At 48.3% G+C, this 144,179-nt stretch overlaps 3 protein-coding genes and 3 long non-coding RNA genes across 8 annotated transcripts; 4 read left to right on the top strand and 2 right to left on the bottom strand.

Moving 5' to 3' along the window:
• The first annotated feature begins 54,400 nt into the window (after window positions 1-54,400).
• Window positions 54,401-58,546, top strand: LOC142929806 (uncharacterized). Its single transcript, XR_012945957.1, has 2 exons — window positions 54,401-55,378; window positions 58,138-58,546. It is a non-coding gene; the product is annotated as an uncharacterized LOC142929806 (long non-coding RNA).
• Window positions 58,547-68,088: 9,542 nt separating this feature from the next.
• Window positions 68,089-93,119, bottom strand: LOC142929804 (uncharacterized). Of its 2 annotated transcripts, XR_012945955.1 has the most exons (3): window positions 91,968-93,119; window positions 91,524-91,645; window positions 68,089-70,682 (listed from the first exon to the last, which is right to left on the bottom strand). It is a non-coding gene; the product is annotated as an uncharacterized LOC142929804 (long non-coding RNA). The 2 variants fall into 2 exon arrangements; XR_012945954.1 differs by lacking the exons at window positions 91,524-91,645; window positions 91,968-93,119 and adding an exon at window positions 70,786-71,877.
• On the top strand, window positions 74,082-91,274 carry LOC142929805 (uncharacterized). Its single transcript, XR_012945956.1, has 2 exons — window positions 74,082-74,710; window positions 88,614-91,274. It is a non-coding gene; the product is annotated as an uncharacterized LOC142929805 (long non-coding RNA).
• Window positions 93,120-103,463: 10,344 nt separating the features above from the next.
• LOC116948821 (protein Hook homolog 3-like) lies at window positions 103,464-130,684 on the top strand. Its single transcript, XM_032965942.2, has 22 exons — window positions 103,464-103,793; window positions 109,153-109,238; window positions 110,503-110,575; window positions 111,181-111,231; window positions 111,879-112,011; window positions 112,884-112,951; window positions 113,414-113,485; window positions 114,519-114,602; window positions 115,032-115,210; window positions 115,556-115,696; window positions 115,844-116,045; window positions 117,483-117,593; window positions 118,983-119,058; window positions 120,013-120,070; window positions 121,082-121,222; window positions 121,852-121,939; window positions 123,885-123,919; window positions 125,666-125,739; window positions 126,478-126,578; window positions 127,035-127,127; window positions 127,467-127,538; window positions 129,281-130,684. The coding sequence occupies exons 1-22, from the start codon at window positions 103,749-103,751 to the stop codon at window positions 129,482-129,484; spliced, it is 2,187 nt and encodes a 728-aa protein (XP_032821833.1). The 5' UTR covers window positions 103,464-103,748; the 3' UTR covers window positions 129,485-130,684.
• Window positions 103,809-109,142, top strand: LOC142929785 (uncharacterized; the record flags this gene model as incomplete). Its single annotated transcript, XM_076071743.1, has 1 exon — window positions 103,809-109,142. A coding segment is annotated over one exon (2,313 nt), but the record flags the coding sequence as incomplete, so codon positions are not given.
• On the bottom strand, window positions 128,864-134,978 carry IFT25 (intraflagellar transport 25). Of its 2 annotated transcripts, none has more exons than XM_032965944.2 (5): window positions 134,482-134,919; window positions 133,696-133,802; window positions 133,056-133,124; window positions 131,679-131,722; window positions 128,864-130,958 (listed from the first exon to the last, which is right to left on the bottom strand). In XM_032965944.2, the coding sequence occupies exons 1-5, from the start codon at window positions 134,571-134,573 to the stop codon at window positions 130,851-130,853; spliced, it is 420 nt and encodes a 139-aa protein (XP_032821835.1). In that variant the 5' UTR covers window positions 134,574-134,919; the 3' UTR covers window positions 128,864-130,850. The 2 variants fall into 2 exon arrangements, with proteins under 2 accessions (XP_032821835.1, XP_032821836.1); XM_032965945.2 differs by having other exon boundaries at window positions 130,220-130,958; window positions 134,881-134,978.
• Window positions 134,979-144,179: the final 9,201 nt, after the last annotated feature.

The following is a 144,179-nucleotide window of genomic DNA, read 5'->3' as shown; positions in this document are numbered from 1 at the left end:
CATCATGAATAGTTTGTATTCAATATTGCTTTTTGGATTGAACAGGACCCCATAGTCTCTAGATGGATGTATTTTGCCAGTAACATCTGCTAACCCAGAGCAGCGTTTGTTTAACATTGCTGGTGAGACGTAGAATGTCAAACCCGTTCCAGAATCTTCTTTAAACAAATTCTGCTCGATAATATTGACGTGGAAAGAGAATAAAGGTGGGTGAACTAAAAAGACGTTTTACGTTGTATTATTTTAGAGAGTGTCTGCTCATACTTTCTTTTCTTCTATACAGTAGACTCATGGAACTGGTTCTGCACTTCTGAGCTGCACAATTATTGGGTTGGAGTGTGATGGAGGGTGAAGGAGGAGAGGAGGGCGCTGATTGAGAAGGGAAGAAGGGGAATCAAGCGCCTGTGCACAATGATGGGTGTAGTGTTGGTGATGGTACAGCAGCAGCGGCGGCACGCTGTGGTGTATGGGTAGTGTTTCAGTCGAGTCGTCACCTAAGTTATTGCTCACTGTGTGTATAATGCATGCGCTCGAGTATCAGTGGTGTGTGTGTCTAGCATGTGTGGTGTCTTAAGTGTGAGTGTTTGTTACGCGTGTGTATTATGTTTGGGTCATACATGTGTGCAAAGTATTCGTGCGTGTATTGTGTATTACATACACACAGGTGATGTACATGTTTTGCACTTTAATGATAATAATATACATATCCAGGAACGCCACACTATAGTCGTAGGACTTTTGCATGGGGTCATGTATTTGGTTTTCAGCCACTTAACGAGTGTTGGTACACACGTGGGAGGAAACTGGAGCACCTGGAGAAAACCCAGGCGCGCGAGGGAGAAACACTCTATCCCCGTACAGGTGGAAACAAATGGCGGTGTGTATCACAGTATACGTGATGTGTAGATGTGATATGTGTGTGTAATGATGACATGTACATGTGTTATGTATGTGACTTCGTTTACTCTTTACTGTGCAGTATTCAGGCATGTAACTTGGCATACGAGCTTTCGCGTATGCTTGTGTTAACTTCCGAGTTTGAATGCACGTTTATTTGCACAAAGTGATGAAAAACTAATCAAACTACAGTACAAGAACGCAATACAGTACATTACTTTGAGAACACGACATCGGAAATTGTGTGCTAGGTTACTTATAAAACGTCAAGCAATCAGTATACAGTACTGAGTAATTGTTGTTCTAAGGTTAAGTCAAGAAACATCTTAAGTCTGTGTTCTGAGGTTGTCTCGGTAGAAAGTGGTGGCGTTATGCCTTGGCCCATTCCTGGAAAGATGACTCAGACTTGAACAAAATAAATACGTTTACTGATTACAATGATCACCTCGGTATACTCATTACTCTAAAAAAAAGTAATCAGATGAATGTTCAAAGAAACTCGAATGCACAAAACGTCGTATATTAGTTTAATGTATTTTACCTAGTTAATTTATTATATTCTATAAATACTGGATGACTTGATTACCGTACTCTCCCGACCTATAAGACTCTCCGTAAACTAAAACGCACACAAAATGTGCGCTCGGTGTTAATAAAGTAACACAACGAAGGTCCCCCACACACGCCACACCTACCGGATTATAAGACGCACCCCCAACATTCACTTAAAAACAGTCCTGGAGGGCTGGCGGCGTGGGGAGGGGGGCCACTGCGTCTTATTATCCGGAGAATACGGTATCGGTCGAACGCAGCTTGCACAACCCACCACCGCACGTGCTAACAGTTACATCGTCGTAATTTACTTGGTTCTCGTTCATTCGCTTTCTAGAGAGTACGCACGCCTCCTCACTCCACGCAGTCCGCGGCGAGAGTCAAGTCGAGCGTTCCCCGCTGGGGGACGTTGTTTAAATGTGGACTTTTTTTCCCTGCTCGAACGCCGGTAACGGATTCCCTGTTCACTCGGCGCTACCACAAAGCAAGGATGTCACATTGGGCCGGACCCCGCGTCACCGTTCATCCCAGTTACGTGCGTGGGACGACTTACGTGTCTTTTTATATATGATCGGAAAGCGACGCCTATTTATGGTCATCCCACACCACCCCCGCCCACCCCAGCTGGTGTCATCATCCAGCCGTGCTCAGTCCACGCCTGGATCATGGTCTTCCCTCGCTCGCTCCGGCGATGTTAAAATTGCACACGAGCTGATTTCGTCGCTCCGTCTCTCCTGCTCGTGCGTACTCTCTCCGAGACGCGCGCCTGCCTTTGGCTGGCACTCCCCACCGTCGGACATCGTAACCCCTGCCAGGGACGGTGTCCTGCCTGCCCAAGGCCACTTTTCTTGACAGTTTTGTATGTTATTGCTCTCAAACTCGCGAGTGCTCCTCTCTCTGTCTCGGCTCGGTATATATAATAAGGAGCCGTCCATAAATGACGTCACGCACCTAGGGGGGGGGGGGTCAGATATTTGTGACGATGTGTGACGAGGGGAGGGGGGTTTGAGAAATGTGACGTCACATCAAAATGCGCAATTTTAAATACATATAGAATTGTTATAACAACACTAATTGTTATAACAACACTCCTACAACATCAGAGTGCAGCGCCACATTAAATACGCACTATAATGACAATAGTTTAAAGCGATTTGAAGCATGTTTTATTTTCAAAATGGAAATATGGTTTTGGGGGGTGGGGGCAGAGCTTTGTGACGTCATATTTGAGAGACGTTTTGTGACGCCGTGTGACGAGGGGGGGGGTCAAAAATCGTCCAAAATCGCGTGACGTCATTTATGGACGGCCCCTAAGTTGAGGGTTAGCAAAAGTTCAGGTGACAATATTATCTGGTGGCTGTCTTCCCCGAGCATAATCTTAGTGGAAATTAACCAAGTAGCTCTACAGTTTGTGATGTCACGAAGTCTTTAACGTCGGCGTTACTATTTAAAAGGGGCGGAGCGGTGGCGCAGTGATTAGCGCACCGCGTGATGAACCCGGCGATCGATACCCTGGTGAGGGACTTCCCCAACCCGCTTGACCACCGTGATGAAGTATGGTGAAACAACCCCCCCCCACCCCTCGACAGACACGGTGTGGTGGGGAAGACCTTTGTTGCACAATTGAGGTTGTATGTAGGCATGTTGGATTTCTTTCGTACCGCACGTAGCCAACCGGAGGTGCGGAGGAAGGACGAAGTGCTGTACCTTCTCGCAACCATCATCCGCAAGCCCATTAGTCGTCAATCCACTGCTGGATGAAGCTCAGTCCCACGCGGTACGTCAACGCGACTGAGCACGCCATCAATTATGACGCAGTGCGCTGCACGACGCGAGTCGACTGCGCATTGGGCAGCAGCGGTGACGCGATCCTCACGAGGGGGTTCGGGGTGCTCCTCGCTCGGCCCGCTTCGCCTCGCCACGTCACACCGGGTTGGGTAACGCCGCCCCAGGGGACTGGGTGGGTGCGGCGGGCTCGCGATCGGTTACATCATCAGCAGCAGCATCAGTAGTAACAGCAGCAGCAGCTACAGCTGCTGCACCTATGTTCATCCACTGCTCCATCTCCCCGGTTGAGCGAGACCCTCACCAACGCGTTCCATTCCTTGGATGCCAATGCGTCGTCATCCTTGACCGCCCAGATGACTGCGTGTGTAGTACTGGGTGATAGGCCAGCCGCGATGGGGGTCTGTGATCCCGGATCATGTCGGAGAGAGGTTTCCGATGTAATGAGGATAATAATCAATAACTTTGGTGATCTACGATATATGCACGACACGTGTGTGTGTGTGTGTTTTATACACGTATCGTGTTTCAAAGGCAGCGTCGTGCACGCATACACATTGATTACGCACGCTTTCACTTGCATCAGTGGCTCGTGAGATGTGAACCTTCGACCCGCACTGACCAGCGTGGTGAAGTTTGTTCACCCCCCACCCCGCTCCGTCATGACCGATATGGCGTGGGAAGGCCATCATCCAGCAGTGGATTGCGAATGGATAGCTTTTTAAATTAAATTCTGTCGTATATACTACTGACTATTGTATGTAGGGTATGTAGTAGACACGACTGACTATTGTATGTAGTGTGTGTGTGTAGTAGATACTACTGACTATTGTATGTAGGGTGTGTAGTAGACACTACTGACTATTGTATGTAGGGTGTGTAGTAGACACGACTGACTATTGTATGTAGGGTGTGTAGTAGACACTACTGACTATTGTATGTAGTATGTGTAGTAGACACTACTGACTATTGTATGTAGGGTGTGTAGTAGACACTACTGACTATTGTATGTAGGGTGTGTAGTAGATACTACTGACTATTGTATGTAGGGTGTGTAGTAGACACTACTGAGTATTGTATGTAGGGTGTGTAGTAGATACTACTGACTATTGTATGTAGGGTGTGTAGTAGACACTACTGACTATTGTATGTAAGGTGTGTAGTAGATACTACTGACTATTGTATGTAGAGTGTGTAGTAGACACTACTGACTATTGTATGTAGGGTGTGTAGTAGATACTACTGACTATTGTATGTAGGGTGTGTAGTAGACACTACTGACTATTGTATGTAGGGTGTCTAGTAGATGCTGACTATTGTATTTAGGATGTGTGGTAGACACTGCTGACTATTGTATGTAGGGTGTGTAGTAGACACTACTGACTATTGTATTTAGGATGTGTAGTAGACACGACTGACTATTGTATGTAGGGTGTGTAGTAGATACTACTGACTATTGTATGTAGAGTGTGTAGTAGATGCTGACTATTGTATGTAGGATGTGTAGTAGACACTACTGACTTGTATGTAGGGTGTGTAGTAGACACTACTGACTTGTATGTAGAGTGTGTAGTAGATACTACTGACTATTGTTTGTAGTGTGTGTAGTAGATACTACTGACTATTGTATGTAGGGTGTGTAGTAGACACTACTGACTATTGTATGTAAGGTGTGTAGTAGATACTACTAACTATTGTATGTAGGGTGTGTAGTAGATACTACTGACTATTGTATGTAGGGTGTGTAGTAGACACTACTGACTATTGTATGTAAGGTGTGTAGTAGACACTACTGACTATTGTATGTAGGGTGTGTAGTAGACACTACTGACTATTGTATGTAGGGTGTGTAGTAGATACTACTGACTATTGTATTTAGGGTGTGTAGTAGACACTACTGACTATTGTATGTAGGGTGTGTAGTAGATACTACTGACTATTGTATTTAGGGTGTGTAGTAGACACTACTGACTATTGTATGTAGGGTGTGTAGTAGATACTACTGACTATTGTATTTAGGGTGTGTAGTAGACACTACTGACTATTGTATGTAGAGTGTGTAGTAGACACTACTGACTATTGTATGTAGGATGTGTAGTAGATACTACTGACTATTGTATGTAGGGTGTGTAGTAGACACTACTGACTATTGTATGTAGGGTGTGTAGTAGATACTGACTATTGTATGTAGGGTGTGTAGTAGATACTACTGACTATTGTATGTAGGGTGTGTAGTAGATACTACTGACTATTGTATGTAGGGTGTGTAGTAGACACTACTGACTATTGTATGTAGGGTGTGTAGTAGACACTACTGACTATTGTATGTAGGGTGTGTGCTAGACACTACTGACTATTGTATTTAGGGTGTGTAGTAGATACTGTGGTGCCACAACAGCGAAGCCGCTCCGTGGGAGCCGTGCCTGCGGTGGGGGTGCTGCAGCAATGAAGCCACCCGGCTTCCGTCACAGCGCTTCCCCCACCACCCCCCACACCAACACAAACACACACACACCCCCACATAGAGCCCCGAGGGGAGGTCACCTGGCCGACAGGTTTTCACCCAGAAGCCCTCTCATGGGACGGAACGTCACAGTTTCCTGCGACCAGGGAATTGAGCGACCTCCCCCGAGGCTAACGTGCACCGTGGCGCCATGACCTAGGCTGTAATTATATGGTCATGACGGGGGCTGCTGAGCCACCGCGGGTAGAAAACATCCACACTCGACACGGGTCAGCAGGCAGGTAGGGGGTGGGGCGGAGTAGTGAGCGGCGGGAAAGCAGGAGGCTCTCTTGGCAGTTTAGGTTCACTTGTTTAAAGAGTAGAAAGCGGACGTCGGAGAGAGCACCGATCGGTTTAGAAAGGAGCGGGAAATCCGAGGCTCCTGATTGGACGAGAGGCCAGCGGATTAGCGGCACGTTATCTTTGATGTAGGGACGATAAACAGAGATGGACGGTAGGGGCAAGGCAGTCGGGTTCTTCCGGAGGCAAGGAGCGGAGGGGTCATCGTGCCTGTGACTGGATCGTCCATGAGACGAGTCACAGCGCAGCCAGGCCCCGTTCCCAGCGAGGACTACATGCAGCCTCGCCTTTCCGCGGCTTCCTACACCTCGGAGACGAGCCGTGATTACGGAGGAGAGGGGTGAGATAAAGGGGAATATCCCTTAGGAGAGTGATTAGGGAGAGACGGGGACAGATTGAGTCCTAGACCGCCGGGAGATAGGTTAGACCTGCCCTGCTGGCCCACACTCACACGGGTAGTTTAGCTTCATTATTCGCGGAGAATAAATAACCAGTAGTCAATAAACCTTGTCGTGTCGTCCCTGCGAGCGCGGAGAGGGGTGCGTGGTACTGTGAGCCTACTCGTTGTGGTATCCTGTGTTTGCGCACGAGTGTGTATTTTACCCGCGGGTGTGCGCTTGCCACTGTGTAGCTCGTGGTTAGCGTGTGTGAGAGGTGCACGGCGATGTACCCGCGAGGTTGTTCATACAACCCTTTAAATCTGCTCCGGGGCACCTCCTCCAATCAGCTGCGGGTGTACGAGTGATGCCCCTGCCCTCTGACCCCGACCCCGGACCCCGTGCGTGCGATTGGTGCGCGGCGCCGGGCAGGTAGCCACATCGAATTTTGGTGTCTGCGGGCGCACGAGTGTGCGCGACTGCGTACGGCACGTATAACGTTTGGAGGAGCACGCGAGGGGGAGTGTGTGCGAAGCGATCCCAGGTGGCTACGCGCCAGCCGCGGATTATGCCCCGAGGGACGGCGGCCGGGGGGGGGGGGGGGTCGGAGGGCAGTGACCCTCCCCCGAGCACGAAAGAGGAGAGCGACAGTTCGCAAGGGAGCGGGGAGACGGAGGCCAGCCTCCCCGACAATACTACTGACTATTGTATGTAGGGTGTGTAGTAGATACTACTAACTATTGTATGTAGGGTGTGTAGTAGATACTACTGAATATTGTGTTTAGGGTGTGTAGTAGGTACTAATGACTATTGTATGTAGGGTGTGTAGTAGATACTACTGACTATTGTATGTAGGGTGTGTAGTAGATACTACTGACCATTGTATGTAGGGTGTGTAGGCATATACTGTATGCCGACAAAATAACTTTTTGGGGGGGGGGGGGGTCGATAATTCTTGTAAACCTGTTGGATCAACTTTTTACCCCCACATTTAGGGGGGGGGTCCACTTTCTATAAGTTTTAGATTCAGGCCTTCGGAAAGGCTCTTATAATTTAGTTGACGGACAAACGGAACACCGGGCTTTTCTGTTAGATAATGGTTACGACTCAAGCATGGTTTGCCATCGTTTTTGTCTTACTGAATTGCATTGCTGAATACTTATGGTTTGCATTTTATGAGGTAGACAGTAAGGCTTACACATGTGTCTATATTAGCATTGAATATATTTGGCAGCCTGTTACGTAATTCAGAAACTATTTATTTCAGAGCAATATCATCAACCAACCCGCACGACCAGCGTGATGAAGTCAAATATATGTGAATCATTGCCAAGACTGCAATACAGTACATAGTTGAATTCAACAGAAATAATGAGGGTATCTACTTGTAAAACATGTAATCAACGTATTTTAATGATGTTATATTTTGAGACTGCAACATTTCGCTGTATCAGTGGCAATGGGGCGTTAACGCGTTAGAAAGGAACCACACACTGTTTGCTCTCTATGACTGATCTTCGGGGTCTTTGGTAGGACTGGTCTCTCTCCATCTCACCGAACTCTGAGATAACCAACCGACCGAGGTTATCTCAATGGGTCTGTGACATTCCTCGATGAGCCCACATGTCACGGTACCTTGCCTACAGCTTGCCAGCAACAGGCTGTAATCAGCACTTTCCTAGTTGATTTGTCACCTGTAACTCGAGCCACCCAGTGCGTGTCAACATTTATTGTTTTACGGAATACTGGGGCCGGGCATTGTAAACCGGTAGGTGACGGAGTGCCTTGCGCTATGGTAGCGTCTGTGTACGCTTCATCACCCGTAGCGGCGGCCGCGTGCGACAACACCATCGGTCTTGCGCTCGACGAGTGAGGACGCCTCCCTTTTAAAAATGCGTCGCTGCATCGGTACTGCGAGCAGCAGGAAGGGTCCACAACATTCTTCAGGGATGTGTGGAGTGCACGCGTTGAAAGCCCCCACCAAGGCTAGCCCGACCACCGTTGCAGTCTTTTGGGGTGTCGCGCATAAACGAGCTTGTTGCTCTTGACATTCTCGGGTCGTTTCCCACCACGCCGAGGGGAAATACATTTCTCCTCGTGGGAGTAAAATACCTGTCACGTGGGGTTGTAGCATGGCCCCTGCAGGATCAATCGGCTGCATCTATTACTGACGCTTTCATTCATGGGTATGTGCTAGACAAGGGGTCCCGGAACGTCTCCTTATGGAGCAAGGCCGAAATTTTTCTTCCAAGTTGTTAAAGGAAGTATGCAACCTATTGGGCACTAAGAAAATTTGGACTTCGCCCTACCATCCCCAAACTGACAGGATGGTGGAGTGTTTGCATAGGACTCTCACGGTCATGTTTTTCCAGCAGGTCAACGAGGCACAGTCGGACTGGGACTTGCACGTTCCGGGCATCCTCGTGGCCTATAGAATGGCCCCTCACGCCTCTACCAGGTTCTCCCCATTCTTTTTGATGTACGGGAGTGAATGTGATCCCGCCGTAGAAGCTCAGTTGAATATTCAGTCGAGTGCTAAAAAGATCGCTATGCCGGGACTCATTCGTCTCACGCTCAGATGCTGGTCTGGAGCGGCCAAACGGCAAGTGTCAAACGAAAAACTAGCGGGGCTTCGGGAGTCAGGGAAGGCGTGGAACGTTGGGAAGAGGGCATGGTTGCACTGCCTCTGGGTGCCCTTGGGCAGGGCCCAGTCGAGATGATAGAGGTCAAGAGGCCCCAATGCGTTCGGATCCAGGTCGGTCGCAGACACTCATATGTACACCCGTCGCAGCTGAAACCGTATTTTCCACCTTGTCAAGATGTTTCATCCCTACTACCACAAGAACGGGTGTCTGATGTGCCCGATGAGCCTGGGCGTGCGACCACCGAGGTTGTGCCTCAGCGGATTTCTGTTCCTCCGCCCATAGGGATCCAGCACTTGACATCCACGGAACGAATCGTTACGCCGTCAGAAGGCCAGCTAAGGAGGAGGGAGCAGCCGAAATTTGCTTCTCTTCCTCCCCCATCTTCTGCCACAGTTGCGAGCCGGGCTGTGTTTCCCGGTTGAACTGGGTCCTTCCTGGGTTCGTGAGCTGTGGCAGGCTAGCGGTCGTCGGGTGCTGTACCTAGTTCAGGGGTGGGTTATTGCGGTGCGTCGCGTAATATTTTTTTTTGTTGTGCTGTTGTTGTTGCTGTTGACTCGTGAAGGGAGGCGTACGGTTGTTGTTATTGACTCACGAGGGGGGCTTACAGTTGTTGTCATTGATTTGTGAAGAGATCTGACAGTTGGTCGCTGTGTTGTGACAGGATTGTTGTTACGGTGGGTCGTCCCGCTGCGCGAGGTATAGGGATCAGCCAGGATGGCTGTGTTTTATAAGGGGGGGGGGGGGGGGGTGATGTAGTGATGTAAAATGGATCTTGCGTGCAGTGCTAAGTGCTGTAAAACAAGGAAATTTGGGTGCATAGGCGAGCATACCATGCAATACCATACAGTGGGTCACTAGGGGCGTGGTACCGGGTGCTAGCAGAAAGAGGCAAATTAGTCATACGGACAGAATAGGGAATAGCAGCCACTCCGCCAACGCAGCGAGTAATTGCCACATACTTGGTCACGGGGGAGCATGGTGAGCGGTTCTGGCGGAGGGAGGCATGTGAGGATGAATCACCCCAGCATCGGTGAAGCACGTGATGGGCCGGGGTGAAAATTGGGTGGAAAAGGTGACCGAGGGGACACGGGAAGTGTAGCCCGGGAATCTTCTGAAGAATTCCTGAAGGGGGCATGGTTAAGGGCAGAGCCGGGCAGGTGGCACGTGCAAGATAGTCTGGAACCTTCGAGAATGTTCCAGAAGGGGGCGCGGCCGAGGGTGGAGGGGGATAAAAGGGGAGCCCCGATCGCATATCGGGGCTGTCTGCAGGTGAAGTGGAACCCAGGTGCTACGTCTCCATCTCCGATGTCGTGGGTCAGACAGCACATTGGCTGCTCTGACCCGGTTATTGTTATCCCATGTGCGCAAGAGATAGGCATGTTATAGTCCCGTATGTAACGAGTGTAAGAATCAGGCGTATTGTAGTCCTGTGTGTAACGGTGCTATGTAATGTAGAATAAACGTTGTTGCCTCCTAAATAGTGGTTCCGAAATAACTCACTACAAATGGAATAATCGCATGGACCATCGTGATCAGCACTTCGGCTCTGGTGATGGCTTCATGTGGGAGTTTCTTTTGCCAGGGGAGTGAATACGGCAGTGTACTGTGGGTACTATAAACATATCCTATATCTTGCAACTTCTCTGTCTTTTCTGTTCTCATATTTACGTCGATTGCAACTTTCTCCTCTCTCCTATAGTCTTATTCAGAATGATCTCATACCTCTCATATCTCTTCTGAATAATCTCCTACCTTGTATATGTTTCTTTTCAACAAACCCCTATCTCATATCTTTCTTATAAAATACATCTCAAAAGTTTATTCTGAATACATCCCCAGTCATATCTATAGTCTGAATACATCTCTCATATCGCATGGCCTGTATTTCTCACCGGCATATCTTTTGAAAACAACTATCTCATATTTCTCTTCTGGATATAATGTATCTTATGAACATGTCTCATATTTGTTATGTATCCTTGTGGAGGCAGCAAATGTCTTATGACCCTCAGAATACATAGATCTAATTTATATTGTAATCACGTCTCACTCCTATAGTTGTGTGTTTTAGTGGGGAACTTTGACTTAAATTCTTTACAGTACATGTACGTATTCTTAGCTCTTTCGGTAAAGTCACGTTGAAGGGAAACAATAAAATAATAAAATATATATAACAATAAAAATTCTCACGACGTTTCGACCATAACACAAACGGTCGTCATCAGGTGTGTCGGTTTGCATAAATTTAATCTTTTTAAACGGTGTATTGTCTTCAGTGTGTTCATAAAATGAGTCACTGAATTCCTTAAAAATTAACATTGAGGTGGTGCTGAGCAAGTGATGGAAATTCCATATTCCTGTGGTCGGAGCGAGTTTATCCATAGGACAAATCACTGTTGACTTCCAAAAAGTGGGTACCTATTTCATGACCCAGGAGGGATGATGGGCTGTCAACCTCCCCCCCCTCTCCAACCAGGGATTGAACTCGCAACCTCCCGATTGCGAGTCACTCTACCACACTGAACAGCCACCTGGTGGGTTCTAATTAACAACGGCGATTAACATCAAGTTATTTGAATAGCTGTAATACATTTAAAATTTGCGATAGCGCATCTAACACCACCACCACAATCACAGCAATGTTAGTTGTATATTTTTTTAAACGGCATTTTATAATTATAACGATTACCAAAGTACGGCCACCGTACGCGAGGCCACTATGCGTGGGGGCACCTCCCGCACTCCCTGCCGTGTAAGCCAACTCGGCAGGGCGGCTGTCTCGCTCAACTTCTGCTTTTTTTTTCCAGTGCAGGGCCAGCACGGCTGATGTCTTGTGCCAGACAAAAATAACACCGCGCCTTGCCAAAATCCGCTTCACAAGCGTCCTTATTGGCGCGAAAGCCCATTTCTTACGTTGGCTCGCATGCCTGGCAAGCTGCTTGCGCCTTATTTTCATCACCAGTCATGGTAAAGCCACCACTGGATAAGCCCCCCCGCCCGCCCCGTGCCATGCTGTTCATGGATGGGGGTTTTGAACCAGACTTTACCACGCTGGTCAGTGCGGGTTTACAAGGTGTAGCGGTAGGGCAGTGAGGGCGCGATTGATATCACTCGTCACTGACGTTAGCCTTGCTGTGGAATCGAACTCGGCTCGGACAGTTAATGACGCACCTCGCTCACCGCTACACTCCCGCTTCACCCTCCCCGTACGAATTTCCGATATCTCTATTCGTGATATCACCTTCCAAAATCTTTGAGACTGGGGAGGTGATGTTACGTTGCTTTCTGTTGGAGTTGAGTTATGGAAAGTTCTTCGTCTGTAATTTGGAAAAAGATAAAAACCAAAACAATGCTTGTCCTACGGGGACACTGACCCCCCCCCCGCCAGAGGAATTTCCACTGCAGGGTCACGGTCGCCAATAACGATAGACACCGCGGCAATCTCCTTTGAGCAAGGAGACATGCTGACCTTTATTATTATAAATAACAGAACAACTATTTTGGAAATATTTTCTAAACCATGGAATACACACGCAGTGAGTGGAGGTTGGGGCGACAGGGGATGGAGCGATGTTTGGTGATATTGGGGAGATAGTGCAGTAACAAGCCACTCCAGGCGATCCTTTCACAAGTAGTTCTCCCCTCTTCCGGTATTGTGAGATATTTTTCTTCCCGTGATTTGTACCGGGTATTGTTGTACTGTACCTCAAATGCGACAACCATGATTTTAAGGGCCAACATCAATGCCCTGGTAGGTCCGTCACATCATGAAGGACAGAGTGATGTCTCCACGGAGGTGTCAGCAAGGCTCGTGGAGGTGCCAGTATCTGGGAGGGCCCACCAACGTCGGTTTGTCATCGTCTCTTTGGTGGCCAAAAAATCACTTAAACAGTGCCAAAGGTCCATGTTAAAGTTTCACACGCCCTTTCAGTGTGCCGAGTTAGCACTTAGTACTCTGCCTACATCATGGCTTCAAATCCCTACTATGCTCAAAAAGAGAACTGGAAACTAGCTTCGCGAACCAACCCCCCATTTCCACTGGAAACATCTGAGCCACACCCGGGCCATTCCAAGACAATGCAGCTCGTGTGGCTTTTTCCACTGCATAAGCCGAGCCATGCTGTTGACGTTGCATGCAGTGAGGACGTGGGTGACGCCAATTGGAATGACCTCACACGCAATGAACGTTTCATTATCACCCAACCCTGGCTCTACTTGGCCCTGAGCCAGATTCAGATGTCTTGCGAAGCTAGCTAGCAAGGTTTAGTTCTGAAAATAGGCAGTGGAAAACCAGCCGTACGATGAGGGCCTTGCACTGCCTCGGCTCAGATGTGCCAGTGGAAACAGGGTGTTGGTTCGCGAAGCTAGTCTCCAGTTCTCTTTTTTAGCATAGTAGACATTTGAAGCCATGATGAAGGCAGGGTACTAAGTGCTAACTCGGCACACTGAAAGGGCGTGTGAAACACTAACATGGACCTTTGGTACTGTTTAAGTGATTTTCTTGGCCACATTTCCATTAAACTTTGGTTTACGAAGTTACGTGTGTAGGTTTGAGTCATCAAGTAATTTTTGTTTTATTCAGCCCATTCATATTGGCTATGTGTGTATCCATTCATACTCAGTACAAGGAAGAAAAACCATGCACTCGCATGGGTATTGTAACGCTTTCGAATGTGCGTTTTCCCTTGGAATTATTTATTCGCAGCACGTAAGCTGATGGGTAGCCGTCAGGGCAAAACACGATAGTGGATTTGCAAGTAGGTATTTTAGCACTGGTTTGTGTCTGGTGACTCTGCAACTTAAAACTAAAATTAAATCTAAATTGTGTCATCTTTACGGATGTTGTATCGTGACACCAATGTTACAGACAGACAGACGGATCTCGTGCATAACTACTCTCAACCTTAGTTGGAGGGTATAAAAAAACTACAAATTACTAAATGGCGGCTATGGTGCACAAATAGAAACGACAACAATCATCAGAAACACTGTCCTAAATGGGAAAATATATAAGAGGTGACGTTTCGGGCAATGACCATTCATAGATATGCACTGCCACACGTGTTGTGTCAGAAGGGCCATGAAAAAGTGGCAATGTCCGGAACGCCGCCTATTATATACTTTTCCTGTAAGGGCAGTGTTAAAAAATTTCGTTGAATCTTGCTTAGAACATAAAATTGATGTTTTCCCACTTCATTGAGGATGAGAGAAGTTTAACTTCACTCGTTTTGTTGACCCCAGAGGGATGATCAGTTGAGTTCAAATCCGGTCCAAGACTTGAACTTGCGACCGTCTGGTTGTGAGTCAACCATTCTAAGTACAGCACCACCCAGATATAACAGTTACTGACTACATATATTTACGCAAATGTTTATGCGTGTGTATTGCAAAAGTAACCTTGGTTTTGCAAAATTACAAAGTATTCTACTTCTGGAGTTGTATTTACAATGTAAGGTTTATACCCCCAAAGCTATAATTGACTGTTATCTCTGTCCGGTACAATCCCGTTTTACATAATATATGCAAATGTATGCACATCCACGGTGGTTGCATCCCAGCCGGTCACTGACAGCGGCAGTCCGTGCCTCCGGTGCAGAGGGGCAGGTGTCCATCTCAATGTGACTACAGCAAGTGACCTGGTCAGATGTGGTGGGACCAGATGTGGTGGGACCAGGTGTGATGGGGCCAGGTGAGATGGGGCCAGGTGTGATGGGGCCAGGTGAGATGGGGCCAGGTGAGATGGGGCCAGGTGAGATGGGGCCAGGTGAGATGGGGCCAGGTGTGATGGGACCAGGTGTGACGGGGCCAGGTGAGATGGGACCAGGTGAGATGGGGCCAGGTGTGATGGGGCCAGGTGTGATGGGACCAGGTGTGACGGGGCCAGGTGTGATGGGGCCAGGTGAGATGGGGCCAGGTGTGACGGGGCCAGGTGTGATGGGGCCAGGTGTGATGGGGCCAGGTGAGATGGGGCCAGGTGAGATGGGGCCAGGTGAGATGGGACCAGGTGAGATGGGGCCAGGTGTGTCGGGGCTAGGTGAGACGGGGCCAGGTGTGATGGGGCCAGGTGAGATGGGGCCAGGTGAGATGGGGCCAGGTGTGATGGGACCAGGTGTGACGGGGCCAGGTGAGATGGGACCAGGTGAGATGGGGCCAGGTGTGATGGGGCCAGGTGTGATGGGACCAGGTGTGATGGGGGCAGGTGTGATTGGGCCAGGTGAGATGGGGCCAGGTGTGACGGGGCCAGGTGTGATGGGGCCAGGTGTGATGGGGCCAGGTGAGATGGGGCCAGGTGAGATGGGGCCAGGTGAGATGGGGCCAGGTGAGATGGGACCAGGTGAGATGGGGCCAGGTGTGTCGGGGCTAGGTGAGACGGGGCCAGGTGTGATGGGGCCAGTTGAGATGGTGCCAGGTGAGATGGGACCAGGTGAGATGCGGCCAGGTGAGATGGAGCCAGGTGAGATGGGGCCAGGTGTGATGGGGCCAGGTGTGACGGGGCCAGGTGAGATGGGGCCAGGTGAGATGGGGCCAGATGTGATGGGGCCAGGTGTGACGGGGCCAGGTGAGATGGGGCCAGGTGAGATGGGGCCAGGTGTGGTGGGGCCAGGTGTGGTGGGGGCTTCTCCGGTATCCGTCCGATGTGGCCGAACAGCGATGATTTCTCGGCTATCGCAAGGTCTGATCTTTCCGCAGCCTGTACCTAACGCTGCTGTTGTATCAACTTTCAGTCACAAAGTCAAACCCATTGCACTCCCAGAATATTATGCCGGTGTCCATACGGTTGTGTAATGAAACCGACAGACGGAACTATTTGGCGCCTTTATTCGGATGCAGCGCTCTCAAAGGCCCAGAATTGTTCTTGTCTTGGACTCCCTCTTCACTCGAACGTCTCTCCCCTCTTTCTCGAACCTTCTCTCACCCCACTCCCCTCATCCAATGATCGCCCTTCTCCCCCCAACGGTTGCCAACCATCGTCCTCACGGTCTACCTTCGCTTTCCACCATTTCCGTGGGAATCTCCCCTCCAATCCCTTTGAATCTCGCCTCCCGACCAATCACTCTGGAGGCCTCTCTGCTCCCAATCGGAGGCCTTGGCCCACTTCCTGGGAGTCTGATTACTTCGGGTGAGTGATCTGGAATTTCGGTCATTACAGTTGTATAGATCCAGAATGGACATTGGATAAATAGATTTGGATTTAGCAGGTGGGGGAGGGGGTGGGGATCAAAAGGTAATCATATTACAGTACAGTTAAAGGTGCCGCCGCGGGCCTCTATGACCTGCTTACGGCGGCGAGATCAAAGGTCAGGAAGGGGCAATGTTTGTGAAGAGCTCCTGTGTGCTTTACCACCCACACAGCAGCTGCCACAGTAACCCGATAATCACGGTGGATGTAAAACTATTACCAACCACTCGGAGCCATGTGTGTTTGTGTGTTTGCCGATGTTATATATTTTTAAGTTGTTGGGGATCCCCTGAGTCTTAAAAACAAAATGATAAACTTTTGCGCGCTTTTATTTTGAGGGAAGCGCCCAACGTTACTGTGCGTGTACACATATAGCCCATTTTGTATAATCCATTGCTGGATGAGGGTATCCACATGCCTTGCGGTGCTGATTCTAAATGTGAAGGGAAAAACCGGAGGAGCCGGAGAGAGGCACGCACACTCTAACGATATAGGAGGTGTCAGGGTCGGGATCGAACCCATGACCTCCTGCATACCAGGCGAGGTCGTCAACATCTCGCCACCGCGGCGTCCTGAGAGCCATGCGGCGGCTCAACCGCGACAACCCATGCAGGTGGAGCGTCTGTCATTGCCAACCAGCAGCAGATCTGAATGCCTGAAGGCTGTGAGTCCACGAGCGAAGGTCACGCTCAAGTAAACCACAAATGTAACTGTGCAAATTATGCACAGTTATAATGATGTTGGATACAGGAGTTGCAAATAACTTGTTCAAATGTCAAGCACTGGATATCGTGAGCGATGGAAAAGTTGAATCTCTCTCTGCGTTTCCCGTGGAACCACGGAATTCCAGCATCTACATTCTGAAGCGGATTGCACCTTAAAGTGTGTGGTGACACATGGTCACAAAAAATAAAATCCACATTTCAGACTGTGTCCGATTTGACGAGGCAATTTTTCACTTCCTGGCTTTATTGTTGTAACTCAGCTTGCTTCTCTGACAACTACGAACTGCCCGTTACATTTTTCGGCGTGAGACTCCCCGAAAATATTTTCTCGACTTCCCCACGAACATGCTCGCTCCTTCCGCTCCCCCAGCAGTAGGCGATGGGGGAGCGGAGGGAGCGAGCAGCCTCGTTTTCACAACCATGGGGAAACCGAGCTGTGCTGGCCCAGTGCCAGCCCAGTCCTGGCCCAGTGCCAGCTTAGTACTGGCCTAGGACCAGCCCAGTACGGACCCAGCACCAGCCCACTACTGGCCTAGGACCAGCCCAGTACGGACCCAGCACCAACCCACTACTGGCCCAGTCTCAGTCGAGTACTGGCCCAGTGCCAGCCCAGTACTGGCCTAGGACAAGCCCAGTACGGACCAAACACCAGCCCACTACTGGCCTAGGACCAGCCCAGTACGGATCCAGCACCAACCCACTACTAGCCCAGTCCCATCCCAGTACTGGCCCAGTGCCAGCCCAGTACTGGCTTAGGATCAACCCAGTACGGACCCAGCACCAACCCACTGCTGGCCTAGGACCAGCCCAGTACGGACCCAGCACCAGCCCACTACTGGCCCAGCGCCTGCCCAGGCCTGGCCCAGGATCAGGACTCGTGTCCGGGCTGTCAGTTTCAATCCACTCTGTGCTAGGGGCCTGTTCTGTGTTTGCCAGCCCCTCCCTCTGCATTCCCTGGGCTTAAGTGGATGGGGGTTGGGAGGGAACCTTAAATTTTGCTATTTTTATATGAAGTTTAACATAGCGACTGGATAGCTTTATTTATGTTAAAATACATAGTTTTCTCTCACATACGATTAGCACAGTTGGCTACGTACGGTGCGAAAGAAGTTAAACATACGTACATACGAAGTAAATTTTTTGTGAAATATAGTAAAATATGGTTGGGAAGTTAAACTACGTGAGCATTGTCACAAGATACTCGGCTCACTTCCGCAGTGATCTCATGATGTCACGACTGGTTCTGAGGTTAGTCTGGCTCTAATACCCCTTTTCCACATGGACAACCGAGCCGAGCCAGCACGGGGTCTGCATGGTATGGGGTGGCTTTTCCCAGTGGATATTTTGCCATCCTAATCCGGAACCAATCTGTGATCCGCTGATCTCACAAGACATCCCAACTTGGCTGGGGGTCAATCAGGGCCAAGGATGGAGACCAAGAGGCAGGGATAGAAAGAGGTGGTTATTCAAATTGGTGAGCCAAGATATGAATGACTGTGAAGTGGAGTTTTTTTTTAACTCCTCGAAACTATTTTTTTTTATTTTACCAGGTAAGGCCCACTGAGCTGTATAGCTCTTTTTCAGAAGCGACCTGGCCACAAATGATAGCTCAATGAAGTGGCTTATCACCTGGAAATGTATAGCAGCCCAAAACGCGTGATGTTAATTCTAAATGTGGAGGGGAAAACCGGAGGACCCGGAGAAAAATCCACACGACTACGTGGAGAACACGCAAACTTCAAATATACAGGCATCAGGATAGGGATCGAATCAACAACCTCCTGCATGCCAGGCCCAGCCTGAACAGGAATGAGTGGAGAAAGATGATCAGGAAGACAGACTCTGCGCAAGTGGGAAAGAGTCCAGGAAGAATAATTCAAGCTCTTCAATTAAACCTGATGTCCATGCCTCACCACGTGGTACTCATTGTATTCGTCCCATATGGGCGATGAACCGAATTGACCCAGACCGAGACTTTTAAATCGTATAACTGTATTAATGAGAGCCCGCTGTTCCGAAAGATAACAAGGTGTATTGTACTTAACCCCTATCTAAAAATTTCAGTAAAAACGCCGTGTCCTCATTTCAACAGCGTTATTGGTTACATCGATAAATGTGGGAAAACACGAGAAAATATATTCTATGCCATGTGCGCAACGTGGATACTTGATCGTCTCCTTGCTCCCTGCAGACCTGACATATTTCTATGATCAGCGCGTACTGGCACGCGTTCAATTAAGCACGGAAGGAAAAAAAATCACATGCCGTTTGGTACATCTGCATCTCATGAATCCCAACAGGTTTCATCGGCTTTTTATTGTTCTAACGTAAATATGTGTATAAAAGAAACTCCGTGTATCGCGAATCGAGAGCTCTATCGTATTTTGGCCATTTGCGGCACGTTTCGCCACTGCGTTACAAAATAATAAAAATCATGTAACCTTTTGGGAGGTAGAATCTTGGCAGTGGGTATTTTGTCCAAAAGGTCGGTTAACATGTTTTTCAAATATAAGAGTTTAGGCTTTTTTAATGGTCGTCTTACTTACCTGCGACACAAAATGAACAGTAGCTGGTTACTACGCACCTACTATATATTGTACTGTATCCGTCGTGCTTTTGCCAGCCTGACAAACAATATATTTCACTGTAAAGTCTTAAAACCGTTATGTAAACATTTAATGGATAGAGTAGCTACTTCGGCACAATAGATACACACACACACGTTGACTTGATCAGCAGTGAGAATTCGTCAAATATTAACAGGACATCAATAGATATCTGTGGTGGGGTAAAGTGTGGGTATTCCCAAACTTTTGGAACTTGTCTGACCTGCTTTGAATAGTAGAGAAACCCCTGGCGCAAAGCAGGGCCTATGAACTACAGTGACATGGGGCATGTATTCGCAAGGCTGATTTTTTTACGGCATATACTGTACAGGGCTATACCAAAATAAATAAACTGAAACTGAAACAAGATTTATAGCTGCGTTCCTACTTGAGAGTACTGAAGACTGGGATTTTTATTTTATTTAGATTAGAGTGTTACAACATCTCGTACAAGCTGAACAAACGTTGACTCATATGGCTGGGACGTGTTGTAAGTGAGACAGAAAAACACCGCAGCAGCAGTAGCAAAAGAATAAAAGGTGATGAACAAGGAATCGTCGGTTTGGAGACCGAGAGGCCCTGGACAGAGAGGTTGCTACCCCGTGGTAGCCAGGGCGTGGAAGTTCTGTCGAGTGGAAGTGGACGTGACGGCCCCTGACAGGGATGGGGTGGAGGAGGAGGGGGGGGACTCACATAAGTGGAGAAGATTGCAGAAATAATAATAAGAGGAGGAGTAAGAGCAGACACGGGGAAGAGGAGGAGGGATTATAAGGAATGTGGAGTGGATGTGGAGAAAGGACCAGGAATTAAATGATCGGAGAAAGATGCGCAATGGTCAGCTGCAAGCAAATCATCTTGAAAGTGAAAATCCCTTAGCTTACGTTGACACTGATGTCAACCTAATTCTTGTTCCTGGGTACTAAGTGTTATTTTTTTTATTGCTTATGCATAAAAAGTATAGAAAATGGCGATTATTCCCCACACACTTTGCTTTTGTGACCAGGACTTTATGTGAACAAATGACACAAATGCACACCACATTTTCTCATTGAAAATAGGTACATTTCAAAATATAAATGTCCTGGTCACAAAATCAAAGTTTGTGGGGAATAATCGCCATTTTCTGTACTTTTGAGGTATACGCAATTAGGAAATAACACTTACTACTAGCCAGGAACAACTTGTTGTTGTGACACAGTGTCACCAGCGGTCTGAACGGTCAGCGATACCGGCACCTTGAGAACCGTTCCCATTGCCGACACGGCGGGGCATGGACTGCTTCTGTAGCTGCTGCTGCTGCTGTAGCTGCTGCTGCTGTAGCTGCTGCTGCTGCTGTAGCTGCTGTAGCTGCTGCTGCTGTAGCTGCTGCTGTAGCTGCTGCTGCTGCTGTAGCTGCTGCTGCTGCTGTAGCTGCTGCTGTAGCTGCTGCTGCTGTAGCTGCTGCAGCTGCTGTAGCTGCTGCTGCTGTAGCTGCTGCTGTAGATGCTGCTGCTGTAGCTGCTGCTGTAGATGCTGCTGCTGTAGATGCTGCTGCTGTAGCTGCTGCTGTAGATGCTGCTGCTGTAGCTGCTGCTGTAGCTGCTGCTGCTTGCTGCTGCTGCTGCTTGCTGCTACGGGACTAATGTGTTACATTCGGGGACTTCTACCTTGACATTTCCCACCACTGACGATAATTCTCATGAGAGTCTTCAGCGCTTTACCAATCCAGTGCTGCATGGAGGCTTGCTCGTGCTGTGTCGATCGTCGGGGTTGTTTGACTTTATTTCACCACTCTGGTCAGTTTGGTATTGCGACGGAGGGGGCAAGACCGATTGAGATGTAAGGCACAACTGGGTCACCGGGTTCAAAGCACATCACTTATAGAGGAAGAAACTAAGTTGAGGGTGCCAGGGTGGCGAGATGTTAACTACCTCGCCTGGTATACAGGTGCTCATGGGTTCGATCCTTATCCTGACGCCTGTATATGTGGAGTTTGCATGTTCTCCCCGTGGTCGCCTGGATTTTTCTCCGGGTCCTCCAGTTTCTTCCCCCCACGTGTAGAATCAACACCACGCGTTCAGAGTATTTGGCTGCTGTAAATTTCCACATGATAAGCCACACTTCGTTGGACAATCATTTGTGATAGCCAGGTCGCTTCTGGAGAAAAAAAAAGATCTGTATAGCTCAGTGGGGCCTTACCTAATCGAGTAAAATAAAATAAAGTTTTAAATAGTTTAAGTGACCATGATCACTCGAGTTGTACTACGCAGCGGGGCCTCGGGAAGACAGAGTGCATCACGTGGGTGGGACTCATGCCAGGAAGGCAAGGAGGGCGACTCCCAACGACAATCGAGCAGTGGGCGTTGGACTCGAGGTTTGTGAGGCCGCGAGTTCGGATTCAGAGGAGGAAGGGTCACTTCGGTGGAGAGAGAGAGGGAGAGAGAGGGAGCACCGCTCCGTGGGAAGCCAGCGGTGTTTTTCCGGTGAAGAAATCGATCCCTGCACGTGCCACGTGGAATTTCCTCCGCCAGCCGCCGCACTACCGAGAGACGGACATATTCAGTGTGCAGAAATTGTGACTGTTTAACCACCGTGTTGACAAGCAACAACGTTAATATTTTCAATGTCCTGATTTTAAGAAAAAATAAATGAATCCTTTAATTATTTTTCTACTGCTGGATGAAGGCCTTCCAGCCATGGGGATTGTTAGGGCATACTTCACCACGCTGGTCAATCTGCACGATTTTTACAGTTGTCTTTGTACGGATTGTTTTGTAGTTTTACATATGCCTCTCACCACAGTAATCCTGCCTTGAGCCCCATGGTTGGATTATTTTGATTGACCCAGGAAGGAAACAAATACATCCATCACGAGAACTCTGCCAAGTTTCCGCATTGATTGTGATATTTCATGCCAATTCATTAATCTTCGAATTTTTTTTTATCTTTGGGATGTTTGATCAAGACCAGTTACATTTTGTGTGTGTGTGTGTGTTAGCTTTGGGAAGAAACTGGAGTGCCCGGAGGAGACATACCAGGTCGACAGGGATAACAGACAAACTCAACATGGAACACAGGACCTGATTGCTGCCACCATAACTATGGTTGCTGATCATTATTATGAAGTGTCGTAGGCAATATACACCTCGATGGGTCATCACTTGTGTTTGAATGAAGCCCACGATTATTATTATCATCATCACATGGGGTTTATTAATAAATTTAAAACACGCTTTGCAACTTTGGTGCGTATTTGTCAGAGCCATGTGTAAGGTGCCTTGTGGCAGATCTCTTCAGAGCTTGGAAGCTAAGCAGAATTGAGGCTGGATGGGCGACCACCACGCGTGTCACCCAGGCGGGGTGGGCATTGCGGGCAGAGGAGGGCAGCGCAGCGAAACGCGGCGTTCTGTGCTCCCCTCACACCTTCAACAAATCGCACGAACGAACAGGCATGGTGAAGTATGGTTAAAGCCCCCCACTGGCTGTACGGTGCTCCAGTACAGGGGTTGACAATATTCTACGATTGTCGACTCGAGCTGTGTGTACGCTATCATATCGCGGTATGATTTGTAAACAGTTGCGTGGTTGTAAGAGGATTTTAGGGAAATCTGTTGAACAGACTTTGCAATCGGCACGTGCACCAACCACTGTTCCTTAAAACGGTTTCACAATTGTTATTTTTGGTTTAATTCAAGCTGACATGTGACAGGTTGAAGTTGTTATAAAGCACAACAACATAGACTGGTTGGTAAAAAAAAATTAAACGATGTGGAAAAGAAAACATTTGAAGCTCATGACTCTGGTGGATATGGGTGATTGTTGTTGTTATCTGAATCGTGCTTAATCATAAGTGTGATTGCATATATGTATAAATGTCTTCGAAAATAGTATGTTTAAGTTCCACTCTATATCCGTCAAAGCAAGCGGATGGACGCTGGACAATAATTACTAGTTGGAAGGTGGCTAATGTTACTGCAGTTACTTAGGGACAGTTATTTATTTCATGGATTTATGTCACAGTTAATTCAAATTTAAAAAAAAACACGTGGGATGTGACGCTTCACTTTGAAGCAGATTCACTTTAAAGTAGATAACAGAGCTTCTCTCCGTTTCCCGTCAACATTCTAACGTGGCCTCTGGAGAGACGCGCCGTCGGTGGCAAGATGGGAACGGGGCCCGCGGTGCGTCAAGCGACTCGAGACAGCGCGGCGCCTACAGCGCGTTCACGACCCCGTCGGTGCGTCGTTTATTGCCTCTTGTTGACTACACCGGCAAAACAATGTTTGCCTCGTGGCGCAATAGACAGAGGCGCAGTCCTGCAATTGCTCACGCCACTGCTGGCAGGGAGGGTCCTCCGCTCGAGGGAGCTCAGGAGAGCCCCTCTGGAGGGTACCTTGGTCTACTCTTCCCCGCATGTCCAAAGGTCACTTTACGACACCACAAGTGACCTGCCGATCGACCGGTTGTCATTGAGCCGCCGTGTGCTGCTGGGTGGACAGGGGCGGGAGAGAATAAAAACAAAGAGACTTGCAACGTCGCTTCTTCACCCGCCGTGCAGTGAGGTCGAATCGAGCCGGCGGCTTGTGGGGTGTGAGCCCAGCGTGCTGACCACAACACGACTGCAGCATCGCCGCCAGACACAACGGCACCTCAATCGACTTCTCATAAAACGACTAAGCTAGTTTGAGTAGCTGTTGTTCTTGTTGCGTGAGTGTCATGACACCGGTAAACCTTGTGCCTGACAGTCTTCAACAGAATTCCGTGGTCTTTAACGTCAACTTTACAGCAGAGGGTGTGTTTCGGTAATATCGATGCTCACAACATTGGCGCGTGGGCGGGAATTGTCGTCCGCCCACACAGCGCCTTCTGCGTCGTTACCTCCGTTCAGCAGCCCCGGTATCTCCAAGTAGACACTTGAGGGTCTGGTCACAACGAAACTTCGTCTCGCGACGAGACCCGTGCCAAGCAGAGAAGGGGACAGTGGAAGAGAGAGGGGGGGGGTTGCTTGGCTGGGCCTCCCTCGCGTCGTTTTTACTGCTTAATGAGGAAACTTTTAAACGGGTGCGTAAAATCCGGGGTGTAATAAAACCTCGGGTGTAATAATGCCAGGAAGAAGACAAAACAGAATCTGCGCACGTACATCGCGATGTCGTCAAAATGTGCATGTGTAACTTGTCTCGCCACCGCACGTAGGCAGCCATGCTAATTGGAGTTAGGGTGGCTAGGAGATGTCATCTCCCTCGCCTGGCCTACAGGAGGTCGTGGGTTCGATCCCGACCCTGACGCCTGCTGCTGCTGTATATTTGGAGTTTGCGCGTTCTTGATCGATCATTGGCAGGCATGACACTTGGGCGTCTCGTCCTTTTAGAAGAGGACTCTTGCGAGACACATTGCGCTGCTTCCCAGCACGCACACACGCACAGGTACAAAGGCAAAACAAATTACTTCGCGATGCTGCTACGCCCAATTACAAAAGCAAGCAAGCCTGAACGCGCGTCTGATTGCAGCAGCAGCAGCTGAGTGAGTTGTCTGTGCACGGCGGGGGGGGGGGGGCTTCCCGAGTGTGTGTGCGCGTGTCGGTGTTAATTCTGTTAACGACATTGATTCTGAAAGTATTCGTCAACAGAGCGTTTTTTGTTTGTTTGTTTGTTTTACTTTTCGTGACCGATGACTGCGAGTGGACACGTGGTCGGGATACGCGGACAGCTGACAGGGCTGGTAGAGAGTGCAAGACAATCAACCACGAATGTACCTGATGAAGAGATGCGGTTACGCGTCTGCGCTCTCTGCATGCAAGTTGCACTGTGATTGTGTCGCGTGGTGGGACAGGTCTCTCGGCCACATTGAAGCCGGCATGTCGCCCCCGGAAACATTATTCTCCATTGAAGACAGGTTTTATAGAAAAATTAATTTGTGACTTGGCAATAAAGTCCTGTCAAGCGCGAGGATATGCGTTTACTTAAAACGTTACACCCTTGTGCATCCCTCCCGATCACTGCGATGAGAAATGTTCGCGATTTCTTGTCGCAAACATCATGAGCACCCACCTCCGTAAATGTTTAAAAACAGAGTAGAAGTAACGTTTTCCAGTGTTGTACTTGTTGGGTGTATTTTATTCGTTAATTTAATAACATAATTTATCGTACATCGAGCTTTGAAAACAAATAAACACGGCGTTTAAATAACATCACGAGGTTTCATAATATCGTGTTTTGGGGGTTAGAGATCGCGTAAATATAAATGCGTCGTAAAACCCGCCACCACCCGACACAGGCAATTAGTAAGGTTTGTCACGTAAACAAAACGTGCCACTTAATTACTAGTACAGCACACCGGTGCGTTGGAGAGAAAATCCAAAACATTTACAATCTGAGTACGACGTTTCGCCAGTAATTACAACTAGCTTCATCAGGCGACAGCCAGAATTGTGGCTGTCGCCTGATGAAGCTGTGTCGGGTGGTGGCAGGTTTAACGACACATTTATATGTACACGCTCTAACCCCCCAAAACCCCCTATTATATATGACTGCCGCGAAAGCCTCCTGCGTGTTAAAATCACGAGGTTTATTCACAACACACATGAACCCTCTGTTATGAACACAACTCAAGGGCATCGTCAACCCCACGTTAGTTGTGATTCCTCTTTGCCTTTTGGGTCCCTTTCAAAGCCAGCAACCGAGAGAAACCATTCAACGGTGATGACGAGCGGCGTTATCGCATCCGAGAACCTGCCCTTGTTAATATACCGGACGTTGAACTTCTTTAGCAGCGTACGTACGGAGCCAACCGTGCTAATCGGAGATGCGGGGGCGAAGGACAACAAACTAAACACAAAAATCAGTTGCAAAGAAAATGTCGTTTTCAATCTCGAAAATCAGAGGTGAGCGCTGTTAACTAACGATGCATCTACAGCGTCGCGCTCAGCTCCGAGCTCATTGCACGCGGACTCGAATCGCATTCAGGATCCCACTGACGACAATCTCGACAGTTGGTCCCACACTGCGAGTTGGCAAATTCCGACGCTCATCCGAAACATTTACTGACATGAACTACGAACGCATATTCGAAGCAAAAGTTGAGTGATGCTTTTGGAAGGCGATTCTTCCAAAACAATGCATGACCACCCAGAGGACATGAGACACCGCCAGCCGTTCAGAATCATCTTCCATAAGACATCTCCCTCCCACTTACCTGTTAAGATGAAACAATAGTTGAGTTTTGTTTGTGTATATATTGTTAAATGCTTTTTTATCTTTCCTATACTTTGCACTCCTATCGTGGTGTTGTATTGTTTGTTGTTGTGACGTTCTGTCCTGTCCCTACTGGACATGTGAAAAAAAAGCTTTATAGCTCATCAGATTCCTCCAGTATAAATACGTATTCTGATTCTGATTCGCTCAAAAGCAGCACTCTCATCATCGTCACCGTCTCCTGGAAGACGATTCGCCACAGAACCGCATTCCGAACTTAACTCTGGATCCGTCGCATTAGGTTCAACATCCACCTGCGTGAATAAATGTGAACGTGCTATGTCGACTGGAGTAATTTAATTGGACTTCAACTAACCGCAGTATTATCCAGGGTGGCTGCTGAGTTCGAACCACGAACCTCTGAAACGAGCGGCTAACGCCACCTCACCAGGACCTGGCAAAAATTTGCAAGACTGGAAATGAAGTTCGGTGTCAAGGATGTGTGAAACACACATCTTACCGCGAGGTGCCTACGATTGTTACGTGTTGTAATTACGTGTGCTATAAAATACACACCACGCGATGAATGTGGGTTTATTATCCAAGCGTTATTTAATAATTCTGTAAAACACACACACGCGGTAAATCGTGTTGATTGTTTGAGTGCGTTTTACGTGCGGGCCTACACGTTGACCCGATGTGATGGCATCGTGGCAGACGAGCAGTGCCAATGAACTATGATTCGGGTCGTCCCCTATCGCGGGGCTAATTGCGCTTTCGTCAATGAATAACGAGCTGACACCAAAACACACGAGGTGGGAAACAGCGTACAGCTATACGAAACGCCCGAAATGAAATCGTTGGTTGTTGTTGTATTTCGGAGTGCTGCCCTGAGGCACCACAGTTGGCGAGATGTCAATTACCTCGCCTAGTATGGAAGAGGTCCGTGGGTTTGATCCCGACCCTGATGCCTGAATATTTGGAGTTTGCATGATCTGCCCGTAGTCGCGTGGATTTTTCTCCGGGCCCTCCGGTTTATCCCTCCACATTTAAAAACATCCGTTAAAGAATCTTTGGCTGCTGTACATTTCCACGTGATAAGCCACGTTGCTGAGCTTTCATCTGCGGCCAGGTCGCTTCTGGAAAAGAGCTGTCTCGCTCAGTGGGCCTTGCCTGGCAAAATAAACAAGAGGTTTTCGTTTAGTTTTTTACACATGAGCTCTGAACACAAAGTTTTCCTGATATTTCACAATGACCATGAATCGTACATTCAAGTCAAAACGTCGGTGTCTCTGTGCTCAAAAAAATATTATAATAAATCAGACGGTCACATAGCTGAACGGTCACTCGTCCTAAAGTTAAACAATCCGCACCGCAGATATAGTCATAAACTCAGTTTTCTAAAGCACCGTTTGAATTTCACACGAAGGGTTTGCAACTTAAACGTTCACATGTTAAACCACCGATTTTTATTTTAATTGCATTAAAAATGTGCAGTATTGAAATTGTAGATGTTACCGTTTACAGAGTTCACACATTCCAGGGATGGCCAAACAAACCGCGGCTCGCCAGCCACACGTGACCCCAGTGCAATTCAAGTGTCGCTCGAAAATGACCTTTTTAGCGATACTGAAATTTCTAACTTTTCAAAACCACTTTCATATTGATAGAGGAACAAGAAATCTGCGCAAGTGGAGCCAGACACGAGGACTCCCACGGGACACGCTCCTGAAGATTTCTGATTTCAAAAACTCCAGAGCCAACCAGCGCCAGCGAGCCGGCCGCGTGACCACACAATGTGACCACTCCATGTGACCACCCCATGTGACCACCCCATGTGACGAATGAGTCTTGTGACGCTGGGCCATGTGATGATTGTGGTGTGCGGTTCGTTGGGTCGGAAAGTTGTGTCATCTCTTGTACTGTAGTTATGATATCTACATGTCCACCTGTGGCTTGTGTGTGATGTTGCCAGTTAAAGATGGAATGTCATGGAATGCTTCTTTTTGCTCAGATCCATTTTTTGGGAGGTTTTTTGTCTCAAGCGACGTTTAGGAAAGTTATTTTTTGTTACCCTGGAAAATATGGAGAGAGAAAAATATAGCTGAATCAGATAAGTATGAAACGCTGCTGTTTGGAACATGATTGGAATGTTTATGCAAATAGTTTTCTGCCATTACCTTCAAGTAGATCTGGTCTTCTTGCCCAAGGACCTGGGTGTGAAGTGAGTGGTTGTGTTCATTTACTGGACGTCTGTGAAAAAGAGCTTCGCTGCTCATCGGATTCCTCCAGGATAAATACAGATTCTGAATCAATTTCACTAAACACGAGGAAATCATTTGGGTCAAACATTCGCGAACTTCATATCTTGTTTCGTTTGTTTGTCAGTCATCGTAAAAGTAAGGGGATACATTTTTACGCAGTAGCATTTTTAATTGGTGGGTGATTCAAAAGAGTGTACATATTTTTTTTTGTAACTCAGGATTTTGCTATGAACGTCTCTGCCTCTTGCTCTCTGCTCGCACCCCGTGACGGACGCGGGGGTCGAGACCCCCCGCGGGATGAACGCGAACACCGCGATTAATCTAAAACTTAACCGCCCTAAATTGCACGAAAATGTTTTTGTTATCGGTATCCGTAGCAACTGCAAGTTGAATTATTATTCGGTCCCCCCCCCCCCCCAGTAAACTGTAATTCTGTACAGTACTTGATTTATCGACGCGTGTCAATTCGATGTCCGGTTGATGAACCTCTTGAACGGATATCTCGCTCGGTTCCGCAGACGTATTGTACGCTTTAAGATGTTTCTCTGTTCATATTTTGTTTGTTGCGGTATGCACCCGATTCAAGAGCCGTATGGCTCACAGGGCTACACCTAATACATGAAACTTGAACTTGAATTTTGCAAACTTATTGTACGTGACTCGTTTTGATCGTTCCTTTATGCCAACTTTTGCAGCTTTTAGTAGGTTTTGTCACTGAAATGTCAATATCCGATAATGGTGTACTCGTTATTGACGGTGTGTTGTAACAGTAATCTTAGCCGGTGATTTGACTCATAACCCTGTACAGTATATGAACATGTTTAACGACACGGATAAAGTGAGGTGAAGAGGGATTGGAACAGTGGGGGAGGGGGTGGAAGATGGGGAGTTTTTTTTACTAAATAAGAGATACAAGATGGAAAACAGGGGGAGGGAGATGCGAAAAGAGACATAAAAACAACCGAGCTAAGGAAAGAGAGACACAACAACAACTCTGAGACACAACAACTCTGAGACACAACAACTCCGAGACACATCAACTCTGAGACACATCAACTCTGAGACACAACAACAACAACTCTGAGACACAACAACAACAACTCTGAGACACAACAACTCTGAGACACAACAACTCTGAGACACAACAACTCTGAGACACAACAACAACTCTGAGACACAACAACTCTGAGACACAACAACTCTGAGACACAACAACTCTGAGACACAACAACTCTGAGACACAACAACAACTCTGAGACACAACAACTCTGAGACACAACAACAACTCCGAGACACAACAACTCTGAGACACAACAACTCTGAGACACAACAACAACTCTGAGACACAACAACAACAACTCTGAGACACAACAACTCCGAGACACAACAACTCTGAGACACAACAACTCTGAGACACAACTCTGAGACACAACAACAACTCTGAGACACAACAACAATTCTGAGACACAACAACTCTGAGACACAACAACAACTCTGAGACACAACAACAACTCTGAGACACAACAACAACTCTGAGACACAACAACTCTGAGACACAACAACAACTCTGAGACACAACAACTCTTAGACACAACAACAACTCTGAGACACAACAACTCTGAGACACAACAACAACTCTGAGACACAACAACTCTTAGACACAACTCTGAGACACAACAACAACTCTGAGACACAACAACTCCGAGACAGAAAAAAGAGAGGATCCTGCAAGCAATAGAGGGAGAGAAAGGTAAGTTTGTTACAAACAAGGAAACACACAGGAACAGCTGAGACCCCCCACCTCACCCAAATATGTCACGTATTCACAACAATTCTGCCCATCGCTGAGCTGCTATTGCATAATCGCTGTGATCTGTTATCGCTGCAGTACTCGCCCGGCCACTCCGTCCATGGGGGGTGGACGATCCGCGCCCTCCTCCTATTGAACTCATCCCCCCCCCCGTCACTCCACACTAAGCTGTGGGCGTTGTACCACCGGAGAGTGTGCCACGACTTGTCGATCAAGCACCAACGCTGTTTGGTAACCACACCTTCCCCTGCACACCACCACCCACACCCACCACCATCCCCAACTTTGCAACTTTTTTCTGAGAATCTGCACAGACAACGCAGGATCTCAACACATTCGCGAGTCGTTCTTCCTCGCGACAGTAAAAGAACACAAATCATCAGCTGGTCCCTCTCCGCATTTTGTCGATGTCTCCGTGCCGTTCCATAACGCACGTGTTGTTCTTAGGCAATGGGGGAGATCCTGCTGACAACACGCCGGACACAACGAGCACAAGCACTGGCCCTCGCGAGTATTATTCTTATTAGATGTCCCTATTGAGTGCTCCACAATTCATCCCAACCACGGGACGCGTTTTTGAACGCAAAACTTTGCGTTGAACTTCTTTCGCAGCGTACGAAGACAACCGTGCTCATCGGAGGCACGGGGTGGACAACAAACTAAACACAAAAGCAGTTCATCCACCAGTGTATTGGTAAAGTGCTTTAGACTATAATAATACTTGCCATCAGTGGTGGGAAATGTCAATGTAGCAGGCCCAGTATGCCACTCATTCGTCCCGTTGCAGCAGCAGCTGCAGTAGTTACAGCAGCAGCAGCTACAGCAGCTACAGCAGCAGCTACAGCAGCTGCAGCAGTAGCTACAGCAGCAGCAGCTACAACAGCAGCAACAGCAGCAGCTACAGCAGCAACTGCAACAGAAGCAACATCTACAGCAACAACAGCAGCAGCTACAGCAGCAGCTACAGCAACAACAGCAGCATCTACAGCAGCAACAGCAGCAGCTGCTGTAGCTGCTGTAGATGCTACAGCAACAACAGCAGCAGGCCATGCCTCACTGCCGTGTCCTCTCTGCGGACACGCCTCAGTGTTGCCAGTGGGCACGGTTCTGCAAAGTTCCGGTCAGTTATCGCCTTGGCATTTGCCAGGGCAGTGCCGCTGTGGCGCTGGGAGATTTACACCACCACTCATGATATTATCGTCAAATAAAATCCGCGCCACGGCTTCAACGGCCCCGTGTAGGTGGACGCGGGGAGATGAAAGGGAACGAGGCCATCGACTCCGGCTACGGGGACCTTCCGCTGCACCCCGCCGCGCGTGAACCTCGCGGCCAGCGCAAAGACCTGGAGCGCGCTGACGGCTCCATGTTCCGGGATCCATCCCTCCTGAGTCTGAGCCAGTTCTGCGAGAGACTCAACACGGTGTTGCTGTTTCAGAGAGCCCGCTTCAACGTGTGATCGATGCGCACTCGTGATGGGTTGCGCAATAACAAACGCTCCGACCTGGTGTAATTTACTTGGGTGGCAAACACCCGTGACCTAAAATTTTGACTTAAAGCTTTCGTGACTGCAGGGATTCATATTCTTGGTTCTTTCGGTAAAGTCACGTAGAAGGGAAACAATAAAATAATAAAAACTAATTTACCCTTTTATTGTTTAATATGTGTATTATTTTATTGTTTCCCTTCTACGTGACTTTACCGAAAGAACCAAGAAGATCAAACCTGTGACCTTAACAAACGAAGTTAACCCCTGCCCCCCCGTACCACGCGTCCGTCCCAGCAACCTCTGTGCTGCGTTGTTGAAGGGTGGGAGGGGGCATGCTGCATCCCCAGGCGTGGGAAGCCACGCAGCGTTTGTTTAATCTCTGCCTGCCCAGGCAAGCCTCTAGTTCGGTAGGCACAGATGCTTTACGGTGCTCTGTAGAACTTTCCAAAGTGGTGTAGCTGGAGCACACGTTCACCAAAGTACGCGGTGCTTGTCGGGAGAGCAGTCTCACTCGAGTTAGTGTTTTTTTATATCGGACATTGTATTGGTCGACTCCGACTATTGCTGATCAAACTAAAAAAAAAATGTTTTACCAAGTAAGGCCCACTGAGCTATGTAGCTCTTTTTCAGAAGCGACCTGGCCACAAATGATAGCCACAACGAAGTGGCTCATCACGGGGAAATGTTATAGTAGCAGCCAAATTATTTAAACGCGTGTTTCTAAATGTGGAGAGAACAACCGGAGGACCCGGAGAAAAATCCACGCAACCACGGGGAGAGAGACACGCAAACTCAAAATATACAGCAGACGTCAGGGTCGGGATCGAACCCACGGACCTCTTCCATACTAGGCGAGGTGGTAAATATATCATGGGTAAACTAGCGTAATAATACTGATTTTGGCCTACTCTTCCATGCTGGCTAGATGTCTTGAAATAGGTTGGCGTATTCACGTAGGCCTCGGCAAGGTAAGGTAATTTACCCTTTTTAACGGGTAAAAGGGTAAAGGTGTCGACATGCCAAGGGGTAAGGTAAAGGGTAAAGGTAGCTCGAAAGAATTACCCGGTAGGGTAAAGGTAGCGCGAAGTATTACCCGCTAAATACGGTGCCTTGTTTACCGCTAAAAGCTCCGTGGCGCAGTCCGTGGCTTCCATTTAATAAGTGATATTTTTTTAACTTTTTTTTAAACACGCTTTAATGAAATGTACTCGTAATGGCAGAACTCCACGACTCCAGGAAGTGGCCCTGAAGCTTGCCATAACGTAAGGGGACCGTGGCCAATTACAGCCAACGTCAGTTTACCGTGTACAATTAGACCCAACCCGAAACATAACATATAAAAAATAATATTTAAAAATATATTTTTTATGATAAAATATAGTATTGTCATCAGCATGACATAAGTATACCAAGTTTGCAGTCGATACCACATTGGGAAGTGGGTTAAAATTGAGTTACAAGATTTGAGGATACAACTAGCGTGTAAAATTGGAATAGAGAGTATTCTATATGAATAAAGCGCTCTACCTAGTATTTACCGTTATAAACCTTTTTCATGTGTAGTACCCCAGTAATTACACAGTAATTGGGTAATTTGTATGGGGTAAGGGTAAAAGGTAGGGTAAAGGCAGGCTCGTTGCTTTTTACCTTACCTGCTAAAGGGTAAAAGGTAGGTTAGAGTGATTGTATTGTGGTAAGGTAAAAGGTAGGGTAAAGGTAGGCTCATTGTTTTTACCTTACCTTGCCGAGGCCTACCCGCAAGCCACATGCCATCAGACTACAAGTTAACACGGAACATTGCGCCAACGTTGGGCCAAAAGTTCCATGCGCATGCCAACATTGCATGTTTACTGGGTGATGAGGCCTGATGAAGGCTTCTCGAGCTGGTGGGTGGCGGTGGAGCTTAGAGAGTGGCCAAGTGGCATGAGGTCACCACAGTTGTAGTGAGTGGGTGGCTGTTTACCGCTGAGTGGGTCGTGTAGTTTTACACACGGCTTGTCCATGTATGCTTTGGAAACATACCGTGCGCATAACTTAACTCCACTGTGTCTGCAGCACCGGAGTTGTGTCAAAAGGCAACAACAGTTCATCCATCAAATACATCGGACAACATGTCCTCCCACTAAGCGGCGTAGCCATTGAGTGTGCAGGCGGTGCAACTGCACAGGCACGGGAGAGGGAGGGGGGCATGGACAAGGTGGGGGGGGGCATTATATGGTCGCAATCATTGCACACAAAGTGCTCACCACAAATGAACCACAATGCCTTGCTGATCTCGTCAACGAGCATAAACCATCACGCGAACTACGGCTATCCTTGCAGCAGCAGCAGCAGCAGCTTTTGGCTGGCCATCGAGCAAAGACGGTCACTTACATCGCGCACTTTCAGATGCGCTTCGGCGGCCATCTGGAACGCTCTTCCTTCCGATATTAGAAAGCCACTGGAGCTATGCACTTTGAAACCTAGATTGAAAAGTAATTTCTTTAGAACTGCTTTTTGTGTTAAATTTTTTGTCCTTTCCACGTAAATCCAATTAGCACGGTTGGCTATATATGGTGCGAAAGAAGTTCATCGTACATATACATTTCATTAATTCTCTGCACCAGGGCACAAGCAGACTGGGCTACGAAACTGCTTACCATGTGTCACATGAACACAGGACTACCTGCTGAATATAAACATGATCCACCGTTCACCTACAGAGATATATGGTATGGTGGGAACTCCTCTCTACTGCCCGCGGACGTCAGAGGAAAATCTGTTGTTATAGTCACAGGAGTCGCTTATCCAAGCTGACTCAAGACGGGTGAGTAAGGGTGATATGCAACGAGTAGGCCATCATTAGAATGCTCGTTTATGCCCGAGTTGAAAGGAAGTCTGAGAAATGTGGTATTAAATCTATGGCACCAAAATGCAATGGCTAAATCATATTCAGCATCGTGGTTTGAACAGACGTGGCCGATGGCACTGAGCATCTGTGGAGCTCAGCCTGTGGTTTCAATCCCGTGAAGCATTTCACAAGCACCAGGTTCTTTATAGGAAACAGGCGGGTGCAGCATTTTATATATTTTTTTATTTCCATACGTGTGCTCAAGTTCATTTGATCTGATGCCACTCCTAATCGGGCCCATTGCTTCTTCGACCCCATCGCAGTCTGTAAAAGGAGCGAGCTGATGAGTCCTTACAAACGAAAAAAATGTCTGTGGGCCCTGGACTGCCAAATGTCGTTCTTGAAAGCCTGCCAGCAGAAATCTTGTCAATAAATATAATGCACGAATGTAATATTTATTATATTTTTCACAGTAATCTTTGAAGCAGCAATTAACAATGCTATGAATGTGTAAGTGTAGAGAACGATTGTTGCTCTACCTGTTTGCTTACGTTTTATTTTACCCATGATGCTCCACAGTGGCGCGTATTGAGTTTGTGTGTGCGGTATAATTGGTAAGAATGTATGCCAGGGAAATATATGTTTTATTAACATATTCCCTGGCATAGGTTCAGACGCTCAAACAAGTTCGTTGGGGACAAAACACACGTCTGTGGTTACTGCATGGGGCAGAACCATCAATTGCTTGAGGCCTCTCAACAAAAAAATGGGCACGATCAAATTTCGCACTAAGAGAGTGAAAGGTTGAGGTGTATGATTTGAGACGAGTGACAGAGCTCCTCCTGTGTTAACCCACTGCCCAAGTCACGCGAAAAGCACACGATCTTGTCAGATCTTAGAAGCTCGTCAGGTTTAAGCCTGGATCGTGTTTTGATGAGAGAAGACGATGCAACCAGGTGATTTTGTCTAGAGGGCAGCGTGGCAGGGGGCAGTGCCCTGGCACCCCGAACCTTCGCGAGGGTCTTCCAGGGCAACTTTAGGGCAACTCCCAGCAGTAAAAGTGAAGGCAGCACTTATGCAGAACAGTGGGACACGATTTACAGCCATGTTGATATCGTTCTTATATTTATTGAAGTTATCAACGTTTGCGGTTTGGAGGAGTGGTTAGTGCACTGCGCTACAAACCGGGCCACCTTTGATTCCCAGTCACGACTAACATCAGTGGCCGAATTAAATCTGAAGCGGTCGTTGGACCCCCAAAAGGGGCCGTCCATAAATGACGTCACGCACCTGGGGGGGGGGGTCAGACATTTGTGACGATGTGTTACGAGGGGGGGGGGTGTGAGAAATATGACGTCACATGAAAATGCGCAATTTTAAATAAATATAGACAACACGTTCTACTTAATTAAATATACTTTTTAATAAATGTTTTTTCATACAAAATCAGAGTGCAGCGCCACATTAAATAAGCACTACAATGACAATAGTTTAAAGCAATTTGAAACATGTTTTATTTTTTTCGGGGGGGGGGGTAGAACTTTGTGACGTCATATTTGAGGGGGGGTTTGACTTTTTGTGACACCGTGTGACGAGGGGGGGGGGGTCAAAAATCGCGTGACGTCATTTATGGACGGCCCCAAAGTCACCAATTGACCGACGTGGTTAAATATGGTCGAGCAACCCTCACGACCAACACAGCACGAGGTATAACCTTCATCCAGCAGTGGATACACTTCTATGTTATCAAGTTGCTGCTTAAGTGAATGTATACGCGAAAATAAGGTTCTAATTAACAATGGCAGGTTATTTTTTATATATACCGACACTAAGCAGGAAGGAAGATTTCAACATTTCTGCCAATTGGCACGTTATTCGTTGCTGTGTTTTGCTTTCTGCAATCCCTCAATGTGCACAGTTTTACAGCCTGCGTGGAGTGGTGGTAGACGCAGTTCATCTTGCCTGCACGCTGGGGCATGTTGGCAAGGGTGGCCGAATTCGATCATTCGCTCGGGCCTACCTTGCTGGCTTGGCTTGGGCCTTGTTGTGGCAGAGCTTTCTTGAGGACATTTCTCACTGAACAGTTTTTAAAGTTTCTGTCTCAGAGGCCGTCCATAAATGACGTCACGCGATTTTGGACGATTTTTGACCCCCCCCCCCTTCGTCACACGACGTCATAAAAAGTCAGACCCCCCCCTCTCTCAAATATGACGTCACAAAGCTCTGCCTCCCCCCCCCAAAAAACCTAAAACATGCTTCAAATCGCTTTAAACTATTGTCATTGCAGTGCGTATTTAATGTGGCGCTGCACTCTGTTGTTGTAGGAGAAAACATTTATTTAAAAAGTATTTAATTAAGTAGAACGTGTTATTTAAAGTTGCGCATTTTAATGTGACGTCACATTTCTCAACCCCCCCACTCGTCACACATCGTCACAAATATCTGACCCCCCCCAGGTGCGTGACGTCATTTATGGACGGCCCCTCACATATCTTGCATTGCAACAATGTCTCATTTGAATATTCTAATAATTAGTATAATTCATAAAGGAACATATTAAATGAATCCACTGATGGATCAAGGTTTCCCGAAGACAACGCCATCTCTTACACATTGATCATCTCTCAACACAGCCTTGTGATGTATACCAAGCAATCCATGTCGCGCCTGCACTCGAGCTGATTTCATCGCTGTATCTTCATGGCTGATGATATCTCTCGGATTGATCAATGATGATGATTACGATGATAATTAAATACAGAATTCCTCTTATCCGCGGTGATCTGGGGAACCCATACCGCGGATCCTAGTATTCGTGAATATTATCCACTTCTCCGGGTAAACAAATCACGGATAATTGTAAGAACAGCGCTGTAGACAACAGCGACTTTTCACCATAACGGAAGTAATGCATAATAGGGTCACGTATAAGATAAGCTTTCCCGTAAATGTTTAATTGTAAATGTTGTGGACATTCTTAAGAGTGATGGAGACTCCTCTTGGTGTTTGTCACTAACCAAGTAGACATTCTTACTTACCCCTAAACATTCTACGATTGCCCAGAGCCTCACCACCCTCTATTTAATTGCCGTTGCGATTCGTGGTGTCAATTGAATAGACACCGCGAAATATGAGAAAACGCAAAGGCCATGTGGAGGATTACTGCAAGGGACACTGCAAGAGATACGTATGTAAGAGGGTTGAACGTTGATCGTGCGGCCGTTGTGGAACTCTTGCAGAAGGAAGGAAGCGTTGCGTGCGGCCGAACTCTCGACCGTGCGAGTCGTGAAGACCGTTTGATGTTGACAGCGTATACGTTGCGCATGTCGCCGTGTTGTGAATCTAGGGCCGTGGTTCTTATGACTTGCGGTGCACACACCATCTGCGGGTGCGAGAGACGGCCGGATGTTTTTTTAGAAGGTAAATCATCGAAAAACAAATCAAACATGGGCACGTAAGTATACAACGACTTTGTTTTATAAAACCCCATATGTATTCATTAGCGTTACACATGTCTTCACGAATGAGAACCAGGGAAGGTGCAAGGACTGAAGTAAAGATTAAGAACCACTGGTTTAGGGGGGAAATAAGTAATATTTAACATTACTTTTGTTTTAATTAAATGTACCGTACGAGTAATGGCAGAACTCCACGACTCCAGGAAGTTGCCCCGAAGCTTGACACAACGTAAGGGGAACCGTGGTGATTTACAGCCAACGTGAGTTTAGCGTGGACAATTAGACCCAAGCCGAAACATTACATATAAAAAAGAATGTTTACAAATATTTCTAATGATAGAATATAGTATTGCCATCAGTATGACATAAGTATACCAAGTTTGCAGTCGATACCACATTGGGAAGTGGGTTAAAATTGAGTTACAAGATTTGAGGATACAACAACAGACAGTGAGTTAAATAACAAGCGTGTAAAGTTCATCACCGCCACCAGCCACGATCTGCCCACTGCTGCTTGAAGGTCTCCCCAAGCTGTCACCAATCTCTCACGGCTTCGTGATGCCACAATCCATCATCTCGCTGCTGCCCAAGGGCTGACCTCAGCTCCATGTCCTCAGTGGATGCCTTCTTCAGAGTTCTTGCCTCCACTGGGCTGACCACTTTTGCGTTTCATCCCGTCCGACTCAAGCCCGCTCAATTTTGTGTCGCGGTAAATGGGGTGTTCTAACTTGTATGTGTGTGCGCGTTCTCATCCGCCACGTGTGGGGAGCGGTGGTGCAAGGGTTAGCGCGCTGCGCTACGAACCTGGCGACCCGAGTTGGATGACCGGTCACGGCCAGCAACACCAGTGGCGATTATCTGAACCGGTCATGGGCCTCCCCTAGGTCGACTCAGCCTCAAATTAGTAACTGGCCTGGTGTGTAAACATCACCACTGGGTAGAGAAAGGCGGCCGGGCGCGGTGGTGGCCACCCACCCCCTCGTGTGCCGTGCCGGCCTTCATAGGTGCTCGCTAACAGCACTTGCCCCAACAGACTGCTCAGGCTATACGGGAGATCTTTGTCTTTGTTTGCTCTCATCCGCCACGTGCGCCTCTCCACGCATTTTTCACCGCTCGTTCCACTCTCTTCGTCGGTTGTCCCCACGTGTCTAGTCCACGCGTCATCGCGGGTAATGTGCTCTGATTGCCCAACGGTAAAGGCAATTAAACCTCAGCAAGCCTTCATCCTCCAACGCCGGCGTTTAAACAATTGTATGCCTGTTACGTGCGCAGCGGTGAGGTCAACCACATTTGTGAGTGGCCTGATCAGAGCCGCTCTTTGTTCGATTTTTTGTTAAAGATGTATACTTGATTCGTAAACATCACACTGATCACACACAACCGCAGTGTGATCTTGTATGAAGGGGGGGGTGGTGGGAGCATACAAAGAGGTGAGCACAATACAGCAATTATTTAGCTCTAAACAAGTGGCTGATGATGATAACAAACTAAAATGATGATGATAGCTCTGTTCTGAGAGCGACTTTGAACCTCGAGATACTACGCGTTACAAACCATGCACGCTTTAAACATTCACACTCGACATCAGTGGGCTCCCAAAGCAACGCCTTGGAGACGCGGCTTGGTCCACTGGTGATGGACCCTACTCGCTACAGCAGTGGTCCTTCTTCTTCTTCTTAACCTGGGGTGCACTGATACCCCTTAGGGATGCACTGACACCCCTTAGGGGTGCGAGATGACCTTTTTGGGGGGTGCGAGACATGGCCAGATGTTTTTTTTAGAAGCTAAATCATCGAAACACAAACACGTAAGTATACAACTACTTTGTGTAATGAAACCTATGTATGTCATAACATTGTTCGACGGTTGAGAAGTAAAGGGGTGCAAGGCTGCAGTCAAGGTTAAGCACCACTGCCCTACACCTTCCGTGCTTAGCAAGTTGCTACATTCATGTCCTAAACCAATGAATTATCTCTTGCTGACAGGACCGGCTTCAGTTGCCTGCTCTCTCGCAACGCGCTTCTGCCACGTCAGGGCATAAATCGTGCGGTCCCCTCTGCTGCTGCTGATGTCAGTCCGGGGAGCTATGTATGTAGAACTTCTTTCGCACCGTACCTAGCCAACCGTGCTTATCGGAGGTTGCGGAAAAAGGCGATCCGACCAACTTCGGCGTGCAAGGCGGGAGACCTTGCGAGCAGCATTGTTATGACGAGGTGGGTAATGGGTCCAGCGAGGAGGAAAAACCCGATCGGCCGGCTTTTCCGAGCGCTATCAATTCCCAGGCTTGTGAATACAGTACAATCGTCGCCTTTATTACTACCCGGCAGAGGATCTCGGGGGGAGGGGGGAGGGGCCCTTTACTCTGGCACTTGGGATTGAAACAGGTGTGTCGCCGTGTGGTCTTGGGAAAGTGCCATTCTTGTAACTTTTCAGCGGAGATATGACCTCCTAACTCTGCGCGTGGCACCTCCCACGAAACGTTCAATCCAGTCCACAATTATTATCAGCCAATATCCAACCGGAGTTGACTGGGCTCATCATCCCTCCTTGGTAAATAATATTAGTACCACTTTGTGGGGGAAGTCATCGGCGGCTGAACTTGTGGATGATGAGAAACACCCACCATAGCAGAATAGTGATAGTAGTAGTGCAGGACTGAAAAGCCATGAGTTTAAAACAACACGCAGACGTTTGTACAAAGAAATGACACAACCGATGTACTCTTATCTTAGATCACCCTGAATAACGATAACCAACAATGACGATGACCAGCAATAACGGTGATCAATATCTTAGATCACCCTGAATAACGATAACCAACAATGACGATGACCAGCAATAACGGTGATCACTAAGGATGGCGATCTCAGACAAAAGGAACCACGGTGCATGTCTTCCATAAATGTTTTTTTGTTGCACATGCAACAAGGCTGGTGTGTATTTTACAAGTGCGTGCGTGCTGTTGGACGGTCGTCATTGGTTATCCTCTAGATAGACTCGCCCCCGTCACAGAAACGTGAAATAGCCACCACTGGCTCAGGAATGTAAAAGGGAGATGAGCAAACGTCTTGGTGCTCAATTGGGCAGCAAATCGCTTCGAGGATCACGTGGGATGAGAGAACACCAACTCCCGCCTCCGCTTACCCCCCCCCCCCCGCTCAGCGTGAATTCATTCCGCGAGAAGAACCGCTGGTACTGTCTCGAGGACTTCTTCTCGCGGCGAGAAAACCGCTTGCCTCAAAAACCAAGGTCCCCTGCAGGTGTTTCATAATGCAGTGGGAGGAAAAAAGGGAACAGACACTGAGTCCTCGCTCTGCGATTTAAGGTGAATGGAGCTCTTGAAAGGCGCATTGCCTGCAATTTTTTTTGTAAATATATATTTATTTCACAAAATCATTTTGGTCCAATTTCCTCCCGATTTTGTATCCTCGGCGCAATGCTATGAAATGAAGAACCCATTTGGGTCTCTCACACGCGCAGCGCAGCCCTCTGTTTGACAACAGCCCAGCGAGGTAGACACCAGAGGGTTACTTCTGAGACCCCCCTTCAAGTAAGAGGGCACATTGCTTGCTAAAAGGAGCCGGCACGGGAACATCGTCATGGAGGAGACAGAGTGACCACGACATGGGAGACTCGCGGAAAAAAATGAATTTTCCAACAAACACGTCATCTGACCGGTCTGGGCTTTTGCGTGTGTACGTAAAATGGAAAGTGTCAGCTGGCGTGACAAGACGAAGACCCGCAATGTCCTGAGAGAGAATGGCTACAATTGCCAATTGCCGAGCAGTCTGATGAGAAGGAAGGTGGCATATGTTGGACATAGCCTAAGAGGATCACATCTGGAGATGTAATGTTGATTATGATGAAGAACAATAAGAAGATGATTCTACAAATAAAAATGGAAGGAGGGAGGAACGGGAAGAGTAAGGAAACGGAGCGATGGGTGGGAATCTTTGAGCACTTGGATGGGAGTCTCCGGAGAGACTTTGAAAAAGGGTTGCCACCTGTCCATGATTGACCCGGGACAATCCGGCGTAATTGATTTGTACCCAGATCGGGAAAATTGTGTTGAACTGCATTACAGTGCACCAGCAACGCAGCGTTGTTCGACCTAGGATGACCGGGAAGGATTTTGTCGGCGTTTGGCCTCCACTGGAAATGTCAGAAACCCGATGCTGAAGACATCAGCCCTCGGTGACGAGGATGACACGAGGCAAGGAGATGGCACCTCGAATATGGAGCTGCCTCTCAGGCGTTCCCAAACAACTCAACGCGTATGCGGGTAGAAGCTACCTTGGGCAGAACTCTGTTATAATTCTTCACACAAAATTTCAAGAATTTGTTTGACATTTCACCAAAATTATCAAGCAGTACGAATGCGACAGAAATGAGAAACAAAAATTTTACTTTCAGGTTTTTTTTTACAGGGTTCGTGTCTCTTACTGGGCCTCGATGTAGACTGAAAATGGTAGGTCGCGTTATTGTCTCATGAGTCAAATTTATCTTAATTTTGACCCCGTCATAAGTGACACACCACAATCTTACAACTCACACCTCGTTCAGTGAAACTGGCGGAGCGGTCCTTGAGTTTTTAGGACAAACGCACACACACAACAATCCCCCGTGTAGCCTTAACAGACTGTTGGAGCAAGTGCCGTTAGCGAGCACCTATGAAGGCCGGAACGGTACACGAGGGGGTGGGTGGCCAGCACCACGCTCGACCGCCTTTTTATCCCCAGTGGCGATGTTTACACACCGCACCAGTACTCATTTAAGGCTGAGTCGACCTAGGGAAGGCCCAGGACCGGTTCAGATAATCGTCACTGGTGTTGGTGACCGTGAGCGCGAATGGAACTCGGGTTTGCTGGGTTTGTAGAGCAGCGTAGCGCTAACCACTACACTACCGCTCCACCCAATCGTTCCCCACACACGTACAAACACAAAACACACACAGACGCGCATGTATGTATACAGACTGGTGTGTAGATATTGCCCAGTTTATCGTAAGTAGACTTAAGGGAGTCACTGAACTGTATTGACGCCTGCACTTTTATGGGTTGGCGCATATTGACAGAAACCGAAATAGCAACATCAAAGTTTCATCTAAATGTACGTGAGAAATTGGTATTGCTGAATAATTGAAATGCCTCTTCATAGATACACACACATCCGAGGAAACTACTTTGATAATGCACATTTTTTGTTAGATTCCAGAAATGCACCTCATGGTTTATCATAAGTTACATTTTCTGCTGATGTGGCAAGAGTGATGTATCTCGTCTATATTTAATGCGGCACACTGTGAAGCCGACGGGTTAATTATTCATGTCTCGCTTGTATATATCCCACGTTTAGTGGTCCTCTGCCTTGTCTCACACGCAGTGCACGGTATTACTACGGGTAATGGGGGTGACTAACGCCCCCCTTTCCCATATTTTTCTCGCCACGTGAAAAAAAACAAAAACTCAAGGAAATGTATTTTGTTCACATCTCATCGGCCACACGGGGCTTTCTGTGTGTGCACCGTTATCAGCAGCATTGGTTCAATGCAAGCAAATAATTGTTGTATTCGGTATAGGCAAATGATTTTGAATGAAAAGCTGTGAAACATGTTGAGTTGAACCACAATGCGCGAGCGAAACGCGCTGATTTTCAAGTTGTGTTAGAATGCCGTAGGAGCTTGCATATGAACGCCCTTTAACCCCCGGCTCGTTTGCCTGCAACAACAACATTATCAACAACAATTTGCATGTAAGTGTAGTCGCATCTCAAGACAAATTTGCAAGAAAAAAAAGTCAAAATGTTCGCGAGGGTAGAGGTGGGTGTGGGCCCGCACTGAGACTCCCCCATTCATTTGTCCTGCTTAAAGATACAACTGAGAATGGTGCCGAGTCGCCTGTACCCCCCCCCCCCCAGTACCCCCCCCCTGTACCCCCACCCCCCCAGTACCCCCCTTACCCGCCGTACCCTCACGTAGCAGAGGGAGGTTCCGCCCTGTGCCCACCCATGCGTCGTGGGTGTGCGCGTGCGTGTGTTGGGGGGTGGTGGGGGGCGTCTGTGCGCGCGCGCGCGATGTTCTTTTGCTCACTGTTTAATCGAGACGTAAAGTTGAGCTTGGAGCGGCTTCAAGTCGGAACAAGTCGGAACAGGTGTTTCGTCTTTCTTGTCAGGACTTTGGGAGCCACTCGGAGGAATGGCTCCAGCCCCCCCCTCGTCCCACCCACCACTCCTCCTCCCTTCAGCGCACGAGCATTCAGTGCCCCCCCCCCTTTCTCTCTTCGCATTTACGCGTGGCGGCAGCGACGGCCAACAACTCCGCGTGTCATCGCCCTCGGACGGACACGCAGACACGTGGCTCAGTGGGCAGAGTGTGCTGCTCGCGGTTTGGAGGACTTTGACTCGGCACCACCATCACCACCATCACCATCATCCCTCCCGTCGGGGTAGCCGTTTGGGGTTGACCCCGACTCTGCGGGAATTGGTATCCGTGTTCAGGTGGCAGGGATTTATTTCGTACCGAGGTGTGGAACCGGCATTGCGTTGGACTTTTTGACAGTAGACTGCACACTGTTGATAATAGACCTAGGCTGGCAACTGTCAAATGCTCGAGCCAAGCTATGAATGCCTTAATGTTTGCATTCCCTTTGTGCTGTTCGCCTGTTGGCATTCTCTGGTCGAACACCCGTGGGACAATTGCCATGAAGGAGGCTGTCTCTGGTGTGGGCACAATCCGTTTTAGTACAATGCACGCATTATTATCAACGCATGTTTCCATGTTTGACCACAAGTATGTGTGGTTGATGCACACTTGACGATGCCTTGTGATAGGTGTGTCTCTTTGGTGTGGGAAATATCTGAACACCTCCTCTCGTCTTTCCAGAAAGGGTAAAACCGATCATTGTTCTCACCATCTTGATGTAGCCACATTGGTTCAAAAAAAGGTAAACATTGAATTCAAAACTCTTTGATATTTTTCGGTAAAATCACGTAGGTAAAAAATATATAAAATAAATGAAAAAACAACTATTTTTTTACCTACGTGACTTTACCGGAAAAAAACAGAGTATGAATCCTTGCAGTCACGAAAACTTCAAATCTAGAATTGAATGCAATGTTAGAGGCCGTCCATAAATGACGTCACGCACCGGGGGGGGGGGTCAGACATTTGTGACGATGTGTGACGAGGGGGGGGGGGTTTGAGAAATGTGACGTCACATCAAAATGCGCAACTTTAAATAAATATAGACAACACGTTCTACTTAATTAAATAGACTTTTTAGTAAATGTTTTCACCTACAACAACAGAGTGCAGCGTCACATGAAATACGCACTACAATGACAATAGTTTAAAGCGATTTGAAGCATGTTTTTTTTGGGGGGGGGGGGTGGGGGGCAGAGCTTTGTGACGTCATATTTGAGGGGGGGTCTGACTTTCTGTGACGCCGTGTGACGAGGGGGGGTGGGTCAAAAATCATCCAAAATCGCGTGACGTCATTTATGGACGGCCCCTTAAGAAAACAATGATCAGAAATGTTCAAGCGTTGTAACAAATACAACAGCAGCCAAGGCAGCGAGAGGAAACGAGTGAAAACCAAACGTTAGGGGTTGTTTGTTGTGCTCGGGCGATGCAACTGCAGCCAGCCAAGTTCTCACGAAGTCACCCCTTGCTTTGATGTCTCCCCCCCCCCCCCTTCGTCGCTGAGTGACTTTTACTTCAAACGAGGGTTTGCCTCTCTCGTCTTTGGAGAGTCAACCAGCAGGGTGACTCTTGCCAAACGAGACCCGTCCGTGGCCCGCTGGAATCCTCACCTGCCCGGCTCAACAAAACCAACGCCGAGACTTCGGTTGAGAATCCGGCGCCGAGTGTCGCCCACTCTGCGGGCCGGGGTCGAGGGAAGTCCCCCTCCGTTTCTTGTGTAAATACTGCGAGGGGTGTCAATGTTGATCGGTCTCCCGGGCAACGCGTGTGTACGGCGTATGTACACACACTCACACACACGCACGTGTGCGCGTGTGTGAGTGTGTGTACGTGTGTGTCTATGCTGACAGGACTTGCCCCAACAGTCTGTTAAGGCTATACGAGGGATTTTTGTCTTTGTGTCTTATCAGTGCGCTACGAACCTGGCGACCCGGGTTCCATTCCCGCTCATGACCAACACCAGTGACAATTATCTGAACGGGTCCTGGGCCTCCTCTAGGGCGACTCAGCCTCAAATGATTACCTCGTGCAATGTATAAAATATCAGCACTGGGGAGACTAAGGCGGCCGGGTGTGGTGCTGGTCACCTACCCCCTCTAGTGCCGTGCCGGCCTTCATAGTGCTCGCTAACAGCACTTGCCCCAACAGTCTGTTGATGCTATACTGGGGGTCTTTGTTTCGTGTCTTATGAAATATCATTCTTGCGTTGTAAGAATGGTGTGTGTTGGACCCACTACGCGTGTATTATGGTGGAGCGGTAATGTCGTGGTTAGCGCGCTGCGCTACGAACCCGGTAACCCGAGTTCAATTCCCACTCACGGTCAACACCAGTGACGATTATCTAAACCGGTCCTCGAAATCCCCTAGGTCGGCTCAGCCTCAAATGATTACCTGGTTCGATGTGTAAACATCACCACTGGGAAGACAAAGGCGGCCGGGTGTGGTGTTGCTCAGCACTTGCCCTAACAGCCTATTAAAAGCTATCTGTGGGATTTTTGTAAGTTGTGAGTGGGTGATGGTGGACCACAGTGTTCCTGAAGATGCTCCCGGCATGTGGCGCGAAACGTCGGGACACCATGCCAGACAAAACGTTGGCACAACCCGGAAACACATCGGAGGAACCATAGAGCCAGACAGCACAACCGCGACAAACCTACACATTGGCTGTTAAATCCAGCTGTCACTCAGCAACAACAGCTTACTTGTGAGTTCTGAGATTATACAGGACGTTCAGTGCTAAACAAAATTGCAGTTGCTAATGGACATTTCGGGGGGTTCAACCGTCAGCTGGGGGCTCATTCCCCCTCCAGCCCCCCCCCCCCCAACTTTATTGGGCTGGGCTTCACTCCGCTTTTTCTTAGTGTGTTTGTTCTGGACGTTGCACGCGTGGGCTTGTACAGAACGCCACGCTTGCAGCATCCGCACAAGCAAGGATGGCGCTGCTGTGGTCTCATGGTCAATGTCACGCTGAACTTGCAATCCAAATGGTCGTGCGTTCGATCTCTCGCCGCGGGAGTTGAAACAATGCGGCAAGTTTCTTAAACCCCCCCTCCCCCAACCCTCCGTGCCTCTGCCCACCCAGAAGTATAAATGGGTTCACCTCAATTCGTTGATCGGAAGGCCACGTGTGGTGGGGTAAAGTGTGGGCACCGCCAAACTCTTCCAGGACATCTGACGGGCGTGGAAGAGTATACAAAATACTCGTCTCTCTCACTCTTTAGAGGGCCTCCGTGGGTGTCTCTCGAGTGGAGGCCTCTTCCCGCCAGCAGTGGCCTGAACGAGCCGTTGCAGGGCTACGCCTCGACCGCTGTACGCACCAAACATCTGCGCTCTCGAGCCGCCGCCGCCACGATTTTGGGGGGTTTTTTTCGCGTTTGCGCAGCACAAGCATTGGCGCGCACATGTTCATTTCTGCTTATTCCCGTAAACTTATTTTTTATTATTATTACTACTCGTTAAAGTCAGTGTGTTTGTTATGAGTTTCCATGGGAATACGCGGAGCTCTGGACACGACTTCTTTATCCCGTGTTTTCACTTTCCAAACTTTTATTTGGCCAGAAACTCCCTTCTCATGAAGAGTAATTTTCTTTGCCGCGCTTTCCACGTTGTACATCACAACGGACAGCGATACTTAAGCTTCCAAGTGTGAAAACCCCGCTGTTTATTTTAAAACCCCAGAGGACAAACAATTTGAATCTCCGGGGTTTTTTTATATTTTACTTCTTCTTCTACTGCTTCACTTTTAGGGAGTTTTATTTTGATTTGTTTTCGTTTGCCTACAATTATAATGTCTTTGTGTAATATAGCACGCCCTGCAATCGGCACGGCGTCACATATCCGACTGCCCCACGTCGGCCGCGACCAATTAACCGACCAATTTAACCGATTAATGAAACGACCAATTAACCGAACAATTATCCGAGCAATTAGCTGATTAATGAAACGACCAAATAACCAATTAACCAACCAATTAAACGAGTAATTACCCGAACAATTAAGCGGTTAATTAAACGACCAATAAACCGGTTAATTAAACAACCAATACCGACCAATGAGTCGCCTACACGTCCAATGGAGTATGTGCCCTTTGGGCTGGCTGTCATTTTCTATAGATGATCAAAATTAAGAATCGATGGTTACCCTCTCTGGCAATGAAACAGGTGTTAAGATATTGAAACAGCAAATCGATACCTTCCATTGTCTTTGCGCTCTTCGCCTTTTGGCGTTCTCTGGACTAACAATGGTGGGACGAGGCCACGAAAAAGGCTGCCGTCTGTGGTGTAGGCCAATCAGTTTGAAGGACAATGGCATCTGTTATCAGATCATCTTTGTTTGCATGTTTTGCCACGAGTATGTGTAATTCATGCAGACCTGATGCCTTGGTGTTGGAACATCTTAACACCTCGATTTAAAGCTTTCGTGACTGCAAGGATTCATCTTCTTTGGTTCTTTTGGTAAAGTCACGTAGAATGAGAATAAAATAATAATATAAAATAACACAATAAAAGTCTCACGACGGTTTATTTTATTATTTTATTATTTTATTCTCATTCTACGTGACTGTACCAAAAGAACCAAAGAAGATTTTAACACCTGTTTATTGCAAGAGAGGTGTAAAAGCTATTCTTATTTTTCATAATTTTTGATGTTGGCAAAACGGTCCCATATATATTTTCTACAGATATTTACAAATGTCATAACATTTTTTTTGTCACTGGCAGTTATGCGTTCTTAATCTCGCGTGCATTCACTTCTGAAGCGCAGTCAGGCATTCTCCCCATGCACAATAATGTCCAGTAACCTGTTTGTGCTCATTTGTGTTTAGTTTGTTACCCTTCCCCCGCGCCTGGTTCCGTACAGGTGAGCAAGATGTTCAACGTCCACAGATACACGCGCAATGCAACTTGTAATTTTCTTCATGATATGTCCCCTTATCCGATCTTATCACATATCCGCTTGCACATTCAGTGCCCCCAGCGAGTTGGATACGCGACGTTGCGATATACACTTAACACGTAGCCTTTCGCCGCCCATGTAACGATTCAGAGTGTTACGTGGTCTAAACCCAAGAGCCAATCGTGACTTGCGCTGTGCCAGTTGTAGAATGTCCTCTTTAGCTCAAAATTACATTTTGAGCGTGGCGGTGCAGCTCAGTAATCCACCACTCTGCAGGCGAGGCATTGTGGATCACGTAGATTCGTAAACCTACAGTGCGCCAAGCGGGTCTGTGAACTTGTTTGTGCGAATCTCCGAGTTCTATTTCCTCGTATGCATGGGTGGTCCTCCCCCCCCCCCAAAGCATTCTGGGTTTCCTGCCATGTGTAAACCATAAATCATTTATTGTTCCTGCGTGTACGTTGTATGTATTTGTTTTACCGAATTACCTTAGCCAAGAAAGACTCTGTAAACTCCACAATGCCAAAAGTAAATAACCGTTGCGTTGAATTGTGACCACAGATTGTAACAACCGAGGCATATCCTGCAAAGAGTTGCTAACCCACTTAACGCAAGTTTCAGATGAGCCACGCTAGCTTCATTGGGACGCTTCACAATGCAACACGTGAGTGTATCATGTCCCCACACACGCAGCCGCCACACAACAAAGTTAACAATCCACTTGGTTTTTTCATATCCTCTCTCAACAACGGCACCATCCCGCTGTGGACAATGAGACCGCGTGGGTTATCAAGTGTGATCCAGGACGTTCGCCACGGTCCATCACATCGCAAGGGGAGCGAATTGCCATCGGCTGAACTCGACCGTCAGTCGCCGCTTCACCGTAGCCCTGCGGCGGCTTCGTGATTCACCACACACGTGGCTCTGGCTGCGGCGGTGGGACTTGAACCCTGAACTTCGTGCAGACGTGGGGGGCAGTGGGAGGGGGGTCGGTGTGGAGCTGCCCGACCTTCTCTGTCCACCCAGCCACTCGCGTCGGCGCTTCCGATTGCTGCGAGAAAGGGGAGCTGCTGCTGCTGCTGAGCACAACGGCGCCTCTGCACCGGTAGGGCTTCACGAAATCGCTCGGCGTCGTTGGCGGCGCAGTCGGTTCACAAACTCCCCCGCGGGCACCGACTGCGGAGGTCACCCCCTGACCAGTGCCGCGCGCCGTGCCTCTTCACAGCGGCCGCAGAAGATCCCCTTGACGCCGTTCGCAAAGGGAGGGGAAGCCGCTCTGCGCCAGCGTACACGGTCCAACATTTGCGAAATTTGATCAAATTACCCGCAAATTGCTCAATTGGGATGATCCACGGCAACCGTAGGCAACTACCGTGACTGCTGCAGACTGCGTCGGCGACACATCTCATTCTTGCGCTGTAATTAAAGGCTACATGGGGGATCTGTGTCTTTGTATACTTGTGTGTGTGCACGCATGTGTGTGTGTGTGCACGTGTGTGTGTGTGTGTGCACGTGTGTGTGTGCACGCTCCGTACGAAGCTTCAGGTCTTCTCGGCCACGGTCATTCCCTCCCTTCTCTAAGCTTGCGAAACGTGGACCCCCCTAATGGAACACCTTCGCCGGTTAGAAACATATAGGCTGGCCTGCCTACGACCCATCCTGGATTTAACCAGGCTGGATTGTGTGAGGAGCTAACAAATCCTTGAAAAATCTGGGCAAAGTCCCATCGGTGAGCTCCTCCGGCAGGCAAGGCTGCGTTGGCTGGGTCATGTAACCCGCATGCCCAGCCACCGCATGCCTAAACAGCTTTTGTTCGGCCGGATTGAGGGGGCTAAGCGGGCGCGGCACGGGCTGGAGAAGAGATGGAGTGACGTGGTACAGGAGGACGTGGAGCTGAGTGGACTTGCCGATGACTGGTACCAGCGGTGTCAAGATCGGCCTCTGTGGAGGAGGCTCGTGAAGGACGCTACTGGGCAGTTGGAGGTAGTCGCCCTCCAACAACAACGGAGGGCGGAGGAGCGACGCTCACAACAACGAGCGGAGCGCCGGGTGGCTAAAGCACAGCAGGTTGGCACAGTAGGGGGCACAGGTAGTGCATCAGCCAGTCATCTCAGTCATCTCAGTCAGTCGACCCGTGGCACTTGGGTCTGCCCCGTGACCTCCTGCCAGCAGGCGTTCGACACTTCACGTGGCCTCAAGGTGCACATGGCCTGGCACAAGCGTGGTGGTGACGTCACCGCCACTTAGTGGCGAATGGCGGTTGTTGTTGTGCACACGTGTGTGTGTGTGCACGCCTGTGTGTGCACGTTCCGGTGACGATTACCTCCCCCTAGGTAGACAGCCTCAGCCTCAAATTAGTACCGGGTGCGGTGTGTAAACATCTGCTGCTCGCTAACAGCACTTGTCCCAACAGTTTGTTAAGGTAATACGGGGGATCTTTGTCTTTGTGCTGTGTGAATGTGTGCACGTTCACCGCGTCTTCAGGCCAGAAACTGGATCCCTGCGTGGAAGTGAAACGACGTGGGAAGATCACTTCTCCAACCGCTGATGTTTCACAACGGGGAGAGAGAGAAAGAGAGACAGCTGCAAGTGGAACTCTGCTGCGGGGTGAGCCGCATTCAACTGAAATCGGGAAGTGAAACGTACAAAGTCTGGGTGAGGGGTCTTTTTTACGCTCAGAAATAAGTCGCGGTGAATTAAACCTAATGCCGTGCAACGACGGAACAAGCTCTACCGATTATATCTGGATTCGAATTAGCGACGTCCATTTCGCCTAACGTCAGCAGGCCAATGCCCACATCTCCTTAGTAAGTGGTGAATTAATGACACGAGACGCAGTAGTGCGACCGTGGCCATGCAACTGAAAACGATGGACCGTACAACAGTAAACCGCTGTAGTCGCACCTCCGATTTCGCGCCTCCGATTAGAACGGTTGGCTATGTACGGTGCGACATAAGTTCAACACACTGTGCATACTGGACGTACGTCGTCTGCCGCACTCCTTCAATGGAGGATGAGTAGCACAATCATACCAACTCTTTCCTGGAGTTCAGACCTCAATGTTGGCCATTTATCTCCTGAACTTATTGCTGCCAAAAGAAAATAATAGAATGTAACGGCCCAAGCAGATTAAATCTTGTGTTTTAAAATATTTTACGGCAAGTTGATAAATACAACTTCTGTCCCTGTCCGTTCGTTTATTTTTTTCCTTTGATATTTTTCGAGATAGCTTCTCATTCGACGAAAGTGCCAGGGAGGGCCTCGGTGTGGCCGACCTGGTCTGCCGTCTTGTCTTCACACACTCTGCTGGCTCGGTTGCCCCCTGTCCTGGGTTTCCCAGGGTCGTCCTCTTGTTGAGGAAGGTGGCTGCTCACCCGGAGCGTTACAAGTCCCCCGTACCTACGACAACAACAACAATAACACAATAATAAAATCACGATAATATTGGTCACGAAATCCTACGTTTTAAAATAGCAGACTACTCATGACAAGGCATTTTACACACGGTTCTGCCCTTGTCCAGTACTGTGAGACATTCTTCCAGTAATATATTTTTTTCTTTCATATTACTTCATTCGCGCAAATTGCATCTCAACACGCTGTGCTGTATGTCGAGTTCATAACGTGCACAGATTCGTTTTTGTGGCAGTAAACACGCAACGCATTTTGCAACGCATGTTTACATGCGATGCGTGTTTCCTGCAGCATGTTTTATTGGACTCTTCCCTCCAGCGCGACCCCTGAACGTCACTTTGCTCTAGCTCCGATCCTCTACCATCACAGGCCAGGCTACCAGCACCATGGAGACACTTCCCATGAAAGTTCTCGCGTCCTGCGGATTGTGTCCAACTGACACGGGATCACGGTTTCGCTCTCCCCACGGATTTCTTTACCTCTTGGAAGCTACTCGGCGTGCGGTTCCTCCTCCTTCCTTCTTCTCCTTCGTCAGCTCTGTTTACTTTGGAGGACGGATCGAGGGAGGGCTATGGGTCACCGGTGACTCTGCCAGCACCGCTCACCGAACCGCGCTGTGGTGAACATTTCGGCGGATTGCTGCGCTCACCCTGGCGCCAGTAAAATCCACGCGGCTTGGCTTTCGAAATATAATTCGTGTGTTGTCGTTGAAAACTCGTTGAAGGTTATTGAAATCTAATTAGATTTTTGTTTCCTAATTGCTCGTTTGTAAAAAAAAATCCTCGTAATTTTTATTATTATTTTCATGCCGTTGTATTGGCTCCTTGATTCCAGTGCCGTGAGAGGGGGGGTTTGTTTGTTTAACGCAGTAATTCTGGCCTCTGCCCTTTAAGCGCTTTTTCAACAACGGCTGGACGCGTTTCGTACCACGTCAACCTAAGTGGCTAATTAAACAAATTACCGAGCGATGCTGCGGCTGCGCTGGCATTTGTACGAAAATAACAACAACACAAATAGACTCAACACCTTCGTCAGTAACACCGTGGCCTCAAAAGGGAAAATACGCGGCGACGTTTCAGCCAATGGCCCACTTTCTGAGCACTTGAATGATTGCCCCCTCTCTTCATCACGCGTTTACGTGGTCTCAAGAAAGGCCACTGTCGAAACGTCCGACTGGTAGATTATGCTTTTGTTTTTAAGGCAGTGTTATTGACCAACGTGTTGAGTTTTAATTTTCTAGTTGGTCAATTAGCGGTCAGTGCTAAAGAAGCGGACGTGCACACACACGGAGCGGGTCTGGGACCATATCACGCGGAAAATTCCCGATCTCATCTCAAACGGCTAAGCAGGTTGGAGCCTGAGTCGTGTCTGGCTGGATGACCGAATGCATCCACAAGTGTTGTGGGCTAGCCCGCGGGGGATACGCCGTCAGCAGGGGCCAGTGTTGCAAAATCCATTGTTGGACAGTACTCATCTATGCTCCAGGCTTCACCAACTCGCGCTGACCGGCGTGGTGAAGTATGTCAAAACACTCACAACCTGCACGATGTTGTGGTACAGTAACATTTATAATGACGTACGGATAGTTATATACGGCTACTCGCAAACGTGCGCACATAAACCCTCTAATTACAGAGATAGCTGCTTGAATGCCAAGCTTTAGTTTAAAGTAACGAACGTCCCCTCGCAGCAGAAACCACGGTCACTGCGTCTGTGTGGGACGCAGCGTGAGCCAATCACAGCGCCACTTGCAGTCTCGTCGCAGCTGAACACGAACCGAAAAACTAAACTAAAAATTATTTTTAATTTGACCAGTTAAGGCCCACTGAGCCGTACAGCTCGTTTTCATAAATTACCTGGGCAACGCGGCTTATCGTCACGTGTAAATGTGTAGCAGTCGCCACGAAACTCCGAACGCGTGATGTTTATTCGAAATGTGTGGAGGGGAAAAGATTAGGTTTTATGCCCCCTCCCCTCCCCACGACGATGTACTGGGAATTCGTCAAGGTTCTTCCCCGGGTCAACTTAACCTGAAATAAACAAACCCCCATCGCAACAACAACAACAAAGGGCACGACTCGCCGAGTCAGAGCTGGCACGCGTGTGGCAAGAGCCCTCCCCTCCCTCCCTCTCTCTGCTGCGTCTCTGTGGGCAGCAGAAGTTTACATTTTTGCTTTGGTGTCTCTGCCTGATTGACACAATGCGAGGCGCCGTCGCTGGAACATTCAGGACACCTGTAGCGCGCGGGTGGAACTGAACATGCCGTGTGGTGCGGCCACAGGTGCGGATGGACCTCTATCACTTACAGATGGCCAACATGCGTTGGGTGATCGAGACGGCCGTGCGTGTGTCTGTGTGTGTACGTGTGTGTGTACGTGTGTGTGTGTACGTGTGTACGTGTGTGTGTGTATGTGTACGTGTCTGTGTGTGTACGTGTGTGCGTGTGTACGTGTGTGTATACGTGAGTCTGTGTGTGTACGTGTGTGTGTATGTGTACGTGTATGTGTGTACGTGTGTGTACGTGTGTGTGTACGTGTGTGTGCACGTGTGTCTGTGTGTGTACGTGTCTGTGTGTGGGTACGTGTGTGTGTAAGTGTGTGTACGTGTGTGTGTACGTGTGTCTGTGTGGACGTGTCTGTGTGTGTGTACGTGTGTGTGTGTGTGCGGTCAAGGGATGACTCCCTATTGCTCAACCACGTTATGTATGCTGATGACTTGGTAATAGCTGCTCAGTCAGAGGAGGAGTTGGAGACGCTGCTGCTGAGACTGGAGCGTGCCACTAAGAGGTGGGGCCTTACCATCAGCCCCACCAAAACTAAGCACCTGCCTGGGTATTTTGTACCATCGGACACTCCACCCCCACAACTCCCAATCGGTGATGGGGCAGTTGTGGAGAGAGTGGAGAGTTTCCCATACCTGGGCAGTGTGCTTATGACTGGCTCCAGTTTAACAGCAGAGGTCTCACTCCGAATCAGTCGAGCGGCAATATCTTTTCATCGGTTGCGTAACGCTGTGTGGAAGCTACCTGGTCTGTCGCTCCGCACTAAGCTTCAGGTCTTCTCGGCCACGGTCATTCCCTCCCTTCTCTACGCTTGCGAAACGTGGACCCCCCTAGTGGAACATCTTCGCCGGTTAGAAACATTTAGGCTGGCCTGCCTACGATCCATCCTGGGTTTAACCAGACTGGATTGTGTGAGGAGCTCACAAATCCTTGAAAGATCTGGGCAGGGTCCCATCGGTGAGCTCCTCCGGCAGGCAAGGCTGCGATGGCTGGGTCATGTAGCCCGCATGCCCAGCCACCGCATGCCGAAACAGCTTTTGTTTGGCCGGATTGAGGGGGCTAAGCGGGCGCGGCACGGGCTAGAGAAGAGATGGAGTGATGTGGTACAGGAAGATGTGGAGCTGAGTGGACTTGCCGATGACTGGTACCAGCGGTGTCAAGATCGGCCTCTGTGGAGGAGGCTCGTGAAGGATGCTACTGGGCAGTTGGAGGCAGTCGCCCTCCAACAACAACGGAGGGCGGAGGAGCGACGCTCACAACAGCGAGCGGAGCGCCGGGTGGCTAAAGCACAGCAGGTTGGCACAGTAGGGGGCACAGGTGGTGCATCGGCCAGTCATCTCAGTCAGTCGACCCGTGGCACCTGGGTCTGCCCCGTGACCTCCTGCCAGCGGGCGTTCGACACTTCACGTGGCCTCAGGGTGCACATAGCCTGGCACAAGCGTCGTGGTGACGTCACCGCCACTTAGTGGCGAATGGCGGTTGTTGTTGTTGTTGTGTGTGCGTGTGTGTGTACGTGTGTGTGTACGTGTGTGTACGTGTGTCTGTGTGTACGTGTCTGTGTGTACGTGTGTGTGTGTGTACGTGTGTGTGTGTACGTGTGTGTGTGTGTGGGGGGAGCGGTGGTGTAGCGGTTAGCGTGCTGCGCTACGAACCTGGCGACACGGCGTTCGATTCCCGCTCACGGCCAACACCAGTGACGATTATCTGAACCGGCCCTGGGCCTCCCCTAGGTCGACTCAGCCTCAAATGAGTACCTGGTGCGGTGTGTAAACATCGCCACTGGGGAGACAAAGGCGGTCCAGCGTGGTTCTGGCCACCAACCCCCTCATGTACCGTTTCGGCCTTCATAGGTGCTCGCTAACAGCACTTGCCCCTACAGTCTGTTAAGGCTATACGGGGGATCTTTGTCTTGTGTGTGTGCAAGCGAGCGGTGGCGTAGCGGTTAGCGCTACGCTGCGCTACGAACCCGGCGACCCGACTCCGATTCCCGCTCACGGGCAACACCAGTCACGGGCCTCCCCTACGTCGACTCAGCCTGAAATGAGGAACTGGTGTGATGTGTAAACATCACCACTGTGGAGACAAAGGCGGCCGGGCGTGGTGTTGGTCACCCAACACCCCCTCGCGCGCAGTGTCGGCCTTCATAGGAGCTCGCTAACAGCACTTGCCACGACAGTCTGTTCAGGCTATACGGGGAATCTTTGTTTGCAGGAGAGGTAACATGACGATGGCAGCGGTCCTCAACCCTTGGGGCCTGCCGTTCAGGGGGGGAGGGGGTGCGGGGAAGAGCTGGTCGCAGGCTGCGGCATGGACACCGTGCAGGCGAAATTTTGAATGTGCGCGGGCCACGTAAGCAGGGGCACCGAACCGAGTCTGTCTCGTATGCTCCCAGGGATCGTACGGGGTGTCAATGATCTCAGTCATTGTGAATGATCTCAGTCATTGTGAATGATCTCAGTCATTGTGAATGATCTCAGTCATTGTGAATGATCTCAGTCAAGGCATTGCAGCACAAGTCTGGTGTTGGGGGGGGGGGCTGGGTGTCCCTTGGACACAAACAAATCGACGTGTTCGCAGCGATAGTGAGTTGACGGCGTCTTGCGGGATGCTGCCACCCTGGTGCAGAGTGTCAGGGAGTTGCACATCGCGCAGAGCCTCAAGACGCAAGGCCACGTGCTGCAATGCTGTACCCAGTGTGTGTAATCAGTTCACTGCTACTTGGAATTACTTTGTGTGTTTTTGTTTTACTTTCGTTTCAGACTGGTCACTTACTGTCCCTCCCGCCTCTATCTCTCTAAAGAAACGAAATATGGCCTCGGTGTTCCTGTAGAATGTGTCGGGATGTCGTCGCATTTCAACGTTAACCAAATTGTCAAACCAAAAACCTGCATCGTTCGGACTAAGGTAGAAACAATGATCACTACACAAACCCTGATTGTGTTACCGGCAGCATACTGTTATCCTCTAACTTTTAATGTTTATGGGTTTTTTTTACTAGGATTGTAAAGCAGTGTGAGGCCTTGTGTGAATGGCTCTATACCGTACATAAAACTGAGTTTTACTTACTTTTTACTACTATTAAATGAAGACAATTTAACCCAATGCCCAGTAAGCAGAGTAAAACATTGTGTCAAGGAAGAGTCGCTGATAAATAAACACATTGTACAACTTGTTTTGTGGAACTTTATCGACACCAACCTAAAAGTTTGGGAGTGCCTCTTAACTTATGCATCGTCTTATAATCTGGAGAACACGTTATATATGTATCTATATTTGCCGCAAGCTTACAACAAACTAAATGGCAGAGCGTCGCATAAACATCAGAAACAAAAAGCAGTCTTTGCTAAAAAACAGAGTGAGTAAGCGACATCTGAAGGGACATGAAAGAGGTGGGGGGGGGGTCACAACGCTGCCTTTGTGTCACATTTGGAAAATGCCGCAGTCGTGAGTGAGGAGTCTCTGCCGGCGCTGGGCAACAGCAGTGGCTCCACTATCGGCGAAGTTTCCGTGATTCTTCCACACAAACTCGGGTCACGTGATGGCTGGCGGGCGCTGTCCCTTGGCAGAAAATCATCTACAAATCGTCCCCACGCAGCAGCGGGGAGGCTGCTCTGAGCCCCCCCCCAACCCCGTGGCTCCGCTCTGGCTCGGCCTCTCATCTGTGGAATAACGAGCTTCATGGCACATCGGATTCCTCCGGTATAAATAAAGATTCTGATTCTGGCGCACGGCTTGGCCGTGGCTCTCGTGTTCAGGCTCAGCCTGGTGGGAATCCTGAGCCACGGCTGGAACCGTGGGCTCAGAGCCGGCTTACATTTAGCGTTGCTGTGAGCCGGCTCACTGGAGCCATAGCCAAGCTTGAACCGAGCCGTTACCAAGACTGTGGGCCTTACGAGTTGGGCTGCTGAGCAAGACGTGCGCTTTTCTGCGGGTCGCGTATCGGACGCTCAGCTGCACAAGTTGGCAAGTGATAGCTCCTCCTGGCGTGCTGCTGATAACGAAACTCATAAAGCATTGCACATCGATTCGTGTCGTCTACGGCACCCATAACCAAGTGAATAACTATCTCACCTGTGTCTGTGCTCAATACTATGGCGTTGTGATCGTGACACCCAATGTCCACCGTGATGGCGATGAGTCTGTTTGTATTTTGTGCACTCGCCTATACACTCCGTCCTTGTGGACAAAACCAGTTCTGTGTCACGGGTCAAATGCGAAACAATGTATTGCCTTCCTCAAGCCACACTCACCGCTGGTACGGACTGGAGAAGTGACGATTCATATGTGTCAGAGCCCAGCTACAGAGTCTGTCCCAGCGGCACATTTTCTACTCACCGCCGTCGCAGTACGAACGGGCGCGTTTTGATTTACTTATCTGTTCCTGTGCCTCTCCCTAAAATAGTCCTGGCTTTGTTTCTCGTTGGTTCTGAGTTCTAAGTTTGGGAGGGGTTGCTAGATTTTTGCAGCCAAGAGAAACAGACTATTGGCCGCCTCTACCTTGGTAATCTGGCATTTATAAGCCGAGAAGAATTTAAAACAAGAATCTGTCAAAATAAGAAAAAGGTGTTTGGGAAAATACCGTCGTATCTTTTAATCCCAGGCTTTGGACAATTATTCTTACACAACGAGTGGGGTGTTTTGTGCTTTAATTGAGAAACGTGATATGGTGTGGGCTTCTTGCCAGTGACGTGCCTGGTCAGTGACTGGTGTGAGTGGTTTGTCTAAAAGCAACATCGTGCGTGCTTACGTAACACAACATAGATTACCTGCCCGATAAAAAAAAAATTATCCACAAGTTAAAAACCGTAACTAATATGACTCGCGAGTAAGAAAGTTGCTTTCGTTTGAAAGTTACAGACCGCTGTGTGTTTCCCTTGACGCGAGTTCTGTTAGCGAGCACCTCTTAAGGCTGACGCAGCGACGTCGCGTTCATGAGTGGTGTGGCCGAACTTACTACAGCCAGCCGTCTTTGTCTTCCCAGTGCCGATGTTACTCACACACTGCACCAGGTGAACCCAGTTCGGGCTCAGATAACACTTGCGAACTGATGTTGTGAATCATGAGCACACACATTAAACCCTCCCATGCGATCTCCCTCCTCACCAATGTGCTCACCCAGGCCAGAGTTTGCCTGCGAGGACGCACGCTGCTGAACACCATTTTATTTTATTGGTTTCAGGAGGCCAAGAGGCTGATGGGCTGTGCAAGTTATTTAATTTTACATGGTGAGACAACGGCCTTGTTTTGTGGGTTGTATATTCATTCATTATCTTGATAACCACGTTTCGATAGACGGCACGTGTCCATTCCCCTCTTAGAGAAAATGTCATATCTCTGATTTCACCACATCAAGCGCTGTTTAAGGGCTACGCCGTCCTTCATCTATTTTAAGATATAAATGGAACCTTTGTGCGTGCTTTTAAGTCGAGTGCTGCGCGGTGGGCGAGCATCTTCATGAATCTGACCGCTCAGCAAACCAACAGCAAACACAGAATTGCGTACAAACCTTTCCGAGTCGAACAGCTCTGCGATTATTCGTTTGTTTGTAAAAAAAAGAATTGATTAAGACGGCCCAGATTAACACTTTATGACAAAATCCCTTGCTCAGTGAGGATAGAGAATGTCTCTGCATGCCGAGACGCTCCAGAATGCGCACCCAAAGGTATTCCCAGTGTCGATAACGTTGCACAAATTAGGTAAGACAAAGTTCCCCCGTATAGCTCTAACAAACTATTGGGGCAAGTGCTGTTAGCGAGCACCTAGCAAAGGCGGCACGGCACACGAGGGGGTGGGTGGCCAACACCACGCCCGGCCGCCTTTGTCTCCCCTGTAGCGATTTTTACACATCGCATCAGATATTTATTTGAGGCTGAGTCGACCTGGGAGATGCCCAGGACCGGTTCAGATAATCGTTACCAGTGTTGGCCATGAGCTCAGCGCTACGAACCCGAATCACCGGGTCACCGGGTTCGTAGCGCAGAGCGCTAACTGCTACGCTACCGCTCCCCGATAAGACACACACACACATCTACCATGTTATGAAATGCACCCCCCACCCATCCCCAAACTTTTTCTTTAAACTACAGGAGACACGCAAAAATGCGTCTTATAATCCAGAGAATACGGTAACTATTAAAATAACTCTCCTGCTGATGTCAGAAATGTGGAGGACCCTTGGAGCTGATAAAAGGGGGCACAGAGCTGGGGTGTCGGAGAGGAACCCCGATACAACATCGGGTATTTGGGTTGGCGGTTACAAAGACAAACACCTAAACGTGTGTGTGTGTGTGTTTATGTTTGTGTGTTTGTTTGTGAGTGAGGAGCGGGGGTGTAGCGGTTAGCGCGCTGCGTAAAAACTCGCCGATTCGAGTTAGATTCCCCCCGCTTACAGCGAACACCGGTGACGATTATTTGGACCGGTTCTGGGCCTCCCCTAAGTCGATTCTGCTTCAAATTAATAGGGGTGCCTTGTGTAAGCATCGCCACTAGAGAGACAAAGGCGGCCGGGCGTGATGTTGGTCACCCACCCCCTCGTGTGCAATGCCGGCCTTCATAGATGCTCGCTAATGGCACTTGCCCCAACAGTCTGTTAAAGGCTATACGGGGGATTTTTGCCTTTGTTTGTGAGAGCACAGGTGGTGTATCTGTCACTCAACTCGGTCAGTCGACCCACAGCACCCAGGTGTGTCCTGTGACCTCCTGCCAGTGAGCCTTCGACACCTCACGTGGCCTCAAGGTGCCACCTAGCCTGGCACAAGCGCCACGGTGACGTCACCGCCAATTTTGTGTCGAACGGAGCGGCAGTTGGCGTGAGCGTGGAACCTTTCGGTGCAGTGGCTCTCCACAACAAATGCGCCTGGGTCTCCTTTGCGTCTGATTGAGTTGGCCGAGGGAACGGCATTCGCCCAGAAATGTCACTGGGGTATCGGATGGGCCAAGGCCTCCAAAATGTATTTCCGTGCAAGTTCTGTTCCTTTCACGTGGACCAAATATAGCGGCCGCCCCGACTCGGAAACGCGTTGCCCTATCGACAGATCTCAGGTTTAAAACTCGGCCGAGGGTACGGAGAGTTCTAGCCAAACCAGAGCCTCTGCGTTCGCGTTCGTGTCTTAATTTCGTCGTGTTATATATAAAGTTACATCAAGTTGAAAGCCAACCACGCAGGACTCGTGCTTGGCGAGTCTTTTGTGGTTGTGTTGCGCAGCGCTGCGATGGGTTTTCTGGTCGTGCCGCGTGTGAGCGATGTCCCGACGCTCCAGTTCATGAAGCATGCAGAATCCAAAGTTCCTGAAGAAGCTTCCAGCACATGGAGCGAAACGTCGGACATGTCGAATCACACGCAGCCTTTGGTTCTCAAGCTCTGTGAGGATGAGAGTTACGGGGGCTGTCACCTTCAGCTTTGGACACCTCATGACACCCGTGGCTTTCAATAAGAGCCCGGAGCGTCCCAGTTTTACCGACACAATCCATCATCACGTTCTTTACTTTTAATGTACTCCACGATGTTTCATGAGCGAGCTGTCATGACACATGTAAAAATGATGGCTTCAATGAGTACTGAGGCAGTGCTTATCTGTTGTTTATAATCCTAAGCCAGAGGTGGAATTCCACATTCATATGACAGGAGTGTTTTTTTTACTTAAAAGTTTACGTATTATTATTTAAAAATTGTAATCAACTACTTAATTGATGATCAGGTGCTCGAGTCCCTTGCAACTTGGTAGCCACCCGGCCATCCTGCCTGCCCGAAGGCAGGAAACCCGCTGGCGGATGATGCCGATGATGTCACAAAGCCGCCGCCCATCACCTCCAGTCCAGCGGCACATGTGGGAGCAGAGGTGTGATTTTTTTACTTTGACACCAATTATTTTCCTGTTGTGCCATCCATCAGTCGAGTCGATTACTTAAACAATCGGAGAGTGGGGGGGGCGAGCCCAGCTGTGATCTGTTGCATGGACGGTGGGAGAGGCCGTAGGCTTTTAATTGAACGAGACATCTGGCCTCCAACCGGTGCGGTGAGCTGGCCTCGCCCGGGGTGTGTTAGTATTCGGCACGCCCGGCGTGTTCGGACACATCTGCGAACACGAAGCAACGCCCTGATCCGCCACTTTGGCCGTTTCCAAGCTGCTCGACTCAGCATTCGCGTTTACGGGTTGTTACGCGTGCATGGCAGCATTTTCTGTTTTAAGAGAGCAAAGTATTCTGTTGTTGTTGCATTTTGTGCCACCTTTCTTTGAACATCATCAGCAGGAGCCTTGGGCAGTCCACTGCTGGATGTAGGCCAATTACCCTCTAGAACAGAGTGGTTCTTAAACTTTACTACAGCCTTGCACCCCTTTCGTTCTCAGTCGTTCGGGAAAACAAATGAATGTTAATAAATATATAGGTTTGGTGAAACAAAGTAGTTGTATTCCTTGGTTCTTTCGGTAAAGTCACGTAGAAGGGAAATAATAAAAAAAATAATCCCTGCAGTCACGAAAGCTTTAAATCGAAAAGTATTTGTACTTACGTGCCCCGGGCTTAATTTGTGTTTTCGATTATTTGCCATGTCTCGCACTCCCAGAAAGGGCATCTCGCACCCCCAGGGGATGCGTGCACCCCAGGTGAAGAGGAGGAAGAAGCACTGCTCTAGAGCGGATCTCTAAAGCTCCGTCTTGTGGGGGCTCCTGTAGCAGGGGAGTGAGCAAGCCATTGCAGGGCTGCCACCATCGTCCGTTTTACATATGCAAACGGCGTGTAACCATAGTCGCAGATGCCTTGTTCTCCTTGGCGGAGTTATATTTACGCCAGGTAAAGGTGTGTGCCTTTGTACTGTAAAACCGCATGCAAACCGCAGATGTAAAGCGATATGCGGAAAGGCACATTCGCATTCGCCTGACCCAGCAACATGTCACTGTCGCCTTGGATTTATAGGAGACTTGAATGAATTTTTCATTCGGTCCGAATATGCATCGTATAGGGGTGGTGGTGGTGGTGGGGGGGGTTAAAATAATACGCAATGCGTTTGCAGGGTGAGGTTTTCATGGTCTTCGTACAAGCCGCATTGGAAGAATAGACGGGTCATCTGTAATGTTAACAAGGAGTAGGTGGAAGAGGAATCTGGGTTAAGGATCGACGATCCCAGGGAGAGAACGGGGGTCACCGGCACGGCAGTTAAAGCCAAAGAAGTCGAGTTGGGAGTGGGCCGGATGCGTCGTCAGAACGACCGACGAGAGACGGGAAGACGAAACGGGCTCCGTGGTGGAGACCGCGAAGCAGAGGAGGAGAGCAGAAGACACGGCAGGGTTCGGAGGTCACGACCGGAGAAAATAAGGAAACGGGAGGCCTTGGCCCAGCAGTGAGAGTTAAAAGGCTGATAACAACACCAACAACAATAACATTTAATAATAGGTTTTGCCCTTTCTGGAAATATAGCAGTTGTGTTAATATGTTAAAACACCAAACTGAAGCGTTTTGTAAGGACTCATGTCTGCATGAACCACATATACTTGTGAACATGCAAACCAAAAAAACATACTCTGGTAGTATATGCATTGTCTTTGAAACTGATTGGTTCACACCAGAGACAGCTTTCAACAATAACATAATTACGATTCATAGTTGATATTTTTGGGTTAAATATGCCGTGTAGGTAATGTGTCGTAAACCCTCCACCACTCGACAGCCAATTAATAAAGTTTTCACGTGATGAACAAACGTGCCAGTGTATTTCTGCTTCCGCAGCAGCACCACCGCCGCCGCTGTTGTTGTTGTTGTCAGACAGCGATCTCACAACGTGCAACAATTGGGCAGTGCGGACGCCTCGCTGGCCGTTACAGCCAGCATCATTAGATAGTTGTCAGAATTGTCAAATTGTCCTCCAGTGTTGGGCCTCGATTGTTAATTCTTCATAATTAAAGCCCTGGACTGTGTTGGGTTTGTTGTTTTTGTCGTCCGAGTCAGTCCCACATTTATGGGCAGCTTTCTGGTGTCGTAGAACCATTGCGCCGGATCTGCCTATCTCCTGAGGCTCAGAAGACGGGGTCACCGCGACCCTGCCGACACGCGTGGTCTCCGCCCCGCAAACCTGGCCTGTGGTCCCAGCGTTTCCCTGGCTGCCCCAGGCTTCCCTCTGCGGTTCGCATCCCGTCGACATGCAGCCCTCCCCCCACCCGGACTACCAAAAGCGCCGTTGCCAACTCGGCAGTTATGTCGCTCGGTATAGCGGACGGCAGGCCGGTGCGGTGGTAACCTCGGTGCCACACAACAAAAGTTCGATATCCAACTCAGTCACCTTTCTGTGGGGAGTTTGTGCGGTCTCTCCCAGTCCTGCGGGCTTTCTCCGGTTTCCTCCCTAAACTTAAGAGGGACTCACGCTGTGACTCGGTATTGGACGAAACGTTCCCATGCTGAAACGTTATCTGCGAAAATACCTCGATTGGGATTTATGCATCACAACATCACCCTCTGCTAAAACAACAACAACAACAACAAAAACCACTTGGCAGGACCCACCTCTTGCAATAAGAATCTTGAGACTCAGCGAGGCTTCGCTGGGTAAAGAAGCCAAATAACAACGGCGCCTTTTGTTGCACTTTCAGGATTTCTTCACCGCGCGTCCTCTTCGAATTGGAAACTGCTCCTCGTCCGTCGATTCAAAGTCGTCCGCCTGCCAACATCCTTTAAGAATCCCGCGGCCTTCTCGATGGCTCGCAGTGTCGAGCCACATCTCCCGCTTTGGGTCATCACTTTGGCAATTTTGTTCACTAAGATGTAGCAGCTCTTGGGGTTTCCCAACGTCGCTTTCCAAGTGACCAGCGACCAAAAATCTCGCGGATTTCTGGGACGATGACACGATGCAGGGTTAGAAGCGATTCCGGATACACATGGGGGGGATCGGTGCACTGTTTATAACGCTTGGCAAATCGTCAATTTAGCCTTTGGAGGGGTTTAGAAGATCCACCTAGCGACTTCTCGAGCGCTCGTTGGGCCACCCTGCACCTTGGCGATTTGTAAAAGCCGCGTAACCAGCCAAGACTCTCGGCAGCCACCTCGGGCCAGTGAACGCCCGTCCTTGGCGTCCCCAGAATGAGCCCTGCCCCCCTCAGGGCGTCACTCGCCACCCTCGCAGCAAGTGAGGCCCCCTGCTCGCTGACCCCGCGCGCGAGGCCCACGCTTGCTTGGTGAAGCGGCAGCACGTGGGCTGCTTGACGCAAGACGTTCACGGTTGGGAACCAGCTGCCGCCCTGCGAAGTATTTTTTTAAACTGAACTATTTTGTTTTTATTTTACCAGGTAAGGCCCCACTGAGCTATGTAGCTACTTTTCAGAAGCGAACTGGCCATCACAAATGATAGCTCAACGAAGTGGCTTATCGTGTGGAAATGTATAGCAGCCGCCACAAACTCAAAACGCGAGACGTTGATTCTAAATTTGGAGGGGAAAAACCGGAGGACTCGGGAGACAAATCCACGCGACCACGGGGAGAACATGAAAGCTCCAGATATAGTCGTCAGGTCGGGATCGAACCCACAACCTCCTGTATACCAGGCGATGTAGTTAACATCTCGGCACTGTAACTTGCGATGTATTAACCGTTAAAGATCGCGTAATGTTGTCTGAAAAATTGTATGGCCACGTGTGCTGGCGTCACGGTCCAAATGTAACTGTTTTAATATTACCAACAAATTACTGATTCGGGTAAATGGACGAAGCAAGGTCGCCCCCCTACCGGCAGGATAAGCTCACACCTTGTGAAGCGTTCAACGCCTTCGGCATAGCTGTGTACATTAAGAATGGCATGAATACGAAATGTCATCACGATTTGCGAGGCATTTTGTTTCCCTCGCAAATAGGGCTCGAAAAGTACAGCGGTAGATTCGCTGTGACCTGTGACCTGTAACTTGCCTTGATATCATTTGTGTATTAGCCAAGTACCAGATGGTTGCTGTGGATTTTTCGAAATCTAATCGGACACGTTTCTTAAATGCGCCGACCTCTATGCACCCAGCAGTACAAATGTACAAACGGGTACGCCTCAGTGAATGAGCAGGTCGTGTGTCGTGTGGGTACTCCCACCTCTTCAAAGATGTCTGGCCGTGGAAGAGAGTGGACCACGTGCCCTCTAGAGGAGACTCGGCCGTGGTGTGACCGACTATTTACCAGGGCTGTACATTTTTTTATATTTGTAAGGAGAGAGGCTACGCGTGCGTTTTGAGCACAGAAAGACTCGGCATGTCACCCGTCTCGGATGACGATGGTTTTAAACCACCACGAACCCAGCGTAAGGACTTCGGTGCCAAATTGAATATAAAAAGGGAGGGGAACGAAAAAAAATAACACTTGGCTGGCTTGGCACGGCTCTATCAGCCACCAGAAAAGTGTTGCCACCTGTGTGGGTGTGGACCGAGGCCAGGCGTTGCAAATCTCCTTCAGAGAAAAAAAAGCACACACACATAACCCACCCATGCACACACACCCACGCGCGCACACACACGTGTGAGCACGCAGGGAAAGGGTGGGTGCCGCTCTGATTGGTTTGGCAAGCGTCGCTGCCACCAAATAAGTGGCTCAGATTGCCAACCACGTGTGGGGTAATCAGATGCCATTAATGGCAATTTTAAGCGAAATGACGTTCGGTGCCCCGTGTGGAGAAATCTGTGGCACCACGTGCCTCGCGCCTGGCGCGTGCGGCGACAATCAACGAAAGGAAAACTTAAAACCTCGCACGGATGAATACGGTGTTGACGTGTCGTTTTATTTTTAATCCAGGATTACTTTTTTTTGTTGCATAATTTCAACCACAATATTGCTTACCCCCCACACACACACTGATGCATACACACAGAATGCAGCAAACAACTTAAAGGCAGGCAAACATTACATTCAAAAAAGTTTTGCTTTACATTTTTAGAGTTTGACTTGCACTGGTTACTCTCTCCCCGCGCCAAATGTTTAGCCGCTGTCAAGATGTAATTATATTACTATAATTAAGTAAAGTCAAAAATGGTCTTTCACGACCAATATTATTCATCCTGTAAATGGTTTCGTTTGGGTGAGGTCGTGTTCATAAAATGTGTGTCATAACCCCTCCCTCCACCCGACACAGAACCAGTTCATGAAAGTGGACCGTGAAGCAAACGCGCCAGTCGATAATTGCCGATTCGGCAGCACCACCACTCGGCGACTTGGAGAACAATGCCACAAAGGGCCCCACGGTGGAGCTGGTCACCCCGAGCTATTCATGCTCTGTTACGTGTGGCATTGTCTTTGTACTGTCCGCCTTTTGGCGATGTTCTCTGGTCTGACACTCGTAGTGAGACTCGCCCATGAAGAAGGCTGTCCCTGGTAAGGGAAAATCAGTTTCAAAAGACAATGAAGGAACTATAATGAGAGCATGTTTCTTTGCGTGTTCACCACGAGTACGTGTGGTTAATTCAGACTTTGATCCCTTGCAAAAGGTAACTAATTGGTGATTGAACACATTCTGTTTTATTTCCGGAAAGGTTAAAACCTATTCTCATTTTTAATACTTTGATACTGGTCAAAAGGTCCCATGACATTGTCATAACATTGACATGGTCACGGAGTCATCCAACGTGATGCCATCGATGCAGTGCAGGTGCTGTGATGCATGAGACGTTCACGGAGACATAAAATAGGCTTTGGGGGGTCGATGTTTCTTCCGTAAAAATAGCTTCGCAAATTAAGGGTTTTTTTCTCGCCGCCCTGTCATTAACCTCCCCGTCATTAACCTCCCCATTGCCACGTGTGTACCTGTTGCAAACTCATTACACACATACATTCGGGTTCGGTTTGTGCGATTTTGTGCTCTATATGCAGATAACATATTTCTGCCCAAAATTCGCTCTACGCATATGCAGCTATGCGGTCGGTAGTGTGATATTGTTTGTGTACTGTGTGTGTGTACTGCGTGTACTGTGTATCCTCTGTGTGTGTACTGTCTGTGTACTGTGTGTGTACTCTGTGTGTACTGTGTGTGCAGCGTGTGTATTTGTACTGTGTGTGTACTGTGTGTACAGTGTGTGTATGTACTGTGTGTGTACTGTCTACTGTCTGTGTACTGTGTATACTGTGTGTACTGTGTGTACTGTATGTGTGTACTGTGTGTACTGTATGTGTGTACTGTGTGTACTGTATGTGTGTGCTGTTTGTGTGTACTGTATGTGTGTACTGTGTGTGTACTGTGTTCTGTGTGTGTGTACTGTGTGCACTGTGTGTGTGCTGTGTGTGTACTATGCGTGTGCAGTGTGTGTGTACTGTGTTCTGTGTGTCTACTGTCTGTGTATACTGTGTGTACTGTATGTATGTACTGTATGTGTACTGTGTGTGTACTGTGTGTTCTGTGTGTCTACTGTCTGTGTATACAATGTGTACTGTGTGTATACTGTATGTGTGTACTGTGTGTATACTGTGTGTACTGTATGTACAGTGTGTGTACTGTGTGTTCTATGTCTACTGTCTGTGTGTACTGTGTATACTGTGTGTATTGCGTGTGCACTGTGTGCAGTGTGTGCTATGTGTGTAATGTGTACTGTGTGTGTACTGTGTATTCTGTGTGTCTACTGTCTGTGTATAGTGTATACTGTGTGTACTGTATGTGTGTACTGTGTGTGCAGTGTGTGTGTACTGTGTGTGTACTGTGTGTTCTGTGTCTACTCTCTGTGTATACTGTGTGTACTGTATGTGTACTGTGTGTACTGTGTGTGTGTACTGTGTGTAATGTGTGTACTGTGTGTGTACTGTGTGTGTGTACTGTATGTGTGTACTGTGTGTACTGTGTGTGTGTACTGTATGTGTGTACTGTGTGTGTACTGTGTGTAATGTGTGTGCTCTATTCGGCAGGCAGCTGTCTCGTGCTGGGCATTATGGGTTGTGTGGGGTTTGTTCAACTGTATTCCATCTTATAACTATTTTATCATACTTTGTTAGGTCTTTATTGTTTGCATTTCCCCCGTAAAAGAATCACGACCGAGTGGTTAAAGTGCGTCTGGGTGGGAGCATGAGCGGTTTTAGAACGTATCCCTTTTACATGTAAGTATGACATCGTGTTATGCGGCTTCGCTTTGTGCGCACTTTTTTGGAACGCATCTACCGCACGAGGCAAGGGAATCCCTTGTTGTAGGCGTGCTGTGTTGCACATAATGTGTCGGCGCTTTGGAGGTAAGGGTTGGAAGATCTCCATGGGAAAGGGGGTTGGTTGTTGGATAATTTTGCAGGCGCTACAGCGTCACAATCATCTTCATCACCACCATCCTCACCATCATCACCGCCACCGTCGTCATATAGATAACGCACCTCCTTTCCTGCAAAGAAAAAAAAACAGGATTTATATTTTGCATTGAGAAAATCTGATTGAAATCGTAATTTAACGATGAGAATTCCAATGAGCGTCAAGGCGAAAGTCACCCGTGATCGAGTAAGAGACAGACGGTGGCCTCCGAGTGAGCGGCGTTTGTCGGCCGCGTCTCGCCGAACCCGCACGTGGCCAGCGCGCGCGCGCCTCCTCCTGCCAGAGGAGCCCCGAACCAAGCCCCCGGCCGCGTCTCATCTCGGAAGCCAAGCTGGGTCGCGCGCGGCCGCACAGCGCTTCGCATTGATTGGGGACCACCGCGTGCATTCCAGGGGTTGGTACAGGCTAGGGGCTGCGTGGCGGGCAGCAAAGGGCAGTGCAGGGGGGGTGGGGGGAGAATAACAAGCGGCATATCCAACAGTGAACCTGTGTCTACACTGCAACCTACACGTGTCTGTGTGCGCCCGGCACAGGGTGTAAACCTAGGCTGCCGGTGGTTGTAGCGCAGGAATCTCACCAATCACTCGCAACGCCCGCCACACCCCGCGCGCACGCGTTGTGCCGGCATCGGTCTTCACAATATTTGTTTTCATTGATTCGAGAGCTGCACATTTCTCGCCACAGTTGAATGCATTGCTACGATCGTGACAGTCCGAACAACAGTTGCGTGTAGCAGCCCTCTTTTCCATTGTGCTATGCGCGCGCAGTATATCTGGTTTTAATATTGATAATTTACTAATCTGGCCACTGCGTTCGAATCAACGGTGCGTTCGCTCTCTCGCTCCACGATTCACCAGGGACAGGTTTCACGAGATATATGAGGTATTCGCAAACAGTTTGCATGGAGCCAAACCTCCATTCCGACTTACGGTAAGGGGGAAAAAAAACCTCTCTCTAAAGTAAATATATAAATGTATGCAAGAGTAATGGTGTGCATACGTGACGGTCAAACATTGGTCGCCCATGAAGTCATGCGCTATTTTCTGTGCGCATGATGTCATCGCGTGCGCCCCATTGGTAGCTTCAATTAAATGATCAGCTTTCCAGAAGCACCGAGCAAGCCAGTGTTCACATCAGTGATGTTATCATGATTTTTTTATACTCCACGAGAGGCGGTGATTCTTGCAAGACTCGTGGTTAATCTTTATAGAGGATATAATAAAGTGTAATTCTTGTATGGATATGCGTTTCGTGTTGGTACCAGCAGGGTGAATGTATTCCTGGCTGCGGTTGGACCAGCTGCCCTGGCTGTGTTGTATCGTGGATCGCACGCAGTGTAAACACGAACAGGTAATATTGAATATGAGAAGCACAATTTTACAGCTGATGATGGTGATGATGTAGATACATTAGGGATGGCGATCAATGACGACGGGCGGCATCGGGACGCCTTCAACCAGCAGTTGATTAATCATGACTGATGATAGTGATGATGATTATTTAAAACCCTTCGGTAATCCACTGCTGGATGAAAGGCTTCCCACACCTCGGTGTTGCGTGACCATACTTCACCAGGCTGACCAGTGCGGGCTGGTGAAGGGGTCGCGGGTGTGGTACGGGTGAGAATAACGTTGTAAATTTAATCCATTGCTCCACACAGGCTGGGACTTTAATGAAGTAATGTACGTTTGACAGAGAATGCATCTCATTTATGACATAATGACCAACATTAATTATCATCATCTGCTGCTGCCGAATGACCATCATTCGGGACAACGCACAGCAAATACTCGCCCCCTACTGGCAGAAAAATAATTCACTCCTGCAAAATGAGATCCCGGTCTCTTCAGTTCCCAATCTGTTTAACACCGAATAAACTTGACGCAGGGATTCAGTATCTGTAACGGGTGGTTCTCTAAGGGAATTAACCAAAAAGGTGCCCCCTTCCTACACGCGGTGCTCACAGCACTCGCTAGACTGAGGGTCGCCTCCCGCTTCCCCCTCCGAGCTGATTGAAAGAGCTCTCCCCGCGCGTACACTCACTACCCCCCCCCCCCCAACACGCCATCTGCTAATTGATTCGGTCTATCCAGTTGGACCCCCATTCGTCCTGCCGGGACGTGATGTCGGATGAGGTGGTGGGGGTGGAGGAAACATAAACGCCCTCGATTTGAACCGCGTTCAACCTGGGGATGAGAGCCATCATCGTGGCGCCGTGCGAGTTCGAGTTCAGAGGACAGACGCAGGAGGCGCGGTTGTCCGCTGCTCCATTGTCTCGTCGTGCCCCCCGCCCCTGCCCGTGTTTGTTTGCTGGTTTTTGTTGTTGTTCGGAGCTAAATCCGACGTTTCGCTCCGAAATGCTGGAAGCTTCTACGGGAGGCATGAATTCACTTCCTTTTTTTACGGCGCGTCGCATTTCGGGGCACACATCTCAGACGCGTTGACGAGCCGGGGGAGTCATTAGCGCGGTTGGCTTCGCGTCTCTTCGTGGGCAATGCATTACTGAGGAGTGCCTTTAATGTTGTGTCTTTGTCAGTAAGGTATTTGTTTCGTGATGCGTATTTGTGTGCTTTGTCGCCAGCAATGTAGCGTTGACGTTCTCCGGGCACATTCTATCATTTATCCTGCACGGTATCCATGCCGCAGCCTGCGCCCCGCCCCTGCATGACACTGTCTGAACGGAATGATTTTAATTGCCCGGTGAAATTAAAGTTTGAACAATTTGTATGTTGAACTTCTTTCGCACCGTGCGTAGTCAACCGTGCTAATCGGATGTGCGAATTTACTACGGCTTTATAAATAAACAGGTGAACAATACAGTTATTGTTTGCACAGGTAAATAGTTTAAGCTTGCTGTGACATGAATTTCACTTCTTGATTCCTCCACTCACGTCGATAATTCGGTAGACTAGTCTCGTATCATCCCTACTGTGCTCAATTACAACATTGCACGTGACATCAGCAACAACTCAGTACTCACCCACTTGCTCACCCACTCATCCAGCCACTCACTAAATCCCTCATCCACCCACTCGCTCACCCACTCATCCACCAATCGCTCACCCACTCACTCACCCACTCGCTTACCCACTCATCCACCCACTCGCTCACCCACTCGCTCACCCACTGGTCCACCCACTCGATCACCCACCCATCCACCAACTCGCTCACCCACTCATCCACCCACTCGCTCACCCACTGGTCCACCTACTCGCTCACCCACTTATCCACCCACTCGCTCACCCACTCATCCACCCACTCGCTCACCCACTCAACCACACCACACAGGGTCACAACACTTCTCTTACTGCCTCCACACTCCCACTGCTCCACTTTAGAACTCCCTCCCATCGTCCGTTGTTTCGAAGTTCTTAGAACCTTGCTCATTTCAAGACGTGTATTTCTGTGCAATTAGTATCGATTGCAACTTGAATGGCGCTGTTTGTTGCTGGCCGCTTGGCATATTGGGCCTCACGGGTTCGTGATCAGCAAACTGCGATTTAAAAAAAAAATACAAAACCACACCGATGAAGGATGTTCGTAGAGGATGATGTCACCTCTCTGTTGCTCCCCCATCCCCAGCGTGATGAGTGGTTCTGATGTCAGTGGTTAAAGAAAGGAAAATGATTCACTCGGTGCCGTAGAAGCTAATCGCGCAACGGAGTCCGAGTTGAATAACAATCCTAAGCAAGCAGAAAATTAACTAAAAATCCGCGCCGGGCTAGCCGAAAGCGGGCAGCGTAGGGGGAGTAGCAACTCGACACTGTCACGGAGGTGCAGGGGGCAGCCCTGAAATGGCCCTCTCACTTCCCTGCTCGCGGAACCGGCTTCTACCAGAGGGAGGGAGCCCTTGAGACCTCCCTCTCTCCAGAGGGTGTGTTTGGCCTACTCTTCCACGCCGGCCCGACGTCTTGGGAGACGTCGGAGCACCGACACTCGGCCCCACCCCGCACGGACCTGCGTTCGCATCGACTGCCTACGACGCGGCACACATCTCAATGTATGCTGCTGGCCGGAGAGGAACACGGATAATATGTGGCGACCCGCACACGACGGGAGATCGAGCGCATCCGGCGAACCCCCCTCTGGAGCGCAAGCCGAGTGAGTGTTGCTTGGCATTCCACCGCAGTGGCAATAGCAACAACAGCAGCAGCAGTGACATCCATCACGTGCGCGTTACTGTAGAGATCGCCACCAAATAGCGGCCTACCCCCCCCCCACGCACTCGAGCAAGGTGGTGGTGGCGGCGGTGGTGGTGGCGGCGGTGGTGTTGTTGTCGCTACTACGATCGTTGTATTAAGTATGTGGAATGAAGTCCCAGCTCCTCATGCCCCTCTCTGTACACTGGAGGAGGGGAGAGGGGGTGGGGGTTCAACCGAGTGCCGCGCTGGCTGGCAGCAGTCCAACCCCTCTCTCCCTGCGTAAGTGTGACCCGCGGCGGTCTGGATCCGGGCAGTCGTGGTTCACGTTGCGTTAGGGGGGCGGCGGGGCGGTGGTGGTGGGAAGCGTCCCCCACCCCTCTTCCTCCCCCTACCACCCACCCACCACCGTCTTCCAGACGGGCTGCGTATCTGACGTCTCGTTGTTAAGGACGCGTTTACGGGAATCGCCTTCTCAACTTCTTGCAGGAGGTTAAAAGCGAAGTCTTTTTTTTGTTAATATTTGCAGCACTGCTGCTGTAAATGTTGTCGTCCGCTCGGTTGGCCACAGCATAAAGGCCGGCCACTGCATCGCACTGCGCTTTCAGATGGCGTTGCTTCTGCGGCCGTCTGGAATGCTCTTCCTTCCGATATTAGGAAGCCACTGGGGAGATATGCGCGTCTAAACCATCTGGACTGAAAAAGCATTCCTTGAGAAATGCTTTTTGTGTTTAGTTTGTTGTCCTTGCCCCCACACACCACCGAATATCACGGTGGCATACGTACGGTGCGAAAGAAGCTCAACATACAGTACATGCATATATGTACAGTATAATCGAGGCACAAGAACGTGAGCTGTTCCATTCAATTGCTGAAGAAGCTGCCCGGTTCTTGGAGCGAAACGTCGGACGTCCAGCCTAAAGATTCCGCGACACAACCCCGAAAACACAGAAAGAGCTGCATTTCTACGGTGTACTCGTTTTTCTACGATGGCTTTAGGGAAGCCATAAGGGTAGAAAATCGTTTATAGGAAATGAATGAATGGATTGGATGGACACGTTAATTGGGTTGATTGGTCCCTGCCACTTTCACTGCTGGGCAGGCATTGAAATATTTTTTTGACTTAAAACTTTTGTGGCTGCAGGAATTCATATTATTTGTTTTTTTTCCGGTAAAGTCACGTAAATAGAAAACATTATTATAATCAAAATAAAAACCACGACGTTTCGATCGCAACACAACCGGTCATCATCAGGAAAAGGGGGTTTGCCTCTAAAGGCAAACTGTTTATAAAGGTTTAAAATGGGCATAGCCCAAGTGTCAGCAGCATGGGCTGGGCAGCTAATGTTAATGTTTAGTACAGACACTCCCTCACCAATATATACTTCACCTGGAATGGAACATTCTACAAACCTTGCCATACATAGCAGGGAAAACCAAAATATTTCCCAAATCATGAACAAAGACAAGATCCAGTACATTAAATTCGTGATCTGAGCCCATCTGTGAAGGACAAGATCCCTGACATGCAAATTCCCGGCATCTACAAACTAAGCTGTGTCTGCAACAGCAGTTACACTGGGGAAACTTCAGCGACATGTCTCGGACCATGTTCGTGAAAATTAGGCAGATCTATAACACAGTAGAACCAATACCTCGGCCGTGGCTGATTATTGTTTAAATGCGATGAGCTCACACGAAATTGATTTCTCTAAGACGAAGGTACTTTGCAAACCCACTGGCTATCAACAAAGATTCGTTCATGAAGCCATCCATATATAGAGACACAGACACAATTTCAACCGAGAAGATGGGTACAAACTTAGCAATCATTGGAAGGACGTTATTAACCAGTTTAAGTCATAACTGGCTGTGATGTTCCCATCCTACCACCTTCCGATGTTAGTGGTTATTTTAGGCTCTCCGATTTTACATTAACAAGCTACATTTCTCACACCAACACAGCCAACTCACGCCCTAACCTTGACATGGTGGTGGCTCTGCGATCTTTCATTAACATGCTAATCTCTCACAATTACATAGCCACCTCAGCGCGCTCGCCGTAGAGGCCACTCTCTGATCTTACATTAACATGCTAATTTTTACCTGGCAGCCCTTTGGTTGGTAGAAACCCACCACCAGCGCCGTCGTTGCCCATCACCCACATTAACATAAGCTGCCCCACCCATGCTGCTGACACTTGGGCTACGCCCATTTTAAACCTTTATAAACAGTTTTCCTTTAGAGGCTAACCCCCATTTCCTGATGACGACCGCTTGTGTTGCGATCGAAACGTCGTGGTTTTTTTTTTCTATCTATGTGACTTTACCGAAAGAACCAAAGAATATTGAGATATTTTCTCGGCGATTAACATCCAGTTTTTTAACTAAGTGTAGTAATCCAGTTTCAAAACCCAGATAGGAGACACCGAGTCTCTGAGATAAAATATTTCAAACGTAACTGCAAGCAGGCATATTTATTCGTCTACATTTGTTAAATGTTTTAGTTGGCCCAGGAATCCACTACCAATTGCAGTATGGCGACCGTTTAACCTTAGCCTATCCCCCAATAAAATATATATTTAAATCCTCAATGATAATTATGGCACGTTAATATTGATTTTAAAAAAATACAGACGATACGATAATCGTGGGTGTGACGTGGTACGACGTATCACGTTATCGCCCGATCGCAGCGCCCTCTCTTTTTTTATACCGGCAGCCGTGTGTGTACTGTAATGGACGATTGCATATTACTCGTGCTGCAGAGTGGTTATACGCAACATTTTATTTTGCTTTCTGGATGCTGGTCTACGTTCCGTTCCATCTCGCCTGCTGCCCGCCGATGGCAGCAGGGACGGAATGACCCCCCCCGCCACCTCCATCCCCCTGTCTCCTCTCCTGAATCATCGTCACTTCGGATAATTGTAGTCTCTCTTTCGGATCTTTCTCCCACTGATGTTAATCATTTTGCTTCTTCGCTTTGTCTACCTTCCTGGTTGCCCCCATACGAAGGAACAGACCGCTAAATATTGACTTACGTTACGTGTCCACAACTTTGTAACATTCTATTCTGTCCCTTCTCATCAACGTCGTTATATACAATCAGCAATTGCAGATAATGTATAGGGGTTTGCAAATGTATTGTGTTGATTTTTTGTGACATACCACTGCGTGAATTTTCGTGGTGTGGAGCGGTAGTGCAGCGGTTAGCGCACTGCGCTATGAACCCGGGGATCTGAGTTCAATTCCCGCTCACGGCCAATATCAGTGACGATTATATAAACTGGTCCTGGGCCTCTCCTAGGTCAACTCAGCCTCAAATTAATACCTGGTGCGGTGTGTAAACATCGTAATGAGGGAGACAAAAGCGGCAGGACGTGGTGCTGGCCAACCACCCTCTAGTGTGCCATGTTCACCTTCATAGGTGCTTGCTAACAACACTTGCAATTGTTAAAGCTATTCGGGGGATTTCTGTCTTTGCTCAACGGTGTGCTTAGGGGTTCTACCATGTGTTCGAGTTACAAAATGTACATTTCCTCTGTTTAACTAGGATGATAACTCAAGAGGTCAAGTGTAAGTTTAATTTGCTGAGAATGAATGAATGAAAGCAGGACATCGGTTAGTGAGTGAATGAGTGGGTGTGGGGTTGAGTGAGAGAGTGGGTGAGTGACGTGATGGATGCGTGGGTAAATTATGGCATGAGTGAGTGCGTTTTAAGTGTCAATGTTATTTTCTTTAACCAAGTGATAACTCAAGAAACCGGAATGAGTCACCAATAAAGCTAAACAAAATGAAATAAAGTACAGCAATTAACCAAATAGAAATCAGAGCAAGAATGACTGTGTCGCATAAAAAATCGCAAAAACTGCACAAATACAAATCGATGTTGAGTAATAACTTACCAGCAGCGCAAGTCGGCGCGGACAGATTATCTTTAGACGGATCAGAGTACAATCACAAATTCACTTACAGAAACATGACACAGATGTCGGGTGACTGAACTCAAATGTAAACAGACAAGGATATACGAGAGTCAAATGTAATTGGTCGCTGTCGGTGCGATACGAGATTTCACGATGTAGTGATTACCACGATATCAGTTTCACGATATACCGACTACCATGATATTAGTTTCACGATGTAGCGATTACCACGATAGCAATTTCACGATATACCGACTACCATGATATCAATTTTATGATTTAACAATTACCACGATATCAGTTTCACGATATACTGATTACCACGATAACATGTTTTCAGAGCCCTGTGATTGCTTCGCTGGGAGTTTCCTCACAGGAACATTCATTTCCTGAAGAAGCTCTCGCGCAAAACGTCGGACATCATGCCAAAGAATACGCAGCACGAGCCGAAAACAAATGGCAGAGCGTTGTGTTGAACAGCTGGTTAATTGTGTGAAGAGTAATGGCCTCTGTGCATCAGGAATTAATACGAAAAAAAATTGCTGAACTGATGAAACAAAAATACGAATTAATTGAGAGTACATACAATCGTGCCGAAGTATCAGAAGCATATAGACGATAGACACTGACGACAAGGTACGCACATGTACAAGAGACTCTGCCTGCAAGGTAAGCAATTGTAAGCTCTCATGGCTTTGCTCAAATTCAAGGAAGCTATTCACGCTGATCTCCCACATCCTGACGGCCCTGTTTGTTACTGGGCACTTGGCGTGTTGGGCCCCTTTGGACCCCTGTGGCTTGAACAAAAAACACAGAGAACGCAAAAGACGAGAAGAGATCGTGGACAGGCTGAGCCGGAACGCTACTATCTGGAGAACGTAAGTACGTTGGACTTCTTTCGCACCGTACGTAGCCAACCGTGCTAATCGGAGGTGCGGGGGGAGGACAACAAACGCAGGATTATCGGTGGCGGTTGCGACGGAGGCTTGGGGAGGCTTTCATCCAGCAGTGGATTGATATTGGCCGATGATTATGAATATTCATTGTGCAGTAATTGTGCGGGGCTGAGTGCAGAGAGAGAGCTCGGACATGAGCGGCGGGACGGGAGCGGCGTGCGGACGCAACAGGACGGCCAGCGTCGTTGACGTCGTGAATTTTTGGGAAGTCGGTCACGTACTCTTTGGTTCTTTTGGTAAAGTCACGTAGGTAGAAAAATAATAATAGATCACGACGTTTCGATCGCCACACAAGCAATCGTCATCAGGTGACGATTGCTTTCATCAGGTGACCAGTGCCAGTGTTAGACTCGAGAAGAACGCCTAAAGGCATCGTCCAGGAACGTAACTCCCGCGTTCGGCGAGGTCTGCCTGCATTGCCATTATTTTTACCCAGAATGCTGCACGACAATGTGCTCAGTGAGGTTTCATGCAATAAATGTTTTATTTCATTTTTTCCGCTGATGGCCCATGGGTGGGGAGAGAGGGGCACTCACCAATGGCATCTGGTAAAGCCATCAGTGCGGTACATTATTAACATGCCTGCTTCTGGTGACGATCCCCAAGAATGGTGAAAACGAGTGTGCCGTTTGCCAGCTTTAACAGTGCCGCTGGTTAACGTCAGCGTGGAAGGTCGATAGCCTAAGCACATATATTTTTATGTGGAAACGAGGAACTGAATGTTATTAATTTATTACTCAAATTTCTCCCCTACAGTGAGGTTTTATTGCAAAATTTAGTTTTGTAATAACCACAAAATGCTACTGGCGCGTGTCGCCATGCCTTCCCAAGTGGTTTCCACGCATTGCCCTCAACCCTGGCTGGCCCATCAACAATGCAGAGATGGACGTGACACAATCATCTTAATGCGATTCGCAGGCAAGCTCACCACAAGAGCTGCGGTGGCTACGCTGCGCGTGGCTGCCTGTCATCCGGCACTGTGTGGAGGCAGCGGCGACGGTTGGTGGATCACCGCAGCAAGTGTTGTAAAAAAAATACGGTCCCTTCTTCCCGTGGGCGTGGAGGAGGAGCCGGACCCTGGCGGCGGTACAGCAAATGTGGACCCCACCTCTTCCGTCTGTGTGGGATAGCGTGTTGCCCCCTCGCACGCGTGGGTTTCCTCCGGGTGCTCCAGTCTCCTCTCACGTATCAACACTCATTCATTGGCCGATAACACCTTCATATGTGGAGGACCGCAGAGCTTGGCGGTGAGGGGGTGGGGGGTGTGGTGCCGGCTCGCCGCCTGGCTGCCTTTCCCGATTGCCTTTGGTCCCTGTCTCGTGCCACTTGAGTCGTCCTCTCGCTACGAGAACGAGTGAAAACTGTGGCGAATGAACACTGTGGCGAGTGAAAACTGTGGCGAGTGAATACTGTGGCGAGTGAAAACTGTGGAGAGTGAATACTGTGGAGAGTTAATACTGTGGAGAGTGAATACTGTGGAGAGTGAATACTGTGGAGAGTTAATACTGTGGAGAGTGAATACTGTGGAGAGTGAATACTGTGGCAAGTGAATACTGTGGAGAGTGAAAACTGTGGCAAGTGAATACTGCGGCGAGTGAATACTGTGGAGAGTGAAAACTGTGGCGAGTGAATACTGTGGCAAGTGAATACTGTGGAGAGTGAATACTGTGGCAAGTGAATACTGTGGCGAGTGAATAATGTGGAGGGTGAATACTGTGGCAAGTGAATACTGTGGAGAGTGAAAACTGTGGCGAGTGAATACTGTGGAGAGTGAATACTGTGGAGAGTGAATACTGTGGCGAGTGAAAACTGTGATGAGTGAATACTGTGGCAAGTGAATACTGCGGAGAGTGAAAACTGTGGCGAGTGAATACTGTGGAGAGTGAATACTGTGGCGAGTGAATATTGTGGAGAGTGAATACTGTGGAGAGTGAATACTGCGGAGAGTGAATACTGTGGAGAGTGAATACTGTGGCAAGTGAATACTGTGTAGAGTGAATACTGCGGAGAGTGAATACTGTGGCGAGTGAAAACTGTGATGAGTGAATACTGTGGCAAGTGAATACTGCGGAGAGTGAAAACTGTGGCGAGTGAATACTGTGGCAAGTGAATACTGTGGAGAGTGAATACTGTGGCGTGCGAATACTGTGGAGAGCGAATACTGTGGAGAGTGAATACTGTGGAGAGTTAATACTGTGGCAAGTGAATACTGTGGAGAGTGAATACTGTGGCGAGTGAATACTGTGGAGAGTGAATACTGTGGCGAGTGAATACTGTGGAGAGTGAATACTGTGGAGAGTGAATACTGTGGAGAGTGAATACTGCGGAGAGTGAATAATGTGGAGAGTGAATACTGTGGCGAGTGAATACTGTGGAGAGTGAATACTGTGGCAAGTGACTACTGTGGAGAGTGAATACTGTAGAGAGTGAATACTGTGGAGAGTGAATACTGTAGAGAGTGAATACTGTAGAGAGTGAATACTGTGGAGAGTGAATACTGTGGAGAGTGAATACTGTGGAGAGTGAATACTGTGGAGAGTGAATACTGTGGAGAGTGAATAATGTGGCAAGTGAATACTGTGGCAAGTGAATACTGTGGAGAGTGAATACTGTAGAGAGTGAATACTGTGGAGAGTGAATACTGTAGAGAGTGAATACTGTGGAGAGTGAATACTGTGGAGAGTGAATACTGTGGAGAGTGAATACTGTGGAGAGTGAATAATGTGGCAAGTGAATACTGTGGAGAGTGAATACTGTGGAGAGTGAATACTGTGGAGAGTGAATACTGTGGCGAGTGAATACTGCGGAGAGTGAATACTGTGGAGAGTGAATACTGTGGAGAGTGAATACTGTGGAGAGTGAATACTGTGGAGAGTGAATACTGTGATGAGTGAATACTGTGGAGAGTGAATACTGTGGAGAGTGAATACTGTGGCGAGTGAATACTGTGGAGAGTGAATACTGTGGAGAGTGAATACTGTAGAGAGTGAATACTGTGGAGAGTGAATACTGTGGAGAGTGAATACTGTGTAGAGTGAATACTGTGGCAAGTGAATACTGTGGAGAGTGAATACTGTAGATAGTGAATACTGTGGAGAGTGAATACTGTGGAGAGTGAATACTGTGGCAAGTGAATACTGTGGAGAGTGACTACTGTGGAGAGTGAATACTGCGGAGAGTGAATAATGTGGAGAGTGAATACTGTGGCGAGTGAATACTGTGGAGAGTGAATACTGTGGCAAGTGACTACTGTGGAGAGTGAATACTGTAGAGAGTGAATACTGTGGAGAGTGAATACTGTAGAGAGTGAATACTGTAGAGAGTGAATACTGTGGAGAGTGAATACTGTGGAGAGTGAATACTGTGGAGAGTGAATACTGTGGAGAGTGAATAATGTGGCAAGTGAATACTGTGGCAAGTGAATACTGTGGAGAGTGAATACTGTAGAGAGTGAATACTGTGGAGAGTGAATACTGTAGAGAGTGAATACTGTGGAGAGTGAATACTGTGGAGAGTGAATACTGTGGAGAGTGAATACTGTGGAGAGTGAATAATGTGGCAAGTGAATACTGTGGAGAGTGAATACTGTGGAGAGTGAATACTGTGGAGAGTGAATACTGTGGCGAGTGAATACTGCGGAGAGTGAATACTGTGGAGAGTGAATACTGTGGAGAGTGAATACTGTGGAGAGTGAATACTGTGGAGAGCGAATACTGTGGAGAGTGAATACTGTGGAGAGTGAATACTGTGGAGAGTGAATACTGTGGCGTGTGATTGCCAAGGGGAGACGTTGCGACGGTGGGAGAGAGGGCGGGCAGCAGGGAGGGGATGGAGGCGGAGGAGGAGGGGAGCCGCTGGTTTGGTGAGGGCCATTCCGAGAGGGGGTGGTGGGAGTCGGGGGTGGTGGGAGTCGGGGGTGGTGGGAGTCGGGGGTGGTGGGAGTCGGGGGTGGTGGGAGTCGGGGGTGGTGGGAGTCGGGGCTGGCTCCCACGGGGCGCTCCACAAACTGAGGCGCAGTGCGAGGAGGTGGGGGCGGTGTTGAGAATCCAACGGGGGAGCGGTGGTGCAGCGGTTAGCGCTACGCTGCGGATCCAAGCCACACGAGTTCGATTTCCGCTCACGGCCACCACCGGTGACGATGATTACCTGAATCGGTCCTAGGCCTCCACTTCGGTCGGCTCAGCCTCGAATGAGTGCCTAACGGGACGTGTAAACGTCAATGATTATACAGCACTGTTTACATTTTAAAACGTACGCGGCACATTCCTGTAATCAATACGTGGGTGACTCAGTGGTCAGTGCTCCAACACCCACATCCCCGTCTGCATGGACAGCCACCTACAGTTGTCCTGGGGTGTGTCCCCCCCCCCCCCCCCCCCCCCAGAACTGGAGGTGGTCAAATCAAATGGGACATTGCCTTAGCTGCGTGGGTCACTCGCGTGGTCACGGGTGCGAGGAAGGTCTATCCCGGGATTTTGAAGTCGTTTGGCAACGTTACAAACGGCATAGGCGCAGCCCTGCAATAGCTTGCTCGTGCCATCGCTGGGGGAAAACGCCTCCGCTGTGACTGCTATCTCTAGGCAGCTCTTCAAGAATCTACTTTGGCCTAATCTTCCACGATGTGAAGAGGTCGTGGAAGAGGTGGGAGTAACCGCACTGTGCTCCACCACCCACCGGCCTGGCCTGCCAGTAGGCGGTGGCGAACCCGCTCACACTGCCGGGTGTGGGAATTCAAGAAACTTGCAACGTTTGGTTCATCGAATCGAACAGGCGGCCTCTGCATTGCAAATTCCACCGTGCTGCTGAACATCGCGTCGCGGTAGCATCCCTCGGCTCTCAACTCGATTAAATATCACTCGTACTTATTTTCTTTCGTTCTTAAACGCAGCAGCTGGCCAACTGCATGCGCCTCTCTCTACAAGCAAGGGGCCGTCATGCAGGGTGGTCAGCAGCTAGGGTAGTCCAGATCTCTTGGGACGCACATTCAATTGACTGACCCCTAACATAATTAATTGTCCTTTGCATATAATTTTTTTTAATGAACTTTACTTCATGAAAGTTGAAGATAATTAAATGGGGGGGGGGGGGGTGCACAAGACATCTGGACCAGCCCTGTACTGGCGTTTAGAGTGTATAAGTCTCGTGGATATACTTTGGGCAAAGAGCTCCCAGGCAAGTTGACACGTGGCCCAAAGCAGCTGCAAGGTTTCATTTATGTTGCGGCTCGAGAAGACATCGCCATAGCGGGCGGACCCACAAAAAAAAACACGGCCAGCAGCCGGCTCCAGTGTTTGACAGCGGTGGCCTGCGAACACGGGGAGCCCTTTGTTGACTGGGGTTCCAATTCACCCCCTTGTTGGTTCAAAGTGTAACTTTAATTCAATGGGACTCTACCATATCAATAGGGCAAATGTTAGTCGTCGTTCCGAAAAGAAAACTCGTCTACTCACGAACAGAAGAATGCAGTAATCTATTGAGGCTTATCACCTGCTCTGACATGCACCCGAAACAGCGGTGCCAGAGAACGTGTTTTTGTTACGTACAGTATACATCGAGTCAAACCCATCAAATGCCCCTGTACCCGTGTGTGTGATGCCGTTTCCCTTGTTGCATAGCAAACGTTGCATGGCAAACGTTGCATGGCAAACGTGTCTAATCGTAGCTTCGTTGAGAGTTGTTTTCACAATTTTCAATGTTCTTTTTTTTACATTTTGGTACGACGTCCACTTCGGCGATGCGGCGATGACATCGGCTCGTGCGGAGGCGCTCGGTGAATTATGAGCGGTAGCGGCAGCTTGGGGAGGCCTTCATCCAGCAGTGGATTGACCCCTTTAGTGACCTTTACACTAAGGGCCCTACGCGGTGTGCAAGATTGACCTTAACTCGGCGATGGAGCCTCCAAACAAACAAACAAAAATCCTCTCCTCCCCAATTATGTTGCAAGCGACAGAGCTCTCCAAAATACCCTGAGCTGACAGAATCTGGCCGAGTAACAACTCCCCTTTGGTTGTACACATTGGCTTCGCCGGGGGTGGGTGTGGAGTGGGGGTGGGAATCACTCCACCCCCATCCTTCATCCCCCGAAACCCACTTGGCTCACAATCACCGCCGCCCTTCCCCCCCCACCACCACGACCGACTGCATTTTCCTGTGGTTCCCTCCCCAGATGGCCCCTAAATTTGTCCGGCAACTTTCACTGTAATCACTTGTGTCACTCTCCCCCCAACCCGCGACCTCTGACCCCCCCCCGCCCGTGACGCAGAAGGCTCTTGTCAGGCCCTCTCGAGCCAGCAGTTTAGTCATCATTACGGCGCTGCGTATATCGAGTGTGCGTACCGAGGGCAGTGTTTCGCTTCTTGCGTACGATGGCGATATTGTTCAGTTGCGGAATGCCGCCAACGTCAAGGTCTGCTGGCCACGAGAGGGATCCAAGGAGAGAGTTCGTGTCGCTTTGATATCCCTGCTCCGTTAATTAATTTAGCGCAGACTTACTGTGGCTTCATTCTAGATTTGAAGTTTTCGTGACTGCAATGATCCATACTCTTTGGTTCTTTCGGTAAAGTCACGTAGGTAAAAATAAAAGTTAATCAAATCACGACGTTTTGGAGGCAACACAAGCTTCCGTTTTCACAATTTTATTGTGTTGCCTCCGAAACGTCGTGATTTGATTAACTTTATTTTTTACCTACGTGACTTTACTTGGCTTACTATGTGGTCCATAGTTCGGGTTGCATGGCCACAGTCGCACTACTGTGTCTTGTCTTTAGTGTGTCTCTACGTGTCTCTGTCTCTACGTGTCTCTGTCTCTATGTATCTCTGTGTCCCTGTGGGTCGCATGGCTAGAGCAGTGTTGTGGTGGCCCCACCCCCCACTGCAATGGCAGCGTGCGCTGCTTACCCACGATGAGATTTGCGCACCAGTTGGTATCTGAAATATGGCCAATTGGAATCTGATTGTAGTGGTCCTGAGTCCTTATGTTCTATATTGAATGAGCCCAAAGTATATGCCAAGTGATTAATAACGGTGATTAAATTGATAACTAGCTGTACTACCCGGCTTCGCCCGGGACTTGGATCCACCACGCCCGGTCGCCTTTGTCTCCCCAGTGGCGATGTTCACACACCACAGCAGTTACTCGTTTGAGGCTGAGTCGACCTAGGGGAGGCTCAGGAGCCGTTGAAATAATCGCCACCGGTGGTGGCCGTGAGCGGGAATCGAACGCGGGTCGCCGGGTTCGTAGCGCGGCGCGCTAATCACTACACTACAATGCGTTACGCTTCCACATGCGCGGGTCACGTGACAGATTTGACGTCACAGCTCACTTGCAAAAAATAGATGCATTATTGAGCTCCCCCCCCCAAAAAATATATTTTTATAATTTTTGCATGGTGTACAGTCTGGAAAGTACCGACATGTCAAATTTGCAGTTTGTTGCATGTCGGGAAGTACGCTAAACATTTTGATCAGACACACATATTCACAACTTTGCCTTTTATATATGGAAATAATGTACAGTCATTTGTCAATCAACTTCTGGAAGTCGCCTCCCTGCGCTGGGTCGGTCATGGGAGTTGTCTGGAAGGATTTCCACCGCTGACGCACAAACAACCTGGGACGTATCTTGGGAAGAGAGGAGTGCTGCGTGTTCGCGCATTGTCTTGAGGGTTGCATCGTTACGCAACTGGCAACAACAACCGGGACTTTTAATGTCCCGGCAAAACTTAAAATATTTCCCAGAACAGCAGCGACCTCAAAATACATTTTAAAAAATCAAGAGGGCAATCCTGAGAAATTCAAGACAGGTGGTAAACCTAGTGTTGGCCATACTTCACCACGCTGGTCAGTGTGGGTTAGTGAATGGTCAAGGGAGGGGGCCAGGACCGGTTCAGATACCACTTGTAATGTTAGCCTTGGCAGGGAATCGAACTCGGGTCCTTAACGCGGTGGTCTAGATTTCTATGCCACCCCTCCGTTCCCGTACGAACTTGGTCGCTTGATGATTCAGCATCAGCACACAAAGGTGGCCAGATGTGTACGGTGCTGATTCAATCGCGATCTTGTTTGCCTTACTTTGCAGTAAAGATTTAAGGAATCGAATATATTGGGCGCTTTAATGCCCCAGCATCGCAAAGTGCCTTAACATCTCATCACGTGACATGTCATCGTTATGGGGTGGTGACGCGGCCTAGCGGGAGAGCGTTCGCCGCTTCTTGATGAGTTCACGGTTCGTGTCCAGCGGCCGCCCTGGTTAATGCTGCGGTGAGGTGTACGAACCGTAATCGTGCGACGTGCCGTCTGCTTCACAGTAAACGTTAACGATCTCCCCTGATGACATTCGCAAGAGTGGGGTCATTTTGTGCCGGCGCCGAGATCCACACTTTTCTAAATTCGAAAATAATTATAAAATTCAACTTGTAACGCCCTGCACACGGTATTCGTTCGCTCTCAAAGACAGAGAACGACTCACAAGAGGCGCGACAAGGAGGAGGAACCACACGCCAGCGAAAAAGACATCAGCCAGCTGGAAAGCAGCCACCACATCCCCCCCACAAGCTCTGCGGTCATCTATGTATCAAGTTGTTTTCCCGCACCTCCGATCAGCGCGGTTGGCTACGTACGACGCGAAATAAGTTCAACATAAATACATGCACCAACTATAATTGTTTTTTTTATCTTTGTGTAATAGTTCTGTAACATTGCAGTACAGTACCACTGTACACCGTGCGCGTGCCTGGCGACGTGCGAGTGTTTTCTTTACAACTCCCGAGAAGACTCCAGGATGGCGCTGGGGAGGCGTGGGGGTGGGGCTCCGGGCTGAGTGAGTCAGCCCGCGGTGCCCTGACACAGGAGCGATGGCACGAGACCGGCACTGAGTCACGCCTGGCTGTCTGGCCCATTTCCCCCCCCCAAGCCGTACTTCACAGCTGTCTCTTACCTCACACAATGCCCCCCCCCTCTCCCTTAACAACCCCTCTCCATGCAAGGTCGTCTCTCGCGGCGCTGGGATCACGCGCTGGCATCTCACGCCGGGGCCACGCTGGGACGGAAGGAAGCCCTCTCTGCAAGAGGTTTCGGAGAGTGAATTTGTTTTTGCATCGATTGCTGCCCGATATCCCCCCCCACCCCTCCCATGTTGTTATCTCTTGATTGTTTGCAAGACTGTGAGCGTATTTAAACATCAACATTCAAAGCGCGCAACTTCGATATCGTAATCGTCGTCGCGTCATGATCTATCAGCTGTTGGATGAATGCCCTCCCCATTCACACGCCGCCGTGGTCTTGCCATGCGATAATCCACCTCACTTCCGCGCGTGAGCTGATTCAATCGAATGTCTCTGCGGTGGATGTTCCATCTCAGAAGGAGTGTTTTTGGCCTCCTTTGGCTGCCACTCCTTGACTAGTCTCGACCACCGGGGTACCATCCCTTCATGTGGCGACGCGTCGCGCCCAAGGTCCAACGTGGCTTTTCTGAACTGAAGTTCCAGATGTCTCCCTTGAAGGAGGGGAACACTCCTCGCCCGTCCGAAAGGGAAATCTCGCGGATCAGGTGGCTTCACTGTTGACATCATCAAAGTAAGCGTGCCCAATCTTTGGAAAGTATGTTTATTTAAATGTAATTCTCAGACGCTCGTTGCGTATGTAAAACTTGACACGTGGTTGAAAGAGGGATGACACTCATGCGTGTATCAAAGTATGTTTTGTTCACAACATCCTGTTGATAGGAGGAGTTGGGCATTACCGAACAAAGCGACGCTTCACCACGACACTTCTCCATGCAATCCCCAGCGGAGTGATGCCAACATAAACAGGCGGCGATGCCATGCAGCACTTTGCCGTTCGCGTCTCGAGAAGGGTCATCCCGAGCCAACAACCCGTGGCGCACACACCCGCATATAAAACTTGGCAGCCCTCTTTGTCAACTCGCCTTTCGTTCGTGGGGATCTTTCGACCATACTTCACCACGCTGGTCAGTTCGTGTTATTGAAGAGGGAGGGCTCAGAACCAGTTCAGATAATCACTCGCCTCTGACGTGTGGCTGTGGCCGGAAATCAAACTCACTTCGCGAGCTTCATAAATTCTGTGCGCTAACCGCTATGCCTCCGCTCCACCCCAGCGCTGACCCTTGGGTATTATCATTCAGACAGCATTTCCTGCACAGCATGATGGTCAATATGCAACACACACGCACACAAAGTGTCAAACACGAACTCACCCGTTGGCTTGAATCATGTTCTCCGCTCTGTGCGTTTGATGATGTCACTTCCCATTTTTGTCACTGCCGCTGCCATCCTGGAGTATGCCGAACGAGTTTTTGCATTTGCTTTGTCAAACGCAGGTGCCCGGATACGCAGCTTGCACGCCGCCGTAATCTCGCTAGCCTTCACACGGCATCTTCCTTCCCTCCCTCCCGAGAACTTTAATCACAGCTTCAATCTGTGAAAAAGAGCCTCATATGCCCATCGGATTCCTCCAGTATAAATACATTATTCTGAGCCAACCGTGCTAATCGGAGGTACGGGGGAAGGGCAGTGCCTCCATGTGGGTGCGAGTGGTTTGGTTTGTCATGTGACGCGGTTGCTTTTGCTCTGATCTTATTCTGGCGTATACGGCTGAACGTAAAAAGCCATCAAGCAATTTGGATCCAGTTTATTAGGCCAATTGGTGGTATAGTGGCTACCCCAATACCTCTAAACGTGACCGATGTTCAGGTTTCGAGGGGACAGGCTGCAGGGCGCGTGGTGGCGCGTTCCTGCCGCCTCCTTCGTTATGCATTTTGTCAAAAAATGGATTCCCTCGTTATTTGCGAACTCGCTATCCGCTGTTTTGGCTATCCGCGAATCGCATCTGGAACTTTACACGACTGTATCGAGAGAAAGAAAGTGATGAGATAAAGTCATGAGAGAGAATGTGATGCGAGAAAGTTATTAGATAAAGTGAGGAACAAGTGATAATGTGCAGCATCATAATGTAAGGTAAATCATTTATAAACTATTATTTAATACTTTCATATTTTTCTTTATTTACTTTATGTTTATTATAACCATTTTTTGCATCACGTATGTAATACCTTATCTGTGTATTTATTTAAGGTAATTCATTACAAGGATAGGTTTTTGTCGGCAAATATTAGCCACATAGTTTGCTTTCACGAGCATCTCCAGAACGTATCCCTCGCGAACGAGGGAATACTGTAATGCTCATGACACATGACACATGTGTGTAATTAGTAGATACAGGATATATCTGTGTCTGATTAAAAATATATGTAAATGTACAAATACATATACAAAATTGCTCTTCCCAAGGAAAATCGATCCCGTATCGTTTTCCTTACCAAATTAGGCCCTCTAGTGTCGTCAGCTACTAGAGGGCATATCGTTTTTAATGGAAAAAGAACGGATAATACACTGTAAGATGATAACAAATGTCATGTTAATGACTTCAAAAAGTCATCAAAGAGTCTCCACTTGTTCGCCATCGTCGTCAACACGTGGCCTGGAATCGTCTCCAGGTGGTCTCCAGAGCCTGGAGGCAGCACGTTTCTTGTGGTGTTTGTTGCAAATTCTCCGAAGTGTTAACATTTTTTGAAGCACCCTGTACATGAGATATTGCCTTTTATTCAATAAATTGCCCAAACATCTCCACCTAAATGCCTAATGTCCATGTTGGCGAAAGTCGGCCTATTGGCAAGGAGTTACCTGCCCCATTACCAGTTCGTAAAGTGGCCCTTCCTAACTGGTGGGCGAAGCTAGTGCCACTCAGCCAGAAAAGTATGTATGCTTGTCGAACTTCTTAGGCACCGTACGTAGCCAAACGTGCTACTCGGAGGAAGTGAAAAGTGTGGGGAATGGCATCACCGGATTCCCGTGTTCACATCAATCACACCTGCTCACCACAATCCCCGACAGAGCCGATCCCGGGTTGTGTTGGCAATTGCCGCTCACCGCCGCATCCTCACCCTCGCCTGGGGAAGGGCGGGTGATGAATCGAGAGGCGCATCGAGGGCAGCCTGGAGCTGTAAAACATGGGGCAGTGGTGTCCGATTAGCACGGTTGACTACGTAGGGTGCGAAAGAAGTTCAACGTGTACGGTGGTGATCCCCCTTTGAGGCGCTGCTGTGATCCGCACGTATCTGGAAGAGTTCGCGACGCGATTCGCGGGTGGGGTGGCGGACACGGGGCCACACGAGCCAGCGAGTGCAAGGGCAGGGTTGGTGGACGATCGCTGGCTGTGCAACCTCAGGTCGCGAGCTGTGTTTGCGTCGCCCGATGCCACGAATGAGCGTTCGCGTAAGTGGAAGGAGACGAGAGTGAACGCAGAGGACAGGACCCACGCACATTTCGAGTGGATGACACTCGGCTCTCAGAACAGATGGACTCAATCCGTGAGTCGAAACGTCGTGATTTTTATTTTATTTTTTTACCCTACGTGACTTTACCGAATAGAACCAAAGAGTATCAATCCATGTGCTGCACTGCCATCTACCGACCACTTGGAAGCGCGCTGCGCGCAATTTACTTATGAGCAGAATAACTTTGGCTTCGCGGAATCTGGTCTTCGTCTGGCTGCAGTGGATGAGTCTCCGAAACAATGTGACGCAGTGCTCGGCGGGCAGATCGGTCGGCCCCTCTTCCCATCGCCATCCTTGTCATTCCGAAGGGCTCAGCGTTTTTGACCGCTCGTGGGAAATGGAATTCCCTAAAGCTTTTTTATTCACATTTGTTTGACGTAATGAAAATGAATGTATTTCATCCAAACATGATACGCATACCTTATTTATAAATCGCGGAGAGAACATTCCCGCAGTCTTGTGACCTTATTTGGATAATTTTAATGGGAAATTGGGGCTGTAAACGGATATGTTTTCCTGTTGCTGAAAACCACGTGATATACCTGGTACCGAGTACTGGGTCACATTTCTTCTGCTCGGTGGAGACAGGCAACGTGGGGGGAGGGGGGAGTTAATTGCCACGCGCATCGTTACTCAGCTGGCGCGCCGGGAGATGGAACTGAGCGGGCGACCTGTGGGTTGCAAGCCCAGTGCGCTGACCATTCCCACACGGCAGCATCCAACATTATTATTTACCGGTTGTATCAAAATGTCCTTCATGTAAGCAGTTAAGGGCCTCTTGAAATTGATTTTTCTTTTTAGGAGCAATTGCGGTTGCATGAGCGGGGTTTGTTAGTTTTTAGTACTTGCGAGAAATCGTCGGTGGTTCTGGTTTGGTTTAGCGCACGCACAGCTGTCAACAGACGACACCGATGTCTCCGGCCGTGCCAACGCAGAAGAGGCGGGCCCGACCCTCGGCACGCATTGAAACGTGGCCCTGCTTGGCACCACTCACAAACGGGGGGGGGGGGGGAGGGGGAGTTCAATATCACGTGGTGCGCACACGGCCCTACAGTGGGAACCATAACAGATGTTTGTGATTAGGGGCCGTCCATAAATGACGTCACGCACCTGGGGGGGGGGCGGGTCAGACATTTGTGACGATGTGTGACGGGGGGGGGGGGTGAGAAATGTGACGTCACGTCAAAATGCGCAACTTTAAATATAGACAACACGTTCTACTGAATTAAATAGACTTTTGAATACATGTTTTTCCTACATCAGAGTGCAGCGCCACATTAAATACGCACTATAATGACAATAGTTTTAAGCGATTTGAAGCATGTTTTATTTTAAAAATGGAAATATGGTTTTGGGGGGGGGGGCAGAGCTTTGTGACGTCATATTTGAGGGGGAGTCTGACTTTTTGTGACGCCGTGTGACGAGGGGGGGGGGTCAAAAATCGTCCAAAATCGCGTGACGTCATTTATGGTCGGCCCCTTATGGTACGCGCTGGGTTCGTGGTTTTATGTTTGTGTCGCGTTGGCGGGGCACAGCGGCCCGTAGTGACCAACCGGCGAAGAGCGCTCTCACAGCTGTGCCTAGGCTCGCACGTTTGTTGTACCAAGCGCCGATTTTTTTTTTAAGAGCTTGGCGAAGAAAAGAGACGGATGGGGGGTGGATGGGGATGGAATTCCAAGGTGGAGCGGTGCCCGGGGAAGAAGCGACGAGAGTCACGTTGTTAGAAATAAAATAAATTACTAATTTTTTTTCGGTGATTTGTTTTATATTATTTCTAACTACGTGATGACTTTACCGAAAGAACCAAAGAGTATGGATTCCTGCAGTCACGAAAGCTTCAAATGAAGATTGAAGCGACGAGAGGAGAAGTGTTGTGGCCTGAAGTGCGGCGAGTGTGCATTGTTATCGGCTTGCGGTGACAAGGTATCAACATCAACGTTATCGTCATCACGACCCCGTGGGTGGATAGCCCCGTGGGTGTCCGCTGCACATTTCGTCATTTGTGACCACTTCACCTCCGTCTTGTGCCAATATGGTCAAGTAGTGGCCACATCTTTCTGGCAGCAATCTCTCATCGTCGTCGTCGTCATCGTCAAACCATTCCCCGTTGGGTCTTCTTCTTCTTCTCTTCCCGGTTCCTTCCATTTGTCCAAACAACACACGTTTAATGTCGCCGTTGTTGTGCATCCTACATGTTTTGACCATCCTACAGATAGACACATGCGATGAAAGAAACGACAACAAATAACATCATCATGGGCTCCAAAGGAAAAAAACGTGCAGGCCAAGTGCAAGGCCCTCTTGTCGCTTTGCAGGGACAGCTGCCACTGGGGGTGCCCTTTAAAATGTCTTCAGATCAGATACGATGTTTTTATTTTATGTTTTTGACGAGGTAAGGCTCCCACTGAGCTCGCCCCGTTGTCTCAACTGCTGCGCTGGGAGATCGAACCCAAAGCGGCGACCTCTCGATCGCAATTCCAGTTTGCGAACCACGAGAACTCCCTTCGTGCAGTAATCTCACCAGTGCTACGGACCACTGCTGGCCGTATCGTGTGCCACGGTCTATCCACTGCTGGCCGTATCACGTGCCCCGAAATGGGGAAATAAGACAACACCCCCCCCGCCCCCATGACTGTGGTGGCAGGACACGAGAAGAAGATGTCACGTGACTCGCCCAAAAATAATATTCAGCTCGGAGCCCCCGGTAGGTTTGGCACCGACACGAGGGTAGCGATCCGCGAGCGGGCGCGGTTGTCAGCTCCAGTTTCTCGCATTGCTGTGCAGCGGAACTTTTTAAGGGGGGCAGCGGGGGGGGGGGGACACCGTGGCCGAGTCGCGTGGCAAATTCATCCAATTACCCACTGTGTGCCAGAAAACAGGTTTGATACGAGAGACTGTTGTGCTTTCGGATAGCAGGATGACGCTCCACTCGTGAGTGACGATGTTTACCCACGGTGGCATGCCGCCACCTCCTCGCAGAGAAGAGGATGTGCGGTGTGGTGTCAATCTCTGAGGTTTTACTCTCGCTGAGTAGAAACCGCATCTATGTTCCTGTATTCGTCTCTCTCTTTTTTGCATCTCTCCTCTATCGTGAATACATACGCGTGGCTCTCCTATCAAAACAGTTGAGCAGACAATGTCTTTCATTTACGTCCTTCCGAGTAAATCAAAAAAGTCACTTCCCATCAACCACAGCCTTCTGGGGAGTGCAACATTTCAACAGCATTGGTTCAATGCAACCAGGTTCCGGACCGGTTCCGACACGCAGTGTCCCATCAGCAGAGTCCGGCTGGCTTGCACCATCTACACCGCAATTTGCCACCGGAAAATGCAGTCCATTGCGGGCGGAATCAAAGCGACCCGAACACAGTTGCGGCTGTAGGCCGCTGCGCGGCTATTCTGTGGTCAGCACATGAGAGGAGTAGCAGCGATGTGTCCATCGCATGTATGTTGAATTTATTTCGGAGGTGCCGGGAAAAGACAACGAAACACAAAAATCAGTTATGAAGAAATAAATGTTCAATGTAAACAAACAATGCCGATGTCATTGGCAAGGACCCTCTCTCTTCGAGGTATTTGTCCTCTCTGCTGTCAGTTGCCCTTCTCTCGTTGTGTCTGAACGCGTGGTTCGGTGTTGTCGCAGGGCAGCGCGATGCGTTTCTTCACGCGCTGAGTTATCTGCGCCACCTCCGATCTCTCGTGCCCGCTTCTCTGCGATTGTTCATCGTGAGACCCCATTGGTGCCATCCCCATCGACTCTTCCACGTGTCTGGCTCCATCTCCTATAATCCCTCGTATGTCATCTGTGAACGCGTCTCGCTCTCGTGTTTTCTATCTCGTCTGAATGCATCTCGCCCCTAACGTCTCTCTGCTGTCTCGTCGTCAGCTTTTGCCGGTCACAAGTCGCAAGCTATCGCTGGCTCTTGAGTTAATTTGACAATTGATAACCCCAAAGTCTGTGGTGTAGGCATTGACGATGGAAGTTCTACCACGAGGGTGCGTGCAATGTCACCGCAGATGCAAACCGTCAGGTTTTATTTGAAGTCTTTATTTTTGGAAGGTCTGACCCAGGCCATATCCAGTGCAGGTTCGGATATCAATTGTCACTCGTGCATGTCCGGCCATTTGCGTCCGATCGTTAAGAGTCATATTTCAATTTATGAGCCACAACATCATCTCCTAAACAAGCATGTAAATACAGACTCACCAGGGGGGGGGGGGTGATTTTGTTTTTAATATATATAAGATACTGTCACACCAGTCCCTTAAATATATTTTAATATTATCATGAACTTGTACGGGCTGCAGGGTATTCGCTCCGCGCCCTCGTAGTTACACAGCGACTCAAGAGGCGCGAGATGGTACCCGCACATGAGCGGGAAGGCGGCAGCAGCCGCGTGCTGAGACGGCGCCAACGATTGCCCAAGATCTGCGGTCCTCCACGTGGCAAACGATGTTTTCAGACAATTCGTGAGTGTGGACGCCGGAGAAAAGTCAACGCGTGCGAGGGGTGAACGGGTCGGGGCAGGTGGAGTCCACGTCGTGCTATGCTGCCTTACTCCTCGACGGCTACGCTAAGGCAGTTTCACAACCTTTACATTTTAACAACACCAATAATAATATCAACTTGTAAAGAAGCCAGGGAAGACGACGATGAACAATTTGAACAATTGGATGCTCGTTGGGGGAATATCCAACGCCAAGTTGTGGAGTAATATCACGGACAGAGTTTACTGGAAGGAAGACCATTATTGCCAACGTCTTAGAGAAAGGACGTGGCACAGAGAAAATATATTTGCATCTGACAATAGGGAGTCAAAATTAACATTTCGGTGTCAAAAAAATCCAGTACAGTGTATACCAAAAATGTTTAATCTAAAGTCATCCCTGGTACAATTACATGGGCGGTGATGTGTCGGAACATTTATATTGTGTGTTGTGTATATATTCATAGTTACGTACGTGCGTGTGTTTCTCGTGTTTTTGTTATTTTTACAATCAGCACTCGCCTCTTGTTTTTCTTGGCAAAATCCCTCGCACCGCAGTTGGGAAAAAGCGACCGTCAACACAGCAGGCGGAGCGGCCGCCTCGCAGCGCGCACCGCGTTCACAATGCGGGCAGCCCCTCCTGGCGTTTAATCACGGAACGGTATTTGCATTTAATTCATCCAATTGGAATTTTGGATTAAATTAGCTCAACTTAATTACATTTAGAACTTTTCAGAGCTCAACGTTATTGGGGTCTATTGCGAATGGCATATACGAATATATATGTGTGTGTGCACATGCGTGCATTCATTTCAACGATGAGCGGACTGTACCGTACGTCAAGACAGTTAGTTGTTGCCTATTTCGGCTCTCCAGGACAGATTTGACAACAATTGCAGGTCCCTCATCATCATCGTCATCAGCCACGATGAAGTCACGACTGGATGAAGGCCTCCCCTAGCCATCATCATCTCTCACGGTTCTGCGACGTAGTAATCCACCCGGCACTTGCACACGAGCTGATTTCATCGCTCTGTCTCCTCGTTTGATGTCCTTTCCAAGCGTCTCATTGCTGGGCTGCCACTCCATAATTATTCTCGACCATCAACCACCACTATCCATCCCTTCTGGTGACGCATCCTGCCCAGGCCTGCTTAGATTTAATTAATCGTTGCAATTATGTCTCGAACCTGCGTGTGTTTTCTAATCCACGTGTTCCTCCTCTTACCGTCCCTCGATGTAATTGCAAGCGCGCATCTCTTCATGCGATTCTTCGGCGCTATTTCGGAAATGTTGGTGGATGTCCTATCGGACGCCATGCATCCCTTGGCTGCCATTCCGTCACCACGCTCGTCCATCGTAACCCTCCTCGCGACGCGTCCTGCCCAAGCCTCACTCGCTCCTTAGTGTGAATGATGTCTTTAGCCTGCGTGTGTTCTCTAATTCACGTGCCCCTCTCTGAGTGGAATTCCAGGAAAATGACTCGGTGATGCTACAAGCACAATTAATAATACAAAAATTAACACATTCGTCAATAATAGTGGCTTTGAAAAAGACGTTTTGGGTGATGATCCTAATCTATAGCCGATAAATTCGAAGCATGCATCACCCCATGACTTGTTTTGCTCACTTTTTAGATTTTGTTAGAAAAAATAAATGTCTTGCAGACCGTGTTTCAGAGCCGCACATCATCACTGCAAGGGGGCGCGCACAACCCAAGAGCTCTGTGGTTCTGTTCCTTTTCATCAAATAAACTCAAAACTACCCCATTTATATTTTACCAGGTAAGGCCCACTGAGCTATATAGCTCTATTTTAGAAGCGAACTGGCCACAAATGATTGCTCAATGAAGCGGCTTATCGCGTGGAAATTTACAGCAGCCAAATATTCTGAACGCGTGATGTTCATTCTAAATATGGAGGGGGAACCGGAGGAACCGGAGAAAAATCCACGCGACAACGGAGAGAGAGAGACATGCAAACTCCAAATACACAACAGGCCTCAGCGTCGGAATCAAACCCACGATCTCCTGCATTCCAGGCGAGGTAATTCACATCCTGCCACCGCGGTGCCCCACAGCAGCACTCCAAAAGTACTCCAAAAATACCAACAGCGCTACGTGACAGCTCACTTTCCTACACTCCCCGGAGGAAGCAAATAGTTCGCAACTGTTTGCCCGTTTTGGTCTACTGCCTCTGCTCATTGTTCACTTGACTGAGGCATTGACAGAGCTGCTGGTTGCGCCTTTCCTCATTAACGTCAACCCTGCAAAGGGATTTCCACAACTCCAGCGTCAAATCCTCGCTACGACACCAGGTCAGGAGGATCCTGAAATTCTAAAAAGACTGATTTTTAAACTGTAACATGGCGCAAAAAATAAAGCAAAGAAAAACGATAATTACCCGAAATGTCAGCATATTATTTATTTTCTTTAAGGTCACAGTTATTTACGAATATTGTGTTTGTTAACCACTGCCCACGCAGCAGTAGCATCACCACAAACTAATGCGTCTAATGTTGTGCCGGTGCAAATCTCTGCTTTATTCTTTAAGCAAACAATACACATTCAATTGGGCTATAATTAGAGACACTCAATCTCACATCCACAGAGACGGCGGCACACAAGACGAAGATCCCCCTTACAGCCTCATCACACTTTTGGGGCAAGTGCAGTTTGCAGCACGGTACACGAGGTGGTGGGTGGCCAGCACCACGCCCGACCGCCGTTGTCTCCCCAGTGGCAATGTTTACGCACCGCATCAGGTACTCATTTGAGGCCGAGTCGACATAGTGGAGGCCACAATAGCGGTATCAGATAGTCGTTACTTGTGTAGGTGGCCGTGAGCGGGAATCGAACTTGGGTGGCCGAGTTCGTAGCGCAGTGCGCCCCTAACAGCTACACTATTGCTCCAGCCCACACTAACACACAGACACATCTAAGCAGCAGCAGCGTAACATTGGCCTCGGCAACAGCATGGACGCGGCTCTGTAATACGATCCAGTGTGCACAGAGCCATTGGAAAATACTGGCTTGGGCTATCACCAAGTATTCCCAGCAACCATCATCCTAATCCTCCTACAAGTTACTCGTAAAAAGTCTAATAACAACGAATATGACCCTACTGTATATCAATGTTAAATATTCACAATGTTCTCCGTTTGGATTAAGAGTCGTTTTTATGAAATGTTGGCTTGCTATACACAAAATTATCACCATTATAAGATATTCCAGAAAGTAAGACGCACCCATCCCTTAAAGCTTGTGACTTGTGTCGATAGAATAACACGAACCTGATCACACAGACAGACCCACCGGATTATACGACGCACCCCCAACTTTTGATGTAAAACAAAAGGGGGTAATGCGTCTTATAGTCCGGTAGAATACGGCATGTGTCGTGATGTTCAAGAGCGATGCTGATTATGCTCGCGATAGCGGTATCTCAGCCCTTGTTTAACACCAAAACAACGCTGCAAAAATCGTATTTTCCATTTTTAAACCCTCTGCATAGATTGTGCCCGACGCTCACGCCCGTGTCGCAATCCGGATGAGCTGCGGCATCAGAGAGTAACTCGCGAAGCCTCGCAACTCAAACCGTGGACAATGCAGCCCTGCGCACCACTCAAGTCTGCGCTCCTTCAATGGAGAGACAGCAAAAGCACGCGAACTCTCTCTCCCCTGAAGCCCTCTCGTCGTGGCCAACAGAGCCCCTGAACACAATTGCTGCCAGAGGCAATATAATGGAATAAAATGTGAAACGTGTGCTGTTGTAACATCCCAACAGAACGCGTGCTCTCGTAATTTAGACAGAACGGGTGAATGAAGCGACACTTCTCAACGGCCCGCGTGTTCATTGGACGGGGGTATATTTATATCCCTGGACAACAATGGAGGTACACACAGCACGCCCACGTATACGGCTCGATTTCAATCCCGCTTGACTTGTTTCATTCTCCGTTTCCAGTTGAGGACGTGCGGAGTGGGGGACCGGGTGGGGAGGAGAGAGGTGGTGGGGCGAAAGAGGGGGGATCGTCTACAAACATATTGGCACAACACTTTTAATATTTAGTTTTATGTTGCCAGATTCGATATTGCACGATGTTACTCAAATTATGCGGCTTAAAACTTATTGAAGCAGGCATTTCAAATTATTGCCATTTTGTTCGTCCAAGGAATTAGACCTCACTGACTCCCAAACTCCTTTGTCAGGAGGTTCCTGCACTGACATGTTTGGCCGATCCCATCAGAGTGGAATGTTAAAAAGTGGGGCCCTGCAACTCTTGATGGAGATGCCCTCCTCGTTACGGCTGTGGCATCTGGACACCAGGGATAAGTTTCAGATTTGTTGCAGCCCAGAAGAATCGAAGCCAGAGTTCTTCTGCATCATCGGCTCTTTGTTTGTTACTTCTTGTGAGCTCCATTCGGCTCTCCAAGCATCATCATCATCAGGATAAGAAAAGACAAGACGAGATGTTCTTTGATGAGTGGACTTCAGCCCACACAGCCGCCTCGTCCTCTCACACGTGCAGGAGGGCAGTCGGTCCGCCCATCATGCCCTTACCGCACTTTACATGAGCGATATCAGAATCAGAATCTGTAATAATACTGGAGGAATCCGATGAACTATATAAGCTTTTTGTTCACAGATATCCAGTCGGGGTGGGTAAGAACGTTACAACAACAAACAATAGAAAAAACACGATAGCATTGCAAAGTACAGGAAAGGTAAGTAAATCACCCAAAGACGAAAAAATAAAATTAAACCATCCTACCAGACAAAGCCCACTGAGGTATGAACTTATTGTTCAAAAGCGACCTGGCCACAAATGATAGCTCAACAAAGTGGCCTATCCTTTGGACATTTATAGCAGCAAAATTATCTAAATAGTCGAAACGCATGTTTCCAAATGTGGAGGGAAAACCCGGAGGACCTGGAGAATAAATCCACGCGACCCCGGGGGGAGAGAGACATGCAAACTCCAAATATTATAGGTGCAGGTGTTCAACGATTACATCGTCATTGAGACGATTGAACTTCTGTCTGTTTTTTTATTTATTTTTCATCCAATTAACAACCGTATATCCTTTGGACGTGATCGTCTGGCCATCCGTCCCTCCAGCCAGCCAGCGAAACTTTTATTTTTATATATATCGTATTATAGACAGACGTTCCTGTAAAAGCTACACATGCTTTGAGAGACGAGCAACATTTATTAGTAACATTCGTTCAGTTGTGTTGGGCTCCGCGAGCCACGTTTCAAGTGTTTAGCTTTGTACTTTGTTTGACCAAGGTGAGAGGCGTCGAGGACGCTCAGGGATGTGTCTCATTCGCACAATGAAATGTCAAAGCCACGAGGAGGTTGCTCCTCGTGTTTGGCTCTCGAACGATGCCGGGGTATTTCTTGTTGTCGCCACGAGGGGTCGCTAGAGGCCCTAACATTCTCCAGTAATTTTCCATCGCCCAAAAGGCGCGTTTCACAGGTACAGGCGCGATGCCCTGCAATCAGTGCGGAATTATCCTCGGAGCTAAAGAAGCTGCTGCACATGTAGTAGCTACGGGCCCCGCACTTTCAAAGGCCCCGCGCTAAATGCTTTCAAGCTATCGATGCATATATTATCAGAGTATGTTTTTTTGTTTGCATTCTGACCACAAGTATTGTGGTAAATGCAGACATGATTCCTTGTAAAAGGTTTCAGTTTGGTGTTTTAACATCTTAACACCTGTTTTGTTGCCAGAAAAAAGTGGAAAACGTATTCTCATATTTTGCTACTTAAAAATTAGTGTTTAATTTTTTTTTAATTTAGGGCCCCTTTATAAACACATTCCTGCGGAGGGAGTTGGTAGGAACGTTGGGTTGCTCGGTCAATGGCCAGGGTCAACGGCGACGTGGTGCATTCCGCAAATATGCCCGACTGTGAGGGCGGGCACAAGCCGGCGTGAGTAGGTTAAACGTTGAGGTTTATAAGGGCACCACGGGGTGACCAGCCCCTCCCTACCCAGCCCCACCCCCCACCCAGCCCCTCCCTCCCCACCCAGCCCCACCCTCCCCACCCAGCCCATCCCTCTCCACCCTCCCCTCTCCACCCAGCCCCACCCCTCCCATTTTTGGATGCACGACGGACGGACGGACACAATAATCCCCTGTGAGCTGGTGTAACCAGGAGGTTCCTACCAGTACAACATGTGCTACAGGCCCCGCACGAGCTTAATCCGGCACCGCCTGCAATCACTTGCTCACGCCACTGCTGTGGGAGTGTATTTACGCCTACTCTTCCACGCAGGGGGGCCAGACCTCTTGCCCGAGGTGGGAGCGCCCCACACTTGACCCCACCACACGTGACACGAAGATGTGAACTTGTGGAAGGACAGAGGCGGTGGGATTCAAGAAAAACCTGTCGCATTATTTCAACTACCGCGCAGGGAGATCGAACGTGTACGCCCGCCCTCTGGATGGCAGGTCCAGTTTTCTAACCCATTACATCACGGCAACATCCAACTCCTGAGTTGGCCAAATTAAGGTCTGTGGCAGTCACCTTGGCTAACTGTACTTTGTTGTTTGTAAACAGGTTGGGGGGCGGGGCGTCTCCTCTGTTGATTAATCAGGGTTGGACACCTGTAAGGTTGTCCTGTGATAAGCAAACACAACAACGGAAGACGTACGATGGAACGTCCGGGATTAATTGGCAAGGCCAATGTGTTTCCACGTTGGCCTTACCAATTAATCGCGGACGTTCCATATTTAAACATTAACTCAAAACATCCGTCAATAACACCGTGGCCTTAAAATTAAAACATAATAATAGACGACGTTTCGGGCAATGGCTATCCTTCTTTTACAGCGCATGGGCAAAATATGCTCGAGTAGTTGGCGAGTTCCAGAAATAAAACGCGTGCCGTGCGCCAACCACTGCACCACCGCTCGCCCCCACGTGCCCCCACCTGCCCCCACCTGGTGCCGCGCGCACCTTGGCGCATGCGCAGTGCTGCGCTCTTGAGGAAGTTGCGCACAGGTGAACTGACGCACGCGCAGGTGAGTCCCGCCTCCTCCTCATCATCACCTTCCTCCACCCGTGTGCGCCCAGGTGCGGAGTGATCGAGTCGGTGGCGCCTGGATCGCCGTGTCCCTCACCTCGCCTACCTCGCTCAGCTCAGCTCAGCTCACCTCGCTCAGCTCACCTCACTCAGCTCACCTCACCTCGCTCACCTCACCACGGCTCCCGCTCCAGCCCGAGTCCCAGCGGAGTGCGAGGAGGAGGAGGAGGAGGCACCGCGCCACTCATGGAGGCCGTCAACCCGGAGCTGTGCTGCAGCCTCCTCGTCTGGGTGAGAGGCGCAGCAGCAGCGGCGGCGGCACTGCCACCTGCTGCTGCTGCTCGCTCGGCCTCATCGTCACCTCCACAGTCTCCTCATTCTCACGCTCATCGCCAACCTCTTCATCATCCCCCGCCTCGAATTTCTCTCATCTTGCACAGCCTCCAGCTCATCATTTATTCATCCTCATCACCCTCACATGGTACTCATCAGTCTTCCTCTTCACCCTTACTTGGTGCTCATCAGTCTTCCTCTTCACCCTCACTTGGTGCTCATCAGTCGTCCTCATCACCCTCACATGGTACTCATCAGTCGTCCTCATCACCCTCACTTGGTGCTCATCAGTCTTCCTCTTCACCCTCACTTGGTGCTCATCAGTCTTCCTCTTCACCCTCACTTGGTGCTCATCAGTCTTCCTCTTCACCCTCACTTGGTACTCATCAGTCTTCCTCTTCATCCTCACATGGTACTCATCAGTCGTCCTCTTCACCCTCACTTGGTACTCATCAGTCTTCCTCTTCACCCTCACTTGGTACTCATCAGTCTTCCTCTTCATCCTCACTTGGTACTCATCAGTCTTCCTCTTCACCCTCACTTGGTACTCATCAGTCTTCCTCTTCATCCCCACTTGGTACTCATCAGTCTTCCTCTTCACCCTCACTTGGTGTTCATCAGTCTTCCTCTTCACCCTCACTTGGTACTCATCAGTCTTCCTCTTCATCCCCACGTGGTACTCATCAGTCTTCCTCTTCACCCTCACTTGGTACTCATCAGTCTTCCTCTTCACCCTCACTTGGTGCTCATCAGTCTTCCTCTTCACCCTCACTTGGTACTCATCAGTCTTCCTCTTCATCCTCACTTGGTACTCATCAGTCTTCCTCTTCACCCTCACTTGGTACTCATCAGTCTTCCTCTTCATCCCTTGGTACTCATCAGTCTTCCTCTTCACCCTCACTTGGTACTCATCAGTCTTCCTCATCACCCTCACATGGTACTCATCAGTCTTCCTCTTCATCCCCACTTGGTACTCATCAGTCTTCCTCATCACCCTCACATGGTACTCATCAGTCTTCCTCTTCATCCCCACTTGGTACTCATCAGTCTTCCTCTTCATCCCCACTTGGTACTCATCAGTCTTCCTCTTCACCCTCACTTGGTACTCATCAGTCTTCCTCTTCACCCTCACTTGGTACTCATCAGTCTTCCTCATCACCCTCACATGGTACTCATCAGTCTTCCTCTTCATCCCCACTTGGTACTCATCAGTCTTCCTCTTCACCCTCACTTGGTACTCATCAGTCGTCCTCTTCACCCTCACTTGGTACTCATCAGTCTTCCTCTTCACCCTCACTTGGTACTCATCAGTCTTCCTCTTCACCCTCACATGGTACTCATCAGTCTTCCTCTTCACCCTCACTTGGTACTCATCAGTCTTCCTCTTCACCCTCACTTGGTACTCATCAGTCTTCCTCTTCACCCCCACATGGTACTCATCAGTCTTCCTCTTCACCCTCACTTGGTACTCATCAGTCGTCCTCTTCACCCTCACTTGGTACTCATCAGTCGTCCTCATCACCCTCACATGGTACTCATCAGTCTTCCTCTTCATCCCCACTTGGTGCTCATCAGTCGTCCTCTTCACCCTCACTTGGTACTCATCAGTCTTCCTCTTCATCCTCACATGGTACTCATCAGTCTTCCTCTTCACCCTCACATGGTGCTCATCAGTCGTCCTCTTCATCCCCACTTGGTGCTCATCAGTCTTCCTCTTCACCCTCACTTGGTACTCATCAGTCTTCCTCTTCACCCTCACTTGGTACTCATCAGTCTTCCTCTTCACCCTCACTTGGTACTCATCAGTCTTCCTCTTCATCCCCACGTGGTGCTCATCAGTCTTCCTCTTCACCCTCACTTGGTACTCATCAGTCTTCCTCTTCACCCTCACTTGGTACTCATCAGTCTTCCTCTTCATCCTCACTTGGTACTCATCAGTCTTCCTCTTCACCCTCACTTGGTACTCATCAGTCGTCCTCTTCACCCTCACTTGGTGCTCATCAGTCGTCCTCTTCACCCTCACTTGGTACTCATCAGTCTTCCTCTTCACCCTCACTTGGTGTTCATCAGTCTTCCTCTTCACCCTCACTTGGTACTCATCAGTCTTCCTCTTCACCCTCACTTGGTACTCATCAGTCTTCCTCTTCACCCTCACTTGGTACTCATCAGTCTTCCTCACCCCCTTGCCATTCATCGTCATTCTGCTCCCCCAAACTCATGTCCCTCCTTGCATTTGTAATTCGCCATGAATCGCGTGCCGCCCGTGGCCTGTCCACTGCTGGATGAAGGGGGCCTCAATCCCCGCGGCGCGTGGGTCGTGACCTGTGCATACTTCACCGCGCTGGTCAAGTGTGGGTTCGGTGATGGCGGGGATCATAGGAAGTGCAGCACAACGACACACCGCGCTGCACCCCTCTGCTGCTGCTGCTGCTCGTGGTGGTGGTGGTGGTCGCCCATCCAGACCCGATCCAGGCCCGAGCCGTTTCGCTTTCTACATCTGACGGGGCCCCATCGCTGGCGATTAGGGCCACGGCCGTGTGGACGGGGAACCGATTGGAACTCGCTGACATTCGCCAATCCACTGCTGGATGATGAGGACACCCCTCCTGCCTAGGCCCTTGCAGCGGGTTCGCGAACGACGCAGACGGTGTTCGACCATACTTCACCACGCTGGTCGGTGGGGACGTAAATTCATTATTCTTGTAGTGATGGGCAGGGGGGGGGAGGGATATCCACACTTTACCCCGCCACACGCGACCTGCCGACAAACTATCCCGCGTGTGTTGTTCCCGGTTCTCGGAATGTAAAAACAACAACATCAACATCGGGTTTGTCCGTGATGAGACGGGCATGATTGCCCTTCGTGGCAGAGCGGGTGGGGATGGCGCCGAGCCCTCCGTGTTGTCTATCCCCCCGGGGCATCCACAGTCGCAACCCGTAGAGCACGTTGCTCGCATTGCTACGATGGTGTCTGTCTTGACCACCATCGCCTCGTGTCACCGTCCGTCTTTGCTGCTGACGCTGCCTCTTGCTGCTACTGCTGCCGATGGCGAATGATGCTGATGTTACATTGCCACGAGGCCTTATGGTTGACGGGGGTAAAAACAAAAACAAGCACTTGTTCATTTCGTGGAGGAACGGACGTGTGGAGGAGATGCATTGCCTGCTTGTTGATTTTGTTGCTTATATTCTCCACAACGACGGGAATTAATATTGTGTGTTTCGTATTCGATTTGGTTCACATAATTAGGAATATTTTAAGTTCTGAGGACTGATAAATATCACGTAGACTCACATGAGATTAACTTCTCTGTAGAAAGGAGCATTAGAAAATGCGGTGCTTCTCGCGTAAATAAGAGGCGTTTAAAGGAATCTCAGAAGTCGTTCTGGGATATCATCTTCAAGAGGACTTACTTTGGCTCAGGGTGTTGACTACCTTCTAATGAGGGTTGCATATATTAAAAACAAATCCACAAGCACAGAACATAATCAAGGAATTCGACAACAAAAATAGTGTGGGAGCTGGAGTATTTTCCTTACACAGAAGTCCACATGCATCGAAATTGTCTTTCACTTCTGACTGCGCAACTATACACACATCTGCCCATCAATGAATTAATAGGGGCTCTGACTGGGGTCTGTGCACCGGAGAGGTAAGTCCTAGGAAATCCCAGGAAATCCCATACTACATCTGTTGTCACGTTCTGACTAGCCCCTACTGGACATCTGTACAAAAGAGCTTTATAGCTAATCGGATTCCTGCTCGAGTATAAATAAATATTCTGATTTCTGATCTCTGCTGCTGTTGCAAGAATAAGTGAATCTGGGACCCCCACCTCTGCTTGAAGCCACACTGGGGGTTCCACACGGTTCTCAGCAAGCCTGTCAACATGATGTCAAATAACCCTTACCCAGGCATTGCCACCGGCACATTCGAGGCCAAAACATACGTAAATGCATATTGACGCAGTAATATGTACGTATGCACGTATGCATAATACAGTACTGTACACACACATACACGCATTAATCCCCTCTGCATACGAGGCAGCTTCGTTGCAATCCCATTGTGTACCCTTCTCCACTCGTTCCTCAACTCTGTTTATACGTAGGGGCTCAGGTTCATGAATGACATGAATCCTGTTTAGTCATCGGATCATAAAATGCTGATTTTCTGGATTTAACCCATACCCAATTTAATCTATTCATTTTTATTCCATCTGTTATTCATTTTTCTTCTGAGTAACGTCACTACTAATAACTCATCCTGCTTGAAGTTCGTTTTATTTTTTAACAAGTTCAAGTGGGTCTTTGCTTAAGACAACATTACTGGTGTATCTCCATCTTGACACCCTTTTGAAATTGGTTATTAATGCTAAGATCGGAAATTGAACAAAGCAATTTTTTGTTACATTTTTGTCAGATATTAAATGGAAAATCGTTTAGGGAATTAATGTGCTAGTTTATAAATCTTGATTTGAAGCTTTCGTGACTGCAGGAATCCATACTCTTTGGTTCTTTCGGTAAGTCACCAGATGACGTACGCTTGTGTTGCACCAGAAACGTCGTGGTTTATTTTATTGTATATCTAGTTTATAAATGCAAGCAATAAAATAATGAGTGTAACAGGTAGGTATATGTATGATATTCTCAAAACAATATACTCTTGCTGCATTTCAACTGTAGTGTGATGTCCCAAACCAGCTACATATTTTGCAGGTTCAACTGTTGAGGCAGGATGGTGTAGTGGTAACACTTGTGCCTCACAGCAAGGAGCACCTGGGTTTGATTCCTGTTTCGGGTGCCTTTCTCTGTTGAGTTTGTATGTTCTCCCTCTGTTCTGCATGGGTTTCCTCCGGGTCCTGCAGATTCCTCCCATAGCTAAAAAAGCCACATTTTGTGGTATTGGCGAAGCAGCTCGATGCAAACAATAATGACTGGCATTGCACATGTCAATGTCTCCCCCTGCTGAAGATGAGTCTTGAGACTCGGGCTTTCCTGCATAAACAAACGTAACTAGAAATAATCAGTTTATTTTATTTGTTATAATATGGTCCCGTTTATCCAGTTTCTTGGCTATTTTACGACAAAAAAAGACAGAATAATATCACTATGTTTATTAAAACGTTACAACGAAACATTTTCTCGGGATGTACTGGAGTAAGTCAACTGGTGGAATTATTGAGCTTGGGCTAGAGTTGGGAATCCTGCGATGAAATGTCATTTCACTCGTGAATATCTGTCATCTCGTTGAGTTGACAGCAAAGTGCGGCATGCAAACTCGATCGTCAGTCAAGACATTTTTGCTTTGCCGCAGGTGACAACATTCACTGAGAACCAACAATGTCTCACTGTCGAGGATCTCGCAGATGGAGTGGTCCTGTCCGACGTTCTCCAGAAAATGTAAGCGTCTCTGCTTGCGCCGCGTGTCGCTTTTGCGAATTGCTTGACTGTGTGAGATTTGTTCAAAGTGGCTGGGTGGCCAGCCTGCGACCCACCAGACTACACAAGCCACAGTGCCGTTGTTGGCCATGCAAACCAAACAATGGACCGTACAGTAAATCACTGGAGTCTGCTACTCGTTCAATGGAGGAGGAATAGCAAAACTAAATTAACTATCTCTCGAAGCCCTCCCGTGGCCAGCAGACCTCAACATTGGCATTTAGCGCGTGAACATATTGACATCTGTATGGAAAAAAATAATTGGGCTACTCGGATTACTAAAGTGTGCTAAGTGCTTTGCAAACCACCATTTAATGGGCTGCACCGCACATAGTAAGACTTTTCAAGTAAAAAAAGTGTCTCTGTTGTGTGAATGGGATCGTTTGTTTTACGTGGCATGTGTGCATGGATTATCGTCAGCCACGGTCAATCCACTGTTGGATGAAGGCCTACCAAAGTTACTGCCATCTCGAGCTAACCTGCACGAAAGAAGCATAATTAATTACAGCGCGACTATATTGACTTTAGGAAAATGGCAAACTGACAACATATTTAGCTTGGCATGACTTTTTGCTAAATTATGTTTGTCAATCACAAAATAACAGACGCAATTGAAATGGTAACCGCAGTCATTACAAATCCTCCATTCAGTGATGGGCATGCCCCCCACTCCAAAACGACCTTGAGGTAAAGTGAGGACGTTAAATTCACCAGCTTTCCCAAAACACAACAATCCCGAACGCTGTGTCTCGTTATGATTCAGAATATGGGCAGTGTCACTCGGGCATGAAGGCTTCCTCAAATTGCCTCTGCCAAATTTCTCGATTGGAGAGAAGGAATCGACAGTACTCTATCTGAAACAATTTGAGAACGAGAGAGAGAGGGAGAGCTGGTAATTTAAATTATTTTCCTTGCTTTGAAGACTCTTCACCTAGACTACTTTCTCTGTTTGATGCATCCTGCACCCCACACCTCCGGACGGATTTCGAATGCCGCTGTCAGGCTTGTCACCCCGCTCCAGTACACGTGTCCACGTCTCGCCAATCCTCCGTTTCCTCCCACTGGCTTCCGATGAAATCTGGAACTCGGTCGGAGAGAGAAAGTCGGAGACTGGCATCTGCTGCTTCTGTGGGGCCCAGAAGCAGCATGCACTATGATGTGTTTGTGAACGTGCAGCAAGAGTGGAGTTCATTATTAATGAGCTGCGATGCCTGTGATTCGACAGAGACCCAGGGTGGTTTGACGCCGCCTGGGTCACCCGCGTACGGAAGGACGTTGGGGACAGCTGGCGGCTAAAGGTGTGGAGACGTCAGGCGGCTGCGTAGCAGAAGAACAAGAACATTTTAGTTATTTGTGATTATTTTTTTGTCTTGCTCACGCCACTGCTAACAGAAAGGCCTCCACTGGATGGAACTCTAGAGAGAGCCCTTCTAGTGGCTATTTTCGCCTACTCTTCCACGAAGGCCAGACGTCGTTGGAAGAGTTTGGAGTTACCCACACTGTACCCCGTCATATGCGATCTGCTGACTGACTGCGGGTGTGCCCATGTAATGTTCATCATTGCACAAAAGAGATGAACGTGCGGTTTGAGTTTAAAACGTTATTAAATCACAAGTTTTAGTTTCAAGGTAATGCTCAATTGGGAAAGCGTACTCCAGACATTCTTATTCTAGCCAATGTTCGGTTGCAATGGGCAAATCGATCATGAGGCATATTGCCCCCATTTATATGGCAAAGTGTACGTCACTTAACTTTTAGTAAAAACATAGAAGACATGCATGAAATTGCAACACTATTTGTAGTTTACATATGGTGTTTCATGCCTATACATTGTGTTATATATGCATATATAGTGGTATTGCTACACTAGACTGTACTAATGCGTTTTATATTGAATCCGTAGGTCAGCAACCTGAAAAAAGTTCTGCAAGGCATTCAAGACTATTACAGCGAGGTGAAAGTCTCTCTTCTTACGATGTTACTTGAGGAGATGAGGGCCGAAGAATAAAGACAGACGCACAAACCCATCGTAAAAAAAAACCACGGGATTGAACTCTCAGTTTGTGCAACTTTACTGGAAAAAAGTATTTATCTGACAACCTTGGAATCCTTGATACTTACTGACATGCCACCCTCCTCACTTCAAGTTAGTTTCACGAATGCATACAACCGGACTGCCGCAGAATTGTGCATGTGTGTACGTGTGTGTACGTGTGTGTGTACGTGTGTGTGCGCGCATTCAATTCACGCTCACGACCAATAACGGTGGCGAATATTTCAACTGGGCCTCCCTTAGGTCGACTCTGCCTTAAATTAATACCTGTGTAGTGGGCATGAGCACTGGTAAGACAAAGGCGGTCGGGCAAATTGTTGGCCACCCACCGTCTCGTGCGCCGTGCCGACCATCATCGGTGCTACTCACTAACATCACTGGCCCCAACAGTCTGTCAAAGTCTAAACGGGAGGTTTCTGTGTCTGTGCGACCGTGTGCACGTGTGTGTGTGCGCGCACTTGTGTGTGTGTGTGTGCACGTGTGTGTGTGTGTGCACGTGTGTGTGTGTGCACGTGTGTGTGTGTGCACGTGTGTGTGTGTGCGTGCAGGTGCTCGGCGTGCAGGTGTCTCCGGCGTGCGTGCCAGACGTGGCGGCGGTGGGGGAGCATGCCGACCACGTGGAGATGGGCAGGCTCCTGCAGCTGGTCCTGGGCTGTGCCATCAACTGCGAGAACAAGCAAGGTGCTTTGCGTTCGCGCGCGGTCCGAGCGACCGTCGGGTTAACCTGGCACCCGTGGTTGATCATTGTGGCCGGTCCGTCAATAGGGCAAGTGCCCTAATAGTAACACATCTCCAAGTGTCTGGTTCGTTCTTATTGGATCATCTTCAGTGGAGTTTCGTCCCCCCCCGCCCCCGCCCCCCATTACGGGTTGGCTCGCAGAGCTCGTGAAAGTTTAGTAGGGAAATGTGAATCGGGACAACAGTGCAGTGGGGAATAGTTAATATGGAGGCCGCAAAGCAGAAGCTCCTGTCTGAATTGTTCAATAAAATCCTCAAGTGACGCATTATTTGGTGACGCTGAATTAGCAGTGGTGCGTAATTACACAATAATGAGCACATTCGTCAATAACACTGCGGCCTTAAAAGGAAAAATATACAATGGGTGACATTTGAAGCAATGGCCCTTCTCTTGCCCAAAAGTCACCTATTATGTATCTTTCCTTTTAAGGCCGCAGTGTTACTGACAATGGACTACTGGGAACTCTTAGCCTCCTAGGTTCTGTGTATGTTGTATGGAGAGTGGTGGGGCAGTGGTTAGCGCCCTGCGCTACGAACATGGCGACCCGAGTTCGATTCCCGCTCGTTAGCCAACATGGGTCATGAATATCTGAACCGGTCCTGGGCCTCCCCTAGGTCCACTCAATCTTAAATGAGTACCTGGTGCAGTATGTAAACATCAGCACTGAGGAGACAAAAACAGCCAGGCAGGCGTGGGTGCCAGCCACACCACTCCCTCATAGGTGTGCCGTCCCAGCCTTCATCGGTGCTCGCAAACAGCACTTGCCTCACTCGTCTGTCAAAGGCTATTCAGGTGATCTTTATCTTTTTTACAGAGCACATTGAAAACATCATGCAGCTGGAAGAGTCGGTTCAGCACGTGGTGATGGCTGCGATACAGGAGGTGAGCGCTTAGTTAACGGGGAGATGACGCGATAACCGTTGGCGCGTCGGCTCCATAGCGAATGTGTGTGCCGATCATTTAGCTACCCGTTTGTGGCAACTTGCAGCAGAAGCAATGCCCTGCATGGCACAGTATAAAACACACGCTTAGAAAATATATTTGATTTTCAACCCTTTGTCTATCCACTACTGGATGAAGGCCCCATCCCCCCCCCCCCGCCCCCACATGCTGTGCATGTCATGAGAGTTGTTTGATCGGACTTCAGGCCGCCCGGTGCGGGTTGCGAACATGAGGAGCACCGCCGCCCTCTGCTGCCCACCACGTAGCGTCACAGCAGTCTACATAGCACCTGTGCTGTACATGGTGGTGGGCCGTGCAAGCGTTATTCAAGTAATGTGAAGTAAGATGAAGGTTGGTTATGATGACTGTGGTAGTGTTGAAGTGAGCGTGCTGTTTCAACAGCTGTTGAGTCGAGAAGGAATGGGGCCGTCGGTTTCAATGTCTGCTGCGGATCTGGAAGCCCTGGAGAACGAGGTATGGCGCGAGTGAGCGAGCGAGCGTAGTGAACCACTGCTTTGACTTTATTGCCCAAGCGGCTGTTATTCATACCATACAATGGCTAAAGGTGAAGTCGTGACATTTCTTGGTCATGCTTCTGCTGGCAGAAGGGCCATCGGTAGAGGGAGCACTAGTGGAGCCCTAGTTATGGTATTTTGGCCTACTCTTCCACGCTGGTCAGACATCTAGGAACGAGGTGAGGAGTAGCTGCACTTTAACTCCTCCACACGCGATCTGGTGATCGCTTCACTGCGGCAAACCGATTCGTACTGCTGGGTGGACAGAGCGTCGAATGGAATAAAAAAAAATTAACATCGCACAGTCATTTCAACTGCCGTGCCAAGAGATTGAATTATAACAGACCTCTGGATACTCTTTGGTTCTTTCGGTAAAGTCACGTAGGTATAAAATCAAATAAATCGTGACGTTTCGGGCGCAACACAAGCGTCCATCATCAGGTGGGAAAGCGTGGTCTGCTGCTGAGGCAGACTGTTTTTAAAGGTTTTAAATGGGTGTAGCTCAAGGGTCATAAAGAAGTGGCCGGGGCTAGTGATGTTAATGTGAGACCCAACGGGTGTAATCCAAAGGGCCTGTGAGTATGGATTGCAAGTCCAGTGTGGTAATCATTACATCGCTGCAGCATCCGGCTACTTCACATGCAATGCTGAATCGTGACAGGCTGAGATAAGCATCATTTTAATCTCATGAACGTTGCATTCGTAAGCTTTGTTTTCATTATCGTAGGAATTGTCAGTGTTATTAATTCCTACGCTTGTGATTAACTTTTCTGCCACTGTTTTATTTATTGAATTAAGTATCTAATAATTCAAAACCTCAAGACTGCCTTTTAAAACACCACCAAACAAACCTTGAAAAATTAAATTGTCAGTTTAAACGTGTTACGTTATTTGTCAAGCCCCATTTCTTTTTTTTTTTTGCCTGGTGCCGAAATACGAGCGGTTGACTGGAGACGCTGCGCTTCCCCCGTTTTCTGCGCGTGACCTCGCAGCTGAAGAGGTCAACGGATGCTCTGCAGGAGACGGAAGCGGAGAAGGCGGAGATCACGCAACGCTGCCACGTGCTCGATCAGCAGGTCTGAATGAAGAAAAATAACAAATTCTCCGGGCGCACGCCGGCCCTTAATAACAAGTGTTCAAGCTCACGTCTCCGCATCCGGGCACTGGTAGCGCACGCCTGGAAATCCACGAGCGGACATTAAACGTCCCGTAACGTGAACGCGTAAAAGAGTGCGCCACGTGTGCCGTTCTTGCTGTCCACGGTTTGTTCAGGTTGGAAGTGCACTCACAAATTGACTTGGGGTGTTTTAAAATCGCAAAGCAGCATAGCCCTTTGCTCTGAAATTACTGAGAGACAACTCTCGTCTGTGAAAACGGTGGCACATTAGTGGGATTAGCCTTGTGCTGCGAGAACTGCGCCAATTTCCGCACGAACGTGCCAACGATTTTATTCGCTCTGCGACAACGGCTCTCCAGTTTTAAATCTCGGGCCGCCCCCTTCGCAGGCGTCCGCTCTGCTGGAGGAGCGCAACGCCCTGCTGGCCGAGAACGAGGCGCTGGTTGAACGGCTGCACATGCTGGAGGCCGGGGAGGACTGCGTCGACGGGGGCCCGGGCAGCTCCAGCCGCCGGGGCCTCCTCCACGTGCAGGCCCAGCTGGAGGAGCTGCGAGAGGAGAACTTCCGGTGCGTTTGCCGTCCGGGGTGCCTCGTGTGCGTGTTTGGACGCGCAGCCCGGCGTGTCTCCCATACCATCGTTTCCCACGTTACAACCGAGCCCCCCCCATGGCTGTGCCGAGTAAAAGCTTGGCACGGTTCAGGACGCGCCAGGGGGTTTTTCCCCGCTGCAGAACCCGAGCTGCGTGTCGCCGACTATCACACGCGTCCAACGCGTGACGTCTGCGGCACGTGTGTGTAGTGGCTGACTTGAGGATATGGTTAATGCCATTTAATGGTGAATGCAAAAGGAAACCCACTTTAACGACCCAGGTGTTCCACTAGCTCTTAATTGACAACCCTCCCGCGTTTCAGGCTCGAGGCTGCCAAGGACGAGTGTCGCATACAGAACGAGCAGCTGCACAGGGAGCTGCTGGACGCGCAGGAGAAGAACGTGGAGATGTCCTCGCTGGTGGAGGAAACGCAGATACTCAAGGACGAGATGGACATCCTGAGGTGCGCAGCACTAACGGAAATCATTCACACCGCTCGCGTATACAAATTTGCACCAGAAACTACCTTAAAATTACAGCGCCACGCCTGGTTCTGCCATCTCTCCTCCCTCGCTCTCCCTCGCTCTCTATCTATCTCCGCACGTGACAGGCACTCATCCAGCCGTGTGGCGCAGCTCGAGGGCACGGTGGAGTCGTACAGGCGCCGCCTGGAGGAGCTAGGGGAGCTGAGGCGCCAGGTGCGACTGCTGGAGGAGAGGAACGAGGTGTCGCTGACGCGCGCGCTCGGCCTGGAGGACGAGCTGCGTCGGGCCAACGCGACACGTGCCCAGCTCGAGATCTCGCGCACGCAGGTGAGCCGTCCCCTGGGTCGTCGCTCGCTCATCCTCGTGTCGTCCGTTAACGTCCTCCTCTGTAGTCCTCAGCTGTCCTCCATGCAGCTAATGCCTCTGACTGCTGATTGTTTTTAATAATGGTCCATCGAAGCAGATATCGCAGAACTACTTGTGATGTCCATGCAAGTGTTTGATAGAAGACAAGGAAAATAAGTAAATTGTCTTTCCTCAAGTTCACCGGCGTTTGCGCTTTCAGCGTGTCACATTACGAGGCCAAGAATCGGAATCGCTCACGCAGAAAGTACAACCCTGTGGTAGAGAATGGGCTGTGGAAGTTGATATCACAGCACTACCTCCGAGATCCCTTAATATTATCCTTGGTCCACACAGCATAGGTAACCCCCTTGCCCTGCCACTGACAGTAATATATGTCACATGGCAATAAAATGCATATGTTCAATTATCAGGGCTGGAATTTAGCCAAATTAAGTGAAAACATTAATTTTTTTACGATTGTTGTGGTTTGATTGGTGACCAGTGCTGAAACCATCAACTCGCTACACTTGAGAAACCCGGTTTAATCACAGGCAGCTGCCTGGATTTAAACCCCGGAGACTCATCGGTGGCGACCCGGCGCTCTGACCTCTGAGCCACCTGGTCACCTCTGGTTACTGGATTGTCAAACAACGGCACCATTCGACGATCGTCTCTGGGCTACGTGCACCATCGACCCCACATTTTAGTCTCCTGCTGTTGTACAGTTTCTATAGCCGCATCATCGGTCATAACGCTTCGGAGACTACGAACGTGAAACGAAATTATCGATGATGAGGCGCTGTGACTGATGATGCAGCCGGCACAGCGCTCCATCATTCGCTGTTTTGTTTTATGGTTTCAGTCGTCTCGAGAGGACCCCGCAGAATCAGACCTTAACAGAAATGCGGCGATTGCACCTGAAGGTCTTTTCAAAGTGGCAGAATGACTCGCGCGGGGATCGATGCCCTTGCCGTAGCATGGAACCGACGCCCTGGAGATTATGGGTTGGAATTTGGGCAGCTGTTTGTGATTGCATCAAATTTGAAAGCGTATCGAGTCGCTGGTCTATCCTTGGTCACCAATAACTGCACAAAAAAATCCTAAAGTTTGGTTTTTCACTTAGAGCCATGAGAACCAAATTATTTTGTGACCACATCAGTGGGGGGAGGTTGTTCCCTGCAATATGTGGTAAATATCTGCTTATTTCACAACATTTCTAGCACTTATTGCCCTATGCAAGAACATAAATACGTGTTGGTTTTGTTCATTGTAAAAAAAAAATCATTTTCTTTGCATGGCATCGTTGTACCAAGCGTGCTCGTATTGTAGCGTGGCACGGTCTCTATGCGGCATGCTCACAACTCCGTGCTGCCAGCCTGCGGTCGCTACGACCCCTGACCCCCGACTCCCGTCCCCTAGGCCATGGAGCTCCAGTCTCAGCTGCAGATTGCGTTGAGGCGCGTTGACCAAGCGGAGCTGGAGCTGAAGAGCCTGAGCGAGAAGCATGATGCCCTGCTGCAGGAGAAGGGGGTAAGGCCTCCTCCCTCATACTCCGCTAATTGGAGGTACAAGGGAAGGACAACAAACTAAACACGTAAAGCAGTAACATCATGAGGCCTCCTTTGGTTAATGCAAACATGATTCCTTGTAAAAAGGCGTCAGTTTTGTTGCCAGAAAAAAAGCGTAAAAAACCTATTATATTTTGCTACTGGCAAAGGAGGCCTCATGATGTTAATGCTTACCCCGAGCCCTCATACTCTGATAGTGCGTTGTCTTTGAGTTGTGCGCCTTTTGGCGTCATCTGGTCCAACACCATGTGAGACTGGGCTCTAAGAAAAGCTGTCCCTGGTGTGGACCAATCAATTTCAAGGACAATGCATACATTATCAGAGTTGATTTTTGTTTGCATTCTAACAGCAGGTATTGTGGTTAATGCAAACATGATTCCTTGTAAAAAGGTGTCAGTTTTGTTGCCAGAAAAAAGGGTAAAAAAAACCTATTACGTAAAGCAGTTTAAAAAAAAAATAAGTTTTCAATCTAGATTTAAAAGTGCATAGTTCCTTTGGCTCCCTAATATCGGAATGAATAGCATTCCAGACGGCCGCAGAAGCGCATCCGAAAGCGCGCGATACAGTGACCATCTTCCAAGTGAATTGTTGACGTCTCTATTTTGTGTTGGATCCACATAGTACCAGAAAATGCCATTGCACCTCTGCTCAGAGGGTCGACACTCGTTTGTGGCAAACGGTGGCAGCACCGTTTCACACTGGCCATCCAAATGTAATTATATTTTGTCCGTAATTATTTTGGCCTTTGGAGGCAGTGACAGTTGCCGGATCGCACAAATGTTGTGAAACTCCATTCCCGTGGGCGTCTGACTTGCCAGAAGGCAGTACAGCAAGTGGACTAATCGCCATCTGTTTCTATCTGTACGGGGATAGTCTTGCCCTCTCGGACGTGTGCGTTTTCTCCGGGTGATGCGGTTTCCTCCCACTTATAAAATAAACACTCGTTAATTGGCTGAAAACATATTCAAATTAAAAAAAAGCTAATTGCAGGACCCTCCTGAAAAATATTTATTGGGTTTCCTCGATAAATAAGTCTATATATATTACATTTATTTAATAGTTCAGCTATTAATTTTGAATGCGAGTCCCATTCAAAGCCGTCTCCTTCCACATCGCTGACAGCGACCGCGCAGCCTCCGCCGTCTCGCCGCGTTTGCTCTAACGACGTTGACGTCTTCAAAAAAATGAGATCCTTTCAGAGGCAAGTTTGCGGAGATGCAGCGAGAGCGATACAAAGGAACCGCACAGCCATGTGAGCCTCACCCGGAAGGCCACGCGTGGATCACGAGTGGCCGTGAGGGGGAGGGGAGCCCGCGCAGCTCATTGCTTTTTGTTATTTCACTCTGGGCAGCGCCTCGTGCTGGAGCGGGATGCCCTACGGGAGGAGAACGATGAGCTGCACTGCTCGCAGCTGCACTCGCAGGCCGGTGAGTGGCGTGGAACTCTCGTTAGAACGGGCCAGCATCCCATTTCCAGGAAATAACCGCCAAAATAACCAAGACTATGTGCGTCGGTGTAAAGTTACCGGTTTTGTAGCCTTACCCGGGCCTCTCCTGTGAGCTCCGCCAACCTTGGTGGCACTCGCAGGGCGTTTGGACGGAAAGGGCTTAACACGCGGTCCCCTGGGGTTAAACCCCCGAGTGGCGGGTTCGTTCCCAAATGCCTACAAATAAATATCTCGGAACGGCAAGCCGTCAGGGGACCGGGAGAGTTTTGTTAGCAAACCTCCACTCCAGGGCGGCTGATGATGATGTTACATTTATGGTAATGGGGAGAACAAAACATTTACATGAGATGGAACAAATTAAAATACAATTGAGACGAAAAATTATTGTAAGAATGAAACGAAATGGCATTCATTCTTGAATAAATATGATGCCCAAATTACGTCAATTCATAAAATCTCTGTGGGGAGTGAATACTTTTAAGCTTACTGCACAGTCATCGTAATTATCTTTTCAACTTGCCTGTGGAGAAACAACTGTCTCTCTCTGTGCTCTGATTAAACATCTTAACGAATAAGTACATGTACAGCCCTTTGTAAATCCACTGCTGGATGAGCGATTCACCACACTGTGTGGATCATGGGAGTTACTATGTACTGGTCGCCACTGAAATCGCTTCATGGGCCTTACCAAAAATAAATCGACTTTGCCGCGCTGTTAGTGTGGGTTTGTGAAGTAGGTGAGCATAGATGTGGGAGCATAGTAGTATGGCACAACAATGGATTTTGCTGCATTGCCCTCTGCTGCCAACCACGTAGCTCCGCAGCCTCTAGCACCTCTCACGCATGGCGGTTGCCCATCCAAGCACTGTCCAGGCGCAACCCTGCTTAGCTTGCCAGATGTAACGTGTTTACTGTTACTTTTTGTCTTTCTCAGCCAGTTCCATGGGTCCTGGGGACAGTCTCGCTGGGGAAATCCTGCCACTCGATGTCCAGTGAGTTTCACTGATTGCCTCTCTTATGTCACACGTCCTTTATTTTCCTTTCTACGCTGTTTAATAATAAAATGTCCTCGCTGCAGTTTGTCGGTGAGAGACCTTCTCGGCCAAGCTTTGATGAGTTCCGTGTCGTTTGGCGCGGTGTCCGACATTCCGCTCCACTTGCCCGGGAGGTTCTCGAGGAACCGTTAAAGTTCCAAATTTATTTTGGTTAACCAAAGTGAGAGCTCAAGATAGTCCACGACAGTGCGATTTGCAAGAGCGACCTGGGTCGCCAAAATGACGAAGGCGAAGCCAGCAGAAATCGGAAACAAAAAGCGCATCACTGCTGACGAGCGTGGGTGTTGATGGTCTATGCAGTTGACCAGCGCAGAGCACACATAATTAAATCGCACCGCAGACGAGAGCACCTTTTTAATTGTTGTTCAAGACTGGGCTCTTAGCGAGTTATAGGTGAAAGCTTGCGACGTAACTCGAGTCAACAAAAGCAAAACAACAACGTACATTTATAATGCGTCCCATCGTGTAACAAAAGTCTCAGTGCAAAAGGAGGGGGGGGGGGGAAAGAAGCAACGATGGGGGATCTGAAGGCACGAGGTTGAAGAAAGAGGTTTTGAGGAGAGGCTTATAAGCAGAGGGAACCAGGAGGAGTTGCCTGGGGGGAGGGAGTTCCACGGGATGGGGGTGCAGTTTTAACTTGTTCATTGCTGCCGTGTGTGCTGTCTGAAGGAAGATCCAGAGGAAAAATACTTTGCTCTTTGCCCTGCTGCCCATACAAGTTAGAGTGTAATGAGTAGCCAATGGAGGGCACAGCCACCGCCGCGGAGGTGGCGGCTGTGCCCATGTGCGGGCGCTAGATGGATTGTTGTGTTTATAAGATCTCTTGGGGAGGCCTTCACCCAGCAGTGGGTGCTGATGATGATTATGATGAGCAATGAAAAAGGAAAAGTAGTGCACGTTCTCTCTCTTGCTCTCAGCCTCTCATCCAATCGCTTGCCTCACGCCCAGGGAGCAGGTGGCAGGGCTGCAGAGCGAGAAGCGTGCGTTGACGCGCCGGTTGGAGGAGCTGGAGAGGCAGCAGGCGGACGCGCTGAGCGCCCTCGCCACCGACTCGGCGTGCCGGCATGCCCAGCTGGAGGCCGACAACAGGTGGGGGTCCGCCACGGGGCTCCGCGCCAGGGGTGGGGAAAAAGCCTACGGCCTCCGGGTCAGAAGGGGCCCGTGGGTCCGATGCGGCCCCCTGACGTCGTCTCGTACGGCCCGTCGCCGCGTGAGGCCCACCGCTTCAAAACGGCCCTCAAAACAATAACTATCCGTCACTGCAAGCATCTTGGCGGCACTAATCGGGTACTGGAGGAGGGGTATTTTTAACCTGGCAGAGATTTGGTAGATGTCAAAATGCGAATCGTGGTGGCGTGCGAGGGCTTAGAGGTTGGGAAATCGTGTGGCCTCATTGATCATTCAACCATCTGACGTCATCTCAATCCACTGAGTTGGGGTACCTACAGGCGCAAGAGGGTGGACCTTTTCGACCTGGCAACAAGGCTGTGTTTTCTGATCTTAGCCTCTTGCAGCAACAGGAGAAACCGAAGTGTGCGTGTTTATTCGACCCTCGAAAAGAAAAGGCTTCCCCACCACTGCTGTACACGCATAGCTAAATACGCGCGTCCGCATGGCTGCGCGTGCGCCTGACTGTGTGCGGTCCTGCGTGGCTGCGTGTGCGGCGCTCGGCCGGATGGTTCTCCTGGGCCCGTGCGCTTGCGGCGTGCGTGGAACAGGCTGCAAGGGGAGCAGGTGAGCGCATTGCAGGCGCGTGTGGAAGAGCTCCAGTCGTCGCTGGCAGAGCAGGTGGAACGCGCCGACAACGTGAGCCTCTTGGACTTTGCAACATTGCGCCCTCTTCGCTACTTATTCACCCGCACAGCAGACTCGCAGAGGTCACTCGCTAATATCGGGATGTTGGGTATCTATAGAGCTCTTCATGCTCTGCGGCCACACTGTGAGTCACTCATTCGCTCAGCCTCTAACTACATCATCCATCTACTTGCTTTTATCAATGCGAACATCCAGAATAAACAAACACATCATACGAAACCCGAACATCGCACCTCCTGGCTTTGACATTCCTCCTCGAAGACTCCGGTGGTGTAACCATCAACCACACCAGAACATCACCAGGCCGATACGCCCGTCCCCTTCATAAATTGAAAACTGAAGACAAGCCACAGTAGTGCGATTGTGGCCATGCAACCCAAACTATGAGCCATGATTGTATACCACCGTGGTCGGCGCTCCTTCAGCAGAGGAGGAATAGAAAAACTCCACGCACACTTTCGTGAAGCCCCTCGTTACGGCTGGCAGACATTGGCATTGAGCTCCTCGACACGTTGCCATCGTACGTGAGAGTAGAATCGCCCAGCCACACGTGGGAGTTGACGATGTTTAACGCTGCACTCGCGGTGTGGTGCCCGCACAATGACAAAAACATTCAAACATCATACGAACTAGATATATTTATGTAAACAATGTATTTGTGACGCTTCGGAATAGTTTCAGACGTGGCTTTAAATTAATGTTGAGAAGCCAAACGCAAACAGAAGCAGCATAGGGGGCAGACTGGCCGGGCTGTCGAGCACTCGCACTGACTACATAGTGAAAAATAAGTTTAGGTTTTACTCTTCTGGCAATAAAACAGGAGCTGTTAAGATGTTCAAACAGCAAATAAAAACACTTTTGCAAGGCATCAAGTCTGCATTACCCACACACAGTAGTTGTGGTGAACGTGCAAACAAACATGCTCTGATAATTATCATATTATATATTATAATATATGCATTGTCTTTGAAACTGACTACGTAATGGTGGGGGCCACAGTAACCCATATACAACGATTAGATCAAAGATTCGTCATCCGTGTGTGGGTGTGCAACTTGCTGTGCTATGTGGATCGGGGGAGCGGTAGTTTAGTGGTTAGCGCTACGAACCCGGCAAACCGGGTTCGATTTGCCGCTCACGGCCAACACCAGTGACGAATATCTGAACCAGTCCTGGGCATCCCCTAGGTCGCCTCGGCCTCAAATGAGTACCTGGTGCGGTATGTAAACATCGCCACTGGGGAGACAAAGGCAGTCGAGCGTGGTACTGGCCACCCACCCCCTCGTGTACCATTCCGGCCTTCATAGGTGCTGGTACTCGCTAACAACACTTGCCCCAACAGTCTGTTCAAGGCTATATGGAGAATCTTTGTCCTTTTTTTTTGCTATGTGGATTAAAAACTTGTAAGTTGACATAATATGGAACAAAGGTTGAAAAGTGGTCAAAGAAGCATGGGAGAGTTACGCGCTTGGAATTACACTTTGAGACAGAAAGGGGAACACGCGGATTGGAGAAACGTACAAATATACGCAGGTTAGAAACGTCATCTTGACCGCTGAGAAGTGGGCTTGGGCAGGACACGTCGCTAGGAGGGATGACGGTGGCCGATGGTCAAGGACAACGATGGGAATGGAAGCCAAGGAGTGGAACGCTAGGAGAGGCCATCCACCGAGGAGATGGTAGTGGTGAAATCAGGCCGAGACTAATGAAGGAGTGGCAGCCAAATGTGAACTAAACTAAAGTGACCTGCTGACACATGCCTTGCTATATATAGTATAACACGTAGGCTTTCGCAACCAATGTTATCCATAATAAAGGGGGGGGGGGGGGGGTTGCCTTGCTATATACAAATATGGTGGCACTTACAAGTTGTTGAAACTGAACAGTCATGTTCAATACAATCTCCACGTCTCACCTGCCCGATTGTTTTCCTTAGGCCACTGCTCTCAACAAGAAACTGAACCATCAACTGTGAGTTTGAATTTACACGGTGCATTTATATATATTATACCAGTACAAGAGTCTGGCTTTGCTTAAACCAATGCTGGTGAACTGCCAGGTGTTTGTCTGCAAGGAACACATCTCTCTGTTAGATATGGGTCCTAGCTCGACGCAAAACTATATAACACAGAACACAACGTAATAATTTTGGTCGTTGTAGAGAATGTAACAAAATAAGCAATGAGGCAATGTGCCTCCTTCAACTTATCCCTCTTTCTACACAAACATTTAAAGTAGCTTTTTTGAGACATCCCATCGGCCACACACCAATACTGCTGAAAACAGTTTACAACAGACAGTGAATGCATAGCCTTATCCATTGTGTAAGTATAGGCCTAGGCTTTTTCATATAATTTTACTGAGATTGCATGTTCTCAGATCCATCTAAAAATTGTATGTTTGCGCGCTTACTCTCGTACACACGACCGGATGCGGCTGAAGTATGAACTAATTGGGACATTTTGTTCTCGTGACAAACCTCACCAATTGGCCTTGTCGGGTGGAGGCGAGTTTACGACACATTTACATTTTCTCGACGTAATCCCAAAAAAATGCTTATGAACATGTACATCTTGCCTGAATACTTAAAGACCCTTGCCACACTCGTACGGTGGATGCTAGGCCAGCGATCACCGCTGCTGGAGTCGCTCAGCGCAGATCCACAATACACGCGATGGAGTGCGATGCCCTAGTTGGTTGTAAGTTTGTGTTCTAGCTTGTGGACAAGTTAATATTGACATTAAAGAAGCCCCATCCTGTTTAGCCCAGTTTAAATATTGTCACGGCTCTTTGAGTGAAGCCAAAGTGAGCTGCATTGGCTCTTGGTGAGTAAAACAGCGACTGCCCCTGCCACGTGTACCAGCTGTGGGAGTCTTTGTCATTGATACAGCACACATCCGCTATGAGCAGTGTATTGGCAAAAGAGCTCTGAATGTGCTTCCAATCTGGGCACATCGGTAGGTTGTGACACCCAAAGGAGGCCTACAATAATAGCCAGCTTCTGTAGAACATTCCCAAAGCACTCCGGTCTTATAACCGATGCATTAATTTGAAGCTGTTGATTTTCTTCTGGAATCTTAAGCCTAAATTGCAATTTTTTTAACCAAAACAAATTAGAGACATAATTTTGACTGTTAAGGATGATGGACGAGACGGGTGACAGAATGAGAGCCAATGGGGAGCTCTGGACAGTGATGACTGCTCATATAGTCATGAGATCACCTCGTTTGCATAAGTAGGTTTGATTGTGGCATTACTGGGTGATGGGATGGAGAGGCCTCAATCCAGCAGTAGAAGGACGATGTCTGATGATGGTGACCCATCATTATTCCTCTTTCAAATTTGCTTCACAAATTGTGGTTGTGGCCTAAGCGATAATAATTCGGAAATCTAGATTTGAATTCGGAAATGTTTTTAAAAGAAGACTTGTTTGGGTCTTATAGGTCAAAGGCCATTGTAGGTGAACTTTAACTTTAATATTAACAAATACCAAACCACCACTGTAAAGATCTTATCTTGGCCCCATGGGGCACAATAAGTCAATAATTGCAAACCTTTTACAACTGGACTGGTAAAAAAATATTTGGTAAAATCCACTTCATGTGATTTTTTTTTATTACACATTACGACTGAATATTTGCAATCGTGACAAATGCCCACGATTTTAAACGACCCTGTGACTTCCTTGTGCCCCTTCCCGCCCGTTGCTCTGTGTAGGGAGACGTTGCAGGAATCTAGGCGCAAGGAGCCGCAAGAGGAGCAACCCCAGCAGCCGCCGGTTCCTAAAACCTGTACGCTGCTCAGCCCACCAGGGCACCCTATTATGGGCTGAAATAAAAACTAAAACTCCCTTTGGCACTCTACACAGGACGACCTGGGTCCAGTGCAGTTTGGAGTGGTCTTGCAAATGAGGCCTACAAGATCCCTCGACTTCCTTGGCAAGGGTAGACGGTTGTCTGCCAGGGCAGTACAAGCAGCCCAAATGAAAAATGTCAGATTTGCTTTAATATGACACTAATTTAATCAACGTTAATAGTGGCGCGCTGAACCAATCTGACCTTACATACACGGCGCTGCATGTCTTCTCTCGTTACGCCAGTGGCAATGCTGGGGTGACGCAGGTCACACAGGATCGCGACACGGGTGACAACCCCTCGTCCACTCGATGTCATAACCACGATTATGACATCGATTATGACATCGATTATGACATCACCATAATATCATTAAATTCGCAACCGCAAGTGTCAGTGCTTCTAGTGGTCTCAAGTTAATGGGGCATTGGTCTCACGAGCTTGCCTTGTTATTTTGGATTGGGGCTACTTAGAGCACTAGTCTGGTACTAACACAGTGCTAGAGTCCGGTTCGTCACTGGGATCTCAGCGAAACCGGCTTCATTATTCTGGTCTTTCGGCTGCCAGGCCACCACCTCCACGTGCGTTTGTTATTTACCGTTGGTAATCAAGCAACTGCGGTGGGTCGTGGCTCTTTGGCACGGTGGTGGTGATTGGCATCGTTGTCCGTTTCAGCTGAGCGTGAAGAGGAGCTGGAGTCGTTGCTGCGAAAGAAGACCGAGGACATGCGCTCCATGGAGGAGCGCTATAAGAGATACCTGGAGAAGGCCAAGCTCGTGAGTGCCTCCAGCATGACGCTTCGCCACAAGCCACCTTACACAGTTGCGCTCTGTACACGTGTCAAGGTTTCTTTTCCGTAACCAGGGCGAGAACTCAAGAGACCAGGTTAAGAGTCTCATTCGCAAGACTGGCCTGCGTCACCAAAATGACAAAAGCAAGAACGAATTAAAGTACTGCAATGAAGCAAATACAAATCAGAGCAAAAACAACTGTCCCATGAGAAAGACAAACTATTGCACAAACACAATTCAATCAATGTTAATGAATTCCGTGCAGATAAAGTCGGCTGAGGCAGATTAGTGTCAGAGTGATCGTATGACAATTACAGTTTCCTCTACTGGCCTCCTCCCCCCCTATCCAAGAGGCACCAGAGCCATTCCCAATGCCTGCCTGTGCACGTGTGTGTGCTGTAAGAACCTGTGTGTCTGTGCGTGTGTGTGTTTGTGCATCAGGTGATCCGCACCATGGATCCCAAGCAGAGCCCAGAAATGGCAGCGCTCCGAGGGCAGCTGCTTGAGCGCGAGCGGCAGTTGAACCAACTGCAGGTGAGAGCACGGCCGTTCAATTGTTTATCAGCTATTTTATAAGTTAAAATAAAATTAAAAAAATGTTAATTTGTTGTTCCTTCTGTTTCAAACAACAGAAAACTCACTTGGGCCTTTGTGTATTATGCAAAAAAACATAACTTCCTGAAAGAATGCATTATGGTCTTCTTGTCTAAGGTCACCATCATTAGTTATTCCTGTTGTTGCCATGCCCTCGTTGGCCTGCAATAAAAGACAAGTGAATTACATTTGAGCCTTCTTTCACAATATCGCTTAAATGCCAATTCTAGTTTAAATGTCAGCAGGTTCTGATCACCTTTTGGCCTTTTGACTTTTCAGAAGGAAAATGAGCAGATTCTGGCTCAAAAGCAGGAGGAGGAAAAGCTGATGACGACTGCTTGGTACAGCATGGTGAGTCTCCCGCTGTCTCGTTGCAACCAACGTCGTCCCTGTTGTTAGCTTGATCCCTCACGAGTATATTGGACGTGTTTAAAATCGCTCCCAAATCAAGCGCTTCACTCGCGACGGATTGATCCGAGACACCGCCATACACTCCGCGAAATAATTGTGGAACCTCTACATCATTAGACCTCCTTTGCCAGTACCAAAATATAAGAATAGGGTTTTTTTCCCTTTTTTCTGGCAACAAAACTGAACCATTTTTACAAGGATTCATGTCTGCATTAACCACAATACCTGCAGTCAAAATGCAAACAAAAAACATACTATGATAATATATGCATTGTCCTTGAAACTGATTGGTCCACACCAAGGGACGGCTTTCTTTTGAGCCTCGACCCAATTGGCGCTCGACCAAATTTGCGCCTAGACCCAATTGGTGCTCGATCAATTGGGTCGAGGCTCAAAATAAAGCTGTCCCTTGGTGTGGACCAATCAGTTTCAAGGACAATGCATATATTATCATAGTATGTTTTTATACTCTTTGGTTCTATTCGGTAAAGTCACGTAGGTAAAAAAATAAAACAAAAATCACGACGTTTCGGCCACAACACAGGCGGCCTTCATCAGGTGAAGGGACCAGTCTGTCTCGAAGACTGCGCTGGAGTGAAACAGAGCCAAGCTCAGACTACGACCTTTAAGCTGTGTGAGAGGGATTAAGGTGCCTTGACAAAGGAATTAGCGTAAAAATTAGCATTTGTTTGGCGGACTTGGCATGATGAAAGGTGTAGCACACGGCAGTGCACCTTTAAGCTGTGTGAGAGGGATTAAGGTGCCTTGACAAAGGAATTAGCGTAAAAAAATTAGCATTTGATTGGCGGACTTAGCATGATGAAAGGTGTAGCACAGTGATCGGCACCGGCAGCGCACCCGCCTGTGCTGCGAAAGTTTGGGGTACCACTTGTTTGCATTTTCACTGCAGGCATTGTGGTTAATGCAGACATGAATCCTTGGAAAAAAGGTTTCAGTTTTGTTTCCAGAAAAAAGGGGAAAAACCCTATTCTCATAATTGTGTAACTTTGGAGTTTGGTTTTTTCCACAGATGACGATCCCGTTTAGCCGGTTGCCTGGCTGTTTTACAACGGATATTCGCAGTTTCGTGAGCGTAGAAGCAACCGCAAAAACAAGACAAAAACATCGGTATTGCAGAGAACGAGTGCAGGGTTCTTAGTGATGACACAATGTTGCTCTGATCAGTATTGATAATACATTTCAACTTGTAATATGCACAGTATTGCCCAAGCTCTGTGGTCTATAAAGTTGATATCAAACAATGATGGTGATGTGATGATTTTATTACAACAGTAATTTATCATTTGTAACACAGTTTTTGTCTACTCTGAGCAAGGGAATGAGTCATAAGCGCAGGAAGGCAGCCAGAACCAGCGCCAACAATTACCCAAGCTCTGTGATCCTATATTGGGATGTTGTGGGAGAAAACGCACAAATCTGAAGGTGTGTGCATCCAATCCCCGTACAGCTGGATTTACAAATAGAAATGAATCCAGCTGCTCTGAATAAAAAATAAATACCCTAGTAAGCCAGGTGATGGCGTGTTCCATGCCCCACGCGTAGTTTGTGTGACCCACCAACCCTCCCGTCGAAAGGTCCGGTTGACAGGCATGTTGCAGCAGCGCCCAGCTGCTGGTAATGATTGTTGATCTGATGTGATGTGGTTTTCTTTCTGGTGACAGGGCATGGGGCTGCAGCGTCAGTCTGTGCAGGAGAGGCTGGCCGCCATGGGCGGTACGGAGTGCTCCTTCCTGTCTCGCCAGCGCAGCGTGTCACGTCGCACACCACAGAGCTTCCTGGCCAACCCGGCCACCCCACTGCGCAACCCAGCAATGTCGCTGCGCAACACCGCACCAACAGAGAGCAACTTGTCCTCCAGGTTCTAATGCCAAGGTTCTTGTCAGGTGAACTAAACATCTTACGAACGTGTGACTCAAACTGGATCCCGATTGGTGCACGTTGGGAGTATAAGAGGGTAAAGCTGCATCTCAGATATTGTTCGCTCACAACACTGAGAGTGAAACGGCCTTTGCTGGAGGGAAGCTCTAGAAGAGCCCCACGTTGGATTAATTATAATGGAGCCAAAATACAATTTTAGCAATAATACATTTTTAGAAAAATTTAAGTAACATGATCATGGTTGTTAACCTATAAATATACTTCATAAATAACTGTGTTTGATCAGTTGCCACCATTCATTCATTATTAAAGAAAGCAATTATCTAAAACACTGGAATTATTTTCCCAAATATATTTTGGAAAGCTTCCAATTCCTTGACTTGGTAAATCTTGTGATGAACTTTTTAGTTGTGATTGTGCATCCTCAACTTCAGCGTCTTAACATTTTCAAGGATTTCAATAAGAAAGATATTAATATTAATTTGAGGGGGTTTTTTAATGGAGCATATACAATCCTTAAAAGCAATATATAGGAATATGCTAGATTTTAATTTCAGTGACAATCCATTATTGTTTTAAAATCTCCATAAATACTTAAAAAACAATAAAAATGCAATGGTTTACAGTTTGGCAGAATTAATTTTAAAATCAACATACGTTTGTAAATTACCTTTTTAACGCAAGTTTATTTGCCTTAAGATAGACAGCAATTTTAATTAAAAAAACTGCAATATCGTACACGTGACCCTACAGAGGAACCATCTCTATTAAGCTCTTAATGTTTTGATCTTGTCAATGACACGAAGTACAACATGGACTGAATGTGCATGCGGAACGTGGACTTAATTTATACCTCTGTGAAAACGAAGGACAACTAATCAACAAAGCATTTCTATATTTCCCTGGCATCCTACACTGGATATTTTTTTATGCAAAATGTGTGTAAGTTGTCTAGATGTATGTCACTGTTAATTTAGTTATACATGTCTGTTTTAATAGAAACACTTAAGTACTTTTATGACGCGGTTTGTATGGTAATTAAAACACGCTCATCAAGCTGAAATTGACCCAAATTATAATATATTTTGTACAATTGTCTTCAGAGCACCGGTGTTGTATATTGATTGAATGAATATTTTAGATTCAGTATTGTAACATGTTATATAATAAACACCTGTTATAAATGACCCGCGTTTAAAATGTGTAATATGTTGAATGATAGGGATCGTTGAATGATAGGATTCGCTTCTGTTTTGACCTTCTCGTTCTGGGCGATTTGGTCACAGTCAGATATTGCGTGTGTGTGAAATTGAATTCAGCTGGCATACATAAGGGTGATAAAATGTATATGTTTTATCTGTGCTGGATGTTTCCTGCCACAGACACACGATGAACGGACGTGAAGTGGTCGTACGCGGAGCGAATGATAAATCGCAGATGCTGAGCTTGAACTATTTTTACCTGGAAGAAAAGGTCAAAGTAGTTAGGCTATCGTGTTTCATCTTCTCAGAGTGGCAAACAATATCATGAGGTCAATTAAAATGCACGTTATTATTTTGAAAGTACCACACTTCAGTGTTAGCTTTATAATCACTACGGAGTGCACCCAACTAAGCACGGGAGAGCAACACGAGAGCTTGTGCCAAGAGGAAGTGTTGACACGTTGACCATCCACTTCTGAACCCACCGAGCTGACACCGATGGATTAAAGGATGGTCACGGTGCAACCCTGCAATTTCTTGATTTACAGAGTTCCTATAAAGGTGGGAGTACTCTAACTTCTACCCCACCGTACGTGACCTGCCAGATGGCTTGCGACGTACCCATTAAAACTGCTGGGTGGACAGAACATCCTGTGGATCCGTAGTTTTGCCCCATATGAAATCGGGAAAACCTGATCTTAAGTTCCAAAGGGTTATTTTCTGTAATCATTATGGATTGCTTTAAAAGTTGTGATTTGTATTTATTTATATAGCTATAATACTGGCACGAATGGGTCCACTCTGAAGCTCTCCAACGCTTTTGGTAATTTGCAGAACGTACTGCAAGGCAGCATGAACACATTGGCTGCATGCAGAAGTGGATAGCTGTGATTAGTCAGCCACCAAGAATGGATGTCAAGTGTTGAAAATTAGCTGGTGCTTCATAGAAACCAATGTATATTAATTCATATTAACTCACATTGATGTCTTCAGTCTGTAGATTGCTTTCATTGTGTTCAAGCTCTGATGGGGAAAACAAGTCATGCATTCTTATTAGAGTAAATACAACAGTCGATTACCACCAACCCTCAGTCCTCCAACTACCAAAGGTACTTTCGGCATTTAAGCTTCGTGCATGTATGAATGTGTTAATTTTGCAATGATGCATGCAATGGAAAACGCTTTATTTTAACAAATAGATTGTGCTGTGACATGTCACAGCGTAAGCCCCCTTCCCCGAATGTAAAAGTACCCCCCCCCCTTTGGCCTTCAGCTTCTATTACAAGACCCCCACTGCTCACTTTCCCACCCAAATACTTAGGTCCCGTTATTTTATGACATGTTACATTGTGTATCCGACCAGTGCGGTATTTGTCCACTGTGTGACTGTCGTTTTAGATAAATGTTAACATATCAGAGCTCACAATTCCGCCTGTACTTAACCTCACAGAGGTTAACTTCGTGAGCTGTTGGTTAACATGCATGGTGATCCAGGCTCAACTCTGCTTAGATCACGTAGCAGTCAGGGTGATTTGGTCATTCGCCTTAATAAAACGTTGATTTGCAGGAATTACTCTTTGTTTTTTTGGTAAAGTCACGTAGAAATAATGAAAAAATTATATAATAGCATACGACGTTTCGATCGCAACACAAGCAATCATCATCAGGTAGAGGAAACACATAACCGCAAATATATATACAGACCTTAAGTAGGGGGAATTAACGCAGATATACCAGGGGATACAGAGAGACGGAACATCACACTAAATCAAACAGGGTTTAGCAAAATTTGGAAACTATAACGCAACACAAACGGTCGGTTAAAACACAGTTAACGCATGGTTTAACCGACCGTTTGTGTTGCGTTATATAGTTTCCAAATTGTGCTAAACCCTGTTTGATTTAGTGTGATGTTCCGTCTCTGTGTCCCCTGGTATATCTGTGTTAATTCCCCCTACTTAAGGTCTGTATATATATCTGCGGTTATGTGTTTCCTCTACCTGATGATGATTGCTTGTGTTGCGATCGAAACGTCGTTATGCTATTACATAACTTTTTTATTATTATTTCTACGTGACTTTACCGAAAAAAACCCAAGAGTAATTCTTGCAGTCACGAAAGCGCACAATCAAGTGCAGGTTACTTTCAATGGAATACAGATTGTGGATAGCTCACTGGAATCGATGCTTCAGTTGCCACAGGCAAAGGTGCAAACAAAAGAAAATACTGACAGCCATTGAGAAAAATAGCAGGCAGACAGACAACTTACAATTGTAAATCTATGTACATACACGGCGTGATAACCGGAACATTTTGCTTCATGATATGCAATGCTACCAAATGCGTTCAGGCATACCTATCTCGGACAGTGGCTCGAAATTGATTGGCTCAGATGAGATGCTGTGCTCCACAGCTAACTTGCGCACTGAAAAATAACAAGTACATTTACATTAAAGCATCATTACCGTTTTCAAATTACCAAAAGCTGTGCAGAGCTTTAGAGTGAACCATTAGTGTCAGTATTATAGCAAAAAAAATATTTTACACATTTTAAATCAAGCCACAGATTACATCCTTCGCTGCCCCGTCTTCCCATACCCAACATAAAATGTGACAGCATCTTTCATAAAGGTACTCGGATCGAACAAACGGTACATCTGTGTCAAAATTACTGTCGCATCATCTAATGCACTCGTGTGATTACTTGAACTGTATGGCAATAAACAGAACTTAATGACTGAACCCTCTTTTTCATGAGACAGCATCGTGAATGTAACTGGATCCTGCTCGACACACCAAAGGCCGTTTTCCCCACTCGTTCTTTGAGCGAGCCTCTCGTTCGCTCAGTTTCACCACCGCAGCTTCGAACTGCGCAAAAAAAAGCCGTTTTTGCAGTTCTCTGGAGTTTTGTAGCGCAAGGTCCTTGGCGTCACGATCTTTGTGCGGAAAGCACAGCCACCCGCGCTACACGTGTCACATCGGTGTAAGAGGATTACCATTGTAGCACTCGATCCTTATGGACTGGACGCTGGTGACATCTGCCAAGGTGATAATAAACTCTTGCGGGAATGTGCCTGTACTCGTCCAGAATGTGGAACTGCTCCTGCAGGGAAAGAACTTTTTTTTTAAAACACACGCAAACGACAATCATGATTCTTTATTCCAGTGATAATCATGCTATCTCCACCCGGAGCCTTTACACCAAGATAATAATACATTCCGTGAGAAATGAGCAATTAATTAGAACGTGCAATGTATTTTAATTAAACACATTGTTATTGTACCGTTTTCAAATTTACATGGGTTTGGTTTCTCCCATGGGAAAAAAACGACCAAAACTGTTTGGGTCTACAGATATATATGGACTATCTCTTCCACACAAAAAAAACTATTTTGGTAAATCAAAACCCGGACATATTAGAGTACTTCAACTATCTGTTCTGGATGGCCACGTAACAAAGTAAACAGCCGTCGGTGCAAGCTCGTGAAGGCGGGGAGGATAACCCAAGACCACCAGTGTTGATATCAATCGCCACTGATGTTAGCCGTGGCTGGGTCTCCCCGGGGGTCGATCACGCACTGCGCAAACCACCGCACCACCGCTCCCCAACCAAGTACACCCAGCCATCTGTTATTCAATCCACTGCTGGATGAATGCATGCTCACGTCGTGTTCACCACGGTGGGGTAGTCTGTTTGACCATACTTCACCACGCCGCCGGTGACCACGACAGTGGAACTGAATGAAGGGAAATCGGGACCCTTCCTCCCGGAGTCTCTCACCCGTCCGTAACGCTCTCTGCGGGGTAGCGCTCGTCGCTGCTCGTGGCCAGCGAGACCCGGGCTCCCGCGGAGCTCAGCGCCACGTCCTCCATCGCGCACACGGAGACACAGGCAAGAGCCTCCACCACCCTGGCCGACCGCTCGCTGTGCCCGTGCGATCACGCTGTCGAGGGTCACCGCCTCGGGTATCAACGCAGCACGAAGACGTATCTCGCTCTATTACGCATCAACTATGCTCGATTCGTCGAACAAACAGCTGGTATGTTCGTCGGCCCGTGAGTCTATTGCTCTATTAAAACTTCACCCTATCAGTCAATTTGCTCTTAATTATCCCTTCGTCTTTGCATCGCTCTCGGCGTTACTTTACGAGTCGAGGGGACGCAGCTACTGTATACCTACTGTCTTTGAGTCACGTTGCCAATGGTGATGGATCGATTCCTCGATTCTAGCAGGAAATTAGTCCCGGAATCGGAATCGTTCATTTCTGAATATTTATACTGCAAAGAGGTATTCGATGAGCTGTAAAGCTCTTTCACACAGATGTCCACTCGGGGGGGCAGGTCAGAACGTTACATCAACAATGCAAACTCTGGCTGTCGCATGATTACTAGCGAAACGTCGTACTCAGATTGTAAATGTTGTGGCTTGGCTCTCCAGCACACCGGTGTGAGCTGTACTAGTGACCAATTGGCCACGTTCTGTTTACATTATGAGACCTCCTTTGCCAGTAACAAGATATAGGTTTTACCCTTTTAACTGGCACAAAAACTGACACCTTTATTCAAGGCATCATGTCTACAATAACCACAACACAAGCAGTCAAAATGCAAACAAAAAAGACAACTCTGATAATGGTCCAACACCAGTGGAGACTAGGCGCTAAGAAAAGCCGTCTCGGGTGTGGACCAATCAAATTCAAGGACAGTGCATATTATTATCAGAGTTGTCTCTTTTGTTTGCATTTTGACTGCTTGTGTTGTGGTTATTGCAAACATGATGCCTTGAATAAAGGTGTCAGTTTTTGTGCCAGTTAAAAGGGTAAAACCTATTCCTATGGCCACGTTCTGTTTACGTGACAACCCTTACGAGTTGGCTGTGTCGGGTGGTGGCGGGTTTAACGACACATTAATATATATTTACACGACCTAATTTTAAAACCTGTATTATGAACAATGCAAAAAACACAATAGGAGTGCAAAGTATATGAAAGGTAAACAAATAACTTAAACATATTTTTTATTTAAAGCTTTCGTGACTGCAGGGATTCATATTCTTGGTTCTTTTGGTAAAGTCACGTAGAAGGGAAACAATAAAATAATACAAAATATAAAACAATAAAATTCTTACGTTTTTTTTTTAAATTTCTTGCTGTGGTTTTCACACCTGATGAGGATTGCTTGTGTTGCAGTCGAAACGTGAGAATTGTATTGTTTTATATTTTTATTATTTTATTGTTTCCCTTCTACGTGACTTTACCGAACGAACCAAGAACATATATATCTCTGTAGAAATGTTTTTTTACTGGGATTGTATCTTATATATAAATAGCTGTGAGGCCTTGTGTGAACGGCTCTATATAAAACAGAGTTTTACTTACTATTTACAAATTAAACAAAACCACGTAGAAGGGAAACAATAAAATAATAAAAATATAAAACAATAAAATTCTCACGACGTTTCGACTGCAACACAAGCAATCATCATCACACCCAATCATCATCACACCTAATCATCATCACACCTAATGATTGGGTGATGATTGCTTGTGTTGCAGTCGAAACGTGAGAATTTTATTGTTTTATATTTTTATTATTTTATGGTTTCCCTTCTACGTGACTTTACCGAAAGAACCAAGAATATGAATCCCTGCAGTCACGAAAGCTTTAAATCAAAATTCGTGTTTTTTTGTTTTGTTATCTTACCAGGTAAGGGTTGGTGGCTGGGGCTCTAGCCCAGGATTCTGTAAATACAACTCAGCACATCAAGAGCCGCAGTGCAAGTGGTGACGACGAGACGGTTGCCCTTGATAAAGGTCACGAAGCAGTCCTTGAAGAACCGCAGGTTGTAGACCCCTGGCTCGTCGGTGCTTCCCACACCTCCGATGAGCGCGGTTGGCTTCGTACGGTGCGAAAGAAGTTCAACATACATACAAAATAAGTCCATATGAAAAATACTTTTGACATCATTAGACCTCCTTGGCCAACACCTATTCTCATACTTTTGACATGTCTTTTTTTGGAAAAATCACAACAGCATTGTTCGTGGAAAAAAAACACACAAAGGAAAAGCAGGACTAGAAATCCACAACTGAGTTTTAAGACTTCATCCTCAGAGTGCTGAATTTACTTCATTTGGCCACGTCCCGTTTTAATGATTAGATTTTCAATGAGGGAGGAAAGCAGACTCCGGGACTTGAGGACAATCCACACACGAGGGAGAACCGTTCATCAATTTGCACAAGTCTGCACAGATGGGTTACAAGCTACAGTGACGTGGAAAAAAATTAGAAAGTCTTGCATCGGCACACAACTGATTTATTGACAAAAATGTAAATACGAACCCAATCCCCCGATGTGCTCTCAAATGATAGAGTGGAGGATGTAAAATAGGAAAGTTGAACATCTGGGCAATTTCATTCATGAGTGAATGAGGATAAACACAAACACACCTGGGGGGGCCTTTCCTAGACGCCAATTACTTCTTCCCGTGTCAATATTGGCTTCTCGTTCCCCCTGTTTTAGGTGTTGGGCCCTGACGCTGGCTTTGGGTCTATATCCCTGTCTGAGTATTGGTCTGTGAGCCGCCGCATACATTGGAACCACCTAAGACAGCAACATCTCTCGTTGCAGCCATGTAATTGTATGGCCAATAAGAGTGAATTACTTGAGAACCAAATCTTTCAAATGGTTATCACATATTTCAATGAGATTGGCCCACATAAGGATATTGGAATTACTAAAGTTATGCCACCTCAAGTGGTACCGGAGGGTGAAATGTTTGGTCTGGGCTCATGGGCAAATATATATTTTGTAAACACGACAGCACTGGCTATCCATACACGGGTAGAAAATGACCGAATGCTTTGATATCTCTCCCATTGTTTTTCTTCAGTTGTCTGTGTACTGGAGTGTGTGTTTGTTATTATTACAAGCATTTCTGGTACCAGCGATGCCAAGATTGGCCTCGATTGGAGGAGGCTCGTGAAGGACGCGACCGGGCAGTTGGGAGGCAGTCGCCCTCCAACAACGACGGAGGGCGGAGGAGTGATGCTCACAACAACGAGCGGAGCACTGGGCAGCTAAAACGAAGAAAGTTGGCACAGTAGGGGGCACATGTGTTGCATCTGGCAGTCATCTCAGTCAACCCATGGCACCTGGGTCTGTTCCCTGATCTCCTGCCAGCGGGCCTCCAAGTGCACCTAGCATGGCACAAAGCGCCGTGGTGACGTCAACGCTACTTAGTGGTGAACGGCGATCGTTGTTGATGAATTGCCACTTGTATTTAAAAGTGCTATTAAGACCTCGGTAATGAAAGGGCTCCTCATCCATGCTTTAGAGATGTGCCAATTAATGACACAACAGCATGTGGAACCATACTCTTTGGTTCTATTCGGTAAAGTTATGTAGGTAAAAAATAAAACAACAAAAAATCACGACGTTTCGGCCACAACACAAGCGGCCTTCATCAGGTGAAGGGACCGGGCTGTCCAGAGGACAGCGTTGGAGTCAAAACAGCCAAGCCCAGGTCGCGTCCTTTAAGCTGTGTGGGAGGGAAGGAACAAAAGCGCCTTGACAAAGGAATTAGCATAAAAATGAGCATGATGTACGTAGGAAATACATGATGGACCGGCGTGGGGAAGTGCATGATGGACCGGCGCGGGGGGGGGGGAGTTCACACAACGCTGGTGTGAAGAGAAACAGGCTGCTGTGAAAGTTTGGGATGCCACCACCCGAATAACCACACTGCACCATTGAAAACCAGTTTAATGTTTGGTTTGATTTAGAACATCTTTCCAATGATTACTTCATTTGAAACCATCCTCTCGGTTGAAATTGTGTCTGTGTTTGTAAATCTGATTTGCCGCGTGGACAAATCTCTGATAAAAACCCGTGGGTTTGCAGAGAACCTTGGTATCGGAGAAAACTATATCGTGATCACCCACAGCGTTGTAACAGTGATCAGCTACGGCAGAAGAATTCGATCTGCCGTGTTTCAAATCTGATTTGTGCTCGCGAATTCGGTCAAAGACACGTCGTGTCGTCTCCCCGATATAGCAGTCACCACAGGTGCAGATCAATTTGTAAACCCCGGGGTACTGTAAGTCAGGAATGACATCCTTCACGGAAGGGATCAGGTCACGGATTTTGTGCAGGGCGATGCTACTGCATCTTTAGGTCGAGGAGATACAAGGGGGACACTTCCTGCTCTTAAATACGCGAGGATGAGTTTAAGACTTGAATATTTAAGATTTTAGAGGGAAATTTCAGATCCTTTACGTTGCGTTATTATTTAACGTGGCATCGCACGAACAAAAGCGCGGATGTGATGACATTAAAGTGGTCGCTTTCTGTGAGGTCACATGTTCGGATAAATTCGAAACTGTCTTATTTTTCCTCTCTCCGGATTCTCCAAAATGTCGTATGTTGTTGGCCCGATGTTTGGATTTTCCAGATGAACTTGAAACTCGGAAACACATCCATTATATACATAAGACTGTACACTTTTTTTGGGTTAGATCGCGTAAATATATAAATGCGACATCCAGATTTGGCTGTCGCCTGATGAAGCTAGTTGTAATTACTGGCGAAACGTCGTACTCAAATTGTAAATGTGGATTTATTCTCCAACGCACCGGTGTGCTGGACTCTTATGGAATTGGCATGTTCTATTTACGTGACAAACCCTACTAATTGGGTGGTAGTGGATTTAAGGACAAACATTTACGCGATATAACCCAACACAAAGCCTGTATTATGGAGGTTATTAGTCGCGAAAGCCTACGACGTGTTAAACTGACATCCATAATAATACACACACACACACTCCCATGTGCAGGGACAACCATCGGGATGGGGGGGGGGGTAACGGGGCTCGGAGCAAATCCCACCGTGTGGTGGGTCTCCAGACGCCGTCAACACAAACTGGATGACATCTGACACCGTGATGTCGAAGCGCGGGAGGCGGTGGGGTGGTACCAAGCCCCCCCCCCCGAGTCGCCGTGTACCCTTGGGACGGGCTCTGCCCATGTGGATCACGCGCACGGAAGATCGCGCGAGATGGGACGCGTGCGCTCTTCCTCCCCCTGTGATTGTATTGCTGGAAAATTCCGCGTGCAGGATGCACAGAGATGAGAGAGGCTTGAATAGGGGGCAGCTTTTACACCCGATGACTCACCCGCAAAGGCACACACACAAACACAGCGCGTCAGGACGATTGTATATCGGCGTGAAACCACTACAACCTATCAGTATGCCTGCCAACTGTTGTAGAGTGTCGAGTTTGTTTACACGTTGGAGTGTGGGGTGGGGGAAGCACTGCAGGTGGTATTGGGTGGGGGGGGGGGAGACCTTTAAATCAACAGTGTCAGGAACTTGTGCAAGTCTGCCTTTGTGCTGCAGTTCCTTAGAAACCAAGTGTAACCTTCAACCCAAACAGTCGCGTCATTGCTGTGTGTGGCGGGTGTTGCTCGACATCACTTCTTTTGCACATCGGCTCTCACATCTCACCTCGCGTTTAATGAATAACAGGCGATCCTGAGGTGCGATTTAAAATTCAAATTGGTTTCTGTTCTCGAGTGGTGGTAAAAAAAAATAATCGGGGTTAGATCCATTCGTAGCGTGCGGCGGCTGCTGTAGTAGTAGAGCCCTTGGGGGGACCGCACGGAGAGATGAAATCCAATCGAGTTCATCCCTCGCGGAGCAAGGTGAGTTCTTAAGTTAACCTCAAGGAACCACACACACACATACACACCGCCGTCATGATTACGGTGAATACAGAAACCGGGGAGGTGCATCAAACGCTCGCAAAATAAAAGGGTAGTCATTAATTTACAACTACACAACATCGTGGCATCACAAAGGAGGAAAGGGTGATCATTTCAGACCCAGGAACGCAAACATTTTCCCCATAAGGTATCCTATTTGTTGAATGCGGTTTTGCCCAACACGGGATTTTCCAGGAACGTAACCCCCCGCGTTCGGCGAGGTCTGCCTGCATAATTACGCATCATATTGTGGTTCATGAATTGTGGCACAGAGGACTATCAGCATCACCACTGTCATCATCATAACCTTACATATTATTAATCATGCACAATTCACGTTAATATCATGTTACCAGGAAATGTGAGATGGAGAAGAATGGCTTGGCTCTCCAACACACCGGCGTGCTGTACTCGTAACGAACTGGCATGTTCTGTTTACGTGACAAACCTTACTCATTGTCTGTATCGGTGGTGGCGGGTTTAACGATACATTTATATATTTACGCGATCTAACCCCCCCCCCCCCAAATAAACCTGTATTATGGATGTTGAAGGCTCAAAGTTGGCCTCTGTAAAACCGTGAGCAAAGGAAAGTTTACGTGCGCGTTCGCTGAACAAGTCGAGATATCTGTGGGAGGGACGCGATTGGAAAACAGCAGAATCCTTGTAGAAGAATAGTGCCCAGACGAGATAATTACAGTGATTTTGGGAGGTCGTGCCGAGTGTGTCATGCAATCAATGGCCCTTTATCCAGGAAAGCCTCACCGAGTCTCAACTATGTGTAATAAGGGTCCTGCATTGGCATGTTTTACTGATGGCATGAATAAGTCGCTTCGCGTGAGAGGAAAAATAGTATCTAGAAAAACACTCTCCTATACGAAGGGATTTCACTGACAGCTCTGCACAGATGGATTCAATCTACCGCTGTGCATTATTTATCCTGCCACCACACAGCGCAGGCCTCCGACACATCGTATTATCTGATACAATTACTGAACATGTCTCAATCCAAGTACTAACCTCGCTCAGCCCAAGATATGACAAGATCGGGTGCATTCAGGGTGTAGGGACCAACAGACTCAGAGTGGCTTCTTGGCAAATTTGCCCTTTTGCCTTTGCCCCGTTGTTGGTGATGGAGACATGGGGACATTTTTTTGACGACAAAATTTGACCAGCCAGGGGAGAACAATCACTCCCACGTGAATCAGCCCCAGTATCGCACGCTCATCTTCTATCACCTACAGCGCACCATACTCACTCGTCGTATGTGAGTCTAAAATTGTTACCCAGAGTTGTGATCAGACCATCGCCCGAACCGTTATTATCATTATCTCGACTTCTTGCTGCTATCGTGCGCGTAACTTCGATCTCGAGTGTGAGTCACCTGGGGAAGCGGTGCAGTAGGTGCCCGACTGCTTTTGCATGGCCACGTGTGGTGGTCGACAGCACCATGGCTGAAGATGATGGATCGGATCTATCAATCAATCAATTATAACTCTCCGTACAATGAGCAAAAGCGTAGTAGGGTAACCAATAAGAATGGCGAGGTGTCGGCAGTCCTCAAGACTTGAGGTCTCTGCTTGGTGGCAGATTAAGCTAGTGCAGAGTCTGTAGCATATGTTGTTATAAAGGGGCCCTAAATTTCTACAAAATATATTAAAACACCAATTTTTAACTTGCATAGTAGTCGAGTAATTGTATTTTTTTCATTTACTATGAAGCCAAATAATACGACAAATCGCTAACCTTAACCACCCTGTCGTTCATAAAAGTTAAAAGGCAGTATAGTGCAGAATCACTGAATCGGAATTGATAGCTTAAAAGCATTCAGCGCGTGGCCCTTGAAAGTGCGGGGCCCGTAGCACGTGCTACGAGGATAATTCGGCACTACGTGTGCTGCCGGCCTAACGTAGAATGCACAGATCTGTCGTTGTCCCTTCGTGTTGCTCCCAGCAAGGGCCAGGAGTCCGGCGGTGAGAGTGTGCCGCTGATGTGAACCAATTCAGAGACAAGCAACCGGTTTTGAGATCATTGTTGTAGCACGTTGATCATTTAGGCCGAGTCTAATTTTAATCATAAAGAGAGTTGACAACTTTCATGAACTCGAGATGGCGAGTGAAACGCACGCGCGTGTTTATTGCCACACTCGTGACGTTTATCAGCTGTTGCCTGCCAGGTAACGAAACGAAGACGGCGACATAAAACAGAATCTAAAGATATATCACCCGGCGGTGTTAGTCCCGTAACGAGCCGTGCACGACACGGGACAGACATCTCGAGCAAACCACTAAACACAGACAAGCAAATTAAAAGAAGAAATAGCACCTCTGTTTAAACACAAGCGACCACGGCTATGAAGTCCCTGCGCGATATATTGTCCCAATTTGCGTCCAGAGTAATTGCTCCGAGAGTTCACCAGATACAGAAGATGGGTGGATGGTGGCGTAGTGCGGTGTGGAGAAGACGCGGCGGGGGTCGAGAGCTTTTTAGTCGGGGTGCGCAAGACATCGTTAAATAATTCATGAAAATTACATTCATTTGGTATTCGTGTTATTCTTCCAAAGGCGCTGTGTGTCACAGACCGAGTAATCTCCAATGGTAGGGGGGCGATGTCGCTCCGTGCTTTCACCCACTGAGCTTAGTTGTGAGAAATTATTTTGGGGCATTTTTGTTGCTGCACACATTGCATCCTCATTTCCCAACGACCCTTAATGTCCGCTGTGAAGCAGACAGCGTCTGTTTATGGCAGGTACACTCGCAGTATTAACCATGGCTGCTACTGGGCTCGAACCGCAAATCTGTGCAAAATGTGGCGTGCGTGCCACCGCTGTGCCACGTCTCCGCCCCGTAGAAGCTTCTTCTCGTTGGTTTAGGGAACGCAGAGGCCTCGTCGGATCGAATCTTGGTTCCCCCGAATCTTGGTTCCCGCCAGCGAACATTTGCTTTCCTCCCGGACATATTTAGACCCCTGGATTAAGGGGATTCCGCACCTCCCGCACCTCCGATTAGCACGGTTGGCTACGTACTGTGCGAAAGAAGTTCAAGATACGTACGTACAGAGTTTAAGGTTCACATCAGGCGCGACATGGGTTAGGATAAGGTTAGGAGCATATATATGGAAGGAACTAATAACGCTCTTCTTAAAGCATATTCAGCAACTGCAAATACGTTTGGAGAGAAGTCTTCAACTTTACGGGATTTTAGTTGAAAATGCACGCGTACACTTAAATGCAAAGAAAGATTGACTTTGTTACAGAATGACTTGTTACAGAATGTAATGTTGAATGTTGCGTGCCTCGTGGCTCTCGACCAAATGAAGATGGTTGGTGAGTGGCCGCGAGTAAAATCGGGAAGGTTGGCCACCACTGTGATGGAGCTTCCGTTTGATTTCCTCCAACTTTAAATTATTATGAACTCAGCTCTTCTTATTCTTCCTTCCGGGGTAATATTTGCTAATCATTTCACCTTCGTATTAGTTCTGGTGTTTGTCTGGCTGAGTAAATATTCTCGTCTTGCAAGTCAACTATAGTTGCACAGCGCTGAAGAATGTTGTATTTACTTTTGTGGTCTCTTTTCACAGTCCTGTGTGTGTCTCTTAGTGGGGGGCCACCTCCATCTCTGACGCCACTTCAATGGCTTGCCAGCTCAGAGACATTCACATTCAGGACTGCCAAGTGATGGCCCAGCACCATGTCTCGCTGCCTGCACAAATCCT

Source organism: Petromyzon marinus, chromosome 35 (genome assembly GCF_048934315.1).
Source record: "Petromyzon marinus isolate PM22_M1 ecotype Great Lakes invasive population chromosome 35, UKy_Petmar_22M1.pri1.0, whole genome shotgun sequence".
Lineage (NCBI taxonomy): Eukaryota > Metazoa > Chordata > Hyperoartia > Petromyzontiformes > Petromyzontidae > Petromyzon > Petromyzon marinus.
This window is presented reverse-complemented; position numbering and strand designations above follow the sequence as displayed.

Excerpts from the sequence above, each read along its gene's own strand:
- IFT25 (XM_032965944.2), bottom strand. The coding sequence starts at position 134,573 with ATGGAGGACGTGGCGCTGAGCTCCGCGGGAGCCCGGGTCTCGCTGGCC. Across the intron at positions 131,723-133,055 it reads CGAGCCACTGTCCGAGATAG|AGCTTGAACACAATGAAAGC; the intron begins GTATGCCTGAAC and ends TTTCCCCATCAG. Across the intron at positions 130,959-131,678 it reads TACAGACTGAAGACATCAAT|GTAAAAATAGTTCAAGCTCA; the intron begins GTGAGTTAATAT and ends CTTTTCTTCCAG.
- LOC116948821 (XM_032965942.2), top strand. The coding sequence starts at position 103,749 with ATGGAGGCCGTCAACCCGGAGCTGTGCTGCAGCCTCCTCGTCTGG. Across the intron at positions 114,603-115,031 it reads GCCACGTGCTCGATCAGCAG|GCGTCCGCTCTGCTGGAGGA; the intron begins GTCTGAATGAAG and ends CCCCCTTCGCAG. Across the intron at positions 115,211-115,555 it reads CTGCGAGAGGAGAACTTCCG|GCTCGAGGCTGCCAAGGACG; the intron begins GTGCGTTTGCCG and ends CCCGCGTTTCAG.